We start from the raw sequence: 144,179 nt of genomic DNA, 5'->3' as shown, positions 1-144,179 counted from the left end.
AATCGAAAATATCTACTGTATAAATAATATTACATGACCTTGTCCATCTTCTGTTCCAATATTGAAAGAATGTAGACAATGACATGGAAACGATTTTTGATTTTCTGCGATTCAAATGATAATAGTTTTGAAAGATATTAATATCAACAATTAAGAAGACAGGAATTATCAACATTTGAGGCCGGGGTCTCCCCAACTCCCTTTCCTGTTTTTGGTTTAAATCGATCGATTGTTTGGTTTTTTTTCGGGGGGGGGGGGGGGGGTTGAAAGTAATATACACCATCCATAAACAGGGAATAATTCGCCCTGTTTAATTTTCAATCATTTCACCCTCGTTGTCAGCGGGCAAATTTATGTTGATTTTCAATATCTAATATTAAGTAACTTAGGTAACAGCTGTGACTTGGCGAAGTCACGACCGAGTGAAACTGTTTGCAAGTGTAGAAGGACGGAAATATAACCCTGTATACAGTATCTTGATTAAAATAAAGATATAGAAGCAGTTATCTAAGAACACCCTTCCTATTTAAAGAAAGGTTTATAAATAAAAGGTTTTTACAAGTTTAATGGAAAAGGCATCTAAAAATTCCCCTATCCCCTTCCGGATAAGACATTTTGCATCTTTGCGATTTTAACAAGTGCATGCGAGTTTTACTTTCTTCCTTTTTAAAGAAAGTTTTATAAATAAAAGGTTTTTACAGGTTTAATGGAAAATACAAAATGTCTTATCCGGAAGGGGATAGGGGATTTTTTTAGATGCCTTATCTAAAAAAAAAATCCCCTATCCCCTTCAGGATAAGACATTTTGCATCTTTGCGGTTTGAATAAGTGCATGTGAGTTTTACTTTTTTCCCTATCTGCTTTGGGTTATTGTGACGGGGGTGTATACAATTGTTTATATAATAAGTATGACAAATGCAAGCTAGTTAAATTTGTAAATAATGCACACTGTTGTAAAACTGCTAAAACAACGCTTTTGTATTGCAAGTCGACAACTTCGAAATAAAGAAAAATCCCTTGATATACGTACATCTTAAATGCGATGAAACAAATTCAAGTAATTAACGATCAATTCAATTAAATGAGTACAAATAAACAATGCATATGAGTATGCACGGAGATCATTGATAGTACATGTGCCCCATACTTTTTTTTAAAAGAATTACCATCGATGTTAAATATGAACTCAATTGATCACTTCATCCTAGAATTAATAAGATTAATGAATTTTATTTCCAAAAATTCAAGTGTGCATGTGAAATTTTATAATAATCGATAACCTTGACAAACGCTTGTCAACAGATCTAAAATTGATGCACACTCTGCACGCTTCTTAAACATATTTTTAAGTAATATTTTAACAAACAAAAATTGATTGTATCTAAATGCGAGTTCATAAACATTCCAAAATACATGTAGCTTTCATACGGTTTTGTAAAGATACTAGGAGCAAAAAAAAAAAATTAAAATGATAATGCATACGTGTTGTAAAGTTTTCAGTAATACATGTATAGGTAAAGAACAAACAACCACACACAAGGACAAATTACAAATGTAAACGTTTTGAGTTGCTCCTATTCATAATTTTGAAATCAGTTTCGTTTCACAGGTTCAAATTTGATTAGAAACATTAAATTCTAGTTCAAGCTTACTGAGAATTGATAAAAAAAAATCAATAATCTATTCGTACGTATATACATCTTGGGGAATAAATGTTTAATTTAGAAATAAAGCATTTTTTTAATAATTGTGTTTATATCATTTATTGGGGTATTCCCATTCTTCACACTTTAGGTAAATTTCATTACGAGTAGTAATGTATATTACATACGTTTAATAAGGTGAGCCCATTATTTATCAAATTGATTTAATCTTAATTTATTTAGAAATAGAGACAGTTATCGAACAATAGGTATTTTATAAAGTTATACGTACATGTACAAATAACACATAAAACAAACCAAAAAATAAAATTATCTGTATATTTTGCCTTAGAAACAAAACACTCGCCATTTTTGTGCACAGACTAAGGACTTACGCCTACCCATTAGCAGGCGTAGATTTAAACCCAAATTTAGTCCCGACTAAGTTCACGCCTTTTTGTGAAACGCAACTTAGTCTGGTTTTGAGGTTTAGTCCCTGATTTAGTCCAGACTAAGCTTACGCCTGGACGTAGGCCTTTTTGAGAAACGGGCCCCATATTTCCTATGGTAAAATGATCAAGCGAGACTGCTGGGATGAATTTAATGGATGTCATTGATAGGCAAGATTTATCATTAAAATATCTTCATGCAATAGGAATTACTTAGAGGTAATTATAAGATGCATCAACTGACCAATCATAGGCATCAATGTAACAAAGAGAATAAAATTGGAATCCGAAATTTAAAAAATGATAAGTGAAAAGTGGGTTACAGTGACCGATGTAAAACAAATAATAATTTAGATAAGGCAATGCCATAGATAGGGCAACTGTTTCAAAAACATAAACTTCGTCCAGCATCAAAACTTATTGCTCAAATTCAGCATCCAAGCCTGCTGAGTGCATCAGTATCACATTAAGATGAATCTATCCATGTTTGGTAATGATAAAATCAAAAAAATAACTTAGATTTAGTCATTAAAGAGCATCCTCTCTAAAAACATAAACCTGGCTGCTCTAAAAACCTTAACCTCATTGATTATCTGAAATTTATGGCCAAGATTCAGCATCCAAGTCTGTAAGTCCATAGGTATGCCCATATGCATCATATATAAAAGTTTGCTAAAGATACGCAAGTAATAAGTTATATAGATAAAGGAACTACTTTTACAAAAACTTTAACCAGGTCCAAATGACAATGCTCACATTGGGTGTATAGCATAAACTCCCCTGACTTGGTCTTGGCGAGCTTATAAAATTAAATCTATTACTTTACTTACCAATAATGGACATTTTTTAACCAGATCACAATAGATTTTATATTACCGGTAGTACTTCACAGAAATGTACCATACATGTCCGCTACTTGTGATGTAAAAATAACAGGGTATAAGATATTAATACTAATTAAAAACATATACCACGCAGTTATTTATATTTACATCTACTAAGTATTTTTATGGAAATCAATTGCATATCACAGGTATACAGAAACTGAAATCTACATGATTCCGTGATAACCAGTCTATCTACCGGTATATTCAGTTAAAACGTCCTTCAGCATCATAAAAAAATTTATGGACTGCATGAAATAATCATGATGATGTCAGACTAAAATTCCCATAGAAGACTATTTGGCCACTTCTTTTTTATCTAATGCACTGCTGTATATCAACAATAGTTAATTAATTTGACTTACTTCTTACAATCAATCAAATAATTTGCTAAAAAATATATAAATATGAACAATGTACTGATTTTTTTTTAATGATTCGTGCAGATGGTAGCAATTATTGCAGAAAAATTTACCTATAACCTGTTATACGGTTTACATACTTTAATTGCAATATCGCTACCTTCATATCCTGCATAAATCACCAAAGAAAACATTTTTTTTGTTTACCGGTAAATAAAACTCACCCAATATTTCTATAGTGTTTGATATATATACAGTACAACATGGTTACAGTGGGCACACTTTCAACGAATTCACACTTGCAGAAAAGAAATTTCAATTTCTTATTATATAAACTTAATATAAACTTATCAGATACATGTTCAATGATTTATATTTATAACAAATACTAAAATACTAACTGATTGTCCCTGGTACTTTAATTGAAATGTATTTTATAGTATTTTCAAGATACTAATGATCAACTGTAAATTGTGGAGACAATACAAAGTATCCAGATAAAGTGTTCATGTTTTGTTTTTTTAACATAAAAATTAAAGATACCACACATTTACTCAATAAAATATATCTTTTATTTGCCAAAATAATCAATTTTCCAATACATGTTTATTAACATTACTGCGAATATATTTCCAGCGCTTTCTTAAGGCTCGGCACATAGTCAATAGTTTAGAGTCTGGCACAATCATTGTTTTAGCAAATACACTTTGAGCTTTAAATATTCTCCCAGATTCTATTATATAACCTCTTTGCATTAAGCTCTGAGCAAAGAAAAGCTTTGCTTTGCATGCCATTATGGGATCCCCTTCTTCATTGGCTATCTTCAGCTGCTTCATTGCTATCTTCCCTGCGTGTTCCGCAAAACTTGAAAAATGGTCGCCAAGGGAAGAATATGCTCCACCTAATGTTGAAAACCAAGCAAATGCTTCTTCCAACAGCATCTTCTTGACCATTTGTCCCCCTATCCGATATGTCCATGCATAATCCACTTTTTGTTTAGGATAAATTGGAATAATTTCTATCACATAATCAATTGGAATTTTTCTTCCATCTTTTCTATTTGCTGCAGTTACTTGTTGTTCTTCTACACTATTTCCAAAATTCACCCCAACGTATTGAAAAGTATAGTTTTTCTTCACATAATTGAATAGTCTTTTCCGGAAAATTGGAAAGAGTTTGAAATCACACATGAGACACGAGGCTAAGTGTGCATCCAATTCCAATCTGCATGAGAAGTATTTGTAATCTGGTTCTTTTGTTTCAGGCGAAGATTCTGTCCATTTCTCGACATATGTCTCATTGCTTAAAGTGTGTAATAAATTTTCCACGGTTGAAATATGAGCATCTTTGACCATCGTTTGACTTTCTTCATCAATCTTTTTACAATCATCTGACTTTGTAACTTTTGTAAGTGGGTGATACAAAATGTCCGGTATATCAGCACCCATACTTACATAAATCATTAAATGTTTAACCTTGTAATGCATTTCGAATACCTGAAAACCTGTAAGGGCTATTGACAAGCAGGTTTACAGCTTAGTTCAGCAACATGAATACAAACCGAATTTTCTCGAATTATCCCCATGACAATTTCATCGGGTTTGGTCTTCAGATAATTGTTCGTAGATTTCCGGAAGTCATCGAAATCGGCTTCGTTGTAAACATGGACGAATGCAGATGATGCGGATAAATTATTGGAAATATTTCTCCCAAATTGTGTAGTATTTTCAATTTTTCCTACTGAATAAGGTGTGTATTTAAATTTAAACATTAAATGAGAAAGTAGTTGAATTATCTACGAAAATGAATCGATTATTTATTGAACAATTAACGATTTAATTCTGTTTGCATATCATTCCTGCAACGTCAAACAAATTTACCTTTTTCATAGTTTTGTGTAATAAAATGAAAATAAATTATAAGGATTTTTTGTTGCAGTTTAAAAAAAACATGTTTGTATGATTGAAACAATCTATTTTTACTTCAAACAATGTCTGATAGGAAAATGTGTATGTTTTAATTCATTCTATTCTTGTGTGCTGTTTTGTTTAACATTTAAATAAAAACAAAGAAAATACTTTGATGACAAGAATATCGTATTTTTATAGTGATATGTGTAGAATTTTTTATGCGTTCTATAATGTTTAATAAAACCCAGAGGGCATTTGCTAATAAGATGCCCTGACAGGCTGTTGTACACAATTAAGCAACATGTTGGGACGAATTGCCCAAATATGATAGTCAGTACAGTACATAATAGCCCAAATAGGATAAAGATATAAATCTAAAGTGCAAAAAAAAAAATTTTGATTGTGAATTTGTGATTGAAATGGAAACCTCGCCTTTTACTTCAAATGATATATATTAGGCGTAGGTTATACAGTCAAACTTCGTTATCTCGAACTAGATGGGACTTTTTAAAAAATTCGAGATACCTGAGTATTCGAGATATCGAGGGTAAAATACTTAAAAAATAAGTGGCTTCGCTGGGACTTAAAAATCACTTTGACATATCCATTGTATTCGAGATATCGAAGTTCAACTGTATATATATACAATATCACACTGTTTTGCTCTTAACCCTGGTATCAGCTGATTGTTTAGGTTTTGCCCAGGCTTGAAGATACAAAACTGATTACAGGTACACTGGGGATTTTGCATCAGTCTTATAATTTTTCAAAACACCATGTCAATGCAATTTCAACAGTATCCAAGTTATCAATTTGTTCAGTTTTCTTTCAATTCCTGTTCTATTTATAAGACTTGATGATCAATGCTTATTATATTGTAAATTATAGTATTTATGTTATACATATTAATCATATTAATGTACATGTATTATTTATTTACTGTTCTCATTCTCTTTTTTTTCAGAGAAACTCCAAAAACTTTAAGTCTGTCAAAAATGACGTAAGTATCTTTCACATTCATTGTTTTAAATTCTCTCCAACCATACAACAGTGGTATATGAGATACAATGATAGCAATTCATCATAATGTTTTTTGAAGGATATGAAACAAAAAAAAATCACTAGCAATATAAATTTGTGTTAACACAGTACAAAACACAAAGACACACACACACACACACACACACACACACCAAAACCCCCTCCCCAATCCCTCACAACAGTAGGGTCTAGATATATAGAATACCTATTAACAGTTGAACTTTGATATCTCAAACAACGATATCTCAAATAAAATGGATATGTTGAGTGATTTATAAGTCCCAAACACTTACTTTTTAATTATCTAACCCTTGATATCTCCAATACTTGGATATCTCTAAGTTTTTAAACAGTCCCATCTAGTTTGAGATAATGAAGTTTGGCTGTATCTTTTGAATGAAAAAAGAATGAAATTTAACAGACACATGTTTTTATTTGACCATTTCATCAATTTGAAAGCCTTGAGCTTAGAAATCATTTTAAAATTTGGTCAATATATCAGTTATTAATATGAACAAAATTTATCTACAAGAATAGTTGATACATGTATAACTATTCAAACAAAAAGAATGTAGCAATTTTAAATTTATCCATGTGGATGTATTAGGACCCAGGGCTATTCAGGGCCCAGTTACGATAAATGGGTGGAGAGGACGGAAACCTCCACCCTCCACAAGATGAAGGAGACCTTCTGGACCACAAAGCAGGCAGTCATGCAGAAGCTGGGCAAGAAGGAAGATGAGCATGTGGTGGCATCAGACTCGGAGCTGGATTCCAAGTTAGAGGTCAGTAACCATGCAGCCACAGACAAATCCAGTCAGATTTCACTTGAGTTGATGTCATTTGTTTATGCTTAGAAGTGAAACTGTAAGATAGACTGTCAGTGTGTTTATATGGCTTGTAAGGCCTTGCAATGCATTACTTGGTTTTCTTTTTTAAATGTTGTAGGTATTCAGAGCAATCCAGAAATCCTCCATGGGTTTATTAAGGGTTCTTGAAAAATATCAGGACAGGCTCTGTGGTATGTTATCAGATATTCAAATACTTGTACCAGATATCAGATAATCTTATTTCCCAGTAGTCTCACAAGGTATTATACTCTAAGATTAAATTGTGTTGCAGTCATTTCATTTGATGAGAACAATAACGGCCAATATTTTATCAGTAGGTGGTCAATAAGAGTGAGATGAGTTCTTGAAATGAATAGATAGTGTTTTACTTATGATATCATGATGTTTGTTTTCAGTTTTGTCTCAAGACGAGAATGCTACAGGGAGATTCCTGAAATCTCAAAGTAACCTAGACAAGACACGAGCAGGGAAGATGATGGCTGCCGTGGGAAAATCTCAAAGCTTTTCGGCTCAACAAAGGTACCATTTCACAGATTATTACAACTGGAGTTGAAGGGCATTAATATTGTGATGAACTCAAACATTAGAACCCCTTATGGTTCTTGGCATAAAGAATGTTTATACTTTATAGTTTTAAAACTGAGTGTTATAATCCAGAAAAAATTACATTTTTTTTTCCATAAAAGTTATGCGTATACATGTATCTGATATTGCATAAACATGGACTTAACATTATTTTGAAAATATGGTATGCTTAACTACATGATAAAATTGGAGGACATACAGAATCTACCAAACAATTCATATGAAATTGTTTGCACAAATAATAAATCCATTGTTCAACAAGGCACTCTTTGAAAGAAGAAAATTTTGATAAAATAAAAACAATAAAAGAATGTAAACTTTACCTGCGGAAGTTAAAATTTCAGCAAGACACATGTACCTGTGTTCCAAAAGATGACTAGGTTACTGAACTAAATGTATATATATATATATATTTTTTCATTTATTTATCACTTCAAGGAATATCAATGAAGATAACCAGAATGGATTATATAAACTGAGTGCTTCTTAATATGCATGATCATAACTTCCTTATGAGATATCATTTTGAAATAAGATCAGGGTTCAATGATAATTAAGGAACTGATTTTAGATTAAGTGGATTTCTATAGCATTAATGTTTTTGAAAACCCACCTGTTTGAGGTTAGGAGAAAAATATTTACAATGCATGTTTCTTTATAATTTGCAAGTGTCATAGCAGGCTCTCACCCATTTATCAACTTATTTTTAATATGTTCTTTTGAAACTGTCATCGCAGGCTGTCACTAAGAGTGCCTCTAGTGCGCTTGTACCAAGAAGTGGAGACGTTCCGATACCGTGCCATATCTGATACGCTGATGACTATAAATAGAATGGAGGCGGCGCGCACCGAGTACAGAGGGGCTCTGTTATGGATGAAAAATGTCTCAGAGGAACTCGATCCCGATACATATAAACAACTAGAAAAATTTAGAAAAGTAGGTTTAGGGTTCATAATTATGTAATCTTTTTGAGCATATACCTTGAACTTTGATTATATTTCCCATTAAAGAAATAAAAGGTAAAAAGAGGAAATAATTACATACTCTGCTAGACAAAAGCCTTTAGAACTTATATGACTATGAATACATGGGTGAAAATACTTTTAACATGTAACATGTGTCTGTAAATGAACAGAGTCGTTAGAATTTGTATTTTTGATGAATTAAGTGGTATTTTTTTAAAAACTTTTCTTTAAAATGATGCTCTTTGTAACAAATGATGATGCATATGAACTTATGACATTACATCCTACATTATAAAATGATATCACAGAGAAGAAAGGCATGTTGTAATCAGTTATAGAACCATCAGTGAGAAATACATCATTTTATTAATAAATGCTTTGCTTTACCAAGTCATGTAAGACCTTCTTTTATAATTGTATCTGCTTTTTATGATATGCGGTACACTTGATCTGAACGCATTCTCCATCTTTCTTTAGGTCCAGGCCCAAGTGAGGAAGACGAAGGCGAAGTTTGACAAGCTGAAGTTGGATGTCATGCAGAAGGTTGACCTCCTAGCTGCCTCCCGATGTAACATGTTCTCTCACGTTCTAGCTAATTATCAATCCACCCTCCTCCACTTCTGGGAGAAAACCTCTCGCACCATGACAGCAGTGGCAGAAAGCTTTAAAGGATACCAATATTACGAGTTCAACATTATCAAAGTAAGCTTTAAGGAGTTCATCAATCAAAGTTTAACACTGAAATATACCTGAACTTATTTCCTATTATTAAGTCACCTTGTTTTGGAGAAACAAAGGTTTTATAGAGTCACTGTCAATGAATCTACGAATCAGGAGCAATTTAGTGTAATTGTTGGAATATCCTCTTGATTATTCTTAGCTATAGTCAATATTTAAAGAGAATTGACCAGTCAATATTTTTCAGATGAGCTAATACTTCAGTTACTGACTATTGAGTTAAATAATGAATATACCAACCATATGATTTGTTAGAATATCTTGAATTTGTTTTTCACAGGAACTTGCAGAGCCTAGCAAAAAGCTGTCCGAGGAAACCTCTAAATCAGAACCAGCAGAAAAAGACATCGATGACGATGATTTTGATCCAAGCAAGTAAGTGGCTCGCAGGGTTAAGTTGCATGTCTGTAATTCTTTGTGTATTGTCTATGGTAATACATTTATCAAGTATGGTTAATAAATAGAGATCATGGTAGGTTTTTTTCCCAGCAAGTTGAATTTTTTGTTTTTCTTATCCTCTTTCGGGTTTTTAATAAGAATAATTTATAAATACATGTAGTATTACTCAAACTTTATTTGTTTTAATCTCAAATTGATAGATATTTTATTTGATTTCATTGCATGAGTAGATTTCATACTTATGCATCCTAGATATATAATTTTGATTTTTGAGCTGTGTAGATATTTTGTAGTTATATGTTGTTTTGTGTCTGTGTTTTGATTAAGCTGTGACGGGTGTAAGGGTAAAGGGCCTAGAGATCCCTCGGGTCAGAGAGAAGTCCCAGAGGATGATAGGTAATTGTATTCACTTGGAGTGTGTTCATTACAAGCTTTCCATGCATCATCAGAACCCCCGGGTTTTCTATCCTGTGAAAGTAGAGTACCTGGTAATGAATAGAAAAATCTGTGGGTTTTGACAATGCTTTCCATGTTGCTTTTAAACCTAATTGACAGAAATTTACACATACATGTACAGATAAAGTGCTTGTAGTGAATTCAAGTTGCATTTGACAAAATTTAAACCATATACATGTACTCAAATTCTAGTTGTAATGAACAAGTTTAGCAGATCGAAATCTTTTTTAAGGAAGTACCAATTAGTTAGATATAGGGCTATCTTAGAAAAATGAAAAGGATGTTATACTTCTTTAAGTGAGGGTATATGTCCAAAATGTGGTCATTTTGAGCAAGAGGAGGAAGAGTCGCACCTAAAAAGTCACATTGAGAAGAGTAATGTCCTTTTACAAAGCCAGGCTGCTGAACCTAGTGAAGAGAATAGGTATCACCTGGGCCAAGTGTGTTCTTAATTTAGTAACCTGATAACCAAGAGTCACTGTGGTAGATTGTCAAATTAACAGTGTAATCAGTGGCTGTTCTGGCACCTCTTTTCACACTTTAAAGAGAGATCTTACTAATGAATAATCATGCACCTTTTAAAAATTCCTTTTCATAACATGGGAGATTAATCTTCATGGTCAACACTTCTGCGAATGTAGTGTTTTGTCAGTTGCACATTTCTTCTCTCCCAGCACTTCTAACAGAATTTCGTGTTTAAAACAGATATAAATCAAAAGGACTTAATTGTGTTGTGTGTCTCTTATAAGTCTGATGTTTCTTTCCTTCTTGTTGACTTTACCATAGTTAATATGTTTTATTTTGTAGTGTTGTGTTTTTTCGCAGTTACAAAAACTATTCCTACCAATATTTTACTTTGTTTGATAGAAGTCAAAATACATGTATTTTATTTCTTGCAAAAATTCTTCATAAAATGTACCAAAACTGCAATCTATTTTTAAATTCATGATAAAATGGATTTAAAATCAATTCAGAAAACATTTCAAAATATTTGGGTATAAATGCTTCTTCTTGGAGGTACCTGTTTTCAAACAGAGTTGATTTCTTATTTTAGATTGATAGCATTTGATGAAGATGAAGGAGAAACAGAAAATGCTGATATCAAGAATGACAGTTTGTCAAACTTGTATGATATAACCTCAGAAAGTAAGTTATGAAATTGAAAGGAGGGGCATGAAATAAATTTTAATTTGAAATTACATTTGTAAATACATAAGAGGAACAATTAAACCCATAGAAATAGAAATAAATTCTTTCATTTTTTTAATGAAATGTAGATGAAAATAATTCAAATAACCTTGAAGACAATGCTAAGGATCCTGCGCCATTTCTTGATATGGGAGAGGACTCTAAAGAATTAACAGAGGAGGATTATGATTTCTCTGGAGCCTTCAAAATGAGTGAACCACTGCCTGGAGCCAAGTCAGAGAAAGGTAGGAGTATTACGAATGAAAACAAGGATGCGAGGTTATTTTATATAATTCATGGTTCATTTTTCAAATCCATCCAGTGCACTGATCTACTGTAAACGTATTATATTTGGCATGTACGATATTTTGCAGAAATTAGTTTCTGAACAAGTTGGCGTAGATTTGAATTAGCACATTCTTGAATGTGACTATTCTTATACATACATGTATGGCATTTAGCGATGTACTTGATTTAGCGGAAGCCACTTTCCGCCAAAAGCGCTAAATAGAATACACAGCCAAATGTAGTACGTTTACAGTATTTGATGCAGGTATTCATATACTATACCAGTACATCTATGTCATAGGTATATTCATCTGGTTTTGGGGTGTGAAATATGATTTGCCATAATTCATTTCATATACATGTATGTGATATAAATCTTGTAAGAATTTGGAGATTTTAATCTGATTGTAAGAAAGTTAACATATACGGTTCATTTTGTGTCTTTCTGTTAATCTACCCCCCAAAAAAAACCCCACTCTTCCAACAGGCAAATGTTTACTACAGTGTGGTATTGAAAGGAACACGACAATTTTTAAGATATAAGATGATAAATACAGCTGTGTAACATTTCTGGTCATTTATTGCATGGGCGGAAAAGTGTACAAAAAGTGTCAAGCATTAATTAATAACAACAGTGCATTGAATTGGAATTTCATGTAACAGTTAAAAAAATTGATAAAAAATTTTCACATTGTTACTTTTTAGTAGATCAAATAAAGTGACTTTTAAATAAAAACAAAAGATTTCAAAATTCATGTGAGATAAATCCATCCACTTGTTTTTATGTTCCAGTAGTATCAAGTGCTTTATACATTTACTTTTGTTCTCTAAATCCAGGAAGCTTTTGTGAAATAAAGTTTAGTTAAACAGTTCATACTAAATGCGCTTACATATTTTTGGGGAAAACAGTCCAAAAGTTCACTATAAATACTTGTAAAGTCTAACTTTTCCTAATGCCTCTGACACCAGGAAAAATCCCTTCTTGGATATATTAACAGCCATGGGGTGCCATATACTGTTACTCTTGGTCAGTAAAAATTTGTTGAGTTTTCCATCGGGATTCAGAAGATGAATGCGATGATTTTGATTGTCTGCAACAAAGATATATCCATAGTCGTCCACACAAATCCCAAATGGCTGCAAAATCTGCTGCTCTTTGACGCCATAGGTTCCATACTCGGCAATCAATCGGCCTTCCATGTTGAAAACTTTAATATTTGGAGCGGCAGTGTCGGTAACTAAGATGTTGTCTTCATGAGTGGTGGTGATGTAGTAAGGGTCTACCAGAATTCGGTTTCCTTTCTTGTCCAGGCCATCTATTGTTTTGATCAAGTTCCCATTTTTGGGATCATGAACTGTGATCCTCTGTTGTCGACAGTCAACTACCAGAATTTCCCCTTTACTGTTAGTTGTAATCCCTCGAGGATGTTTAAAGAATCCCGATATAGTGAGAAGGTGGTTTCCATCTTGGGTGAAGACTTTGACGTTTTCTTTCTCATAGTCTGTCAAGGCAATTGTATCGTTTTCAAGAACTGTGACATCAAATGGAATTCCTATTTTGTTGTCATTTTGTCCTGTGAACTCTTTCAGTAGTTTCCCTACCGAGTCGAAGACCTTGATCTTTTTGTTGTCTCGATCCACGATGACAACGTTGTCTTTCTTTGTGATGGCCATCCCAGTTGGCCAGATATCCCGGCTCTCATCAGTTCCTTCAGAATCAAAGGAAAGTAGAAACTCTGGTGTGCTCTTGACATTGGGTAAAACTGAGGTTATTCTTAACTCACTCCCAGCTAACTGATTTGACTCACTTTTGCCAACAGGAATCATGTCATTGGAGAGCTTGCCTAGCAAGGTCTGAACATTCTGCTCCGTATTGGCACCTGGAATGAACCCAATCCTGAGTTTAGAAGTGAGACCATCCAGTTGCATTTTGATGAGTTGAGTGAGTCTGGATGTGATTTCTCGGTGCATCACAAGAACTTCCTCCGGCTTTCCGTGAGCCATTAGCTGGTTCAGAAAATGAGCATTGTTATGAAGAGAGGTAGAGGCAATCTGTAGATTCTTCAGCTTGTCTTTGGCTTGATTCATCTCCGCTTCACACGACTCTTTGATCTCCTGCTGGAGCTTGTCCTTGCACTCGTCAATCATTCGGTGGAGGCTCTCTGCCTGTGTCTGGGTATCCGCCAGTAACTGTTCCTTAGTCTGATCCAGATTCTCAGAGTACTTCTCTAGAAATTCACAGTAGTTCTGTATGGAAGGAAGACGAGTCTTGATGCTGGAAATCAGCCCTTTGATTTGTTTAGAATATTTTGGCAATGCATTTTCAAAGTCAACAATATTGTGACTAACATGTGCAGACGTTTGGCACTCCGGGCAAAGAAGCATTTCACAGTCAGTGCAGAAAGATGTTAGGTAACTATCTTCATGTTCCTCACACTTCAGTTTCTGGTTTTGTCTGATGTCATGATCATAGAGACCATTTTTAACCTGCTCGTATGGCACAACTTGGTGGGTCCTTGTAATCTTTGTCTTCTGATGAGCTTCTTGACAATTCCCGCACATGTCGTCATGACAGTTCAGACACAAGGACACAGCATCCACAGTTTTACCTGCATACTGGCAGTAGTCACAGTGTCTGCCAGAATCATGTTTGTACTTATAAAGTTTACACAAATCAAGTAGAAATGCATTGCTTTGAAAAGCACTCTCTCCTCCATCTGGGAGAAATATGGAAGACAGGCAGATCGGACAGGCAAACTGCTCCAGCACTTTTCCATTTGGAATGTTCTCTTTAGATTCCTGGTTTTCTGACTGAGAGCTTATTTGGTGTGGCAGTTTCTGAATGCACTCTGCACACAGACTATGAAGACATGGCAGCAGTCGAGGATTCTGGTAGTCATGGCAACAGCTGGAACACTTCAGGAAGTTTGATTCTACCAGCTCAGCAAGAGTTTCCTCTACATCCATTCTGAGCTGTAAACGGAAAAATTATGAGTCATTAAATTTGGTTCTCAATTTTTTTCTTCATTTTGCAAAATCAATTTTCCATGAATTATTCCTGGGTGAATTATTCTTGGAATTCAAATATCTGCGAAATGCTTTTATGTTTAAATTTAAAGATTGAGTGTGATATGCACAAGAGAAAATATTTGCAGCTTTGATATAGGCACAAACTTTAATATTAATTCATATCTTCTATACATATATATGAGATCATTTATCTAGTGATATACATGCAACAGGTATTCTAGGTAGCAACAAAATGGCCTCACTACCTGTTGAAATTTTCAATAAATGAACAGCTTTATCTTTTTTTTATCTGGTGTGAAAACAATATTCAGCTGTGACTTCAGCCCGAAATTAACTTCCATCAATAAACCCCAGAATTGTTATTGGCTCAGCTTGTACTTTATGACGTGAAATTAGCAACATAGATTTGAATACCAGTATTAGATTGATTATTTAATCAAAGAGGTTGTTAACAATGGCACTATTATTTTTTTTTCCCTGCACCAAGTCAATTCCCATTTCTAGAGAGTCCTAACAAGTGAAGCAATTAGAGAGTCCCTGTGTTTTATATGGGGTGTTTGCGTTAGGCTTGGGGTAAAATGCTGACGATGGACCCTCCACTTTGGAGGGTCCATAGTGGAGGGGGTGGAGCTTTGTGTGTCAATCTTAATTTAGAATCTGTTTGATCTGTCATTCCAATTTCATCATGCACCTAATAGCTAAAACATATGGGTTGTTTATTAGAAATTGAAAAAAAAGGAGAGGGAGGTCCTTACATTTAATGAATTTAGCAACTTCAAATGAACTTTATCAGGATACATAAATTACTCTATGTTTGTGTAACAATTATTCTGAGTCCAGTGAGACTGTGAACAGGAAGTTAACTCACCTCAACGTTGGGAGAGATTTATCTTTTTTCCCCGAGTAACAAATGTTAATATATTAATAGTAAAAAAAATGCTATGGATGTGGACAATTATTCACAGAAAATTTTAGAAAACCACCCAATGATCTTGTTCTCAAACAGTATGATTATCGGAAATATCCGAGTCCGAATTCCAAGTCACCAAGAGTGTCAGCTTCGTTGCAAAATATGTATTAACAATGCGGATTGTTGTCGGAGACAATGTCCGGTGTTTGAAATGTCTCGCCATGTCATAGTGCATTTAGACATTTCAGCACAATTATCTTCAGAACATAGGGACATTTAAAGGAAATGTACTATAAAATAAATTAATTATTTTTACAAGACTTACACTTTTGTAGAATAAAATTCATAAGCTGTTATAAATTTTAAAAATTTTGTCCATTTCAGCAATAATGCAACTGTAATATTTTTACTACCGGGTATATACATCTTGTGTAGAACTAATGAACAATAAACCCAGCACCAAAATGAAAGTGCCACCATTTGTCATCGTCAATTAGGGGAGAGAAGTTTTATGTGCTTGTGTTTAAAAGTCATATAAATAAAACAATGTGCCCCATTTTGTTGCTGATAACTTAATTGGAATGACAGATCAAACGGACTCTGAATTAAGACTGACATACCAAGCTCCACCCCCTCCACTATGGACCCTCCAAAGTGGAGGGTCCATCGTCAGCATTTTACCCCAAGCCGTTTGCGTTATCGGGCTAGAGCTTTATCGAGTTTTTCCAATATTTCTGCGGTGATTAAACATGATCTGTAAATGTTGGTCTGTTTGTTTTAGTGCTGTTTTAGGTTTAATTTTGATTTAGAACAATCTGTGCTAACAAATGTTTATGTATATATATTGGTAACCAAATTTCAAATGTATTCATGTATTGCAACGCAGATTGTAGGTTTGAGCAAATAGATGGAGGAATTTGAATTAATGTTTCTAGGTTTTGATTTCCCAACTCAAACAGACAAGAACTGTGAACCATGTAATGTCCAGATAAACATTATTTTAATTTATTTCTACGGCAATTCAACAAACATATTCTAATCTACAAAGTATGATGTTGAATTTAACCTATTTCCTTAGGAGAAAAAATGCTCCCAAGACATTTTTTCATAAAAAAAATTTTATGAACACAATTTACTGAATTACTATAAATAAAGGGAATTGATCCTATGTGAGTTAATCCTACCTGTAGGTGAGATGATCACATTAAAGGCTCTGTTTGTCAAGGTATGTTCCTATTGACCCAGGGTTCCCAGACGATGAGCTAATCTGTCCTCCCCCTCAAAGGAAGAAAAAAGTATCGCCCACATAGATGTTGTCCTATCACTGTGACAACTGGCTTCCACTGAAACAACTCTCGATCGCTCTAGGACGACGTCGTGATCAAGACCAGCGATCGCCGACAAACTAAATCCGTAAACTACCGTACTCCAGGCAGCTACCATTTAAATCTACCTAAAATTGAATTTACTCTTTTTTTTTCTTAATGTTCTTACTATAGCATTTAAATTACTCCTTCTGATTTCTGTATTCCTTGGAGTCAGAATGTTCAGACTGGTGGAACAAACCTGTCATCGATTTAAAAGGAGGGGGAAGGAATGGTTCTTATTCGGGCAATTGATTAGGTCATGATCAGCCCCGTTTGATGGCCCTAAATGACATTTGTGTTGGAGACAGAAAAGGCTTATTGATCCGTGTTCAGATATTGTTACGTTATCTGCCACGGTTGTCAAATGTATTTTTTATGAAACCCTTTATCTGTGGAAAGGTTGGAATGCTGTCATTTCTCTATAATATCGAATAAAGAAGGAGTCTTTTTATAACATTTTTGTTTGAAAATTTTATATTCACTGAATGCACGAATTGTTTCTATTGAACTTTTTTTAACGTTGCATTTGGAGACCATTCTTTTCAAAAATGGAAATGGGAAAAAGAAAATGAATGAGAAAAGAACATCTTTTGTCATACATACGTACTGCATTAAGAAATTTTCAGACAGCTTGAGATTTAAAAACCATGAAGTGCAAAGCACTCAGCATATCATGATTGTTTTTAAATAATCAGAAAGAATGAAAATTCTAAAGTACATTTTATATGTAGTATTTTCAGAATCCATGATTATGAATGTCTATAGTATCTTAATTAAAATTTAAGTATCAAAAATTTTCAAATATATTTAAATATAATTCAAATAACAACACACAGTTATGTCTTAAACTTTAGATTGTATACAAATTTGATTTGAGTATTAAAAATCAGTACAAGTATAGTACTTGTAATATTGAAGCCCTATTTTATATATTTGCATGTCAGTCAGCGATTAAAATTTGAACCTTGCACATTGATGTATAAAAACCCACTTAATAAGGATAAACTCAATCCCCTCTAAGGTTTGTTTTAGCATATTTTGTTTCCAATTCCATTCCTTGAATAATCTGTCCCTATGTAGGTATAAGCTATTGTTGTTTGGGATTTAAGTGTGCCCGAATGTTCTGTGTATTTAATCTTTTGAAAACATACCAATAATGCAGAGGACAAATATTCCATTGAAAGCATAGGAAAGCACACCATAGTCAACCAATTTCAATTAAAATGTCTATTGACAACTGTTAAAGAAATTTTATGTTTGAATACTCTGAAATACGGGAAGGCTTTAAAGTTAAACTTTTCCTACCTATTATAAACCAATGACGAGCACCAGCAGAGTTAGGCAGCCATGAACACTTTTCTTTGCAAGATGACACATAGGGATCTTTCATTCTTTTAATGCTTCTGTACGGTTTTTATATTGAAAAAAAAAATTAATCGCATTATGTTTTGAAATATTAAAGATTTTAGGAGTTATACTCTGTACATGCATTTTGATTTCTTACTTAAAGGAAGATGTGTTGGTGCATGCACAATTTCCTAAATAAATACATGTATTCTGATCATATTTGATAAGAAATTAAAACATATTAATGTCAATGATAAGAATTTATTGTGAAGGGGGTTTTTTTTGGAGGGGGGGTGGGGGGGGGGGGGGGGTGAAATACCAAAATCTTTGAATGTACATAGTATGGTTTACAGCCTGTAGTGTGTGAAGTGCCTTGATTGGCCTGGTTATAGGGCCCCACTTGTTGTTTTCTGTACACATGCTAACGCCTAGTCGCTGTTGACAGAGGAACTTGTGTTTTATCAGGGCCACTTGACTAGGCCAGATTTTCACCAGGTAATCCCTTTACAGATGATAAGTGAGTCCTGTCAAAGATTTCCAATCAATAACGCCTCACCAAATAACAGTTATATGCTGGTCGTAAATTTGGTATTAAAATCTGACAGACAGATATTTTGCTATCTTTTGAACTACCGGTACATGTACCGGTATTGACAAAATCATTATCTGCATAACCTGGAATCCTCTTGATTTGGAGTATTTACATATCCTGGCATTCCCGAACTTGAAATGGGGCAGGGAGGAAGGACCAAGGATGGAGGCAGTAATACATCTGATTATTAACTTAATTCAATGATTCAATTGTTGCTTTGCCCATTTCAGTATTAACAAGGCTAGTAGCATGAGAAACTTTTGGTAAAAAGGCACATTCTCCCATGATTGTTTCTCTTGCTTTTCCATCTCATATTCCCACTCCTGCTCCAATTCATGTTATATGGTACCAGGGTATATAAAGATTTTTTTGTAACTTGAAACATTTGACAATGCAAGGTAAATTTTCATTGAGCAGAGAGGTGAATGTGTTCATCTTTTATCTTGCAGTGATCTCTGACCTTTTGGCCGATGACCTCCCCCTGGGTCAGGATGACACGGACAAAGATGACCTGACAATTCTCAACGAGATCCTGAACGCTCCCTCCACAGGTGGAGATGACTTTTCTAAGGAGTGGCAGGCGGTGTTCGGAACTATGCCTCTGTCCGCCGGCACCACCTATACCCCTGGGGAGACGGACCAGGCGGAATTCATGCCCTCCAACCTGCTGGACCTGAACAAACAGATGTCAGTAATGAGTTTATCACAAAGTAGTACCGGTAAGTATGTTTATGATAATCCCTGTTTTATTGCAGATTAATATCAGTTTACATAAAAAAGAAGCACTATCAATATTTCAGTTATAGGTGTATTTTAGATTTTCATCAGTTTACATAAAGCAGGAGGTTTATTGATTTATGGTTAATGTGAGAAGAGATATTTCAATAACACTAATTACATGGCATTGCATGGTACATTACAGTGTTAATCAAAATGTTATCGGTATGATACTACAAGAAAATTAAAAAAGATGGAAGAGAAAAATTATTGTAAAATAAAATTCTATTCAGGTTTTAATGTGAAATTCATCTGTATATGTCTTCAGCAGGTGCCCCCTCGGCCGGAGCACAGGCATCAAGTAAATCCCCAGGCGTCAACAAATCGCAGCAACAGCTGCCTAAATCAAAATCCAACAAGCAGGTATAGGTATTATAGTCCTACAGTGTACCATCAGAGAGGATCCATGGTCAATTCTCATTGCCCATTTACTTTATAAAATGAATAACATAATTTACACCTTGATCTAAAGAAAGACAACTCTAAATACAGAATGTTATTTGTTTGGGTTTTTCTTCAGGGAAAGAAAGACATGTCTGCTTGGTTCAGCCTGTTTGCCGATCTAGACCCACTATCAAACCCTGATGCAGTTGGCAAGACATCGGACGACATGACAGACGCACAGTTTTGATAAAATTGTGATATGTCCTGTTCTCATGGATTCGGCTTCAGAACCTCTGGTCATTATATATGCATCCCATGACAGTGTTAATCATTCTATCATATACATGTACTAGTATGGACTGGATGTGCTCTCATTCGACAGACTTATTATTTTCACTAGTCTGCCAAGATTTTCACTCTAAGCACGGCATATTTGTTGATCTGAAATGTTCTATTGTATGACATGCTTCAAATTGTGGTTTACATTTTTCATTTGACGTGCATAATGCATAAGAGACTTCTCTCCTATATACCGTAACTGAATTTATGTAACTGGATTGTTAAATTCATTTCACATGAATTTTTACTATACTGGTAGTAAAAATTGGTGTTATCGGTAGTCCAAGGTAAAAGAATAATCTGCAAGAATTTTTTTTTTGTTTTATGTTCTATTGATTAAAGAGAAATCCATCATTATATGGGTATTAGTGTATTTATACACCCCCTTTTTTTCTTTATATAAAATTAAGATTGATATCTAGAAATCCAGTCCTTTTATGTATTTTTATTTTTACATTTTCCCCATAATTGATATTAGCTAGGCTGGCATTTATTGCTGAATCTCCCAATTTAAAATGGTGATATGAGATCTGATTTATTCTATATCATCTATTACTGACAGTTTATCTCTAATCTCTATCTGTATAGTTTCTGTGTCTTAATTGTGAAAAATTGCTTGTTGTTGTTACTTTATTAGATATTTTTTACATAAATATTTAATTGAAGAGTATATATGCATATTCCCAAGAAGGACCAGTTCATGAATGGATATGCAGTTGACATCATTATGAAACTGAATGTGAAATGATTATTATGCACATATCTACACAAAAAAAAGATCCATATGAAACAAAGAATTTTGGTGAAAAAAAATCTGTGCTGTAAAAAAATAGAAAATAGCAAGATACGGTAGTCAATATTCATTGATGTGTAGCAAAGAAAAATTATTTGTTGTTCAGTGAAACATGTAATTGCATTTCAAGAGTATAAGATGAAGTTTCATTTGAACTGTGTGTGGTGTTAGGATGTTTTAGAATACATCTGAATTATGTGTTTTGTTGTTTTCAAATTCTGTGTTTAGTAGTGCAATATAAAAATTATATTACACATCCTCTTTCATACATTGTGAATAGAAAGACTGTTCAATTTTATATTGGTCTTTGCTTTGAGCTCTTAATTTTCTTCCTAGTAATCTGGTTAGCATTGACTAGGCTTTTGATTTTTTATGATAATCAGAAAGTGTCTGCCTGTAAAAATTTTCTGAAAATATATCCTTCTCAAAAATTTCATTCTCATTTGCATTTTGGTCAATATCAACTTACCATAGCATTCCATTCCGAGATTTTTTTTTTATACACAATATGCTAAAGTTATGGGTATTACAATAGTATTCCAAGACTTTTATTTATACAATAATAATATATTATATTAAATTTACAGTTATATTATACTCTGTATTCCAACACTACTTTTGAAACTGTAGTGGATTCAGAACATCAATTCCTTAAAGATTGTTTATCAATCTTAATCAAAATCATGCATTCCATTGAAATAACTGAATTGTTAGTGAATTATATTTAACAGATCTCACATGCTTTTTTTTTTGTTCAAGCTTTATTTAAAGACATGATATTTATTTCTACTGAAATCCAATGTGTAGGTTGTGGGGCAATTTTCTTTTGTTTGTGATATTAATGTTATTTTTTCTTTATTTTTTGCTATTGTTATATATACTGATGTCCTACATATAAAATCCAAATAAATCTAGAAACTCATTTAGAGGTTTTCTGTTTTCATATCACACAGAGAATATCTAGCTTTTTTTTCCATGGTACAAAAGGGGAAAAGGAGGGGGGGGGGTCTAATCTAGGGGTGATATTTATCACTTCACAGCTAGGGCTTTATGGTCATGGCCATTTTTAGACTTTATTGATCTCCTTCAGATAAAGAGTTCTGTATCAAGATACAGGAAATTAATACCAAAATTAAAGAGCTAAATGCACCAATTTTTTTTTACGAAATAGTAGTTTATAGCTAAACAAATCATATAAAAAATTTTAAGGTAGATCTATGCCTAATTTGTTGACCACTTTAACAGTCTCCTTAAATGAAGAAAATTACTCAACCAAAAAACACATTTTTTTCAGCTGAGAATTTATTCAGAAACTTGTAGTATATTGAAATGAGGCCACAATCTGACATCCATTGTTGATGACAAAGTCGTCCAGTCTGAACTTCCCCCTCCACTCTGGGTTGACCAGGGAGGTATCTGGTTCGTCCGTCTGCTCCAGTAGATAGAACATGTATCTGTGAGGGTTAGTTGTCCCTGGCTCAGGCTTAGGTGGGGTTGGGGGAATGTATGCTAAGAAGACAATCAAAATAATATTTTCTTGAACTTTTACTTTCCACCATGAGAACTAGTACATGTATTTCAGAAAAAAAACAAAGCTAGCAAATAAAGTCTAATCTTGTTGCTAATGTCCAGACTAATAGATTTTATCACAGAGGTAACCAGCCTAATATTGTCAGAATAAAATCAGATATTTGATTTACTTTATTGCTACACAAAAATCGGAGTCTTGTATAACCATCAATATGTAATACAATATTTAATGCATTGGTACCTAGCATGCACATGTACATGGTATTATCAGTTTATAAAACAGTAATTTTATCATAAAATCTGAAATTTCAGTGACTATACAGCCTTACCTATCACTACATCACCACCTAAAGCATTTCCATCCATCAGATTGGAACCCTATCAATTAAATTAGAAAAGTTAATAAATTTTATATTATAAACATGACAATGTCAAATGTAAAATTAACTTTTCTTTAAATGCATTTAAAGGGACTTGGACACGATTTGAGATCAAAAATTTTATTTTTATTTTTTATGTATAAAATGGTTAACTGGTGCATTTTAAATGATTGACCAAAATATTAAATGTTGAAGTCAAGTTACAAGCGAGATACAGAGGTAAGAATTGATAGTTATGTAAACAAAGCTCGAGTCTTATAGTTGTTTACAAAAAATGTAATGTAGAATTTTACCATTTCTTAGACAAAATGACGTGTAAAAAACAATTTAAACTAATTCAATATCTTCATAAATACTATTATCAACAAAAGAAAGTTATATTTGATTGAAACTTACACCAATACAACACATATGTAAAAATGACAATATTCGAGCTTTGTTTACAAAACAAAGAATTATGAACTCCGTATCTTGCTTATTACTTGATATTTGAGTTTCAAATTTTGACATAGTATTATAAATTTCTATATTTATCAGTATAAACATTAAAAATTGAAAAACAAAATTTGGAAATTTTAAGTCAAATCGTGTCCAAGTCCCTTTAAACTATATACATGTATATCATTAAAACATTACCTTTTCAAATTGACTTATTTGCAAAATATGATTAATAAACTTTAATTTAGATGTAATTGAATATTTAGGGGGGATGGGGGGAGAGAATACCTTGATATTGGTTACCATCCAATGTAGCCAGTACTTCTGAGTGGGATTGTCCTTGAATGGAGCATCAGGGTCTGCCATAACCAAAGTGTATAGACTGTCCTAAAATTAATCAGGATATCTTGATTTATGATTCTTTTATTTTAGGAATCCGAGTGTCATCCCGCAAATGCAAATAATAGGAATATGATGATTTTCTATTATGCTCACTTCAATTCAACTCTAAAGATTAAAATATAGAAAATGTTATGAAAACTTAAAAATTCTTTCCAATTTAAAAATAATATGTACTGTAAAAATGAAACATTTATTTCAACAATGAATTTACGGTATTTTATTACTCTAAATAAATAATTCATATCTGGGAAATGTCAATTTTATCATAAAAATCAAACTCGCAAAAAGGGGGCGAAACTCTTATCAATATTAATCAATACTTTTTTCCTAGCGTTTTAGATAACATATTTTAAAACATATACTTACTGGCTGAACATTTTGAAAGTTGACCTGGGGAGCCTCCTTGGCCATCGATTTATTGATGGTGTCCCCACACTTACTGTACACCGCCCCTCCCCTGGGGCTGGCCAGCGTTAAGGTGGCACCTGGGGGACAGTTATCCTGTGGAAGCTGACAGGCTTTCAGTCCCTCCCAGAACATTAGGAATATGCAGACAATAAATACAGATGTTGACATGACGCTGAAAAAGTAACCATGGAACTCACATGATTGTGCACACGAGATCTACATGTCCATGTATTGAACTCGGAGACGATGGTATATACATGCATGCATGAATTAATCGATGTACACGTGGTGTGTCAATGAGTAGGCCTAGCGAACCATAGAAAACGTAAATATAACTTTTTTAAGAGAGAGAGAGAGAGAGAGAGAGAGAGATGTACGTTTTGTCTTGGTTTGTCAGCGAGGACTTCGTCTTGGTTGCCGGTTTCTTAGGATCTTTTTGTCCGGAGGACTTCTTGTTCCCCTGTTCGGGTCGAACGCTATGGTATTCAAATAAAATTTATAATTTTTTTTTTTTAAACATATATTAAATCTTAAAATAAAACACTTTTTACTGAATAAATTAGTAAATTAGCAAATATAAAATAGGCCTTCCTTGTCCATTTCCATTACAAGTCAGTTGAAAACGACTGCATGGTAAAGTTGGGGACATTTTATCTAACCGTCCTTTACTTGTTCAGTTCAAGAAGTCGCAAAGTTTTTGTTCCCACATTCGTTTACCCGGCAAAAAAAAAAAAACCCATAAAATGCCCCCCCCCCCCCTTTTTTTTATAATGGTCGGGTGTTATATACATATTTCTACTTAAAGTCATATTTGATTTCAATATATTCTTGAAGCATGGGTTGATAACGATTGCATGCATATAGACAAGGTCTATCATGTTGAAGAATCTGCACTGAATTTGTGTGTGTGTGTGTGTGTGGGGGGGGGGGGGGGGGGGGGGGCTAATTTATGCTATCGCGGACAACCACCCCCTCTCTCCGCACACACTGACCGTTCATGTGTTATATATATGGTTTACACAGTAAAAGACAATCCCAGAAGAATTCTTTTTCGTATGAAAGTGAAGTGTCTGTAATGTATATCTTCTGAAACATTTGATAAGATTGCAGTACTATGATACAATATGATTATATCAATGCAACATTCATAAATGATATAACTGAAACAGTACAATATCATTGTTAGAATGATCAATTAATGTCATTTATTATAATTGTTAGATACAATTCATTTGCATATTTTTTTCCTTAATATTCTAATAATTTCATATGTGTCTGCTCTGGGCTCTAAATTAGAAATAAATGTTTTGTTCTGTTCGGTAACCAACAGCCTGCATTGGTCATCAAAAACTTAAATCGAGAATGTTCATACCTCTTTCTTCCCTCTACTGCCATTTACCACGGTAGGTTTGTAAAAAGTGTCATATCTGTATATGAAAATATACACCTTGAATTTTGCCCAGGGCAATGAATTTTTACGTCCAATTAGAAATTAACATACCGTCTGGTGCATATAAATAGCAGTGCATCATTACTCGAGCTGTCTTAATGTCAACATTTTCAAAATTGAAGCGTTTCGTGAATCAAATTAATAAAAAAATAAACAAAAATAAACAGTCCATTCGTCATATTAATTTCCAAAAGATGAATTTTTAAAATATCTTCTACCAAAACATTTTCTATCACATTGTTCGCTTTTAAATATATGAACCGACGCCGCTTACCTTTTACCGGAATTCATCAATCTGTCAATGTTCATTTTAAAATTAGCAACATATTTGAGTGTCCGGTTTAAATTTTGACGTGTATCACAAAATACTTTTATTTAGCAACCATGATAAAGACAATAATTCTAATTGGTGGGCCCATGAAAGGTATTGCTTTTTTGTAAATTGGAGATTTTGTAGTAAGGTATCCGCCTGCTCAGTATATTTAAAATATTTTCTTCAGATTATTTCGTCTTATTCGAACAAATTATGACATGTACCTACAGGATACAAATTCAGTTGCATCACCCCAATGCAAAGGCTTTGTGTTTGGCCTTTTTGGGAGATGAATTTTAACGTGGATATTTTACTGCTTTTATGGCTAACTAAATGCACGCCTTCGAGTTCGAACGGGTTTGGAGAATAATGAAGGAACAGATTCTAAGAGTTTCTGGAAAGGATTAAATTTTGGACCTGTCCCAACCCCACTCCTACGCCCCCCTCCCCTTTGAATTATGGCCGTCACAGTCCTCTCCCTAACCAAAAATTTGCCCATAAAGATCAAAATCACAGGGTTTTTTTCTGCTGTTAGTTAAATCTAGCTGTCAGTTCTAGGGATTTGTCATAACTTTTAATAAGTTTTACGGTGCAACCGTTGGGACGAGCGCACCATGTTATCAAACAATGAATTATGATAAATCAATAAAATTAACAACATAAATGAATTTGATTGCAAAATAAAATTAAACATACCTATTTTTTCAGTAAATTTACATCATTCATTGTTTATAAGATTTGTGATTTATTTATTTATAAGTAGAACAATAGTTCAATCTCAGATACAATGTTGTTGAATAATAAAGATTTTAATATTTTAATGTTCATTGCATTCTATCTCCTCTTTTAAAGTGAATGTAACGTACGTCAGTTTATCCCCCTTTTTTGCAGTAGACATTTTTTTATTAAACTTACATACAAAAATTGACTTGTCATAGAGCCCCCACCCCCCCTCCCCCCAAGTTAAAAAATTTCATGATTTTGAATTATCCTTTTTTTTCTCTTTGCTTGTAAAGATATTTTGGATGAGGCTGCCATCCACCCACCCACCCCCTTTAAAAAACGATGCTACGTGAACGTTCCTGGAAATTAACGTTACCTAATTATAGTGAATAAAATAAATGTTAGCATTCATCCAAATGAGTACAAGTTACAACTGTTTCCTATATCTGAAGAACGTCATGTCCTCATTCTTTAGCTTTGCAAGATTTTGAGAGGATTTTGGTAATTTCAGCAGATTTACAATAACTTCAGTTAGAGTAATTTCCCCTTATTGTGACGTCAAAGTTCACGTTGGTTAAGTGTCCTTTAAAACTCCCCAGAAAAATAAAAGTACGCGAAGTATACTGTTTTGTTTACTTTAAAATTACACATCTTATATGCTTCTCAAAAGTTTTACTTTGATTCTCGCGAGAACGTGAGGTTGGAAATCATTGGTGCTATGAATTGTGGGTCAAAATTTATTGACACCGAAAAGATCTATCGGATCAATGTGTAAACCTTTGTGACATTGGTACAAAATATTTCCTACTTCATCACAATCAGGGGATGTGCCACTTTGTAATGCTCTTGGCCTCTTGTATAGAAATTGAAATATGTTACCATAATATGATGTTTTATCTTAGGAAATTACAATAACTTATGCCAATGAGGTTTTTGTATTTTTAAAAATGAAAAACATATCTTTTTTAGGTACCCGTTTTAGACCTTTGTCACTTGAACTCCCAAAACCTTTGTTTCCTGTCGCTGGGTATCCAATTATCTACCATCACATCGAAGCATGTAGTAAGGTAAGAACCAAAAAAATTTGTAACAACCGAAACTCACTTAATTACAGTGATTTGTTTTGTCCCATAGAAACCAATACAAACCAAAAAAAAAGTCATATTATTTCTTTAATAAGAAAATATACAGCACAATAGTTTTAAAAACAGAGCATGCTTTGTTCACTCCCTATGCTCTCTCGCCCCTGATTCGTCGAGCCAGTTGGATGTCCTTTGGCATGATCGTGACTCGTTTGGCATGAATGGCGCACAAATTTGTGTCCTCAAACAGACCGACCAGGTAAGCTTCACTGGCCTCTTGTAAGGCCCCAATGGCTGCACTCTGGAATCTCAGGTCGGTCTTGAAATCCTGGGCAATCTCACGGACCAGGCGCTGGAAGGGAAGTTTCCTGATGAGAAGTTCTGTGCTCTTCTGGTATCTCCTGATTTCACGGAGGGCAACAGTTCCGGGCCTGTATCTGTGAGGCTTCTTCACACCCCCTATTTTGAAGAAAACAAAACAATTGAATTAAGTACACATTTGATAAACGGATATTTCCATAGATATTCACACATCTTTTTGAATTGTCTGTCAAAGGCTTTTTTGCTTCTCTTCCAAAAGCATTTTAAATCAAGTGGGAAATATGTTTTGGACAGATTATCAAGTTTATTTGCTGTGAAGTCATTTAAATTTATAGAGATTTAAGTAAAAAAAAAAAAAAAAGAAAAAGAATTCACCTGTCACCCATTAACAAAACAAACTTATAATTTGTTTACATCAGGGATGAACGTTTTATGTCTCATGTTTACATTATATAATTTTAAAAAGTAAATCCCTACAAAACTATAAAAAAAATTCTTAACACATAAATGAACAACATTAGAAATGGTAAACAAACCTGTGGAGGGGGCACTTTTTCTTGCTGCTTTGGTGGCAAGCTGTTTTCTAGGGGCTTTGCCTCCTGTGGATTTTCTGGCTGTCTGTTTTGTTCTGGCCATGTCTGCTTGTGAACTGTTCCAATTCCAATTTCTTTGTGATCTAAATCTAGAAAGGTACAGGTCTTTATACAATAAGTGTGACAGTGGATTAATTCAATTACTCTCCTGGGTAGATTGGTTAATTGTCACTCAGGTGTCAATCAGGTATACTGGTACCTGCCAGGCATGTGAGATGTACTTACCTGTTGTGACAATTTACCTCACTGACAATGCTCTAACTTTTCTTTGATCTTTTTTCTTATATCCACTGGTAAAACCAGATTTTTCTGGTTCAATCTGGAGTTTTGGAGACTGGACTTTAAAAATAGAAATGATGTTATACTTATTTTCTAAAAATAGAAACTTATGTAATTTTGATAGTTTTTTTTTTTCGATTTATCTCCCTTTACTATTGTTATACATTTTCAAATAATTTATTTAGTTGGAAAATAAAAAGGAACAAACTAGACGTTTATTTCTGGTGAAATAAAAAAACAAAATTCCCATGTACATGTAGTTTCATTAAGACTCTCCCTTACCAGCCCCCCCCCCCCCCTCCAAAAAAAATATATGACTTGGGAAGATGTTGAGGACTATGACCAAGTGCTAGTTTTAAATATAAAATTATAAATACATGTTTCTTATATATATTTATTTAAATTTTTTTTATTTCTAAATATCAGTACATAATTGAATATAACTTTGAGACCTAGCTGACCCCCCCCCCCCCCCCCTTTAATGATATCAATACAGTGAATACACATACTCCTAACTTGATCATGATAGATATTATATGTACACATATAAAGTTTACAAATTTTGTCCAAAATACTGGTACATGCATGTGCTGTCCATATCTTGTAGGTGCCACATATGAAGGAGGTGATCTTGATAGGATTTTATCAGCCTAACGATGCACTGAACAAGTTCATCAGCAATGTTCAGCAGGAATTTAAAATCCAAGTCAGGTAGAAATAAATTCTTATGAGTTCTTGTAGAGAATACATTTGAAGTACCAGTAACAAAGAACTAAAGGGATGTTTTGCTAAATTAGATACCAAAAAAATATGTACACATGTACATAATAATAGATTAAGTTCAAAGCATTCATATGACATGATCTGAAAAAAATTAAACAAGGAGACACATACATGGTTAATGCATTACAATACGTAGATCTATGCATTACACAAGTAAACTGATGTCATTCATACATTGACAAATACAGTCTATAATAACTGATGACAATACATGGATATTTGACGTACGGTAACTCGAAATTCATAACTTCGTGATGCTCCTGATTGGCATATTTAAGTGTGTGTTTATTAAAAATACACAAAATCAAACTAACAAATGACACCTTCAGCTAGCTTTATTGGAAAAATACCTTGATTTTGAAAATGTTCAGTCTGAAAACCCTCAATACAATAATGAAAAATGGGTTTTGAGCTTTCAGAAAAGTAATGTTGATTTATTATTTTTAACAAAGTGTATTGGTATGTGCCATTTTTATCCTGGAAGATGAATCAAAATCAACTTTGTTATGTACCTTAATATTGTATAAATGGGGAAAATGTATGTACAGGTAAATTAAGTGTTTGATTTATCTTTAAAATCTACCGGTACTGTTAATACTTGTAATAGTTTCATGTACCTCTTGAATCATGCATTGTAGATTGAAGGTTATTCTGTTTTACATGTTTCATAATTACCATGTAATGAGTATTATCAACAAGTATAACAAGGCACATTAATACTTAAAAATACTTTTTGTAATTTTATTTTTATAGGGTGCAATGAGATAATTTTTCATCTTTATTATTGTTTTAGATACCTTCAGGAGTACACAGCCCTCGGTACGGCAGGCGGGCTGTATCATTTCAGGGACCAGATACTGGCCGGGAAACCTGACAGCTTCTTTGTGATGAATTCAGATGTGTGTGGGGATTTCCCACTCAAGGAGATGCTGTCCTTCACAGTGCAGAAAGGGGGTGGATCCCACTGCACAGTGCTAGGGACAGAGGTATGAGTCAGAGATAAGAATGCCATAGAAGAGGGCCAGCCAGGGGTTGGTTGAGATGGAGTTTGGGGGATGGAAAATGGGACTCTCTCTCTCTCTCTCTCTCTCTCTCTCTCTCTCTCTCTCTCTCTCTCTCTCTCTCTCTCTCTCTCTCTCTCTCTGAATTTTTAAATGGTTTTCACACACTTCTTTGCAGGCAACAAGGCAACAGTCACTTAATTATGGTTGCATAGTGGAGAACAAGAATACTCATGAGGTATATTTGATTTATATATTAAAAGCTTTTTGTACATGGGAAAATTTTATATTTAGAAAACTTATAGACTGTAAAGCAAAATAGTGCAACTCAATTATATAATGCATGAAAAAAGCATGTCCTTTATTAAAGCAATTGCTGCATTCATTTTAGGTCTTACATTATGTGGAGAAACCAGAGACCTACATTAGTACGACCATAAACTGCGGGGTCTACCTTTTCTCACCCGACATCTTTTGTACCCTGGAAAAAATCTTTAAAAAGAACCAGGAGGATAATTATAAGTAAGAGAAATAATTTGTTAATTAATAATTATGCTGTATTTCAAGTAGTAAAGGGTAATAAGCAGTGTAGCGCACTATAATCAGTATCTTTTCTAGCTGAATTTATACTCTGTACTTAATTTTGTAATGCATTGTAGGTACTGCTCAATATAATTTTTGGAATGTATGGTGTTGTCTTCTTATGATCAGAATTCTTTTGAAATGGAGGAAAACAAAACATTAATGTACTTATATCTGTACTGGTGTGCAACCAGTCATCGCCAAGTACCATTTCTTGCCAGTGATTATTAATTACGTCATTTTTCATATATGATTTTAAGTGTTGATAAAATGACTATATAGGGAGAAATACGGTAGTACGCGGCAAGAGATGGTCGCACGCCAGTAGTTGTTTTTGGACAAAGTTGAACCTAGATTTTATTGATTCAGTCTTCATCAGCTTTGCCTGTGTTTAGTAAATTCTTTCTTGATCACATTACATGCTTTTGGATGTACATGTATTATTCTTTCATGATTAAAGCTTTCTTAATTGCATAAAACAGGATACATTTTTTCAGTTACCAGGCAGGAAATGGGTGGTGTTCTGGGTAAATTTGCATGATTTTGTTGGCTTAAATCGGTAAATCTGTTGCCGACACTGAAGAAGAATGACAATGTGCAGTGGCATAGGGGCTATCTGTATACAGACAATACCAAGATTTGGTTTTGTGAGATGAACCTCATTGTCCTGTTTTCAAAGAATGCTTTGTTTTGTGACCAAGTTCAAAACTATCTTTTTACTCAATCAGTTCATGTCAGTGAGTGTACATGTTTTAATGCCATGTTGATTTTGTATTTTGCTCTTTAATTCTGATTTTGAGGTTGCATGAAAGAGAGTAAGTATGGCGAATTCTGTATTTTCTATATTTGGTGTTGTGTCAAAATAAATGTTGAGGGACCTCCCTGTTCTTAATTATCCTGTCAGTATAAGGAATTGAGAAGTTACTTGCACCCTGAAAAGCATGGTGATTAAATATCTTGTTTTCTAACAACCATTTCACGTGTATACTGCTTGTGTATAAAAAAATTAGGACCAATGAAGATTAAATGCAAACATCAACTCAATTAAAGAAAAAATGTCCATGTCAAAATATTGAGAATATCAACTTAATGATGTATTGATGGAATGGCTTGTTGCATCAATTGTTTCAGAATCAAATTAAGGAGTAGTGCTCTTTAAAATTGTGTTTCTTGGAAATATTGGAGAATATTTTTGGTTTTAATTTGACACTGGTATACCTTGTTCTTTCTTTTGTAATATGTTATAGGTGATTGTAGATTTCAGAAGCATGAAGATTGGGCTATGGAATTACAGACCTAACTGCATGTCAAAATGTTCTAACCATCGGGAGATCCTATTCTCCTCTTTGTTGTTTTGTTATTACATGTACAATGTCATTTGCAGACAATGTTTTATTTCTGTTGGGTAGTTCAAAAGATAATATTGTACAGTATTATTGAAGTACATGTAGCTTGGTACATGTTTCAGTATTGATAGAAGATATTCTTAATCAAATAGCCTATTGTTTTTGGATACCGGTAGTTGCAGGTCTAGTAATTGTTTCAGTGATAAATTAAATACTACTTGTTCTTTGGTTTTGAGACATTATAGTGTGAATATTCATTTGATTACAATATTTGAATGAATCCCCCGACAAAAAGTTTTGATTTAATTTTCTTACTTGTGTTGAAAATCTTTCATACATGTTTAGTAGTTGTTGTTATAGAGTATGTGAATTAATTAAGTGTCAACTGAAACTTAAGTTTAAGGGAAATATAAAAGAAATAAACGATTAATTTTACTTATTCCTGTGTCAGCCAGAACATGTCATCCAACCTAATCTGTTTGATATATGCGACCATTTTTTTAAACTTGATTTTAGCTGTGATCCAAACATGCAGATGAAGGAGACAATTCGCCTTGAGCAAGACATCTTTGTTCCCATGGCTGGTTCAGGGAAACTCTATGTGTACCACACAGACCGATTCTGGAGCCAGATTAAAACCTCTGGGTAGGTTTCATCTGCTAAATGGGGTGGAAGGGTGTGTGGTGAGGGTAGTAGAGGGTTATTTTAAAGATTTATAATACAGCATTTAGATGTATGATGAAATTGTCAAATCTGAAGTCAATTTATGCAAATATACTTGTACCACATATATTTTCATTACCAAATTTGCTGTTAGTTTGAGAATCTTTACGTCATTTTGAGAGAGATGATTCAGTTTAAGCTGTACGTATCAAGAACAGTTATATGTTGTCACTTCAGGGCTGCCATATATGCCAACAGACATTACTTGGCTCTTTACCAGAACTGGCACAAGGAGAGACTGGCTAAGAACGGAGAGCTCAAACCTCAGATCATAGGGGATGTCTACATCCACCCGACCGCAGACGTCCACCCCACAGCTGTGGTATGTATATAACCTGTGTATGCGAGTGTGTGCATGCATGCAGATGTGTGTGAAATAGCGAATATACAGTTTAGGAACTACCTGTTTTATTGTCAAAATTTCAAAAACATGATTTTAGGCCCTCACATACAAAAAATATCCAATGAAGTTTGAAGATGCTTATAGGAACTTACATGTAAAAGACAATTAAGCTCCAGATTCCTTACGTGAATCTTTAATATGTATCCTCATTACACATGTCAATCCTAAGCTTATTGTTGTTAGATTTTTTTTACTTCTCTACCTGTTTTTAGATATGTTTTTTTTTTTGCAGTGTATTTCAATATACTTTAAAGTCTAACACTTCTGTGTTTTAGCTTGGTCCTAATGTCAGTGTTGGCAAGCACGCTGTGATCGGGGAAGGTGCCCGGGTCAGGGAATCCATTGTCCTAGAGGGCGCTGTCCTTCAGGTAAGAATTATACAAAATTGTTAAAACTGTAGGAAATATTAATTTAAAAAAAAAAATCTGTATTGAAAATCCTCATTTTATGATGTTGCATATAATCCTTATATGTATGTTTGCAAAACTATATTTGAAAATCTGGTACATAAAGTTAATAGTTACTTTAAACTGACTTTATTTACATGCTGTGAGAGCCTTGTCGCAAATATTTTTTTGCTGCTAACCAATGTCTCTTATCGTGTTATTTATACCTAAATGGGCTTGGTCATCAAAATCAGTCACTGCAAAACAGATTATCGCTGAAAACTAGCAAAATAAAGTCTTAATGAATAGAAGCTGATTTACAGTACAGCTTACTTTTAAGTTTTATAAAACTGATTGGTTATTTCACATTGTGGTTATCTCCACTCTGGTATTTTAAAATGGAACAGACTTGACCAATTTGTGTTATTTTGATTATTGTAGGACCACTGCTGTGTGTTGTACAGCGTGATAGGTTGGAATGTCACCATTGGAATGTGGACTCGAGTTGAGGGTACACCAAATGACCCCAACCCAAACAAACCTTTTGCAAAGGTTGATGTCAAGGACACGTTTAGTCCCGACGGAAAACTCAATCCATCCATCACTGTCATTGGTGAGTTCCATTGTGTCAATGGAAATTGTTTATTGATTTAGTGATATAACTTTGTTTTGCATAATTATGTATTTCTTAAGACTTCGTTCAAGCACCTGTTGTCTTACTTTTCATAGGGAGCAATGTTCAGGTGCCCTCTGAGGTGATACTACTGAATGCCATGGTGTTACCAGACAAGTCTTTAGCTGGAAGCTGCAAGAACCAGATCATCCTATAGAAGTACCCATGACAATCTCCCAGCATGCACTGCCAAGGTCCCTCCCAGCATGCAACACCAATCTCATGATTTCATTTTGAATAATTTCATTTTCAATGAATTGTGTTTCTGATATATTTTGAGCCTTAATATTTCATAGGTTTTTATTATTATTAATTGTTATATATTTGGGGAAAAATTGTTTATTTATATTACACAATCCAAGATAACATATGTACTTTATACTTCTAGTATGCTTTATGACATGCTTATACATATACATTATTTAACATTGAGAATGTTGAAAAGGTTACCCCATATTCGTCATGTGTATATATATACACCACTGTTGGAAACATTCCCATTTATATCATGTACACCTGAAGCATAATTCCTTGATCTAATAAAAAAAAAGACAAAACAAATATTTTTGTTTTTGTTGGGAGGTTTACATGGAAAGACAAATATTTCGGTGTAGAATTGGGGAAAATCTTACATTTTTTGACAGATGGCCCTTGTGAGCTTTAATTCTTAGTAACTTCATTAAGGTATTCGATGTATAACGACCACATTTTGTACCTTATAAATGAATGGTCCGATATTCTTAATCATGATATCATTTTGAAGGTGTTATCAAATAAAAATACTCCACCAAAGGAATTTTCAAAATTTTGATAATGGTCCAACTAATTACACTTTGAATTTTGCATTGACGTCTATGGGCAACGTATGTTTTATAAAGATATTGTAAAAATTAACTTGAAATTCGTTAAACTCTCTTGGTTAATAGATGCATAAAGTTTCTTTTTATCGAATTATGAAATAAAATGAATCATTTACCGCAGATATTTTGACGAAATTAAAATTTTCTTTTTTTCATCAAGGGGAGATAACTCTTTAAAAAAAAATTAAAGTGCGAAATGACCAGCTCCTTATATGATGTCTGTCATGTGAATTTGGTTCATTTCAATTTCATAATTATCTAGCAATACATATTTAACTAGTTTAAAATTATTCAAAATTGTTCAATAGCCCTTCATTATACATTGAATACCTTAAATTCAAGATGGTCTGCTTTGAAAACAAGATGTATTTATATACAAACACAAATGCCAGAAGTAATTTTATTGCACACTGTCAATCTGAAATTCACATGTATCTAGGGCAAATTCAGAATCTGGTACAGTTATGCAGACGTTGAAAGCATGCCAAACTTTTAGAGTTAACCGACTTCCGCTTTAATACCGGTAGTTAGAACCAAAGTTTTGGCAGATGGACAGAAAGAGACAAAACGAACACATACTGCACCCCCCCCCCAATACACACACCTCGGATCTTCATCTTTCAAAATAATATTATGTTTGTAGATCGATGGGATAAATTAGTTAAATGCTGCAATGTTTTGGCTAGGATTCTGTCGTTTTTGTTTCGCTTTGGGAAATGCGTGTACATTCAACAACCATTTAAAATTTTAAAAATGTATAGGACGCGTTTTGAGGGAAAAAAATCGATTTTTTATAGACAGTCATACGGAAGTCGATTAGAATCAAGGGAAAAAAAAACCTCCTAAAATTTGATAATGTGATATAGGTAATTTATTTTGTGTAAATGCCATGGTATTGAATATTGGTTGTCTTTTTATGCGGTGTATTCAGAATAAGCATGCAAAATATAAGAACAGAAAGACCGAGTCAGTGGGATATTTCAATCATTTGTCTTCAAAGTATATAGATTGTATTAATTTTGCATCATAAAATGTTAGCATAATGTGTACTCGTGTCTGCCACTCTCGCTTCTATTTGAATTGAAATTGGCAAGCTATATAGATAATAATTATTAATTATTGAAAGATGTATTGGAAGATCTGAGGCGGACTAGAATCAATATATTATTTTCGACTTTACGTAAAAGGCCACCAAATCCCAATATACCGGTACATACTATTATTTAATGTACTTTGTGGAAGTAGAACTTCCTACATTGTACTCAGTGTGATGATCATTTGATTTATTATTCATTGATGTTCAAGGGCTTTCTAAAAATAAAAAAAAATATTCTACTGTCACGTAATATTACAAATGTTTAAGGAAACCGACTTATACTTAAAAAAGAAGAGTATTCTACTGTCACGTAATATTACATGTACGAATGCTTAAAAAATCGACTTATTTTTGAAGAAAAATTTTTACTGTCACGTAATATTACGAATGTGTAAAAAAAATCGACTTATATTTTTTTCTGTGCATGTATTTCATTGCCATTTATAACTACATGTATCTAAATTTTCGTGCAGAAAAAAAGTCTATACGAAATGTAAACGAAACAACAAACAAACAGGCTATCACCCTCGCTATAAAAACTAACAAACCCAAAGCCATATACATATGTACATTGTAAATGTAAATTGGACCCAGAAGTAAGTAGATATCTACATGGTGCACCAACCAACGATAACATAAAAGGCATGCATGTAAAATGTATAGTGTTACTGTGTAATCTAATATTGATTGTCTCGTGCCGAGACTTCTGGGACAACAGTGCTACAGACAATTAATTGTACAACACAACATGTTTAAGAGACTCTGTGGGCTTGTTTTAAATACAAAGAGCCTAGTTCAAACCAAGGCGTACGATATCAGTGGATTTCCCCACCGTGCTTATGCTAGAAATTGTGATGTAGGTATAATTTGTTAATACATTGTATATGTTCGAAATAGTTCTTCGGAGAAAAAGGTTTTTTTTTTCAATACTGTAATGGACAGAAAATATGATCAAATAATCTTAATGTTTGAGCACATTTTTATTAAAAAAAACCCAAAGTTAAGAACAAAAAAATCCAACAAAAAAAAAACCCCAAAAAACAAACAAACGAAACAAAAAAAACCAAAACAAACTTTTATCAAATATGAGTACATCATGAGGAATGAAGGAGAGTGTATTTACTGAAATTTCATTACATCCTGGGGCTGGGGCACCAAAAGTCACAAAGAAAAAGTAATATAAAACGCACGAACAGTCGTTGAAGAAAGTTAGGTCGTGGCATCGCAAACTATAATTTATAGCAACTTATCTGTCATCCTAAAGGGTGGGTGAAACATTCGTTGCCATTTTGTACATTTGATTTAGCTTGTTAACAAAGAACTGTTAAAACTATGTAAAACTGTTAAAACTAACAATAAGATGCTTTCTTTGGTGATTCATGCGGGATATGAAGGTGGGGGCAATGCAGAAAAAATACACAACCCTCGTTAACGGGTTATGTAATTTCTTTTTCAGCCTTCATAATCCGCATGAATCATCAAAGAAAGCATTTCATTTTCTTATATTTGCATCTTTCTTTTAACAAATTAATGAATTGATCATAAAGAGTATTAGTAAAATTGGAATTTGAGTCTGATATCATGATGATTATCTAGTACAGTCCCTGATATTTTTAAAGTCGATGAAGGTCGACCAATTGTTCAGTTTCTACATAGCTATGAATTACCATCACTTTCCGTAAGAAATATAGAATGATTATATTATTAGAATCATACTTAGAAGATCAAACTAACTCAGCTAAATTTGTATTTAGGACTATGTTCAAGATCGTAGTTGAAAGCCTAGTCTCTAGGTCGTAGATATCTAGGTCTGTTGAACAGAGCGCTAGTTTAGCCAGTAGATCTCTGATTTGAAATATTTGTAATATTCAACTACAGACTTATCACATCGGCATAGTTTGTTAATTTCGAGCGGAAATATGCATGTTAAAATTCATAATAAATTTTAGAAATGAACAGAATGTTACTATACAAGATAAATTTCATGTTTGTTACAAAAATATTGACTACGAATATCTACGTTGCCGTACGCAGCAGCTTGAACGCATGTTCAGTTTTAACCCTCTCGACCGGTGACGTCATTGAATTAACCAATAATCGAGAATCGATCTAGATACTAGTATCCTTCCATGCTTCCGCTAGATCGAATCCTCTCATTGAAATGACGCATATATATGCAATAACTCAGTACTCTCCTTCATTACCATCCTATTTTTCATTATTCATTCACTATTTTTAAACAATTACTGGCTCTTTTTTGTGGCTTTTAACATTTTGAGAATAGCGAAGATATAAAAAATTAAGTGCTTTAAAAAATATTTTGCTTGAAATTTACATTTGAATTCAGCGTTCGTTAAAATTGCATATTGTATGGCTTAATGCAATTATTACAGATGCAACATTTCTATAAAGTTTAGAAATTTTAATACCGTTGTGTTCAAAAGCAGATTCATCATGGCTGCCATTGTAGATTAAACAGGCACGTGGCATCGTTTTTTAAAGTTTTTTGGACACTCATCCAAAAAATCTTGACAAGCAAATAAATAAATGAATAAATAAATAAATAAAACTTTCCGAAATCATGACAAGCAAAAGGCAAAACTATTTTTTTAAAATTCCGAAAATCGCAAAAATCCTGATCCGTAAAGGTGGGGTGCGCCAAACATAGGTATTTTCATTTCAATTCTTTATTTAGTCCCAAATACTATTGGGTAGGATGGGGAACTGCCTGATAGTTCAAATCTTCATATGTCAAATTTATGAAAAATGTGGACTGCGAAAAACAGGGGGGGGGGGGGGGGAGAACGGACCCCCCCCCCCCCCCCCCCAATCCCGATGCTACGTGTCTGTTAAAATATTATTTCAATTCCTTGCAATTAGCGTTTCTTTTTCATCGCAATGGAGGCTTCGTCCTCTTTTTCTTTTATCAACAAAGATTAAACTATTTGTTCCTAAGAATTAACAAAAATAAGCCATTTTCTTTGAAATGATTATCAAAGGCCATCTCGTACGCATAAATAAGAGATCATTTACAACTGCATGCCTTTCTATCAAGCGGAGTAGTTTCTTTTGATTCTTTATGCACGATTTTCAAAGTTAGCGAGAAGGAAGAATATGATATCGATATTTAAATGGAAGGAAATAAGGAGCTTGAACGAGCGAAAGAAATTTTATGCACTTATGTAGTCTTTTATATTATAAAAATTTACGACAAGATGCATGTGATATTTTACACAAGGATCGTTATCTGTCGCTTATAAATAGATTCAATCTTTAAAATGAAGCTCATCATAGACGGAAGCTGTTTGCCAAATAATCAATGGCTTAGGCAGTCATTAGTAAAATATTAATCACATAAACAAACGCCTACATTCGTAATTTGGTGTTGCCCGATGTCTGTTTTAACAGGTGTTTTTAAGTTGTTATTTCTCACATTTTTATCCCTTTCACAACATCGATCTGCGCATTTATTTTTCTCGTGTTTTTTGCAGTTAACATGCAAGGTTAATGCACGGTACTACGTGCATTATTATAAACAGTGAATTTCCAAAGTCTGAAAAAAGGGGAGGAGATAAAAGCGTGCAGTGCTAGGATAAACACATAAAAACATTATTACGTATTAGCAAACAAAGACTTTACCATTATAAAGCTGATGTATCTGTAGTGGTTTTGGCTAAAATGGCGGGAAAATGAAACTGGATAGCTTAGTGTCAGAACAATTAACTGTCTAAAAATGTATTGGACGTGGATTCGATTCATGGCCTAGCCACAATCAATTAATTCCCTGAAATTACATACAGCCATACAACAAGTTATCGAGCATTCGAATCCATTCACTATCCTCTGAAAATTAGCATCACTTCAAATATTACATTGCACGTACGTATACGTCATGATGAAAAAAAAAACCCATGTTGCTTTTCTCCGTAATTATCAGTAATTATCAGTAACTATAGTCAATTTGTGAATAAGTATATATACATGTACTAGTATTATTTTCTCTGTGACATTAAAGCATGCTAACATTTGACGTCTGTATTTTTACATGTCCTTGCATTCTTAATGCTGTAACCAGTGATCCGAAAGAGGGTAACTGCGAGGAAATGCATCTGTCAGGAGACAGTTTTCATCTAGTAAGTTCACCATATGTTCTTGTCACAGCACTATATGAGGCTTTCGAAAAATGAATAATTGATTAAGATCATCTTAGATCTAAGTCCCAGAGAGTGCTTGACAAATCGAGTTTAAAAAAAAAAAATCTTCGTCATCACTTCAAGCATGCGCACTTGATGCTTCGGATTTCCAATCTAGATTAATGACAATCTGAGATTCTAAGTGACGCTATCAGTGACCTCACACTGACAATTACTCGCAGAAGCTTTACTTAGTAGTTTTATAGATTGACCATTGATTTGCTCGGAATTAATGACATCTAAACAGATGTTATTTATTTACAGTTACAAATATAGAATAGATATACTCATATAGGAATGACAGAAATAGAATTATTTATGGCGATAGTTTAAAATATGTAAACTATATGTTTACAGTTTACTATCAGACACATATAATGGCGTTTTAAAATGGCATATGTCTATCTGACTGCACCTTGAAAAAGAATCGGATTCTTGAGAGGACTCTAAACACTTATTGCGACTAAAAGAAAACAGACATATAGCACAGTGATTGTGTATGTGTGGGGTGGGAGTGGGGGTGTCCCTCTTTTTTTAATTAAGCAACATACCTTTTATTATCATGCATCATATACCGAAAGCATATGAGTTTGCTATGAAAGAAAGTTCTATAGCAACATTGATATCAGTACACCCCGTTCACCTCTACGGAAATTTTGCTGAGACGAAATGATCAAACAAATGAAGAAAACAGTACTGGTCCACGAAAAGTGTATTTTGGGGAGGAACTGAAAAATATGTCACTCTTCAAGCCCAAGGAAAAAAAAATACAAGGAACAATTACTAGCATTCATTTTCATAAAAACAATAGCATAAATCTCAATCAAAAATTTTAATTATAATTTAAATCATAACAGTATTTCCTGTCCTTTGTAATGATAATTTTGCACAAACGGTAACCGTTGTTGTCTTTGAAACTCTTGACATTTGCATCTTCTTTTCTAGAGCCAATGAGCTTTCACCAAACTTTGCACAAAGTATCCTTAGGTTATATATAGTCTTGCAAATCTATTTTCAAATTAAGGAGATACACGTATATACATGTAGGTCCTATTCAAAGTGGAGATAATTAGTAAATGATGTTAAGTTATTAACATTGTATTTTCCAGAATCAAATAGTCAGTTTACATATGATTCGTCCTTATATATCATCGGTTAAATTTTGTTTACAGTGAACGGGTTTATACAAATCAATTGTTTGACATATTGACATGTACTGTAGTAGAGTTTTAAACAAGTGAAAAGCTGTGAATGTGACAGAAAACCGGGTTTTCTTTTATGTGAACTGTATCTATAACCATTTGTCATCCAATATGTTATGCAATATTCTGAGAGAAAATGACTTAATTCAAAAGCTTTTATTTTAATTTTTAAAAATAAATTATTAAGAATGAAAATCCAGGTAGTATGCACATCTCTGATATATATGCAAAATTGATCAGCAAAACATCAACTTCCTATCTTGAAAACTGTAGGAGGAGTTATCCGTACAATAGGGGTATACCCTTTTGACAGCCGCCCGCCATTTTCAACATTTCAATAACCGGATTTTTCCTTTGGAAAATCCGGTTAAAAACGACATAAAACAGATGATCTATGGCGGTGACATTTTAGATCTATAGCTATTTGACCGTCTCATGCCAAATACAATTTTGATGAATCTTAACTATAGGTTATGGAAATAAACCAATCATTATTTAACATAATACAAGTGAGTTTTACTATGCCAAGATGATTATTGTGAGAAGTTTATTGGTGAATTTTGTGGTTTTTAAGCTATTTAAGTCCCAATGCGTAGAAATGCATGTGTTCATTAGAGAAGCAGCCGATACTACGAACCTCTAAATGAAACCTTCAAATTGGCCGAGTTCCTATGAAGTGGTAGCTAGACCCACGGCCGCCGACATTTGAAGACCTTTCTCTTCACTTATGACGTCAATCATTAGACAATTTGCAATGCAACTCTCCGTATTTAAGCAGTATAATATCATAGGTCAGGATCATTCCTTATTATTCACTTTGATATGTTACCGCAAAGGAAAAACAATCCTTAGTTTCCTTCATGATTAAACATGAATCATTTTAATATAATTCAAGCTAACGAAGCTAGTCTTAACAATAGATCCCATCAATGTTTTTTTTGTAATCTCATCTGCGTGGAACGTCATAACTCCGGCCTCCCTAGATGGTTTAATTTGTATTCTATTCATGGTTTTTTTCTTCTTCCACCACTGCAAACATGATGTCAAAGATGCAAATATTCGAAGCATAGTTCAGTCATTTAGTCAGAATAGGGACAAAATTGCAAATGACGCATTTCGGACCGAACCAACGAATTTGAACGTGATCGGTTTTCCTTGAATGATCTCTGAAGTATTGGTTCAATAAGTGAATTTAGAGTTTTAAAACAAACATCACGTGTTGAGGTATTTTCCAAATAATTCGTCACCTGGCAGATAATCCGACTCTGGTTGACAAATTGTTGGAACTAGTTCAAAAAAATACTTGTCGAATTTGTCATTAGACTTCCATCGAGAACCATATGACTTCTTGACCTTTGAACTCATGAGGTCAAGGTTATCAGTTATCGTCACCCTACAATCTTCTTTTTCAGTACTCGCACCATAAACATCCGGGGTCTCGGTGTCAGCGTCAGAAACATCCTCGTTAGCAACGCTTGAATATGAAAGTTTTGAAAAAGATTTCGTTTCCTTTGAACCATGTGTCACACGCGATTTCCAATCTAACGCATTGAACGTGTTCATATTGGGCGGAGAAATTCTTGGACGCTTCAATGGCAGGTTTGCTCTGACGTAATCTATGTGATGTTTCTTTTTGTGATGCAATCGTTTGTGAAAGTTGTAAAAAGAAAACAACAGAATAACAAGCATCACAACAACCACGAATATTGGCGCCATTATTCCGAGCACGATGGTCATGTTCTCTTCTCTTTTTGTCATTCCGTCCTGAGAATCTGTTAACACCATTTGTGTTGTCATATTCATTGTTGCAGAACTTGTCTCAAAAAACACGTTATGACGTCAACGTTTCAAATCATGTTCTCTAAAAAGAAACAAAAAAACGTGAGCTGCCAAGCTTTGGATTGGCCATTTCATGATTGAAAAACATAATATACAGATATCGCTTGGGAAATGAACGATACATGCATGTACATAGACAATACGTTTAATTCGATCATGAAATACCCGACATACTCCGAATTGTACGTTAATCAATCAGTTACTGGTAACTTGAGTAGTTTCGCCTTAGTCTGTTAGTATGCGGTATCAAATGTGACATATAATAATTAAGAGCACTGCGACTAGATTTATTGCTATCTTACCTTGCAGACGATTGCATTCATTAATCTAATGCCATACTCCTCGGCGCAGAAAAAGAAACAATAACATCTAATAAAAGCACACCCTGTGTTATATCCAGTGGGATTCCCGCGCTTCTGCTAACTATAGTCTGCTTTGTCTGTGAACACGAGACGTTGCTGTGGGGGGTTAGAACTTTTAATAACGCTACGTACCGTACTGTGACGGCGAGGGGCATCTTCTGTATAATAAAACTGATATGTTAATAACAACTGCCCACCGTTCCACCTTGTTCAGGTATAGCCTCTTTGAAACATCAAACATTAATTTCCATCAGCGAGAGCAATAGATACAAAAATCAATTCCATATAGTTATCGATTGCAGAGACTGGCGTACTTCGGATTGGCGCGATGCATGCACGTGCTGCCTCCGCTGATGTTGTTGATAGAACAATCTATTGCTTATGCTTCTTTCATTAAGATCCAACTGAATTTGCCCACATTCCATTGTAATATGACCTAGCAGGTTCGTTCCATCTTAGAAAAATTCCAAGAGATCCTAAATCTTGCCAACAACAACAAGGACAAGGAAAGGTCTTAACTGCGACAGAAAAGTTAACGTAGTTACATGTATGTACTAAGGTGATGATGCAAGAAACCCGAAATGGATACATTTCTCGTAGAATCAAGTCTAAAATAATAAAACTATGGGGCTACCATTAAAATAATTGTTTGCTCGCGCCCTCTTCAAACTATAAATGTTTTATAGATCTCCAGTTTCGGCACTGAATAGGAACATTATAATTTTTCTTTCAAAGCTGCGTGAGAGTTTTAACTTTAAACCATCTATTATCATTGTTGCAAGCAACCTTCAATATGCACAATCCTCTTCAATTTTGCAAGAGAGAGAGAGAGAGAGAGAGAGAGAGAGAGAGAGAGAGAGAGAGAGAGAGAGAGAGAGAGAGAGAGAGAGCTCTCTATATATGTGGGCTCCGGACCGTGGCTTGAGACGAATGTCATATTATTTAATATCGACAGTCTAAATAAACCAAACCTTTTTTTATATAACGCTAGAATTCATTTTTATTAGGCCTATAAGAACCTACGAAGGGATAAAGACAGAGAGCAAACAAATAATTTTTAAAATGTTGTTTGAGGATGGTAGCTTTATTTGAGAAATAAGTAAAGACATAAAATAACGGGGGGACACATTTTAAAAATTGTTGTAAATTATATTATAAGTAATTCGATCATATATATCAAAATAACATGTTTATTATACATTTAAGCAATCTACTATGAATGAATGATATTTGGGTGTCAAAACATATAAGCATGCAGTATCCCAAGGCAAATGAAATAAACATTGAAAATTATGAAAATCTAAAAAAAAAAGGGGGGGGGTGGAAGTATTGCATCGGGATCGGTATTCCAGAGTTGTACTTCCGATTTTGGCTCGAGCCACATTTCGCCAGATTTTTGCAATAAATCACAAAAAAGAAACACAAAATTCATAAAATACCATGCCACCAAAGAAAAATGAACCTGGCAAAAAGACTATTGAAAAGAAGAAGGAAAAAGTTATCGAGGTAAATCTACTTATTTTGAGTCAAACTTATCAATAGGAGTTTCAATTACATGTCATTGATCTATGGAGACACGAAGATTGTTGACATTACTCCTATAGATTAACACCACATCGAGTTTGATATGGATATCATTTATATTTGATGAAATAATAACATGAGCATTAAAGTGGGATTCATACCAGACGTTTAATTACTTATTTCAATTAATACAATGATTTATTACCCTGTAAGGACAAGACCTTTGGTTTGAAGAACAAGAAGGGGGCGAAACAACAGAGGTTCATCCAAAATGTTACACAGCAAGTCAAGTTTGGAAACCAGAAAGCCAGTAAACTGGTAAGCATTTTAGTGGTTTATAATACTTATATTCACAATAGTCTGAAGTTTCACACAATGTTACTTTTAATTATGTGCAAGAACATTGCCATCCTGGGTATTTTTCTCAACAAACCAGTCTTTTAATGTCTCTCAATGTTTATGATAGAATCTAGTTTTGTTTTGTTAGGAAAATTGGTCATTAAAATTTAGTTTATCAATGGTCAGAATGGTACAACTTTGAGTTGTCATGTCATGAGTGAAAGTTGGTTTATAGTACTATGCAATTTGATACCATATTCGTAAACTCTACCGATTTACGCGGAAGTCTACCGCTTTTTAGCTTTGTTTCCTGCCTACCGGTTTTATTAAAAAAATCTACAGATTTTCTTCAAAATATGTTGCTTGTTTTGATAGCTAGCTATTTTGGAATCCATTGTGGCCAGAAAATCTCGCGTGTTTGAAAGTAGTGCATGACATTAAATCGGAGGCACACACAAGCACTTATTTAAAGTCAGGTGAATGACAAATTTTTAAGCATGTGTTATACATTGAACGATGAAAGAAGCCACTTTCCATGATTACATTAGTTACAAGACATGTCAATATTATCATCGCAAAGGAAAAAGAAGCTCTGCAATTCCACACTTGGCTTTAGCGATTACTGAATATATCTTTCAACTTGGCCATAACAGTAAACTTGACTTGCAGTTAATTGCAATGCTGCATGATTTGTGATAAACTTGTGAACATCATTTTGATATTGAAAAAGAATATATGATTTCCTACTAGTACTAGTTCTTAATTCTCTTTTATGCTAAGTTATGGTAACTTAACCTTTTTTTTTTTTTAACAAAGGCTATTGTTAAAGTCTCTGCACTCAAATATTTAAAACATGTATCTGTAATCAGTATGATGGTAAATGCATATAAACATTATTATTGCATTGTTAATATTACAAAATATGAATTTCAAAAGTCTTATATTTTAGTTTATATCTTTAACTGCTTATTAAAAACCCTTACTTACATAATAAAATCTATGCTCTGAAATATAGGTAAAAAGGTCGGTGCACAATACTATCGCTTTTCAGTTCAAAATCTACCTATTTTTCATCACAGGAGGTTAACACTTATGTTGATACTTTTATCATTATTGTTGTTGTTAATGTTAGAAAGAAAAGAAAATTTGGATAATAATAAAACCATTTGTGTATACAGGCACAGGCGGAGGCTGACAAGAATAAGAAGAAACTTGATAAGAAAAAAGAAGCTGATGAGCTGAGCACTTTGTTTAAGCCCGTACAAACAGTTTCCAAAGGTAGAATTAACAAAAACATACCGTAAAATACTGCATTGATATGCATTTTGTATAATTACATTTCTCTTAATTCATATGCACTGTTCTTGGGACTTGTATACTGTAAATTCCTTATATTACGCGAGTACTTAATTCCGCGATCCCGCTGGTTTCTACCAAATCGCGAGAATATAAAATCGCGAACATTGAACTTTTCTCCTTATTTCTTATAGTTTTCAACTCTCAGAAAATAATGGCGAGATTTTAAAATCCGCGAAGGATGCTTCTCGCGATTTTACGCGGATATTAATTCCTCGCGTTTAATTAGGAATTTACAGTATGCTATAGAGTTTCAACATTCTAAAATTTTGGTTTTTATGTTGATCTATACTTGATGTCCAGTTTGTTTTCCTTATTGAAAGGTAGCTTTTATTTCATATATTGTATTGTAAACCAAGTATGTGAACTATTAAGGTGGTTTGGGACACTTCCATGTTGTGACATATTGTGTTTATTAAAATGAACAATAAAACCAAATGTAATTATATAAGTAGTTTCTTTCCCAATTTTGTCACGGTTTACTATGAATTTGTAAGTCTTGAGTTTGAATCCTGCTGGGGGTTTTACAATTGTTACCTCTCAAAATATTTTTAAAAGCTATTTTTTGGTTAAATATCGTAAAATTTGAAAATAATAAAAATGTACTTTAATCCACATTAATATTGACAGATGTCCCATACCACGTTAAACTAAATGTTTATTGAACCTTTGTATGATAATTTATAATAATTTAAACTTATTGTACACAAAGTAATGGACTATTAAACTTTTGTATGATGATGTTAATTTTTAAAATTTTCCATCAGGTGTTGATCCCAAGTCTGTGTTGTGTGCATTCTTCAAACAAGGACAATGTTCAAAAGGAGCAAAGTGTAAATTTTCTCATGACTTGAATATTGAGAGGAAAGGAGAGAAGATCAACATTTATTCTGATTCCAGAGATGAAAAAGATGGTATGTTCACAAGACAGACATAATATATAGCAGATAGAGTGTAGATATGTTTTATTATATTCACAACATATCAGTTACAGTATATATTGGTATTATCAGACAGTCTATGTTTCAGTGTGTTTGAAAATGATAAATTAACAGAATTGTCTTAGTAAGATTTTTTTATGCAAAAAAAATATATCTGGCGATGTTTTACCCATAGACACAATGGAGAACTGGGATGAAGAACAGCTGAGAGATGTGGTCAACAAGAAACATGCTGAACAGGAAAAATCTCTGCCCAAAACTGCAATTGTAAGTGGAGATCAACATTGTGTATAGGGTGTGCTGTATGCATTATTTTACTATAAACTATGATACAGAAAATTCTTTCTTATCTGTCTTTATTTATATATTGTGTAAAATTATATTGATATAATAAACAATGTTCCATTTTCTGTATTACAAAATCTCTCTCTCTCTCTCTCTCTCTCTCTCTCTCTCTCTCTCTCTGCATAACAATATGAATTACCATATGTTTTAAGATAAAAATAAATGTTTGTTTGTTTTTTTTAATCAGATATGTAAGTTTTTCCTGGAAGCTGTGGAGTCCAGTAAATACGGCTGGTTTTGGGAGTGTCCAAATGGAGGAAAGAAGTGTCACTACCGCCATGCTCTACCCCCAGGTACTGCTCCATCCCAAGGTTCTCTGTGTGAAAAAAACTGCTTATAATGGCAATCTGTGTCCATTGGAGCGGTGTTAATGATAGAGATCTGTGTTAAATGGAGCATCAATTAAAACCGCCTGCAACACCCCCCCCCCCCCCCCCCCTGCATTGTTTGATTTAGATATTTTATAATTCTTCCTCTTTTACAGGCTTTGTTTTGAAAAAAGACCAGAAGAAGGAAGATAAGGCATCCGCAATCACGATAGAGGAACTTATAGAGAAAGAAGTAATGATCCTCTTTGATGGTTTTATTTTAAAGTATTTTTCTCAAACATTTTGTGATATTTTTATTTTTTAATGCAAAGTTGAAAAACAAGTACTTTAAGTTGAATATATAAAAAGACGGATGATATTGTAATTGTTTTACTTCTTGAATTTCATTATTTGTGTATGTATTTTACTATTTTGATTTATCTTAATCTCAGAGAGCAGCTCTTGGTGGTGGAACAACAAAAGTCACATTAGAATCTTTTTTGAAATGGAAGGAGAGAAAGGTGAGCTGTTCCATATTATTGCTGTACAAAATGCTGCGAGGAAGTCCTGGATACTTCAATTTTTAGTTCCTTATAACTGAAACCTTTTTTCATACAAAGAAAAACATTTTCCTAATGACTGAGTTTTCTGCATCCCCAATTCCATAATATAAGAATTTTTTTTTTTTTTTTTTAGTCAATTTACAAGTTGTATTTTGCTTGATACATGTGTATGGTCACTATGAATTAAAGTACATTGTACTTGATATGTTTGAGTATTAAAGACGTGCATGCCCTGGATTTTGTTGTTGTTTCTTTATGTGCAAATTTGTTTTGAACAGAGGAAAGAAAAGATCGAGCAAGCTAAAGCTGCCCAGGAAAAGAAGAAGGCAGATTACAAAGCCGGCCGGGCTTTTGGAGTAAGTATTGATATGCTTCAAGTTATTTATTCAGTGAACATTTCAAAATATTTTTATAACAAAATTCTTATAAGAAAACTCTGTTGGCATTGATTTTAGTTTGTAAGGATAATAATGAAAGATTTCCTCCAGTTTTAAACACTGATCTTAAATTTGCTATATTCAATGTTTCATACAAGGAAAAAAGTACTAATCATACTAATGCTATATGAAGGTGATATCGGACAGTATTATTCTTTTATTACAAGTTTTCTATCCCATTGCACAACCAAATGAATACATTGGATAATGAATTGAATAATGAATTTCAGATCAGTGGAAGAGAGATGTTTGAGTTTAACCCTGACCTGGTGGGCGAGGATGATGATGAGGCCACAGAAGGGGTCATAGAACGGGAGCGTGATTCTGACGATGAGGTAAAACACAGGGAAAGGGGGAGGGCTGAATGGTTACAAAAATCACATTTTCAAATGTGTGTAATTGTACCTACTTCTGGATGCTTGTATAATTGTTTTTTTGTTTTAAATGAAATAAATACTTGGTTGCTTTGGTGTTTAATTAAAAAAAAAGTCAGTTATGGAATTTCGTATGGTGCTGTATGGAGTTAATGAATTATAATTTTCAGAAGTTAGATGTTTTAGGTCACTGTCTTGTGAAAAAATTTAAATGCTCTATATTATTTCTTTATTTCAAGGATGAGAGTGGCCGAAAGGTGGTTGATATTAACCTGGACTATATTATGTCAACGGCCCGGGAGTCTGATGGATCGGGGACGGTGGCAACAGAACGACAATTTGAGGTCAACTCCAGGGGCGGAGGTGAGCCTTCATCTGCAGGCTCAAATGAAACAGGTGAGGTCAAGACCTTTATTGAGATAATGCATCAAAACTCTAATCTGTAACGGAAAGGAGTTGTCAATCAAAAATCATGCAATACACAAAATGCTGTAGCAGTATGTAGATGGGGTTTATCGGTCAGTAAGACTCTAACTTTGGTGACAAAAGCTACATTGTTTATTGAATTGATTTTCCAGTCTATTGAATTGATTTTCCAGTCTACAAGCTTTGGTTCATGGCTTGCAAGTGAATGTATTTAAATGCATACAAAACAGGTTTTATTTGAAAACGGAAAGAAAGATTACCTAATTCTGGTACATGCATTGTCAAGAGCATTACTTTATGGGTTCAAACAGGCATATTAAATGGATTATTTCATTGTTTGCTTTTATGAACAGATGAAGCTAAGAAACTGGACGAAGCAGCTGCATTACCTCCGAAAGAACCATCCACAACGGAAACGGATGCCGCAATAGCGGCTGCAATGGCCGCCACTGTTAATGGTGCAGAGATCGAGATCGACGAGGATTTATTCGGTGGTGATGACATTGATGATGTAGAGGACGAGTTGGAAACTCTAGATTTAGTGGACGATTAGAGTATATGTACCCCTCCCAAGATTAAACCTCAAAAAAACTTTCCAAAACGGCCAAGATTAGGAAAAATTGTTGTGATTGTGATGAAAAAAAAAAAAATAATTAATGGAATATTGCAGAGATCTGGCTTTGGTATTTTGACTGAGATAATGTTTTTGGTCATGTTACTCTAGGAAATTCTATTTTGATTATAAAAGAAGCAAATTGCATTTATTTATCAAATTTATGTTGGAAAGTGTCTCGTCATATGTTAAGAAGCACTGACAAACAATATGAATGACTGTATATGTACCAGTTTCTTGTGTTTTGATAAAAGTAAATGTTTAAATAAATAACTAGGATATTTCATTTAATGTGAATTGCCTTCTTGTACAAAGATATTTTTCGGGGAATTTGTACAGATATTTATTGAAAAAGAGACAAATATGAGATGTATTTCTTAGTTTATGACTAAAAAATCATATTTTGAAAGAACTACTCAAAAGTACCTCATTTGATAATTTTTGGTCAAATTTTATCGTTAAACATTTGATTTTAAAGAGGTGATTGATTTAACTGCTGTAAAATAATTGATAAAGCATACTTTCGTTTGGTGTTTTGTAATGAAAATAACAAGACTGAGATATATGTCTGTTTAAAATATGATGTATTTTGTATTATCATGTGAAAAAAGTTACGAATGAAGTATCACAACTTAAATCTGTGGTAAAACATTGGTTTAAGTATTAAAAGTATTGGACTGTTCACAGTGATGACTGATGTAAACATTTGAAAATAAAGAAGTTAGAACGTGGTGTTGAATGACTGTGTTGTGAAGTTAGGGTACTATTGTTACTTGGGATTTTAGGTAAAAACTCTGTACTATATAAAAGTCTACTTTATGACATACAAGGGTTGATTAAGCGTGTGAAAAATTAATGTGAAAGATCAAACATTTAGTTACTTCCAATGGAAGTACAGATAGACACAAAACTAGTTGCAGGTCTGTATCTTCGGACATGGGGAAATGGATATAGGTCGTCTTTTTTTTTTCAGACCGAGAGCTACAGACAGATATGACAAATATTGAAATATTGGAAGACTACTGCACACCAGGCTTGGGGCGAATTACATTGTAAAGTAATGCATTACATTACCATTACTTCATGAATTTGGGCATTAAATTACCATTACCATTACTTGATTTTCTTGAAGTAATGCATTACATTACCATTACATGAGTAAAGTAATGCATTACCATTACTTTTTTTTTTAAAGTAAAGCTAATAAAGAGTTTTTGCAAATGTTATAAATATACAACATTCTCTAAAATATCTACAGTTTCATGCTCAGTATCAGGTTCAAATTCAATGAATAAACAAGAGTCATATTTTATTTGCTCAATATATAATCATATTGTGGCAATATGAACAACATATTACATAAGTAAAATGGTATTTATAGACATTTGGCATGATACAATGTCAGATATGAAATAGAGACACAGGATAACATGCGTAACAAAAAACAATTTATGAAATAATGTTGCGGTTTTTTAATGTTAAATATAGATATATCCCCAGATTACACAAATCTTTATAATTTTGGACACTTAATTTTATTAATTTATAAACAGATGATTTTTCCCAGTTATATTTCTTAATATATTTTAATCGTATTTCTTTTTACGGAGTACACTTAAAGACAAAAGATTGCTGTTGCACTTTATGATCGAAGTTTCAAAGGGTTCATCTTTTAAATGCATCCACCTTCCGGGCTATACTGAATAAATGTTTTGCAGGAGCATTCAACGCTTGGACTGGAAAATACTGTTTGACGATCTTTATCTTAGGATATATTACGTGCAATAATAAATTAAATACATAAATTTTGTATTTTCTATCAGTCCAAACTAATGTACAGTGTAATTAATATACAAGAGAGAGAGAGAGAGAGAGAGAGAGAGAGAGAGACAAAGACAGAGACAGAGAGAGAAAATAAGAAAGATTATTTTCAAATAGGTTATAATATTGGAAGTGATATTGATTTTCATCATGGATGGACAGTGCATTCATTTTGCTTTTAAAGGTGCATGTCTGTCTCCTATTCTATTGTGACATAGCGAAGGGAAGGGGATTGGGGTGTTTAGCACTTCTTATAACAATAGATTGTTTTGATACTTAGATTATCCCGGGGGCATAGTGTGTTGTTGAAACATTTCTTATTGAAGTGCAAACTAATTGGAGTAAATTGTTTAAATGATTAAAAACTCTTGATAACAACACTCTTAAAAATGTTATGAAATTGTGCTGTTATCTTTAGTAATATAAACAATTCAAAAATGAATTTTAAAAAACCTTTTTTATAACAAAACATGTACAATTAAAACATTTTTTTTCTCAATTAGAATTATTTCTTTCTTCTTTAGAAATAAATTTAATCAAATTCAATTTCAACTATTCAATTATTCATTACATTTTTTAAAGTGAACATGCATAAACATGCATAAACATGCATAAACATGCAAAGTAATGCAAAGTAATGCCATGTAACACTAGATTTTGGAAAGTAATGCATTACATTAGCATTACTTGTAATGCTAATTTTGAGGCATTATACATTACTAGCATTACTTTGAAAACATGTAATGCATTGCAATGCATTACCATTACATTTAGCATTACCCCAAGCCTGCTGCACACTTTATAAAATATTATTTTGGTGTTCCAAAAGTTGATTAATTAATGATAGGTAGGTCTGCTATGGGCATTCTCATTTAATCTTGAGGAAATCTCTTTGCCAATCTAGTTTTTCAGAGTAAAAAATGTAACATATTCCATAGTTATATTCTTATAAGGCTCAAGTAGGAGTATTTTACAATATTTTTTAGGGTTCTCCTGTAATGGATTTGATATTTTTCGCATAGTTTGACAAAAGTCAGACATGATTAACTTTTGAACATTTATTTCCCGATGTAGTCTGGGAGACATTTACAAACAAAGTCCACGCAGTGGTAGTGCATATTGTTGTCATGGCAACGGCCTATTGCAGCGCAGTCAATTATATCCTGGCATGCTACAAAATAAGAAGAAAAAGAAAGGAAAAAATTTCGTCAAGATATAAGATATAAGTCTATGGTGACTGAAATAAAATTTCTTCATGTTTGTTTTGCAAACAATCACTTATTGTTTTATTGTTGATCAATGATTACATTATGTAGCCTGAGCAAAGAAAAAGACAAGCCAATTAATAAAAACGAGCTTGTTAACAGTTATCAACTATGTTAATATTTCTTCAGTCTGTATAACCCGCGATCAATAGATTCACATATGTAAAAAAAAAAAAAAATAAGTACATATTGTATAAAGAGCATTCGTTGATCACGGATTTCGGTTGTAAATTGTATAGCTTTCACTTAGTTTAAACATGTTTATTAAACAAACGTAAATTATAATTTCTACTCAAAATTTACATTTGTCAAAAATCATCATAAACTTTATTTCACACTTGTGTTTATTAGACTAAATATCCGATAACGTGATTTACATAATTTCGATTTCTGAATTCGATGCCTCAAATATCTGCAATAATTGTTTACAAACCGTAAACTTAACTTTACATTTCTGGTTTATTTTAGTTAACAACTGTAATCCGTAGTTTACAAATCGTAAAACTACGAATAATTTTTTTGCAATCGCGATTGTTTGCTGTTATGGAACAGATTAACGCCTTAACTATGGCTACTGATAGTTTATGTTTACTATAGATTAGAGTTAACTATAGTTATCATCTATAATCCTTAATTGTTTTACAGTCGATAATCCTAACTATTCATTTCAGTTACATCATGATTTACATGTGAATTAGAGTGCCATGAATAAATTTTTTTTGTGTATTCCTGACCTTTTTACATGAACTTTGCTTATCTACGTATTTAAAAAATACCACTTTGTTCTTGTTTTGGTTTTGGCTATCTTATGCTCAAATAAAAATCTAAATGATTATAATATAGTAAGTGTGTATGCACATGTTTTGTATATTGAACCTCAGGCACACGAATTATATGTTTTTATGAAATAAAATGAAATGGATCGGTGAAGTAGACGATCTTAAATATCAGTGCAACTAACTAATCAATTATTCATTCGTTCGTTCGTTCATTCATTCATTCAATTATTCATACATTCGTTTTTTCGTTCGTTCATTCATTCGTTCATTCGAGATCGTCCTTTCTTTCATTCGTTCTTTCATTCATTCGTTCGTTCGTTCCTTCACTTACATTGGACGGCGTCACAGGTACATCGGCCATTATGACAGGACAGGTGAGTTGAGTTATTTGGACACAGAGTTAACTTACAGGTCTCCACGTGACTACATCTCTCAGCAATGGCCAGTGCTATAACATATCAACCATACTTATCTATACATTATAGCTCGATCTATAGTAATTATCTATCCATTGTTTTTCTTTTTAAGTTAGAACGCTAAACACAGAAGCAAAATTCAATAATCAAACGGAAAAAACATGACTTAACTTGGCTATGTTGAAAATGTCGTTCGCCCCTGTTTATGTATTTGTAAAGAACACTGGTAAAAATACGTTCAACTGATTGCATTCTTTTACACTGTGCATACACATTATAGTACATGTATGTTCTCTAAATGTTTTCTTTATTTGCAGGAGAAAAGTCAATTTTTAATTAACCTAACCTCATTTTCTCTAAAAGAAAAAAAAAAGATTTTTCTCCCCCAAAAATTAAAAAAAAAAGATTTTGATAAACATTTCACTTACCCAAAACCCCAATAACCGCGAAAAATATCAGAAATCCTTTCATGATGTTTCTGGAAATAAACTTGTAAAATGGAGATAAATGGAGGGTAGTTTATAGAAAGGTGAAACACACGATAAGACACACGACAATCGTGCTTCGCTGATAATATGACCTATTTGTTGTTCAATTATTACCAAATTCGTGATATTAAGTTCATTATCCAAACCTAAGCACTTAGTTTGCCCAAGTGATAGTAATTATTCGAAAGGAAATTTCAACTAATTAAAAATTGACACACATACAATTCTATAAATCGAATAGCTATATTTTACAAAAATCGTGAATTTTTTCATCCATTATAACAATACATGTATTTAAAGTGATTATCCTAATGAGAGTTATTTCCCTTATCAAGGGGTTTGTGTACCTTAATTGTTTGTACTGTGTTTAAGCGATTAACAAAACTTTTTCATTATTTTTAGAATTAAGGTGGCACACTACAGCAACACTGTGAAAAAGGTTCTCAAATCACCAAAAAAGTACTTAATTGTGATAGATAAAATAATGCATAAGAAGTAAGAAATCAAAAAGGCGAAAAAATAAATGAAAATTTGTATAAATAATCATGATTCAACTATGTAATTAATAAATATGAACAAAAGCCCCAGGCGGATTCGAACTCCTGTGTGCGTATTCAGTATAATTCATATGACTTGGGTATGTATATGTATGATATACATGCACATGTATAGTGTCACTTTCCAAACATGTACCAACGGACTTCTCGAGCTCGTACTCCAGATTTTATAATATAGATTAGGATATCTATTTTTTTTTTTAAATTGAGGACGTAATTCTATACACGAATTTCTTGGTTGTTGGTTTATGAAATCTATCCACATGTAAAGGTTGTGGTTTACATACGGATTCGTAATGACTCGTACCTTTTATATTCCAACCTGGGAAAACGTTCATCGACAACGGAGTACCGAAGTATTGATTACTTATCAACATAAATTCATGTTTCTTACTAGACCTATAAAAAGGCAAACATTTTGAAAAAAGTATCAAATTACTTTAATTAATATTATGTGTCTGCATCAACTTAAGGATGCTCAGCGGTCAACAGATCAATCATCTGATATACTTTAACTTTTAGGATATGATGTGTTTATCTATAAACTATCATTAACCAAAGAAGAAATTTAAAATTGTGTTTCTTCCTATATTTTTATATAGAGCTCTTTTTTAAAAGGAGATCAATACAGTCTAAAAATGGCCACGACCATCCAGCCTTCTTAAAGTGCAATGAAATTAGAGCTCTGAATTCAGTATGTACATTGTAAAGAGCTGCGTGTCATCTGAGAGTGCACAGCTTCTCGCATTTAGAAAATATTCTATAGCAAATCAAATTCATTTTTGAAAACGATCGCTAACTCTGCGGCCTATAAGAAGTAACAGAAGTCATTCACTTATTTTTCATTATTATAACATTTAAAAAAAAAAACAAAAACAAAAACACCCATGCTTCTAATATATCTACAAATTATTTCTAAAAAACTTGCTCCTGATTAGCAATAAAATTCAGGACACCCTCCACACCCAAAGACTTTTTTGCCCCCCCCCCCCCATTTCACACATATTTTTTATGCGTTTGCAATTGGATGCGCACAATATCATCAAATTTATCGACAATGTACTGGAATTTAAATGACTGTTTTTTAAACACTGGCATAAGAAACAGAACTTAACGATGCTTGCTATGATATTTTGTGCCTTACATTACTTATGCGAGATGAAATTCAAATTTCATGCATATGGTCACCAATTACCTCCGCATTTTAACCCTCTTATTATGGAAGTTTACATGTTTATGCAAGTTCATTCTTTAAATTTCACAGTTATGGAACACTGCCTATTCATTCTCCGAGATTAACTCTACGAGGTATTTATAAAAACTAATGAACTTTAACAAAGTAGCTGGCTATTTTTCCGTCACGTATCAAAAATAAACCCGAAATCCTACACAAGGTTTATCTGAAGGAGAACAAATTGTGTTTTGCAATGGAGGTTCCGATTTGTACATTCTGGACTTTGTAGTTAAGTTTCATTTTGCCCAAAATATTACTTGCGGATGAATAATGTATTTCATTTAACACTTAAAAGACACACAAGGCGGCGTTTGTAATTAAAAAAAATTACTGAGCCGCGACCCTCATAAGGACCGGTTCATTCCTCAAACAATAGGAACTGAAGTCCTGAAATACAAGAAGAAATGGAACTTTAAGGCTGAAGAGAGGTTTTTTTCTGACATGGAGAATGTGACAAACACAACGCAAAATGTTTATGACAGACACGCAGATGCACAGGGCGCCATGGAGTTTACGGTGTCTGTGGTGATGGTGTACGGGGGCGCTGTTTTTGGAGTCCTGATTCTGGGATTTTTTCGCGGACTCTCTAATAATCACGATGAGGAAGACAAACAAGTGAACTATTTCCTACGCGACATCGAAAAAACGAGAAGAAAGTTTACAAAAGAGCGAGACCTCAGTGCTGTGTATAAGACGCTAGAGAGCATGGACGTAGAATGGAAATCCCTAAACAACAGAGACACCGGAAGTGCGCTAGGAAGAGGCTTAGCAAATATGATGGCACTTCCGGTTATGCTATCGCGGGAAAGCGAGGCTAACACGGTCCGGAAGACAAGAAGGCCCCCTCTGAAACGTCTGAAAAGCCTACCACGTGTTTTCGCGCGTTTGAAATCGACTCGAGCGCAATCGGAGCCATATTTAGATAGACGACTACGATTCAATTCTCAATTAGAGGAAAGAGTTTTAATGGATAACGACGAAAAAATAGAAGATATCAGGGATAGCATCGAGATTTCAACTGAAATAAGAATAGACATGAATACAATGGGCGACTGTACGGAAGAGTCGGATAGCGGAAGTTTTCAAAGTACGTTTAGTTATTTGGTGTAAAATTGATCCAAATTTGGATATCTTAATGAATTTATTTTTTTGATTTAAAAATATTTTTTAAATGGCACAAACTAAATGTTTTAATTAAAGCTATCACAAATGAACAAAATATAAATCGTACACATTCGTACAATGTTTATACAATATAACATAAGATTTTATTCGAAAGCCATTTTATTACTTTGGTTGAAAATATAAAATTGTATGTAACCATGTGTTACGATTTTATACATTGTATAAATATATAAACAACGAATATTAATACTAGTACCACTGTAGCATTGAATTAAAAAATAAAACAACATTGACTTTGTATTGAGTGTCTCTTCTCAAGATGTCTCCCAATGAGTCCTTACAGGAAATCAAACGCTTTCATATGCTTTGAGAAATTCCTCATATGACAAAGGTCCCGTATGGTTTTTGCTCCATTTAATTAGTATTTCAGAGATCTTGGGCGCCTGTAAGTGAAGCTCGCTGTCCCCCTGCAGACCGTCTAAGAGCTCTTTCCGGTCCACTTTCCCGCTTCCGTCTGTATCCAGCTTTTGAAACAGAGTGCGCATGGCGGAACTTGTGGATTTGACGTTCCAAATTTTCAAAAACTCTTCGTAATCAATCTGTAAGGGAACGATTTGATTTATAAATAACTATAGCAGAAAGGAACAGCTGTAATGTGAAATAGCAATTTGCTTAATATACTACAGTAGCCAAATAAAATGTGTTTTTAAAAATAAATTTCATGTTTATCTGCACAGTAGGGGAAGTCGACCTTTTTGTCGTCGTCTGTCACGAGATAGATGAGCAGGTCCGAGATGTTCTCGGCAGACGCGTCAAGCTCAGCCTCGTTACTGGCCGCGTCCAAAATCTCGTCACGTGTCAGAAAACCACTTCCGTCTTTATCTAGCTTATTGAAGGCTCGCCTCAAAACGATTTGTCTGCAAGGAAAAAATGTTCTTAGGCTGTGTAGTGTTCTCTTTGAAATAAAAAAAAAACCCAAAACCATTCAGGTTATGCATAGATAATTAAAATTTATTGGTTATACATGTATATTGCACACATAAAGTACTTCCTGGCGTTTTCATCTACGTAGAAAATGCGACAGTTATTTTCTTTGAAATTTATTGTAAATGTGGTATATTCTTTACAAATAGATGTATGCTATTTGCGATGAATCACAAAAAAACGGCACAATGTTGCCGACGTTGCACACGGATCTGCTCATGTGATGAATGAAATAGCTTTAGTATTCCTTGATTACTAAACAACGGAAAATGCCAAAATCTGTACATTGATGCACAATAAGTGCCCCGCTCACAAAGAAAGTGATGAGCAACAGATACAGAGTGTCGATTCGTCGTAGAAACTATAGTCTGCAGCTAGATACTGCCTAGCAATATCTTTTGCTTTCATGGAAATGTAAATCATTTAAAAAATATTTTAATATGTACACTGAAATTTAAAAAAAAAGTACTATACCCACTTGAAGTCTATTTTTGGAACTTTAGCCATAGATTTCACATATTCATCTTTTGATATTTTCTCATTCTTGTCTACATCTAACGATTGGAAAATTCTCTGAAATATAATTAAAAAGAACAAATATTGAAAATCCGCATTTAAAAGGTTGAAAAACTTACACGGAATGTACAAATTCCTGGAAAATTTTCGAGGGAGTGGTAATAAACCAAATTCTTCTCACCTTTGCCTCTTCCAGCGTGCCTTTAAAGCCGGACTTCTGCAACACATTATAGACCTCGAAGAAGTCCAGAGATCCACTCTTATCTTTGTCTACTTCCTCGAAGTCCTCTCCAACTCTTGACAGGTGTTTCTGCGCCCACTTCGAAAAATCCGCCATGCTGCTGCAGAAGGCTTTTGCGACGTAATAAAAATACCAAGCAAACATACGTAAATTTATGAAGAAAAAAACTTTCACCGAGTGTCTACTTAAAAATCACAGCTGCTGCGCCTGCGTTATTTTCTGATGCGAAGAAACGTCTCTCTATTCACTTGTGTAATTAAGCAAGGGTAAGGTTTGTTTTGGAGCAGGTCGTCTGCAAGGAGGATAATGAGTTTTCTGCAGAATCAGCCATATAACTGTTTACATGTTCCGCTGAATTACACCGCTTTATATCATAATCGCTGATATATTGTATGTTAATAACGACTGCTGACCAAAACTACCAGGTGTTTTAAAGCTTTGGACCTGGTAATATGAATATCAAAAGAATTTACCACGAAACATTTGACCAACAAAAAAAAAAATAATAAAAGTTTGAACACTAATCAGTATTTTAACATCGTAGAAAAATGTAAAGACAAGTAATACAGGGGTGTACAATTGTGTAAATAATTAACAAGAAATTCAGAACGAAAATTACACACATCATGAAAGCCTAATTACGAAGTGTAGTTGAACTTTGAATAAGGGTAATTTGTCATCCCACAAAAAGAGTCCTTAGAAATGAATCCAGTTGGAAGAATGGATTAAAGCAAAACGTTTGGCTGATGCCCGAAATCGACTTCAAAATTAGAACTTTTCTGCTTTTCTTGAAAGAAGAGCCTATATAAGTATGAAACACGTATGTGACATAATGTATCCTTCACTAATCTTTAAAAAAGTAAAGTCACTGTGGTTAGTTGTGTGCTAGTATTATAGTTTACTATGTGGTAATGAAAAATATTTACATTTTCAACTGTGTTTGTCAATGAAAACATTACGAATCAATTTTGAACCCTTAAACCCAATAACTTCATAAAACATGAGTGACACAAAATGGGCGTGACTTATAGCACAACCGAAAAACAATGTTGGCTGCGCCGCGTAGTAATACACAGCATGTGGTACGTAAAAATAGTAGTTTTAAAATTATGTTGTTTTAAAGTGTATACACATCGGAAATAATGTAAATATGAGTAATAAGGAATCATTCTTTGAATATTATGAGGTGATAATTTTGGTCGGAGCGTGGTCAAATCTATCATAAAGCCCTTCGTTTTCTTAACTGGCTTTAGTGCACTAAATAATTTTCAGAATACATGAATGTCTTTCAAATACATACTTTTGTTCCGTTTATTTTCTGTAAAATATTTTTATCTTGTGCAAAGACGTGTTGGTAGATAGGTTCGCATCATTTTTATTGTCGATACTGGGAATAAGTATTCTTTGACAGCAATTGGTAAAATGTGATACATGCCATTATTTTAGAATATACAGTGGCGTCGTAAGCAAATTGAAATGGGGGGGCTAATCATCAGAAATCTTGACAAGCAGCAAAAAGGCTAATTCCCAAAATCATGAAATTCTTAATCCGTAGTATAATAGTACACCTACACCGTATACACCGTAGTATACCTATAACTCCAAAAGATAAAAATCTGTCCTAGGAAACAAATTCCGAAAAGCATAAAGCAGTATACCTGTAACTGCGATTTTCAATATCACTCTTAATATTTCCTTATTTTCATTTCAATTCCTTACATTCTACCAAAAATGTGGGGGCGGCAGCTTCCTGATACTTCAATTTTTTATTTGTAAATCTAAGAAAATTATATTTGCTGCGAGAAAAAGTTGGGGGTTGGTCCTCCCTGATGCTATATGCCTGATGGTTAGGTCTAACTTTGCCAAAAAAAATTGTGTATGTACATATTGTACAAGTGATAAATAAATCAAGAATTTGTCTGATGTTCATTACTATTTTGAAGATAACCAAATTCTTAATAACCAAAGAGGAGATCACAGAAACATCGAGAGGACAGTATTGTTTCATCGTATGCGCGGATCTAAAAGGGTGAGGAGGGGGGAGGGGTCTAACTCAAGTAATTTCATGTAAATTCAAGTCCCGTGGACCTCCCTCCGCGCATGCATCATTCACTATGTACTTTTACTGGTCTACGGCATCCTTCTTTATCGTTATATACACTTGACCCCCAGGTTGAGCATCATTTCGATCATGTATGCAGATCAAACATCGTCCATGAAGATCAAGGATCGACTTTTTTATGTTCACAACTTTCATCTTCTTGCTAATAAATTGTTGTTGAAACTCCATCTCCGGACATGAATAATATGAATTGAGTGTGACGTCATGGATAACTACTTCCGGTGACTGTTATGATGGTGTGTCGCTGGATGACTCTGTTTGTTTTTTTTTATAACCTGAACAGCCCACATATCTTACTAAACTGTCATCACGAAAAGGAAGTTTATCTTTTTTAAAGCAAGTTTTCCTTCATATACAAATTCAAAAGGAAAAGAAAACCAGTTGAAAAAATGTTTCCGGTTTCCTGTTTGCCATGTAAAGAAACACTGCAAATAATGTGGTTTTTCTGTTTGCTGGCGTGTATGTCTTTCTATTGAGATGGATTTTATGTGATTGTGAACATATCGTTTAACTGCAACTACAAAGCAAATCAAATCACCTAATAAACTGAAACAACAACAACAACAAAAATATGACAAATGAATAAAAAAAATAGCAATAACAAAGCAAAAAAAAACCCCAAAACAAGAACTTTTATAAAATACAGTAAGATTATTTTTTTTTCTATTGATTGCAAGGGAGAGGAGCTGAGTTATATATAGTTTTGAATTAATGACTTTTTTCACTCGACCTTTTACGCATGTGCATAGATAGTGCGTTCCTAACAATGATTTTCAACAGCCCATATTACTAGTTGTTTCATAATCGTACAAACAATTACAGGTATACCTTGAAGATAACCAAAAAAAAGGGCTCATTCTGACGCATCAAAATGGGATGGGCTAGGTGAAAGTGATTTGTCTCGTAGGAATTTATTTATCAAACTCACACCCAGATAACAGAAGATTTTTAACAGAAAAAATCAAGACAGAAAATTGCTCATCGCAGTTTAAACTTAAATCAAATGCTACATGGCATGATAAGTTTGTTAATTCTTTTTAAAGTTTATGAATGATACTGATTTGTTTGAGAGTATAGTATTACCTACGCGTAATACTTAATATCAACGAATAGCCTGTCAGCCGCGCACCCCGGAAACGTGATGCATTACCAAGATCCTGTTTACACATTAACTTACTATTCTAGCTGCTGAACAAGAGGTATGTCTATTTTCTTTACACATTTAGGTATTTATTTCTCTTTCCCCTGAAATTCAATTGACTATTATAAGGGGTTTTAAGGGGGGATGGGAATAATATATATTCTAGAGGAGATTTTATCAAACTCATTTTCTTAATTAACTTTTAGAAAAAAAAAATAACGAAATATTTTATGGAAGAAAAAAGTTTCAAAATCTTCACTATATTTGAAGTTGTGGTTGTTGTTGTTAACAAAATCAGAAAAACGTCGATGCTGCGGATAAAAAATTATACATAGTTGGCATTGCATGTACTTTAAAACAAGCACTGGCGTCGGAAGCAAATTGAAAGTGGGGGGGGGGGCCCAGTTCCGACGCCTATGACAAGTTACGGATCTATTTAATCTAATGAATATCTGTTTATTCTGGATCAGATGACTGTATCTTTTAAAAAAAATATAGAAGAGTAGATAGGCGTTATTATCATTTGGTATCCCATAGTTTATGTACATGTACTAATACAATGACCAATGACTAATGCGTTGAAAAGTTTCCGATTATCCTTAAATGAATTGCTTTATCCTCCGGGATGAGGAGGTGGAAATAATTCATTACATTGAAGGAAATAAACTAGTTTAATCTACCCAATAGAAAATTACTTTACATATGTACACTGTTCATGTATTATTACCTTTTCGCTTAACTGTTCATGAATTATGAAAATGTATTTATGCAGACTGTTGTTTGATATGACTGCTTTTTGCTTCTGACATGGAACAGAGATGTTTATTATACTTTCATGTTAAATACTGAAATCTGATTGGTTTAGACGCAGTTAATAATTTGTTCTATTACCTTCAACGTTAGCAACACACTTGGCAACGGTTAACACTATATAAATAATGCCTGTTTGGGAGGGTAACAGATGAAATTGACACCCCCTCACAAACAGGCACTATTTGAATGATGATGCATGCTTATAAAGGTTCAATAATCTTGCTGTAATACGGTATTAACCGGTGTTCAATTTTGATAGAGAAATCATTTAATCTCGGTCGCTGGGTACGTAATTGTGCAACAACGATGGGAGGAGGATTTAGTTGGAATTGTGTCATTTGAGATCCTGGTTCCAAGCTCCGTTTAAAATGGCGGATCTGGAATTCGAACATTACTTCATCAGGATGCCAATTCCCTCTGGTCCGGTTGTTCGATTAGAAAACTTCAGGATCATCCTTCTCTAGAATACGTGTATGTCAATGACATAGGCAATTTATAACCCGGACGAAATAGAATCCAATTCATTCAGTAGTTTGATTTGACTATAGTATATACCTGCAGTATTCTCAGAAGGTATACCTATAGTTTAAAAACATTTATTAACAAGGAATTCCGATAGGTCAATATTGATATTCTTCTGTTAGAAAAAGAGAATATTAAACATTCAGGCTCATCTAAGTAAATGGAACGTTTTATATGGTTTTGAGATATTTTTTTTTCTCCCTTGCAGAACTCAAAATGGGGTTGGACTGTGGAGGAAAGATGGGACAGTTTATCCTTGTGATAATCAACACAGTGTTTTTGGTAACTTTTAAAACTAATTATTTGTTTATTAACACATTTATTTTCAATGATCAGCTCAATGATCTATATTTGAAAATATTTTACATGATTGTCATATCATTTCTTAGTAATGTTCATGCGTTATTGTGGAATCATTAATTTTCGCTGTGGTCAATTTTCGTGAATTGTCACGGCTTTTTTTTTCTCCAAAGATTAGGATACTTTCTTTTATGATATATAAATAAATAAATGTACATTTCTTTCATAATTCGTTGAGTATGAAAATTTCTAGGTGAGAGGACCAATGAAATCCACGAAATTTGAGCTACCACGAATTTGAACAATTCCACAGTTCGTTTTTTTTTGGCCAAGGACTGTATATCATCAATAACGACTTTAAAATAAATTCTTATTGCTTTCAGTTGATGGGTCTGGGGCTGTTCATCCCAGGAATCGTCCTACAAACCAACATTGACTTTGTGAGCGACGAAATTAAGCCGGTTCTGGACCAGGTTAGCGTGACGGGAATAGCCCTTGGTGACGTAGTTAAGAACCTCGGCATCGGCTTCATCATCGTTGGGGTGTTTGTATTCTTGGTTGCAGTGCTGGGGTTAATGGGAGCCTGCTGCAAAAGCAAATGTTTACTGACAATCGTAAGTTCTGTCTACTGTGTTCAGGGGAAAATGTTAAACCGCTTTCGTTTTAATTTTGCCCCGCAAGCTGTCATCGACAGGTAAAATAATAATAAAAAGATATATCTGTTTAAACATTGCTGTTATGGGAAATTTTATATAAATAGGACAAAACATTAGAAAGATTAATCGAAAATAGATATATGTGTATTAAAAAGAAGTTTCAAAAACAGATTGTTGTGATGATATCCTTACCAAAGTACATACTGCAAAATGCAGTTGAAAATTGCATATCCTCTAGTCTCACTAAGGCCTTGTTGCATGGTTTACAATAATAATTTTAAAATTGTTCTTCGCGATCTTTTTTACGGCTTTTAGAATTACAGATTAATGGAGGGATTTATTTATAATATCATAATGCATAAGTAAATGTTGCAATTTATTTTCCAGTACGCTATTATCGTGTTGCTCATTCTGTTGTCCCAAATTGTCGTCGTCATCCTGTGGTTCACAATGCAAAACCAGGTATGAACACAAATAAGCATCATCCACCAAATGTCAATTTTTGGGTCACGAAATCAAAACTGTTAACTGGTAGACTGGTAATTACACACACTTATATCTTTCAGCTAGACTCTGTCGTAAGGGACGAGTTGTCGACGTCGTTAAAAAATAACTTCCGCGAGGATAGCTTGAACGGAACAAACCAACTCAGTAACGGATGGAACTACATCTTTCTCACAGTACGTCTCGGCTTCCGTGTCTCTTTAACTTGTATTCACCAAATACAGAAGGAAAACAACATCTTCATATCGTCTATAAATCATTAGTTCATACACATTTTTAAACCCTTCAGTTTGTATAACTTTTATGATTATATATACATGTATTTTTAAAAAATTGTGTTTTTTTCCCCACAAAAATAATATGTGTGTGTTGGTAAAGACTAGAGTACTTTTTACAGCTGAAATGTTGCGGAGTGAACGCTGTGACGGCCGGAAATGCCGGTGACTTTGCCAATACGCCCAACTGGACAAAAGGTTCGAAGAAGATCCCAACCTCCTGTTGCGTTGGAGTGACCGCTTCGAACTACACTGCACCACCAACATGTACAGACAACGTTGCTGCGGGAACTTACTACACTTCGGTTTGTCTAAATTTTATCCTTAATGTTAGACTAAACTTCTAACATATATGATTAGATGCAAAACAAAAACAGACTTGATGTGATAATTTTTCACTGTTCCACGGTTTCTTAATGAAAACATTTTAAATACAGAACAACATTGTAGCTTCGTCAATAATACATAAATGTAGTTCATCTAATCACTTAGAAAGACGTCACTATTCGAGTCATTGAAATACAGTTAATTGCAATGTCGTAGCACACGTATGGAAGGTCGTTACAAATAGAGGGGGGAAAAGACAGCTCTTATACAGACAGACATAACATTTTTAAAATAAAATCCAGAATTAATATATATCTACAAATTTCATCCATTAAGGATTTATTCTATCATTTTATAAGATTAAAAAAATCACAGATCTAAGTAGTTTCATTAATGTCAATTCTATCACGTGCAATTTCCAGTTTATCCGTCTTAATTGACAGATGACTGTTTGTTGGCAGTTCTGTTCGTAAGCTTGCAAAAACTGTCAACCATCGGAGTGGGTTGTTCCGGTCTTGTCAACAAAATTTTGATTGATTTTTTCATAGATTATTTAAACCCTAAAGAAGTAAAAATCAAATAATCTCAATCTGATTCAAGTCAAACATTCCACTAGCTTCTTTATTTTGATGGTGGCGATCATCAAAATGAAGGAGCAAGGGGGAGGTTTGATTTTATTCTTGGATGCAAGTACATGTATACAATTCTTATGCAACATGAAATCATAGGAAAGCGCGGACGGTGCATGCAGAATGAAGATGGACGTCTTTAGCACCTCCGTTTGTACAACTTCCTGATCGTCAAAACAGTATCTTTTGTTTTCACTCACTAAATGATTTTATTTCATTTGAACGTACTTTAATGTTTGCTAGTGTAAACAAAAGGAAAAAAAAACTAAGAAACTGAAAACCCTCTTTCCTACATAATATAAGTGCTAACACTAAGTAATGTTCAATACAAATCACAAAAGTGTCAATGGTCAACAGACACATGAATTATACACATTATAATGGTTGAAATTATAACAGTAGATATTCAGGCAAATAAATTAGAAGAAAAAGTGTATGCAGCTTTATAAAGACAATTGATATACTGATCCGTCAAAATCGACCGGATCTCTTTAAAAATAACTGTACATTGGAAAAATATTTTCATTTTTTGTAAAAGCCATGAAGTTAATTCACTTAAAGGTATACATGTATGTGGCGTATTTGGAGTAAAATTTTTGACATGAGTTTGAGTAAAAATATACATCGCGCTTCTTATGATTACAGGCACGTAGCATCGTTTTTGAAAGTGGGGGGGGGGGGGGGGGGGGGCAGACCCATCCAAATAATCTTGACAAGCTAAAAAAAAAAGGGAAATTCCCCTCCAAATCATGACTTTCCTAATCCGTGGGGGGGGGGGGGGGGGGGGTATTCAATTTGACTACTCATTTCCTTATTTTCATATCAATTTTTTACTAACTTCCAAAAAAGTGGGGGGGGGGGGGCCAACTTCATTATAATTCATTTTTTTATATGTAAATTTCAAAAACTTTGTTGCTGGGAGAAAAAGTGGGGGGGGGGGGGGAGGGCAGCCCCCCCCCCCCCCCCCCCCCCCCCCCCCGCCCCCCCCCCCCCCCTGATGCTACGTGCCTGGATTAGACGTTTCACAAACTCTAGGCCCGTAAAACATGTTCTTTCTTTAGTTATTTGTCTCTAAACTTTGCTACACGTCTGATGAATATTAAATAAATGTGATCCGCCTTTTGTAACGCCACTGTGCATGAGTGCGGGAAAACCTAGTATTGAAAACAGTTTGTTTACAAATTAGAATCACGTTTGCATGTCATATTATATAATTCTTATATCAGATGCATTATCATTCCTTTATTCATTAATGTAGAACGATATAAATTGCTTATTATGTGTATAATAAAGATGAAACACGATTTTAGCATCAATGACACGGTAAAATGAGTGAATATCCCCTCTCCCTGAGGGATGCATGTACTGAAAGAGTTTACTTATTCTTTATTAAAAATATTCCTCTACTTGTGGTTTATGACTTATAAAGTAAAGACATGGAACACATGAAGTACGTATAAACCTGAATAGCAAAACCCCTACAACTTCATGATAAAAACTTAAGTTTAATTCGGCTTTAATTCCTATTCAATCATTCTACATGGTCTCCAATGACAATCTTCCCTTTGTTCTTATCCTTGTCAGTCTTTTTTTTTCGTTCTTTTCCAAATCTGTCAAACCTTACGGTATATCTATCTTTCTCATCGTCGCCATTGTTGTTGTGATAGACTGAGCGTGGTACATATGTATCACGTGAACGATTTAAGGCGGGGTTTATTAAAATGCTGGATTTATTATCGATTCCATAAAAATTATATTTTTTTAAAATTTATTTCTATATCTTTTTAAACCGAATGATATAAAATGCGTAATTTATTTTGAAGATATATCTTTATATATAACTTATTTAAATAAATAAATCAATCAAATATTTCTAAGCATGAAAAATACGCCACATATACCTTTAAATAAACAATTGAAGAGAATTTCGCCGAGTAAAATACTTTGTTTTAGTATGGTTTATACTGGCTTTGAAAAAGAATTGCTAGTTTTTATTGCTATATCATAAAGTTCATTTTACAAAGATCAATATAAGAATAAAACTTATAAAATGATAAAAATGTAAAGCAAACATCAAACATGTAATAGTAAGACTATACCTATGGTGACAGTAAATACTATAGTTCAAAATTTACAACATGACAATACCGGTATAAAAATTTTACAGTATGTTAGTGCAATGTGGTAATGATTTTGTTTATGATGCATTTTTACTTATAAAGTTCGTTACTGACTGTCTAGGGAAATATGTCAGGTTGTCAGAGTTTATAGACGGCGAGGTAAAGCCAACAATTCGGACATTTCCGACGTAACAATGTTCTGTGCTATCAAGGACGTTACCTTTATCTAGTATAATTAAAATAATTTCATAACGAAAAAGATGTTACGGTTGACATATTGCCGTCTATAATTTGCTACTAGCCGATTATGGAAAAAATATAGACGACCATCATGTGACACGTTTTTACCCAATGACGTTGCGTAATTTTAAACTGAGACTATTATTAATCACTTATTTTTTTTATTATAGGGCTGCTATGACGCCCTGATCAACAAATTCGACACTTCAAAGTACAGCAGCGTGTTCCTAGGTGTAGGGGTTACTATCATCATCATCGAGGTATGGTATTCTTTTATTCACTGCACGACATAAAGACACGATCCAATGAGGGATATTCAATGGCATTTATAAAAGTCATACATGTATACATGTATCTTTATATATTATATATTACATATAACAGTCAATCAACTGATTACATTCAATACCAATATTGTCTGTAGAGGACTATATATATAATATTATAATATTGCATTCTTTCAGGGAAATTTGCATCTAAACAATAAATGTAATGATAAATCCCACCATTCTCCTATGGGATATTGAGATTAAAGAGACAGTTATAAGAAAACTAGAGCAATGTACACATTCAGGTTGACATGATAGGATCAGAGGTATAAGTCCCACCAAAATATACCAGTATAAACAAAAGGAAGTTCTGTCTAACCGAAAGAGTAGCTGAAAATCGTGTCCGGACTTAAATGTCACGGTTTTATTTGTCTTTCTTCTATAGCAAATATTTTCTGTGTCGCTTAAAAATTACCATATTGTAATAAATCTTGAAAAAAGTAGATTTTCTTAAATTCAAGAAAATATGTGTTAAACAAACATTGATGGTCATTTTATTTATAAATAAAAACATTTCCTAGAGTTTTTTAAATTTCTATTTAAACACGAATAATAAGTTCTAGTTTGCCTGGGTTTATTTCAAAACGATACGATACTGGGTAAATGCAGCATGACCAAGAACACTTTCATGAGACCAATAAATAAACGTTGGAGAAAAGCATATCTACTAAGAATGATGTTTTCACTGTAGAAAATAATATTTATCAATAGGACAAACAAGACCTCAACAACTGGAATTTTGCATGTTTTCAATATAACTATTTTTATATCTAGTATTTCAATATAGCAAATTATATTCTTATCAATAAACATAAAGCAAACTGATCAGATTTATTTTTAATTAACCCAGTAAAATCAATATTTGGTTATATAGCTACCTAACTACAGTGTATACTCCTCTCTGATATCTCACGCTCCTATTTCATGTGTATCATTTCTGTTGCAGATTCTAGCATTCGTCAGTTCAATTTTGATGTGTAGAGGAAATTATGGCGAAGGAAACTTGGCTTAAGATCTTCATGTAAATCAATTCTTTTATTTAAATATAAAGTGATTCATATGCTTACTGTGTCTGTGCATGACACTTTTAGAAGCAAATTTTCAGAAAGTTTACTCTTTTGCTTTTTAAGAATCGAAATCGTTCAGAAATACTATAATAGATATAAATAAGAAAGCCTTTTTATAACAGCTCCAATATGTTCCGCATAATCATATCAACTACATATTATGCATATACCAAGTACTTATGAATATGACTACGTTTCATTCCTTTTTCTTTTACAGATTCTCGCTATGCTCGCCTCAATCTGCATTTGTCGGGGACAAGAAGATTGAGAAACATCCATTGAATGAATAAAAAACCACGGATACTTTTAACATCATAAATTAACCAAACTAACTGTCATATTCGCATAAATTTCCGTGCGTGAAAAAGTACATTGCTCTTAAACAAAGATGAAATCTCCTGTGGAAACATGTTCCCTCCAAAACGAAACATTGTATTTCTCTCATATATAGTTTTTGTACCGCAGCGATAAAATTTTCCTGTTTTCATTTTTTGTATAAAATATCTCAATGTTCTTTTGATTTTGATTATTTAATAAATACCTTCGAAAACAGGTTTTTTTTAATTCATAAATGTTGAACTTTTAAAACACTCGTCCTACAGTGTGCATATGCCTTTTTTCTTAATAAAATATTGAACTTAAAAACATTGTTCTAAACAAGATACAGATGAAAATTAATGTCAAACAAACGTAACCATGTTTACACATTCAGTTGGAAAGAAAGAAAGACATCCGGTATTTCCGTTATTTGAAACGTCACTCGCGAGAATTTGAACTTGTCTTGCAGCGCTTGTAAACTGTTTGTTTGTGCAAATCTTTAAAATGGCAAGATTAGTTGCTATATATGTATTATCTTAAAGTTATCAACAATACATTTTATCATATGTATACACATAATATTACACAGACAAAGCAAACTGCTCGCTGGACTTAAATTCAGTTTGCAGAAAATGATATAGATTTCCCATAAACACGACATTAAAGGGTCACGATTTTGGTCAAAAATTATTTTTTCAATTTTACTGTTTACAATGCTTCAGTAAACATTTTTAATAGGCAACCAAAATTTGAGTGTCATTTGATGAGTCATAAGCAAGTTACAGAGCTTACAATTCTTCGCTATGTAAACAAAGCGTTTGTTTACATTTTGAATGTTGAAATGAAAATTCCAGTTCTAGACCTAAAATGAATGTGTTTATCGTTATGAACTGTTTATTTATGCTTAAAATGAATAATAAGATAGACAAACCAGCTTAAAAAGTTTTTTTACTGGTATATTGAACCAATGTAAACAAAAACAGGGCACGGGCCTTGTTTACATGATGAAGAATTGTAAGCCCTGTATCTTGCTCAAAACTCAACGACTGGCACCCAAATTTCATTTGATCATTAAAAATGCATTCCTAAAGCATTGCAAATAATTAAAACAGAAAAATAAAACTTGACCAAAATCGTGACCATGCCCCTTTAAACTCTATTTTACCTAGGGTTTTTTTCCACATATTTACTAGTATTTTATGATTATAAACCAAACTTTTATTTTTCTATTTGAATTTTACAGTGTTAACAACTGAAAGTTGAATGTCAGTTGACAAGTTTTACATTACTTACAGAACTGACAGTCTTTATAATGTAAACATGGATTGTGCCATGTTTTTGTTTACATATCAACTGCTGAATAGAACACATATCATATCTTAAACAAAAGGGGAAAACCCCGTATTATGTTTGGTTTATATTGTCTATTTTTTGCACGCAAAATTTTTGACATTAATGTCATCCGGGTACTTTCATGTTGTTAGCATTGCAAAATCACCCGTAGACATTTTTTTTCAATTAGCGGCTTTATTTAACCAGACAAGCTTAAAGGGGCGTTCTAAAGGAACATTCTTGGGATTATATCATGAAATATTCATCGGTTGGATAAAACATTTATTTTATATATATCAAATAATTGAAGAAAAATCGATGCGAGGACATCTTGGACAGAGAATAGTTATACATAAAAAATATGTTTCTAAATGGTTTCGGTTTAAATGAATCAGTTTAATAATGCTGTCACAGATGTATTTAGAAAACATTTGGATATTGTTTTTTAAAAACGCCATTTTTAACACAAACGTTCACTCTTACTGTTTAAAATCGTATTGAAATGAGGAAGAATTGAATTTCAGTAAGATAACACCGCATTGTTCAATTGCCTGTCGCTCTACGCACCTTAAGATTACATTTACGACCAATTTATAGCTTATGTATGTTTGAGCTAGTCTACTTGATTCAAGTTTTTTTTTTTGAAGATTTTTTTTATTTGACTATGATAAGCAGACAAAATATAAATTACGTCATTCTTTTGAAGGCAAGTATTAAATGATTATCTCAAATTGTATAATGATATTTTAAAATTCGTCATAATCATAGAGTAAAATTTACAATGTACTAAATTACATTCTGTTACAAAGAAGTCACGTAATGAAAGGTCAATGCTGTTATCTGGTTTTTAGTCTAAAAAAAGAAATCACGATGGATCAATAGATTTAGCAAACACAGATCAATAAAAGTCGAACTACAAACACAATTTTTAAAAGACCGTGAGCTGAATAAAATATGTTGGTGGAATATCCCATATAAATCATTGAAATCAGTTTTATGGCCATAGTCATTGGTAAAGATTTTTCCTGATCCGTATTTTGTGGATGGTCTTACGTTTACTTCTAATCCGAACCAGCTTGACGGCAGATAATAATTGCAAACAATACAGCAAAGACCTACAAAAAACACAAAATTATTAAAAAATTATCATAGAATTGGAGTACAGTGTATTAAATCAAGATATAGTATACTGATTTAAAATTTTTTAACCACAACGGTAAAAATCTTCCCCGCTGCGTTTAATTACAATTTATTTTCTATTTTTTAAGAGAGTGTCTAAATAAGGCACGTGATTTTATCCGACAGTGTATTTTTTGTATCATTTGTAAAAAATTGATATTTCAAGATCCGTAGAAAATAGATGGAATCACCATTTTACCTCAACAACCATCACCACTATTGAAATGGCAATGAACACATTCCCGTACGTGGAAATTAAATCCTTCACAGCATCGTAACATCCCTGTAAGTTAAAAAATATTAGGTTATGAAAAAAAACCCAATAATAATGCAAGATATTTAGTTTGCTGTTTAAAATACTTCGATCTGGATATTCATTTGTTTTATCCTATCTTTGTTTCCATTTCTCAATTATTTTGTATATATATTCTATAGAGTTGACAAGATTAAAAGATGATTTTTGGATTACACTGTTAAGAAAATGAATTCCCTACAACAGAAAAATCGACTAATCCAGCGTTTTTACCATCTCGTTATATTTTCCTTTAACATCTCGATAACACTCTGGATTTGCATTCGCAATGTAATTTGATTGGTCCACCCCGGTACAACACGACCTAGGAATCATTGTACCGCCCATCTGATGACATGTGCCTGGGTCTTTGGTGCACCAGGGAGTCGCTGTAAAGTCGTTGTCCGTCTTGTTCATAACAGGATTAACTCCACAGCAATCAAACTGGTATATAAGCATATTGGTATATTATTGAATAAAACTCTTGCCTCAAAGAAACGGAAAACTCAACTCATCATGTGGTCTGTTAATATATGCATTACTTATTCTTTATTTTTCAAACAAATTTCAAAGTAAAGACATACCGTTAAAAAGGCGTAATTCCAAGCATTTGAGATAGGATTGGTGCTGTTAAGAAAGTCGTTTTCATATTCATCATTTAGAGATTTAAACAATTCCTCTTTAACAGTCTCCTCAAACTGAAATAAAAAAACCATGGAATCTTATAAAGACAATTAAAATTAGTTAAACATTCAGCATAAGAAGCATGATAATTAAACTAAAACACGGCCGAATTTCATCTGTATAGGATCATTCTTACATAAGATTTGTATCAAAATCATCTTTTTATATAAAGCAAACCAAATTCTCAATTGGGATATTAACATCTCACTAAAACATTAAAACTACAAAAAAAATCAATCAATCCATTAATGATACAGGTACACAAATGAAAAAAAAAATGAATCAATTCATTACGCAGTGTTAGTTATAGACTTATAAGTCAAGCATGTTGAGAGCAACCCGGCAGATTAAAAATATTTGTTATCCTACTTACATCGGTCCTCATTTTGAACCACAACGCCACTGCTGCTATTTTCATGATGAGCAGAATCAGCACCAATATGGCATACTAAAAATAAAGTCACGTGATGATTAAATTTTATTCTGTTCGACATTGATATACAAAGACTGTCATTATATTCAAGTATCAAAATATGACATTCCTTGCGAAATAGAAAATGAGGTTAAAATTCTAAAACAAGGTTCCAAAATATCATTGTTTAAATTTATCATTTTCTAAGTAAACTTTGCACATCGTTTCATGAAATCAAAATGCAATTGTTTTTATATCAGTACCACAATAAGCATCCATCTGACTTCACAGCAACCTCCAATCACCCCTAGACCTGACACCAACACAATGAACGCCCCAATCACGATGAAAACAATGGACAGATTGTTGGCAAGGTCCCCTAGCTTGTATCCAGCTACTTCCACGCTGTTCAGGGCGGGTGTCACATCAGAGGAAAGAGCGTTTATTTTCACCAATATTCCAGCAATCAAGAGTCCCAAGCCAAGAGCCTGTAATTTTTCACACAAAACGAAAAAATTGGTTCATTTTATTTTCAGCATGACCAAAAAGGTTATAATTTTTGTATATAAACGGGTGTTCAAATATGAAAGAAATATAGAATAGTTTATTCTATCTCATATTTGCAATTTAGAATAAATATTGTATATAACTGATTTGATGATGTGAAACAATTAGGCAAGATGATTTGTGATGAGAGTTTCTCGCATTATCACCGGTGTGAGATCGGTTTGTCCGGTGTGAGACAGCAGTGTGAGATTTTTCTGTCTTACACTGTGTATTACTACGCCGATTTAAAACGTAAACAAACGTTGTCTGCTGTAGGGAAATGCAAAATGGTGCATTGGGATTATCCATTAAGTAATTGTGTTGCTTTATAAATTACAATTTATCTATTTTTAATTTAAAAAACTGTCGTATGCTCTCATTTTGACTTGCACTATTTGAAGCACGTGGAGGGATAAACTGAAAGTAATCTTTTGAACGTCATAACAGAAAGTTGTCAAACATCATTTTTTAAGGTAATATAATGCGAGAAAAATAATCATTCATTATTACGAGTGAGGGATAGTGAAATTCCACCGAGGGGACAAGATTCACAGTCTAGGACGAGGCTTTGCCGAGTCCTAGACCGTGAATCTTGGCCCCGAGGTGAAATTTCACTATCCCACACGAGTATATAATGAATGATTATTTTTCTTTTTTTAAGGTAATATAATGCGAGAAAAATAATCATTCATTATATACTCGTGTGGGATAGTGAAATTTCACCTCGGGGCCAAGATTCACGGTCTAGGACTCGGCAAAGCCTCGTCCTAGACTGTGAATCTTGTCCCCTCGGTGGAATTTCACTATCCCACACTCGTAATAATGAATGATTCTATTATTCTCTCAGAAGTTGGAGACATTCAACATTGTTAAAATTCAAACTCTGAATTTGATACAGTGCGTAATCATAAAGTAAGGATTAACGACTTGGAACGAGTTGTCGGTAGACGTAATTCTACGCTGACATAGAAGATCAGTGAACTGAAAAAAAACTCGTTTTCAAAGCAATCCTTAAATTTCATTTCTTTCAAAAATAGAAAAATGGGTGTTGGATTTGCCATTTTTTAAAAACCTGTTTTAAATTACAAACTCCATCGACATTTACAATGCAATGGGAAGCGTTTCTTGAAACTGATTTCAAACTGATAATTATTTTTAAATAAAAAGTTGTTTTTTTTTTAATAAAAAAGCTAACAAAGAAGACTGCAATTTTTTCCCGCAAAACAATATATGACTTTGAGATGCAGCCTTACACAAGGTCATACTAATTCATACATATTTATGCCAATAGATCAATATTTAAATTCTTTGTTGGATAAAACAAACTTCAAGGAAACCTTTAACAGAAGAGAGACCTTATGGTGGCCAAGATCGTTCTAATACCCTACAACTTCCGCATTCTCACCCAGCTTGAAAACTAGTATTTAACTATTATATATCTTAATAAAACTGTATCAATAGCTACACATAAAGAATATTTGTCTTCTCTGATGAAATGCTAAAGATAAAGAAACCAATGATAGGCATCATTCTTGACCCACTCAGCTTTTAATGCCGTTGAATTCAAAACAAGAAGTAATTATACCCTTTTTTTCTATTTTCGTTATAAAGGGATTGTATTTCGTGTTTTAAAGCTAAGGGATCTGAATTAGAAACCAAGAAGGACACATTTCATCATTAAACAACGAAAAAAAACCCAAACAAAACAAACAACTTAAATGTTAATTCATAAAATACGATACAATTTTTACATGCAAAAAGATAGTTAAAAATACTGTATTTTAAGACTGAAGACCAGGAATTTATGGCACAATAAAATTGCTAGTCCTTACTTTTCTTTCGGCTTTATCTACTTTTACACCTCATTAACTTGAATTTTATTTTTTTTTTGAGAAGCGATACTTTCGTACTAAGTAAAAACAAATGATGAATTTAAAGATTACTTACCAGGAAAACTAGGTTAATTATGACAAGAAAGACTTTGCCAAGTTTACTACATCCACCTTGAGCCATTGTGAAATGGTTTCAAATAGACTTATCTCTCGAAAGAAATATGGAAGAAAACACCTGACATAAACAACAACTTCTTCCTGAATTGAAAAAGGCTGTTTAAACGAACAATTGATATAAAGCGATATGGTCCAGTGTATAAGGTTTTATCTAACCTAGCATACCAGAGATAATAGCTGTAAAAGATTTAATGCCATACATAATTCAATGCATAAAATTATTTTCAATTTTACATCAGCGAATCTTATTCTTTAGAAAGTGTTGTCCTTTCGATCCCTTTTTATATTGATAAAATGTATCATGACATTTCAGAAATCCAGTAGGTTTATAATCTATAATTCTGTAAGGTTTGTATTTTACTTAGAATAAAATTCATATATTTTACCTTTAAAAGTTTTTTTACACACAGAAACACACAGAAAAATCCGTTCTCTCAGTTGTTTAGTTTTGAACTTATTTTATTAATTGCTCAAAGGGATCAGAAACAAGTCCTTACAACTTACTAGTTCTTCTCGTTAAGGTATATCACTCCTCAATGCAATGTTATTGTATCAAGAAATTTTGAGAAGTATATCATAGAAATCTGAAGACAAAACAAACTTTAAAAATACCAAGATAAAGGGGGGGGGGGAAGGGGGTGTCAGTATTCATCTCTCTGAGATATGGCTATTGCATTTGACCTTTATGCACCTAAATTTGCTGTCAGCATTTTTTATTAAGCAAACTTATTTCTTCAAATATTGTGTTTAATTATGCACAATGGTCACACTGACTATAGGAATAACGAAAAATTATGTACGAGGCTAACATTTTTGTGACCTTTTTGCACTTCAAATAGACAGTATCTATAATAGTTACAATTTGATTTGGAATAAAAACCTTTTGAATATCAAGAATTTTAAAAGATTTATCCAGTTTGCCTAGATTTGTATGCAGTATCATTTTGACATAATAAAACATGTGGGTCTGTGATGTCATTTTATAGCTATAGGGCTTCAAAAGTAAAATTCTTAAAAATTTAACTTTAAAAAATTCAGACATTTTATGCTAAACGCCTATCACTCTCTCAAGATTTAGTTTTATACATGTCACACAGAACCTATAGAATATGTTACAAACTAACCAAACGTTTCCACTTTTGAATAATGAATAAAGTATAATGAAAAGGAGAGTATACTGAAAATTTTTATAATTGCTTGTTTCTGTCATTTTCGTCTAAAAAACCTTCCGCCACTATAACAACACAAACATTATAGACATCACAAACATGTATAACATACATTTACTTATAGGTCAATTATATCGCTTTACATTTAATCGCAATACACGATAAATCTGAATTTTATGTTAAATAATATTTCCAACTCTTAGAAACATCACTCTAATATATAGATTATATGAAAACTATTTACAAAAATGAATTTCAACAGATAGTTACCAATTTATGGAACTAGGTGCACGACACTGCATATACGTAGTATCAATCAGCGGATCAGGCTCATTATATATGACTTGACCTATTTATAATTTATACAATATATATATAAGATCTTGTCTACTATACAATTAAATATATAAGACATATACTGCTCACCGATATTTACATTGTACTGTATTCAAAACATTCACTCCGAGTACACACTCATACTTATATATTAACTTTATTTATTTATTTTAATCTAGTTTAGAATTGTATTTATTTAAAGAATTATGTTTTAAAAGAATAATTACAGGTTTGAGTCTGTATGCTTTGTCTCAGTCTGAAACACACCTGTCTGGCTAGAAGTCGTGGTTGTAAACCAGCTTGCAAAATCAAGATTGGGATAGTATAATTTGGGATGATATAAATCAAGTCTGTAATGAAATTACAAATAAAATACTAGATTCTGCGTCAGAAAATATACCAAATAAGGTAATCACTTATCGCCCTAGCGACCCCCCGTGGCTGCACAATGCAGTCCGCAAAGCAATAAGGCAACGCAAACGATTGCACAAAAAAGCAAAAAAAACGAAATCTCCAGCAGACTGGGTTAAGTACAGAAAAGCTAGAAATGAATGTGTAAACAAAGTAAGGAATGCAAGACAAACATACTACTTAAAACTAGCAAACCAAATCAAATTAAAAAACCTGTCTCAAAAAGAATGGTGGTCATTATTGAAAAGAGTTAGTAATATTAAAAAACTTAACAAATCTTCTTATCCTCCTATCAAATTAAATGAAAATAGTACACCGACAAGCGACGATTTTGAAAAATCAACTATATTCAATACATATTTTTGTCTACAGTCACAAGTCAATGACGAAAATACTGATCTACCAGATAACCCAAATATTACTTCGCAGAGCACTATCGATAGAATCGTTATTTCTTCTCAAGATGTTAAGGACACTTTACAAATGTTAAATACTAGCAAAGCTACCGGCCCTGATAACCTAAATCCAATGCTTCTCAAACAAGCTTCATCAGAACTTAAGGACACTTTACAAATGTTAAATACTAGCAAAGCTACCGGCCCTGATAACCTAAATCCAATGCTTCTCAAACAAGCTTCATCAGAACTTACATATCCTCTTACTAAACTCTTCAACCTTTCCCTTCAAAACTCATCCTTCCCGAGTCTATGGAAAACTTCAAATGTTGTCCCAGTATTTAAAAAAGGATCAGCTAATATTGCGAGTAATTACAGACCCATCTCATTGTTAAGTGTACTTGGAAAGTGTATGGAAAGATGCATCTTTAAGCACATATATAATTATCTTCATTCTAATAACATATTAATTCCACAACAATCTGGATTCCGTCCAAATGATTCCACAATAAATCAATTACTATGTATAACAAACGACTTTTATCGGGCTATTGATCAAGGCAAAGAGATCAGAGTGGTATTTTTTGATATCAGTAAAGCTTTTGATAAGGTTTGGCATAAAGGTCTATTGTATAAACTTGAAAAAATAGGTATACGAGGAAACTTATTACTTTGGTTCCGCAGTTATCTCCATGATAGAAAACAATGTGTTGTTATTAACGGATCTCGATCAGAATTTATGAATGTCAAAGCAGGAGTTCCACAAGGCAGCATTCTAGGTCCACTCCTCTTCCTTATTTTCATAAACGACCTAGTGGTTGATATCGAATGCAACATCAAACTTTTTGCCGACGACACTTCAGTTTACATAATTGTTGAAAATCCATTTACGTCCGGAACTTTACTAAACTCTGACCTTGAAAAAATAAACGAGTGGTCGAAAAAATGGCTGGTATCCTTCAATCCTAACAAAACGGAATGTATGACTATTTCCCTTAAACTAAAGAAACCTTTTCATCCCTCATTAATATTCGACGATGTCCATCTCAAAGATGTAGAATCGCATAAACACCTCGGAGTAACTATAAGTAGCAATCTATCGTGGAACTTGCATATCAATGAAATTCTATCTAAAGCATACGCGAAATTGGGCCTAATGCGCAAGGTAAAATATATACTAGATAGAAATAGTCTTCAAAAATTGTACTTCTCCTTTATTAGACCAGTCCTGGAATATGCCGATATTATTTGGGATAATATACCAGAATATCTTAGTTTAAAAATCGAGAACATTCAGCTTGAAGCGGCGCGAATTGTGACAGGGGGTAATAGACTTGCCTCCAAAACTCTCCTATACAAAGAAGCAGGCTGGGTTCCTTTATCTAAGCGTCGGGAAGACCATCGGCTTATTCTTTTGTTTAAAATGTTTCACGGCAAAGTTCCCAATTATCTATTAAACCTTTTGCATACTCAGCTACTCTCCAATGAATCACATAATACACGAAGCACTAACTCAATACGAGAAATCTACGCAAGAACTAAGCTATATTACGACTCTTTTCTTCCCAACACCATACGAATTTGGAACACAATACCAAGCAATGTACAGAACAATCCTTCCATACTAAGCTTCAAAAAATATCTAAACAAAAACAAGATAACTGTTCCCGAATACTATCATATAGGGTCTCGCATAGGTCAAATACTCCACTCTCAACTACGTTTAGAATGTAGTACTTTAAATCTTTATATGTTCAATAGAAACCTTTGTCCATCCCCTTTTTGTTCGTGTGGGTCAGTAGAAAACACTGATCATTACCTTTTGCATTGTCCAAAATATGCTACAATACGAAATATAACAATAAACACACTTGCAAATTCTACAGACCCTAACTTACTACTCTACGGATCTAATTATCTAAGTATTGTAGAAAATGAACAAATTTTTCACACCGTACAAAGATTTATACTTGAGAGTAAAAGATTCAGCAATCATAATATCACGTAGAATGTTGTACAATAATACCTTTTTTCCGGGTTGCCTGTTTATCTTATTCCCACCACTTATATTTATATTTATGACAATAATTAATGGAAATCGGAAAAATCCTACGGTATCTCTATGATGTGTTAGCATGTATTGAGTTAAAATTTTACTGAAAACGTACACATAACTGGTGTAAGAAATAAAGCCACTTTTTCTTTTTTGTATGGCTGTGTTTGAACATTAACACGCGACTATGTATACTATATTTCTGTTCTGGTGTTTAACCAACGAATATATTGTAATATTCTTTTCATGATATTTTATTTTGTTGACTTTTTTTCATTACCTTATAAAACGTGTTTCCAACTTTGACTTTTGACACATTTTCCTATTTTGTTCCTTGTACTTACATTTCATTTCACGCCTCTCATTTCTGCAGTGTATGCAAGAGAGGGATTAATATAAGCCCTATGGCTTGTTCCCCGATCTTACAATTGTAATTTATCATCATGTAAATGTACTTGAATCTATAATGAATAAATATTGTTTAAACTAAGTCGTGGTTGCAATTAAAGAATTACAGAACCAGAATACAAAAGAATATCTCCCGCCAAACTCTATCAGCAGTGACCAATACTGACCAATCACAAACCGTAAATATAAAAATACCTATCTTCAAATGGAATAATCCAAACCACTGAAATAAATAATCTAAACGGACTATACCATTATATATAATAGGGGTGTTTAAGTTCACACACACTTGTTAGTATTAGTGCAGCGCAAAGAGTGAAAGATGGAAAAAAATGAATGAATACCGGTAACTAAAACTAAAAATAAAACTAAGTCAAACTATCACATTTACATGTACATATTACCTTCTTCATCTGCAAGCATGGAGATGTGTCTGCATCTATAAGTTATGAATTTTTGAGCAACAAAGACGATAAATATAGTGTAATTGGTAAAATTATTAACAAATTGTGTTTATGTCAAATCTCTCTCTCTCTCTCTCTCTCTCTCTCTCTCTCTCATGAAACTCAGATAGTGATTCATACATGTGATGATTAAGTATAATTACATTGTAAGGAACGATATGAATATAAAAGAAAGAAGTAAGAATTTACACGGATATGAAGAGAGTATTTCAACATAGAATTTAGTTCGATATATCTTTAGTTTTCCTGGCTTTTTAACGATTTTGATATTTTAAATGTCAGGAAAGGGTTAGAAACGACGCCAATACAAAACTGGAAAGTCACTGCCCTCAAGTGGATATCTTTTAAGATATTTAGTGAACAGTTCCTGTATTAGGAAAAACAGGAAGAGTTTAATTCAAAAATAGAAACATATACTTGGGAAAATCACAAAAATACTAAGAAGATCCGTTTATTTTCACACTCAGAAAGTATACACTAAAGAAATTATAGGGGTATTCCAATTTAATTGCAACATACTATACTTGCCTTAATTCTTGTGAGAAAAAAACATCTAATATCTTGAAGGGGTGGGGTGGGGGTTGGGGTTGGAATTGCATCAATGAACATATGCCAAAAGCCAAGGACACACGTAAAGTTTCTCATTTCAATATTTTTGGGAATGTGCACGAGAGTTTAAGAAAATTCACTAATTGAAATATTTTTGAAATTTCCACTATGAGGACCACGTTAAACCGAAACAACGTGTTCAAGGAAACTGTGTACTAAAGTTGCTGTAACCCTTTTTGTGGGGTTTTATTGATGGTTCAAGTTTTTCTCACTTAGTCAAGGCTTGAAAATGTGTGTTTAGAATTTACATATACACGTACTGTGTCATTTTTGGGAGTTGATTTTAATCAACTCTCCTATGCAGTTACTCAGACAAACCGAAAGTGAAACAGTGTTTGGACCTCAGCACAAATCATTGCTGCTGACAAGAATTAGTTCTTGAAAATAATTGATAAATTCGTTGTAATGTATGCTAAAGCATTGTTTTTCAAGGAAACTTATTTATAAATACCTCGAAAATAGTCAGATTTTAAATAGTACGAACAATTTAAATATTTTTTGTAGTCGTATGTATTCCTACGCCAGAGTTCAATATAGTCTCGTTCAACTCGACGCTCGGCTGTCTCCGTAAATCCTTGTGGGAGATTTACGGTGTCAGCCGAGCGTTTGGTTAAACGAGACTAGAGTTCAATATTGCTTGGATCCATACAATTTTCGAGAAATATTTCTATTACTGATACATAGTTTGATTGAATTAATTTTATCTTTAAATATTATTCAACATGATTTATATGGAGGTTTCTCGACATTCTTGTCGAAAAGTTAAAAAAATTCATATTATAAAAATGTGCGTAATTCAAATTAGAAACTACACGTACTTGTCATGCAAAATAACATATCATTGATTTTAAAATAGATAAACATCGACAAAATCAACTCCCGTCAGTTCTTCAGTACTTTGATTAATCTTAAGTAACGTCATTTGATATTTTTGAGCAAGCCTTTTCCTATTCATCTTTAAAATTTGAAATACATGTGTTAATTTTAATGCATTTGACATAAATATTTGGTTACTCTAGATAAAAAAGAAATAACTATATGAATTACCTAGATAGTTACTTGCTAATGAAATAAAATAATTTAAGAGATGAATATTCCCACAGCTAAGCTATATAGAGAAAAATCTCTCACATGAAAATGCGAAGAAGCTATTTTATCACAAGTAGTACATGTATTTTCAATCGATTACATACATTTTTTTCTGGGAGGGTTTAGTTACACCATTGAACACGCGCGTTTTCTTCCTATTGCACCATTGAAATCAGTCTAATGTAGAGAAATCCCCCAAATTAAAAAAAAAGAAGATAATTAAGACTTGCAAGTTGTACATTTTATTTGCCAGAAGGAGTATGATTTAACTTTATTTGGACAATTTTTTTTGGGCTGTGGGGGGGGGGGGGGGGGGGGCTGGGTGCGACCTCTTTACTCCAGTCCGCCACTGATTTACCGCTTATTCTATAAAATGTTTCCCTTTCCAAGTTTTGTGGCATGCAACATAAATGATAATTGATTAATAAGTAAGTAATAGAAAGTTTTAGACTTTTATGCATCCCCCATCCTTTGTTAATGTTTAGAACTAACCTACATTTTCACTGTAATCAAAAAAGGGACCCAGCAAGTACATCTGATTGAAATTGATTAATAACGATACATGTACATTGATTTCTTTGTTTTAAATGATGGTGTGTATGGGTAGTATTTGACTAAAAACAGAATTCTTAAAAAGTCGAGCTATTCAACGGTAGTATTTTGTACGTAGATTTACATGTATATGTACATTAATTAATGAAGCAAACTATCTAAAAGTTATTTTGATAATCTTGGTTGCAGTTCGCCCTTACTCTTAAATTCACCTCCATTATATCTATTCTAGATATGTCATTAATGGTAAAAACTTTCCATTTTAATTCATATACATGTAAATATGATTAAATTATAGCGTATATTACAGCAACGTTACAATAAGAACAATATTATATGTTTGCACTGCATTTTATTTAGATTAAATGTCTTGATTACGACTTTGAGAAAGCTTCATAGCTTACTCAGAAAATCGCCGTTTTGTACTCAGCCGGAGTACGAGTATGAGTATGAAAAAGTTTATAACCTCGATACCTTGAGTACGAGTACGGTTTGGAGCACGGAGTACGATTTGGAGTACGAGATCGTACTCAAGAAAGTTTTATAACCTCGGGGCCTGAAATTATCTGTTTGAAATATTTTCTTAAGAACACAAAATAATGACTTGATATAACGTAAAAATTAATTTCAATCCATTATCTTAAGAAATAATTATAAATCATTCCTATCAATTACTCAACGCCGAAAAAATTTGAGGTGCCACGTAATTTGATAATTTTGAAACATACATTTGGACGGCGTTCATATGATTTTTGTGCAATTTAACCTTATAATATTTAAAAACGCGTAACTTGTGTTCCTTTCAATATAAAGACCTGAAATTTGGACACAACCACCCAGTGTTTAGGCTTTATGTCCAACAAAAAGATCATATGAACAGGTCAAAGTAATAGTAGTTTATGAAACAGTGCAGTTTTAAACTATTCTTAAGGAGATGATATTAGATTCTTTCAAAAAAAAAAATTGAAGGAAACGGGAAAAATATTTCAATGTTACATAATTGAAACTATTTTTAGTAACGGTAAGTTGGGTGAGGTGTTGAGGTAAGAGTTAATGATTACAGAAAATTGTTCAGCGGCAGCGGTAAAGGTTGTGGAAAATTATTGTATCTCCGTTTATGTGATCCAGTTTGTTTGTTTAAACAATTCTTTACTTTTACCCGTGCTTGCACAGATTGAGTAAAATGGGCATGATTTGAGAAAATGAGTAAACAATGCGATATTGAAACAGAAGTACATTTTTGATATGCATAGTTAATTAATAGTAAATTTATATAAATGAAAATTGTTTTACATGATTGTAAATATTTATTATTGTACATGTAATACAAATTAATTTCTACCATATCCCCTCGATCCGTGATTTTTGTCTAGAATTGATGATGGCCTGATGGTTTAGTACTTTCTTTTTAGCTTTTGAAAGAAAACACTTGCCCGTTCGGCCATGCAGCTTTTTAAAAGTTTACTTCTTATCTACTGGTGTTGTGATAAAACTATATTCGGTGGTTTTTGTTAAAGTCACAAAATAACCAATTCACACCATGGGGTGTCATCCTTTTGATTATAACCAAAACTAACTCCCCAAACTGGAGAGTTACAAGAGCATAAAAGAAAGAGTTATGAGAGTTATCTAACTTTGCATATAGATTAACATTAATTATACTTTTCATCTTTTGGAAAAGGTTTTATTTGAAAGAATTAATATAGTCTATAAGTAGGTTGAAAATAAATTAGGTCAATATATAGGACTAGAGTTATAAGTCTTGAATAAATTTTCCAATATGCTCCCAGCTTTGTCATGCAGTTGGCTAACTGGTTCTTCCTGGCACACCATTTCACATTGGTATTTTTCTCGTTGTGTACAGTTTCACTTATTGCTGTAATGTCTTTTCGGGGTCTTCTGTCATCAACAAGTTTGGTAGAGTTAAGGGATTCGATAACATTTTTATTGTCAGTGTAAGCCTCCACTGCTAAGTGGTGACCAAGGATTCTTATTGGAGCTTTTTGTTGAATGCTGCAGATTCCAATCCCTCTTGTAGACTTAAGGCATTGGCTGCAACAGTTGATCTTACAACCCGATTTATTTTGTTGGTTAACCAAGCTACAGGACAACAATTCCCTTTTCTGTCTTTGATCCATAAAACGTGTGCTTCAGCCTCACCCTCGTTGAGATTACCAAAAAAATACACCATTTTCCAATCTGTGTGGGGATTCCCTAACTTTGGAAAACACACAATAGATTTCATATCTTTTAACTTGTTTACAAACTTGATTGCCTGAAGGAGATCACTGACATTGCATTCTTTTAACTTGGTACTGAGATCTACCATTTCAAAGGAATGATCTGGTCTTCAAGTTTGTTCGACCCAATTCAATTGTCCAACGAGTTTTCTAAATAAGGTTTGCTCTTCTATGGATAGTATATATCCTGTTTTTGTTTGGCTCTTTCTGGATCCATAGTTAAGTTTCTCAGAAAGTGGAAATAGTCTGTATGATCCAATATAATTTTATCATTTTCTTGATTAATTTGAAATCCCAAATATTTGATGCTTTCCGCCTCTACTCTTCCTGCCAAAAATCTTTGTCTCGTAAATGTTTCATGATTTTGTCGAGCGCTTTATTACCAGCATGCAAGAAATAATCAACATGACAACAAATAATGCCATTAAGGCCATGAGTCTGTAGAACAAAGACTGTAGGATCTAATTAGGATTGCTTACATCCAAGTTTCACAAGTTTCTCTTGCACACCCAAGTTGAACTGTCTAGCTCCATCCTTCAATCCATATAAACAGTGTCGAAGTTTCCATAAAATACGTTCAGAGACTCCAATTTCATTAGGTGGCCTGAGACAGACATCACAGCTCAGTTCTTTGCCTTATAAGAAGGCAGACTTAATATCTGTAGTCTTGATGGTCCATTGTTTATGTGCTGCGATGGTGAGCAAGATGCCTATTGCTTGTTTACTTGCAGTAAGGCTATCCTGTTGTATCATGTGTTCTTCTTTGAAACCTCTTGCAACAAGCCTGGCTTTCACTTTGCCCTCTTTTTCAGTAATAACCCGTCTTGTTGACACAGTTTATTGGCCTGTGTCAGGAACTTCTTCATACGGATGAAAATCTAACAGTTCCTGTAACTCCTCTTCTTTGGCTGCTTTTATGTTCTTTTGTTTCATTTCTCCCTCACTGTTATCACTAAGATATACCTCTTGTTCATGGACAGGTGTCTGGTTGTCAGGTACATCACTGTCAGTATTTTTCCAAGGGAGCCTACTTAAGTCAACACTTTTCCTTTCCTCACTTTCGTCATATTGAATGATGTACCAGTTCCTATTATTGCATGTTGCTTTTCCTGTTCTGCTAAGAACATTTGCCTTTCTCCATTGTTCGTCTGAATCTAATTTGTAAATTATTTTATCGTTTGCTTTAAGACGAACATTTCCTGAAGCATTGTCTACCTGATATTTTGACAGTATTGTCAGTGAAAAATCAGATAATTTTTTTTTTTATCAAAATGAAAATATTTCTGAGGTTTAAAAAATTCCAGACAAAATTACCGTAACTGGACCGCTTAAATCTTTCTGGTGTTATGTTGTGAGACGATATATCAATTCTACGGGATTTTTTAATGTAATTTCGGCCATTGCAGTCAAGCGTACATGTACCAGGGAGTGACATTTAATTAAATTTTATACCTTTTGAATAATATTTATCACTTTAATAAAGTTAATTGTGGTATCATTGTGGTTATAAGACGTGCCGGTATTTTTCCAGTTTTTCTTAATTTTCTTTAGTAAAAGATCTCCCCCCCCCAAAAAAAAGGTGTGATTTTGATCAAAGTAAGAATTTGCAGTTTTGTTTAAATCGTATTGCATTAAAAAAGAATGTAGAGGTTTTTAATTTCGCCTAAAACCAATATTCTCTTTCTTTTTCTTAGAGAAAAAAATGATAAAAAAAAACTTACGGGAGATTCTAAATCAAACTTTTAATGACGGTTTATTAATTTACCGCTATATAGAAAAATAACATTCATTTCAAATTACAGATACATTTTAATACTATGTTTTTAACATCTTATAGTTCTAATCTGAGACCAAATAAATAGAACTTGAAAATTAAATAAATAATACACAATTATCAAATATAACAAATAAAAAATTGATTCTGATAAAAAAAAATAACCGATCAGCTTCATGTTTTTTTCAAAATGCACGCAATTTAATCTTATTAAATCAAATAATAAGGCAAGCACAAGACAAATCTATTGGATTGACAGCTGCACAAGACTTTATATATTTTTTTTTTCTAAAGTGCAAAACTACCGTTTGATTTTGCTATAAAAATTTCCTTTTTTAAATTCATTAACTGTCAAGAAAAGTAATGACTACAAATTAAAAAAAAAGAATGCGCTGATAATTCATATACAAAGCACCTTTTTAAAAAACTAATCTATGTTCTTTAAATATACGAAAGCAAGATAATCAAGAAGATTTAACGACTATGTAATGAAATAATTTTCCCCCGAAAAAAATATAGCCAGTTATGTTTGAATATAGCTTTCACATGTAACAAAAACGCCTAAATGTGAAAAAAGACGATACAACGTGATTTGAAGGGTTTTAATGCATTTTTACTGTTGCGAAAAGACAAGCATGTTACTAATCATATCATATTATCTTATTCTGGAGATGAATCTGCCGGAACAGGATGATGGCAAACACAATTGCTACAATCTAGATCAAATAAAAAAACAAAAAAGCATTAATATCACATTATATACCATTTTGCACTTACTAAATAACAAACACCAAAACCTTTAAGAACCAAACATCGTTGTCTGCAATAACTATAACACTAAAACATTATATACATATATACATAGAATAAAAAAATTAATAAAATTCCATAATGTTATACCTAGTGATCTACACTTTCTTTTCTCAATATGATACGATACCTTAATTCTCATAGCTAAATGAATCAGCTTACCTCAATGATCATGATCGCTAGTGATATTCCTATCACAACAACAGAGTATGCTTGGATTAACTCTTTAATCCGATCGAAACAACCCTGTAAATAGACAAACGAAGTTCCAATCAAAGGTTAAGTCACAACCTAACCAGAACAAAATAAGGTACCGGATTAGGTACGTCTAACGATTTTTTCCAATCATTTCATTAATTTAGTTGTATGCATGTTGGGTCTCTTTTTTTGGTCGATGCCAAGGGAATTTTCGTAACGTCCTCTTAACTGAAAGGTTCAAAACTTGGAAAACGTCTTCCTAGAGTAGGATTGCAATGCTCTGTACATGTATACAGTATTATTGCAGTTGACGAGCTTTTATTTGTGGGACCCGAATTCGAAACCAGACAGCTTCCGGTCATACAATTTGCTTTGACCTGATCGACACAACTGTTAGTTTTTCCGTTCAACAGGTTTCTCCAGTACATGTATATCACCTGTTGTGCATTCGTTTACATACTGATAGATATGATTTTTTTTAACCTAATCGGTAGTTGGCCGTTTCATCGGTAAATGAACTGTTCTTACTGTAAACGTGGTTATTTCTGCAGTTGGTTAATGACGCATTTTCTATTGTCAAACATAAGCGTTGGTATTAAATACGCGAATGCGTGAATGAACATACCTCTGTTTTGATTTTTTACCATACGCGGTTTTAAGCCCTCCGCGTAACTAGTGAAAGTTTTCCCACGCGTAAATAACCACAATTACGGTATTCTTTTTAATTGCTTCAGTTCCTTGACCGCTAAAACCTTTAACAGCATGGAATTGACTTTCTTTTTGAAACAACCGACAGATTGAAAATAGTTGCTTTTTTATAAGTTGGACTTTCGCAAGCGTTGTCTGATGATATGTGACTAAAGATACCTATAGTGTTTTCTTAAGTTATTCAAAAGAAATGATTTCTTTTGTAAAGAAAAAAAATATAACTAGCCTTTTTAGACATTTGCCAAGTTAAAAATTTAAATGATCTTTAAATAATTTAAAATGAAATACACTTTTTTGAAAGCAATGAACAACAAAAAGATAAAAATCAAAGTACTGAAAGTACTGTTAGACGGTGGCGCCGTTTGAAAGTGGCATATTACATGCATGGAAATTATTGTTGTCGAAAATCCACAGCCAGCAACTCATACATGTACTAGCACAACTGGTCGTGAGTTACTCACATGGATAATTATGTGGAAATCGTAGTTGTGTTCACAATCCACACTTTACAAATGTTCAGTCTCTTTATAATCGTCATCTTTTGGGGAAAACCCATAGATTTATCACAGTAGCCTTTGTAGTATAGAAGTTTGTATCTTTATGTTTGTATCTATATTTGTGTATCTATATCAGTTGACATTAAAACTCCGTTTGAAAGACTCATTAAATATGTGGGTTGCCACCACATATTGAATGAATAAATCAAATCCAAAGTGATTTCATCACAGTACGCCAAAATATTTGATTGTATAAAGAAGGGGAATTTTGGCTTTTTCCCTTTTGACCTTTGGGTTGACCCAGCAAAGGGGAACAATTTTTGAAAAGTGTGGAGTGGACTATTGTGCTTTAAAGATATTGTAGATTTCTCAAAGTAACAAGAACAAATAAAGTTTTGGTATGATAAAATACTTATGAAGATTTTTACTGAGTATTTGGGCATACATGTAGTATGTTTATTGTCCCTCTCGACAGCATTTTTTCTCAATTTCTTCACGGGGAAAAAGTTGCATCATCACACTAGCTTGTGGACCATCACACTTGCTTTTGTCCTCATAGTCAGTTATACATTTAGGTGTACAGAGAACGGAATGGATTGCAAGAACCTGTTTGATAAAACTGATATTGCTTTTGGAATGCACGTCATCATGAAACAGAAGAGTCAGTCAATATTTTATCTTCGACTGTAGTGGATTATTTCCATTTGCTCACAACGAAAGTGAATAAAAATTTGAGAAAAAAATATCATACAATATTCAGTCGCGGCAGTTTCATTACTCAACGTCTTAAAGTTTATTTGTCTTATTGTATTTAGCTATAGATTTATTCAAATCATTTGAATGAATTTGGGAAAGTCACATGTATATTTTATCGCTTCTCAGTACACTTTAACACGCATAATTAACTTGCTACATTAAACCTTTCTAGTAAACTTACAAGAAATATAGATTAATTATTTAAAATAAGTTTTAAAAAACACCATACAAACAAAATCCAAGTTAAACGCATGTTTTTCCCACCGTACAGTTGTGTATATTAATTTCATTTTATTCTTTGCATGTACTATAGTCTATACAATAGATCTAGGGTCCGCAAATCCCGGCAATTTTTCCGGAAAGCTATAGTTCTGTAGCTCAGCAGAATACTACAGTCATCTATGAAGCACCTTTAGTTACCTTTTACCGTCATGTTTCATTATTTATCGCAAATATAGCATGGATGTATACGCTACAGCCGGTGTAGCATTTCGTTGAGTGATGACACTTTCTAACCTGCTCGCCTATTTGTAAATGGAAACAAATATCGAAGAAAGCTCATTAAAGAGTTGTACTCACGAGTTAAAAATTATTTGAGAACAAAAGAGGCGATATTTACGTACATGTGTAAATAATGTTATCTGTTTGCGAAAAAATCCCCCAAAACCAAAGGAAAGGTTCTCTAGTAGCAGAGACGGGCGCATATGGATTAAAGTCACAGATTGTACTTCGCTCATCAAATTGTATTATTTCAGTTTAGTGTGAAAAATTCGTCAGAAACTGTTAAGTGAACAAAATTATTATATCTTACATTACCGTTCACAATGTACCATAAATGTATATGGAATATTGCATGAGTTGAACCGATTGTTTTTTCTCACAAAAAAAGTTAGCGTTTGCTGCAAGTAAATTAAACAATTATATCGAAATATATTTAGATTTTCCAGTGTCTTTGCCTGTGATAACACTATATATCGATTTTGTACTATATAACCCATAATACAAATGACGCCAAATTGAGGCGCCATCGGGGTTTGCTTATTTATTTAGAGATACTGTGGGTTCATCAATATTCGTTGAATACCAATTTTCGTGGATTTCGTTGTTAAGTTGATCCACGAAATTAAATGTTCATTGAAGTTCAATTTTAACTAACAATTTGTATTGATAGGATCATTGGCCACGAATTTATGTATTCTTGAAACTAAGGTTTTCAGAAAATCCACGAAAACTGATACCCACGAAAATGAATGAAACCACAGTACACGAGCTGACACGCCATGAAATCCATAAGACGTTTTACAGCATGTCTTTAGTTTAAAGTTTTTTGTATGTTAAAAAAACACATGCACACTTGTAGAAGAAAGTGTGGCATTGATCGGTTAAAGTTCAATAAAATGTAATTTATCTAATATTCATCGTCAGTATCTCTTGTGAATTCTTTAGAATAAGCTACAACAAAATAAATAATTATTCTGCCTCAACTAAAATTAATGCGTTGAACAGCTGTTGAAAATTAATGAATTTATCGATGAAGCATACTTGCTGAAATATGAAATGGCAAACCTGTTTAAATAGTGTGTTTCTGACAATTGTTTACATCATAAAACACAAGAAGCGATTATTATGAGATCTCTTAGCTAATTATCGCAGTGATATAGTTTATGCAGTCTTGATACAGAGTTTAACGTCACAACTGGCAGTTGGTGCATAAATTATCGATACCGCGTAAGCAGACAGGGTAACGGCTCATTTAAAATAAAACACAATTTCATAAATTATTTAAAGCTGCTTGGTCCGATTTTTTTGTAATTACAGTATCAAAATTTTTTCCATACAAATCATTTATCTTAAAAAGTTATGGACTTTCTCCTATTTACACCAGCAGAATCAGTCTCCTTTCAAAGTTAGAAATATTCAAAGTAAATAAAAATAATTTCTCTTTGGGCAAACGAAAAAACAAACCAAATGCATCACGGGAATGTTTAGAAAAGAAAACCGCTTGGTTTCGTCCCCTGAATGATTGGGGTTATTCAACCCGCATGCTATGCATCGATTGTAAAGAAAGCAGACTTTGGAAATATTAGCGAACAAAACGTACACATGTTTCTTTGTAATTTGTCTGTTCATTTCGACCTTTATTTAAAGCGATGTCAAAGTCGTAATACAACCATACCCGTCTCGTCGTCAGGGGTGAAATTTAACATGAGGCGAAATAACGCGATACCTTTTAATGTCGTTTGTTTTGTTAGCAAATTTTGTACGTATTTTTCTTCATTGAAATTTGACATAATTGACGGGTAAAACTACTGCAATGCCTATTATTATACATATACTAAACATAGCCATCGTTTACAAGCGTGCATAAAATTTGATATAAAATCGGACCAAGCAGCTTTAAATATATGTACAAAATGATTAGCAGCTATAGTGCTTAAAATATCTGATAAGATTAAAATTAGTTATCAAACTGTAAAACGACACATAGATAAAACATTGCGTGTAACACTGCATACCTAACAGAGTTATCGTTCCTTATCCGCTAGGGTCCCCGTGAGAAATACTCTTCCGGTCAGGACCGTAGCAATAGACCGTGGCTATTTATAGCCACCGTCTAATGATAAAAAATAGCTTTAAATTGAAATATATCAGGGAACATGCATAAATTGATAAATGAAATCGGGATTTTATTCAAATATGTTACAGAAACTCGATTTTAAGTCATGTTATTAGCTTAGCATAAAAATATGTAAATTTGGAAAATAACATGCAAGACACATATTGACAAATTGTAATCGCACGTAAGTAAAATTCTACCGTCGTTTTGAAGCCGCTGGTAAGATAGATAAAACAGGACGATTGTGCTTTCTCTTCGAAGTTACTCGCATTGACGCCCACACAACATGTCTTTGGGATCTGCGCATTGACGTCATGGCATTCACCTTCAGTTGTACACCACGGCGTTTCATCAAAGTCATTGTTTACTCCCGTCACAGGGTTTACTGCACAGCAATTAAACTGCAAGCAAAAGACAATAAAAAACAAGTACAAAAACAAATTAACATCAAATTCAATATACAAACCAAGTATCATCTGCGTGCGATAAATTTCATTAAAAAACTTCTATGACGTCACCCATTGTATTTAGTCAACGTTATTTTCACTATTCAATCATCAGTTGTTGGATATATAAATATCCAACTGATAGGAGTTGGATATTTTTAATATCCAACCGTCAATCAGTTGGATATTCAAATATCCAACAGGGCATTAAACAAAGAAAACTGAAAAAATGTTGAAACGTGTATTTCCAACATAAATCCAAATTTATAAAACAGAATTTTGTCATCCATAAATGTATATCCGATAAGCCACGAATAAATTTTTTGCAGAAATATCTCCTTTTCTTAATTTTGATAGATTCGGTATCACATATAAATCACTTTCATAAACTTTTAGACTTCCTCTTTTAACCTTGAACCATATCACTCCTTCTAATTGGTTTCACAATATGGGAAATATTGTCGCACTATGACTTCATAAGACTTCTATCAATTTTTTTAGATAAATCATCGTCTGTTAATTGACGTCAAAATTCTGATTTTTCCTTTCTCCTTGCAAGTTTAAAATATCATTCAAACGGTATCCATGTCTTTCCAGGAACTGTGGATCTCTATATACATTGTACAAGTGTGTACTTTGCGTTAAAAAATTCATCTTCTAAATCTATGTCTGCTCAGTACAGCGGTATGGTTTTCTATAACATGCGCACCTGTTCACTTGTCCATGATTAAAATGGTGTGTTTGGTAAGGCTATTGTGTATGGTATTGCTAGAATTATACTTTTGTATGACATTACAGTTGGATATATGAATGGGTCAATGCTTCTTAGAGGCTCAAATGGGGGAATTTTTTTAAGTAAGATAAATAACTCGATAATGTTGAACAGTTTAGAGAAAACATCCCCTCCTCGGGCCTTCGGCCCTCGGAGGGAATGTTTTCTCTAAACTATTCAACACCATCTCGTTATTTATCCATTACATAAACATTTGCAAGGAAACCCTGCTTGTCGATACTAGTGTGTCTTTAAGTATATACGTATGAAAGAAATCAAATAACTTTTTGCATGCGGAAATAAATTATCATGGTTAAAACGGCCATTCTCGAATAAAATGATGCATATGGGTATATCCCTCCAACTATTTTTAGAATCAGTAGGACAACAAAGTAGTGCCTTTAAGCAAAATAGTTCCTGCACTTGCAGAGTGTATATACATTTATTGGGACATTTTAAATCAGAATGCTTGACACGTGTCAGAAAAGAGGATTTGCAATTTTAAAAACAAGTGTCAAAATTGAATTATCATTTGAAGAAAAGAAATGAAATTGTTTGATGTACACCCTTTCCAAAACTGAGAAATTCCCTACTTTTACTTTCATTTTCAGAGTTTTTCAATACAGACGCATTTTGCCGGAAAACGAATCTGACTTCAAACCACGAAATTTTACCAGGAAAGAGACAATTTGATGAGCTTTCATTCAAGAGGTCCCTCGTTGCTGAACGAAAATTAGGGCCGGAGCTATGAACCATAACGTTAACATTACCACCTATGGAAAATGCATTAGTGGACTATACCCATATAATACTTGAGTTAAAATTACATATGTATTTCATTAACATTTTCAGTGATAAGGAAGCATTTCTGTGACAACAAATAAATGTTAACCATAATGTTTATTGTAGACAGGGGTTGAGTTGGTTTTTTTAAAAATATAAGTTACTAAATGTACAGACCAGCATTTCGTAGATTGGTGTTAATTAAGCTTGAAATATAACAAAGCGCATAAAAGAGGGTTAATATTTGGACTTTTCACTGGGAATGTAAATTTACTTACATTTAAAAACAAAAGATTCCATTTATTGGAGATTGGATTACTGCTGTTTAGAGAGTCGTCGACATAGTTTTCTTCTAAAAGCGTTAGCATCTCTTCTTTTACTGTTTCATTTATCTTATAAAATAAATAGAAAAAATTCAAAATACTAAATCATAGGAAGGCAAGTTGAAACTTACCTACACTAATTAATCTGAATATTATGAACAAAAAATTAAATGTCTTATTTTGATCATTCACAAGGATGGAAATTTCGAAAATAAAAAAAAATATCCATGATTTTACATAAATTTACAGAAAATTCAAAATACATAACAATGCCAAAGATCAACATCATAAGTGATATCTAATATTTCCTTCTCTTTTTTTAAAATAATTAATATAGGCATATTTGTTTGTTATAATACCTTGTTTCTCATCATGAATCCCAACGCAACTGCTGCAATTTCCATGGCTAACAGAATTATAACGAACACAGCATACTAATTAACAAAAGAACAAAACATGATTATAATTGAAATGCACATCTAGATCGTCATTTACTTTTTGAATGTTTTTGAACAAAAAGAAACCTTAAGTCGCATGAATGCAAGCGCATATATCTAACGTTAAGCATGAAAAACATGTACTTACTGTAATAAGGATGCATCTGACTTCACACAATGCTCCAAATAACCCAAAACCTGACACACAGGCAACCAGAACTCCAATGGCGATCGCCAACAGAGAGATGTTGCTCATAATCTGCTCTAAAGTTGTTGCGTTCTCTTGAAGTATGCTCAAAGCAGGCAGAACATCGTTACTTTGGTTCAATTTCAAAACAATACCAGCTACCATCAGTGTTATTCCGAGTAACTGTAAAGCCCAATCAATCAATCAATCAATCAATCAATCAATCAGAGATACGAGAATTATTCAAGGAAAAGCTATTTGACATCATATTCCATATAAATAAACACTGGAAAGATATCGGTTAGTGTTTAGAGGATGAACAATATTTACCCTTGTAAAGTAGAACCAAGCCTGGCTTTGACTTTAGGGATTTAACTTGTCTATTAACGACGTTTTAGCAATAAAAATGTCTAACAGAACAATACGAAAGATGCAAAAAGGGTTCTGTTATAAAGATATCAAAGAACCTTAAACCAAATCTGACAATGTTTTGAAATGACAGTCATAATTCAGCCAATGGAATGTTAAGGAAAACTTGTGGCATGTCATATTCAGGGATAAGCTGAAAATTGTTAAGGAAAGGACAGAAAAATGTTCGTTGAAATAAAAAAAAAATTGAAAATGATTTTTAAAAGGCTGTCTTGGAATGGACGGTAGTCATTTGCCCTGCTTATCGGCTATTTTCTTGGGATGTTTATCCCTTAATGATTTTAGGGTTTTGCTAGAAGTCGAAGGAAATATATGTATAACCTTAAAGAAACATTTTCAGTCATAAAAATAATTTGTTGCCTCTCGTTGCATTAAAAAAAATTTCCTGCAAATGCATGAAGACGGATAAATAAGAATATCCTCACGCGTATACGAGGGGTGTTCGATTAGTAATGTGAATTGTAGCAGACATGATAACGCTTTGTACGATTTGGCAATTGATGAACCTGTTGAATAGCTTTATTCAAAGACTTTTTCAAACGGTATAAACAAGGCCTTGCAGCTTCACATAGTTTTAAACTTAAAGTCTTTTCAATAGAGCCTGTGTTGTAAGGTATTTTATAAGACAGTTCGTTGGTGGAGAAAGAAATTTGGCGTAGAGTCTGTCAAAGATGCAGCTAACTCTGGCCGACCTGGGGCTGTAACAGGTAAGATAAATGTCTCAAAAAAGGGAGATCATTAAAAGTGATGGCAGATTCAAACAACTCATAATATTATCATAAACTACGCTTTGTCAGGATCTAAGTATGTTTGTCTATTTCGGGATAATGCTCTATCACATATATATAATTATATAAATAAGCTTGTAAAACAATTTTTGAAATTAGGGAAGGTTACCGTCTTAACACACCCACCATACTCTCTAAATCTAGTTCCATGCGACCTTCTCCTTTTTATAAAACGTATACACTTCTGATCTGGTCATTGTTACAAGTCCCGGCGACCCATTGGCTAAGCCACCAGTCAGTGCCTAAGAACTCTACATAAATAAGCTTACAGCAACGTGATTCAGAAAAAAAAAAGATTCAGAGATTGAAATTATGTATTTTGAACCGGGAAGACTTTGAAGGAATGTGATGTTCATTTTACTACTTGAGTGGAATGCTTTTGAGATACTATATCCTATAATATAATTTGTTTATCGAACAACCCTCTTATGTACCAGACAGAGTAAGTCACCAGTCATTAACATAATTAAATATATATGGAGGACAATAAAGTGAAGACTGAAACAATATATGGAGGACAATCAAGTGAAGACTGAAACACAAGTTCGACTTTAAAATTTATAGAAAACAAAAACCTACTTCATATATTGAAGGAAATGTGAATCTATAAAATTTAGAGACAATAACAAAAATACACACACCTATATTAACATGATTACAAGCTGTAATAAAGACAAAACTTTTTTACATAATCAATTATTTAGCAATCGAATATATGATATCATTTTCCTATCGAATTTCCTTTTCTAAAATTTTAACAAAAAACTATGTGTTTCATGTATACTTTATAGGAAATTATAGTCATAAAGCTGGAAACCTTAAGAGGATGCAAATTACAACTCCTGATGAATTACTATGTACCGTGTATAAACTATGTGCGAGGACACATTTCCACTACATATACAATCCATACCACTAGAACTACACCCAATGACCCATGGGTTCTTTATAATGGTATCATTGCATCACAAAAATAATACTCTGGCCCTCATAAGAACTGTTTCAAACATATTTGAATTTCTCAACCCATACCACTGTTACTTTTATAGATTGTCCAGCGATAATGATGTGTGTAAATAATTCAAATATGTAACAAAAAGATTTCAACTTACTCCAGAAGTATTTTATCAAATCAACACATTTGTTAAAAATTATTACTTACAAAGAATAAAATGTTGATAAGAATCAAGAATACTTTCCCACAACGTCCACAGCCTTCAACCGACATCTTTGTTTGAAACAACTGCACCTTTTTGAGACAGGATTGTGAGTTACAGTTTTGTTCATATACACGCCGTCTTTTTGCTGTATTGATAAACCAGGGACACTTATATACAATGTTATTTTCTCGCGAGCTATTACATGTATTTCCTTTTACTCTTCACATACTCATGTAGATGTACTTAAGTAAACTGTTGTCATTAGACCTTTTATAAAACATATATTTGAAACTACAATCGATTTCAAACAGGTGGTAAAATTTCTCTTCTGGATGGAAAGTTTTACGCCTGTCATTGAACAATAGCATTGCAAAAGGTAACGCCCACCGATCCCGAAAAAAGCAAAAACGATTGACTGTGTTCACCCACCGGAACGTGTTCTATACACAAACTCATTATTTTTTCCCTCGTTTCACTCCTCCGAAAATAAATCTTTTCTTGTCCAATTTAAAAAACGACAACAAAATGAAATAGGTTAGGTGCGTTCGTTACAAGATCGCATTTAATAACAATTAGACACAAATAATATAAAATAATTGCATACCATATAAACAAACATGTAAATTGTGCAATACAGTGTACAGGGCGGGCAGGGAGGGATACTATCAACTCCTTACAATCTTGTAACGAACGTCGCAATGACCAAAATCACGCATGAAAAACTATTTATACTACGCGCCAAGTCACTCGTGCGTGACGAAACTACTAATAATAGAATAAAGATTTTCGTAGTGTCGTAAAATCAAAAACGTTAAGGTGGATCTCTACACCAAATAAGTGTAGGAGATTTTTGTTGCATGCATTTGTTACTAATACTCGCCACAATATTCAACAATAATAGACCTCAAAATACAATACTCTATTTTCTAGAGAAATTTTAAAATATCAGTCTGGTTCCATATAACCCCTTACAATCGATTTCAAACAGGTGGTAAAATTTCTATTCTGGATGAAAAGTTTTACGCCTGACATTGAACAATAGCATTGCAAAAGGTAACGCGCACCGATCCCGAAGAAAGCAAAAACGATTGACTGTGTTCACCCACTAGAACGTATAAGAAACTGAAGACGTTTTCTAGTCCACATTGAGAGGAAGCCAGAGTGCCCGGAGAAAACCCACGTGTCCGAGCGGGCGACCACCATACCCTCTCACGTACAACCACTACTGATCACGGGGATCGTATTCGGATCGCAGCGGTGAGATGTGAATGCGCTTACAACAGCACTACCCGGACATTATATCTTTTCCCATAAGTCATTTTTAAATTAATATGTAATTGCGCTTCCTTAATTTGTTGCTGATAAATTATTCAATTTGATAAAATTAAGAAAAAAACGGAATCCCCTTAAAATAAGGAAAAATCTTGGCAAAAGTAAAATTCAAAGTCGTACATTTTATTTATAGACATTGCATTTTGAACAAAGCAAATATTTTACATTTAAGTAAAATAGGTGATTAACGTAAAACTTGCAATTTTAAAAGCAATCTTTTGTAGCCATTACGAGAGAGAGAGAGAGAGAGAGAGAGAGAGAGAGAGAGAGAGAGAGAGAGAGAGAGAGAGAGAGAGAGAGAGAGAGAGAGAGAGAGAATTTTGAAATGAAATATAACTCGAATCAACGGATTCTTCTTTTAATCCAATTCATTTTACATATATATATTGTATTAGTTAACATTTTAAAGGAAAACTGAATAAAACAAAATTCGTATAATAAATAAGTAACTACCTGTTAGTTTATTGAAATTAAATATCTACACTAAGTGTCTTACATATGATTCACACACGTCTTTTTTTATTTTTAATCAACCATAAAGTAATAACGGAAAATATCGAAGTCTTAAATTAAGTTTTCTTTTCTTCAGGGGGAGATCATCTCGATCGGTCACGTGGCTGACGGGATTTTGGGTGCAATTATGACATTGAGACGTAAATCGAATTTTGTATATGAATTTCTTAAGGTGGAAGGCTACATCGTCACAACATGTCTGACATCCGTTCGAAACGCCATTTTGTTCCGGATTATTAATATTGTGTCGTGGTACAAAATAGCTATACACCGTTAAATTGAACTCTTCTAACGAGGGAGATGATATAGAAATAAAGTCACCAAAACGCTTATATGTATGTCAATTTTCTTCCTGTTTAAAGCTTTCAACTAACATTGATTATCAGCTGTTTTGTACGGAAAACGTGGAATTTAAATAATTTACTGTTTCACCGCTATTGGCAATACATTTTAGTCATGTCATCTGCAACAGACGATCATACATTTGTGACGGATTATCGGTATAGGTAAGCAGATATCATATTTTCACTTAAACTATATACATGTAGGTATGATGAATATAAAACGAAAGTACCGTAAGTACGATCTCTTGAATTGATCCCAGTTTCCCAAATGTAAAACATTTGCAGTAAACGACTTGCTTTGAAACTTAGACATTAAACTTATGTATTTTTATTTAAATAGAAAAAGCTAGGTACATGTAGCAATAGCAGTGGAAGCCCGTATTTGCAAGCCAATTGAGATAGGGACAGAATTCTTAACAGGAGCATGTTTTTCATTTCCACACATACATGTTTATCATTATGGACATCTAATGTATGTATTAATATGCGTATGGTTGTTGTTTATAATTGCTATTGTATATAAAAAAGTAAAAAGCAATTTCACTACTAATATTTTGTTTTGAATAGTTAAATATATATAAGGTGTTCATCAAAAATATAACTTTTCATCTTCAAATATTATCATAAGCACTACAAATCTTATATATACAAATTCAGCATAGACTTGCCCCCCCCCCTTTTTTTTCTTCGTTAATTTTATTAATTAAAAAATGGTCCCAAGATATTTGAGACCATGTAAAATAAAGAAAGACAACTCTTAAACAGGATCTTTCATAATAATTCAGTATTTTCTTTAATTTTTCAATTTCATTCAATTTCATTCAATTTCATTCAATTTCTTTTTTTCATCCTATTAACCAACGAATAATGTTTATATTTTCAGATTTTTGAGGGATTTTGTCCAGCAGTTTGCCTTAAAAGAATTTTTTTATATTTAAGTTTCATATTTATGTGGATTTCAATAAAAATCATACAAACTTCATTCACGATGATTTTGTCTTTTATTTCTAACTTTAATGACATTTCACTTTCATAAGAATTTTAAAACAGAAATGTTTAAAAAATTGATAAATAAGGGGTTATATGGAACCAGACTGATATTTTAAAATTTCTCTAGAAAATAGAGTATTGTATTTTGAGGTCTATTATTGTTGAATATTGTGGCGAGTATTAGTAACAAATGCATGCAACAAAAATCTCCTACACTTATTTGGTGTAGAGATCCACCTTAACGTTTTTGATTTTACGACAATACGGAAATCTTTATTCTATTATTAGTAGTTTCGTCACGCACGAGTGACTTGGCGCGTAGTATAAATAGTTTTTCATGCGTGATTTTGGTCATTGCGACGTTCGTTACAAGATTGTAAGGAGTTGATAGTATCCCTCCCTGCCCGCCCTGTACACTGTATTGCACAATTTACATGTTTGTTTATATGGTATGCAATTATTTTATATTATTTGTGTCTAATTGTTATTAAATGCGATCTTGTAACGAACGCACCTAACCTATTTCATTTTGTTGTTGTTTTTTAAATTGGACAAGAAAAGATTTATTTTCGGAGGAGTGAAACGAGGGAAAAATTATGAGTTTGTGTATTGAACACGTTCCGGTGGGTGAACACAGTCAATCGTTTTTGCTTTTTTCGGGATCGGTGGGCGTTACCTTTTGCAATGCTATTGTTCAATGACAGGCATAAAACTTTCCATCCAGAAGAGAAATTTTACCACCTGTTTGAAATCGATTGTATTTATCAATTTTTTAAACATTTCTGTTTTAAAATTCTTATGAAAGTGAAATGTCATTAAAGTTAGAAATAAAAGACAAAATCATCGTGAATGAAGTTTGTATGATTTTTATTGGAATCCACATAAATATGAAACTTAAATATAAAAAAATTCTTTTAAGGCAAACTGCTGGACAAAATCCCTCAAAAATCTGAAAATATAAACATTATTCGTTGGTTAATAGGATGAAAAAAAGAAATTGAATGAAATTGAATGAAATTGAATGAAATTGAAAAATTAAAGAAAATACTGAATTATTATGAAAGATCCTGTTTAAGAGTTGTCTTTCTTTATTTTACATGGTCTCAAATATCTTGGGACCATTTTTTAATTAATAAAATTAACGAAGAAAAAAAAGGGGGGGGGGGGGCAAGTCTATGCTGAATTTGTATATATAAGATTTGTAGTGCTTATGATAATATTTGAAGATGAAAAGTTATATTTTTGATGAACACCTTATATATATTTAACTATTCAAAACAAAATATTAGTAGTGAAATTGCTTTTTACTTTTTTATATACAATAGCAATTATAAACAACAACCATACGCATATTAATACATACATTAGATGTCCATAATGATAAACATGTATGTGTGGAAATGAAAAACATGCTCCTGTTAAGAATTCTGTCCCTATCTCAATTGGCTTGCAAATACGGGCTTCCACTGCTATTGCTACATGTACCTAGCTTTTTCTATTTAAATAAAAATACATAAGTTTAATGTCTAAGTTTCAAAGCAAGTCGTTTACTGCAAATGTTTTACATTTGGGAAACTGGGATCAATTCAAGAGATCGTACTTACGGTACTTTCGTTTTATATTCATCATACCTACATGTATATAGTTTAAGTGAAAATATGATATCTGCTTACCTATACCGATAATCCGTCACAAATGTATGATCGTCTGTTGCAGATGACATGACTAAAATGTATTGCCAATAGCGGTGAAACAGTAAATTATTTAAATTCCACGTTTTCCGTACAAAACAGCTGATAATCAATGTTAGTTGAAAGCTTTAAACAGGAAGAAAATTGACATACATATAAGCGTTTTGGTGACTTTATTTCTATATCATCTCCCTCGTTAGAAGAGTTCAATTTAACGGTGTATAGCTATTTTGTACCACGACACAATATTAATAATCCGGAACAAAATGGCGTTTCGAACGGATGTCAGACATGTTGTGACGATGTAGCCTTCCACCTTAAGAAATTCATATACAAAATTCGATTTACGTCTCAATGTCATAATTGCACCCAAAATCCCGTCAGCCACGTGACCGATCGAGATGATCTCCCCCTGAAGAAAAGAAAACTTAATTTAAGACTTCGATATTTTCCGTTATTACTTTATGGTTGATTAAAAATAAAAAAAGACGTGTGTGAATCATATGTAAGACACTTAGTGTAGATATTTAATTTCAATAAACTAACAGGTAGTTACTTATTTATTATACGAATTTTGTTTTATTCAGTTTTCCTTTAAAATGTTAACTAATACAATATATATATGTAAAATGAATTGGATTAAAAGAAGAATCCGTTGATTCGAGTTATATTTCATTTCAAAATTCTCTCTCTCTCTCTCTCTCTCTCTCTCTCTCTCTCTCTCTCTCTCTCTCTCTCTCGTAATGGCTACAAAAGATTGCTTTTAAAATTGCAAGTTTTACGTTAATCACCTATTTTACTTAAATGTAAAATATTTGCTTTGTTCAAAATGCAATGTCTATAAATAAAATGTACGACTTTGAATTTTACTTTTGCCAAGATTTTTCCTTATTTTAAGGGGATTCCGTTTTTTTCTTAATTTTATCAAATTGAATAATTTATCAGCAACAAATTAAGGAAGCGCAATTACATATTAATTTAAAAATGACTTATGGGAAAAGATATAATGTCCGGGTAGTGCTGTTGTAAGCGCATTCACATCTCACCGCTGCGATCCGAATACGATCCCCGTGATCAGTAGTGGTTGTACGTGAGAGGGTATGGTGGTCGCCCGCTCGGACACGTGGGTTTTCTCCGGGCACTCTGGCTTCCTCTCAATGTGGACTAGAAAACGTCTTCAGTTTCTTATACGTTCTAGTGGGTGAACACAGTCAATCGTTTTTGCTTTCTTCGGGATCGGTGCGCGTTACCTTTTGCAATGCTATTGTTCAATGTCAGGCGTAAAACTTTTCATCCAGAATAGAAATTTTACCACCTGTTTGAAATCGATTGTATATTAGCATCATGAATATGTGTACACTTTTGATTCACAAGTGATAGTATGCGCGTGCTTTACAAATGGTTAGTATTCACCGATAAAAGTTGAGTGTTTTTAAATCATACATGTATCCATTACGATTATAATACATGGGTCGCATATTAATAAATGTAAATGTAAAGGTAGGGGGCTTATAGTCTTGCTCGCAAATTGAATTGCCTCGTACGACTCCTACATATTACCCATCTGGCGAGACCTGTACAATCCATATCATCATCGAGTCCCTCCCTGTGGAACAAACAACAGAGCTGCCAAATTACGGCGCTAGTATTTTTAAATGACATATAGTCACATGTTACAAGGTTAGCTTTTTAAAAAGAATAGAAAGTCAGCAGGCGGAGTATTCTTTCTAGGTCAAAAAATGAATACACAATTTATTAAAATACAAGAAATACAGTTTCTAGAACTAGAACAATTAGATGCATTAATATTTAAAATGTAGAAATAGTACGAAAATTCGGGGAAACTGGAGTCGAAACATGGGTCAAAACGTAGACCGTCTTAGGTTCTGACATTTACACGTTTTCCAGAATCAAAATATGAGGGCTTGCGAAGAGAAGTGGATGTAGGCTATGCACCCCTGCGAATGTGTTCGGAATGTTTTCTTTATCGTTGCTAAGTTTGTAATAAATCCAGAGGTGCTCGAATGAAAGTTCACGAGACTTCACCGAGATTTGTTCAGTTCCTGTGAAATTTCGAGCGGAAGTTTAAGTGTTCGGATAATACTCTCAAAATACGTAAGTCCTGGTTGTTTTTCATATCATATCCTACTTGATATTATGTTACAACATGGAAATCTTTTAAGATGTATGTCTTGTTTCACCATTTAGCGGTTATTTATATTAAACGATAATATTCAGAACAGAGTTATCGTTCGTGTTCAACCACGTGTAGAGTGGTTGAAATTTAAACATTGGGTTGCTTAATAAAATCATAGCCATAATTGATGCTTGTGGTGTGTAATACCATGTTTTTAGAAAAATAATGGGTTTCTGATTTGCATAAAAACTTCGTATATCGAGCCATTTTCAAGGTACATTCTGCATAAAATAGTATAGTCGGTTTCACTCTTGATGCTTTTACTAGGTCAGGCGCGGATCGAAAATTAATCTTTAGGGGGATCTCTACAAACATGTTAATTGTTGCAACAGCAGACAAAATTTTCTTTTTGTAATGTCGCATTTATTTCTAGAACACATTTTATCCACCAATTAATGAATACAAAGTTTAAAATCAACAAAACCTTTAGATTTTATATTTGACTACAAGTATCTACATGTAGATTCTTTGAAATAGACTTTAAACATGAGGCATGATTTTTACTGCGAAACTGAAAGGGTCAAATAAAATCACGTGGTCTAAAATTTAAATGACAATAACATTCGCAGGGGTGTATGCCTGTCCACTTCTCAAAAGATGATACTAGTCTATCTCTGTAGCGCAATAGATGTAACTTCATTCTGCTGACCCGCAGGTCCCGAGTTCGAATACTTCTTATTATGAATCCGGTAAAATTTTGATAGTTTATTTTCGAAAAATTGAATTTTATTGTTATTTTCAAGTCGAACACATGCTAGAAATCCATTTCCTCTAAGTAATTTAAAAGCGTGGGCTTACAAGCATAAAGTTTTCCAAATGTGTTGAGGACTTTGAATTTAATTTTTTTTTAAATTTATGTTCTATGAAGTAAAGCGTGAAAAACCTTCAGATATGAAAGAAAGTCCGACCTCATATTTTTGCGAGCGTCACGTCAAACCTTTCATTTCAATATAATTATTACAGTCTCGCACCATCCAACAATTATATAACAACTCACTTCCATCATTTACATTTACTTAATTTCGTTACAACGACTTTTCGCGAAATTAAACAAATACAAAACTGTATATTAATTTTACATTAAAAAACATTTCTTGGCAAATAACCAAAAATTAAAACTCTATAACAGTCCAATGTTATATTTTCCTTTTTGTACATGAATACAATGAAAATACATTTAAATATAAAAAAGATACAGACTGTAAAGTTAAACAAGAGTTAAGCGAGATGTTTGTGAAACACTTATGCCCCCTTCCCTTGGAAATATCCACGAAGACAATTAACAGAAACTGTAAATAATCGGAATTTTTTTAAGTCCAAGGAGTATAACTCTGTCGAAAATACCTCGATCATTATAAATTATTCAAAATCAAACTTGACCAACACATTATTATGATAAATCAGTATACTAAATCTTATTTCAATATGTGCAACCTCTGCGAAGAAAATAAACTACAAATAGGAGGAATTTTTATTAAGTCCGAGGGGCATAACTCTAGATCTGTTAAAAATTGCACGATTGTACCTAAAATCGAACTTGACCTAGATATTATCATGATAAATCTGTATATTAAATTTAAACTCAATACATGCATAAACGGAAACCATTGGTGAACCGACTGACCGACAGACTGACAGACGGACAGCAGCAAAGCAATATGCCCACCCTTCTTCGAAGGGGAGGGGGGCATAAAAAATATAAATAAATTTGGAATCCCAATTTATCACACTTATATATGAGGTCTAACGTCAACACATTGGTTTTCGGATGTGATGAACAATATTTTAAGTGAATGCACTTCAGGTTTTTTTTCACACTGGAAAAGACTCCGTCCTAGTTCTAGATTTGTAAAGGGCAATGATGAATACAACAGCAAACATCTGGAAAAAGTTAAAAAAATAGTTTATATACACAAAGGTGAATCATTTAATCATAGGTGATTATTTCATTTTATAATAACTATCGACATTTAATAAATTCAAATAATCTATAGTTTATATTTCATAGTAATTGTAGAAATGTTACATGTATCAGTTAAAAAAAATCTTTCAATAATATAGAAGATTGTCTATTACGTTGAGTTTTACTGAATTTAATTAAGATTTTACAAATTTAAAATGAATTATTTTTTATGCCCACAATACAAATTTATAAACAACCTGAGTGGCAATTACGGCAAACAAGTTTCCGGAAATTGAATTGGAATAAGTCAGGATTATATGTTCCATTCGATCAAAGCAGCCCTATGAAATATAGGATGTACATTTCTTAAATACATATAAAATTCAGTCACAGTCAACAATATTAGTAGTAAATAATACAAATCCTTCCACAATATAAAAAAAATCCCCATGAATAAAGAGCATTGTTTCACAACTTTTGTAAAAATTCCATAATATTTAAAAAAGCTCATAAAAAAGATAAAAAGCATGTCACAACCGCAGCCTTAAACTACTACTGTAACTGTTACTCTGATTGCCATGTTAACTTTCAAAACTTTTTCCATAATTGACAAAACCTAACAGACATTTCTGCTTTACTACAATATATATATATATATATATATATATATATATATATATATATATATATATATATATATATATATATATATATATATATATATATATATATATCTCAATGCAACCCTGTAAAATCCGATGATTTTCTTAGACTTATCAACATATCTTGTTTGAGAAATATACCATAATATTTCAAAAGAAATTAAAAGACCCTCGGTGAAATGAATCAAACTTAACCTCAGAATCACCTTTTCATTATATATGAGAGAATTTGCCGTGGCTGGACATTGAATTGCGATGTTAAGAATGCCAGATCTTTGGCAGCAGGTTTTCGGCAAAGTGACTTTTTGACAGTTTCTTGTAATTATACACCAAGGACTCCTCACAAAAGCATTTGTGTTATCAGCAAATGAATTTTCGTCACAGCAGCCAATCTAGGGGATTGAGAATTAAACAGTTAAAAAAAAAAATACATGTTTTTCATTTCATTTCAGAGTAAATATCAATCTTCTTTTTAAAAAAAAAATAAATATTATTTGATCCAGTGACATTTTTAAGCGAACACAGAATCTTTGGAAACCGAATTTTGCATCAAAATAGATCGACTCTAGTTTGTCTTTTTGTGCGTTTTTGGTACACTAAACAGTAAATGTAAAATGCATTGCAAACAGATATTGTTTTAACATAATATTTGCAATGTAATACTAAGAGTAAGAATACTGTATAGATTGTAATACAGTCAATTCAATATCCTAGATTGAATAATAATTTTGCATACCTTGAACTGTTTATTAAGAAATGGTTCTTGTTTTTTTCTTAATTACATGTAGTTCTACTCTTTGTTTTGTTATTTAATAATTCTTAAAATATCATATTTTGATGTTTAAACTAATAAAACCCCCCGTTTGCGGGGGGGGGGGGTATATAGGAATCACTTTGTCCGTCCGTCCGTCTGTTTGTGCAAAATTTGTGTCCGGTCCAAATCTTTCTTATGGAGAAGCATTGAATATTCTTACTTCACACAAAGATTGCTTATAACGTAAGGGTGTGTCATGACCTTAACCCAAGGTCAATTGAAGAAGTTCAAGGTCATTATTTAAAAAAAATGCTCAATTCCTGTCTGTGTCATGTCTTGTATTAATGGAAATAATAAGAAGCTAAAATTTGTCACAAAGCTTGCTTGTCTCAGGCCACATAAGATTATTTTTTAGATTCTCATCCATTCTCATCCATGTCTCTGAAAATGGCCTGCCCCGATGTATTTTTTTTTGTTGGAAAAAAACATGTGAGGAAAAAAGATTTCGGACAAAAATCACACAAATGTCCTCATACATTAACAGTTAACTTGAAATAAAATGGATTTTAAAGAATGGAAATTGGTTTGTGTATTCATATTAGCATTAATAGTTTTAAAAAATAGAGCAGTTGTTATTTATAGAAAATGGACTGTGAAATAGATTCATCCAATATTTTCTATAATAGAAAAAACACGAGTTGTGATTTTTTCTTTGCGGGGGTATCAATTGTGAGCTTGCTCACAGTACCTCTATTTTTTTTTTGATTTTCTATTTAAAGTTAAAAAATATTGTTGATGTTTGCGCTATCGTCTACTTTACAGTTTACGTTGACTTACCGTTAATGATGCAGAGTGTACTACATTGAAAACTATACTATCAATGCTCAACAAGGAGTCGTCATTTAAATTTTTTGGTAAAGTTTTGAGCAACAGGATTTTGTTTTCAGGAGTAAACTGAAAAAAATAAAGAAATAAACAATTCAAGTCAGTCCCAACTTAAGTCAATATACACCCGATATTTGTAAGCACTGAAAATAACTAACGACACGAACAATAATGTAAAATATTGTCAAATTTTCGGGACAACCCGTCCCTTCTTCAGGACAACAAAATAAAAACTACATATGAAAGAAGAAAAACATCTACAAAATCAGATCTAAAATAAAAACTTAAAAATATATAAAAACTAAATAATATATAAACACCTGATCGAAACGTGGCAACTACATCTTTGTATTATCTTTGTTCGTGTCGTTGGTTATTTTTAGTGCTTTTTTATACCTCATCTTATAACCGTGTATCTTTTGATCCGACACTATAGATAACGAGTGTTGTTGGTTTGTTAGTGCTTCTTTTATATATATATATATATATATATATATATATATATATATATATATATATATATATATATATATATATATATATATATATATATATATATATATTTTATATATTGGATATGCATGATTTCATATCCTTCATTCTAATATTGTCTTAATTTTAAAAGTTACAAATGTATGACGTAAAGACGGAATTCATATTACTTATTTTCTGAGAGGAGAGCTATTCACCTCTTTGCGCTATAAATATTTCATATATCAAATTTTGATCTTACATTGTACTTCTTGACAAAAATGAAACAAATTCAATTTATGTCGTTAAAAATATAGGTACAGATAATTCGAAACTAAATGAATTTTCACTTTCCAAGATGAAAAACCTGGATGCATGATAACGTTTATACAGCATATTTTAAAGAAAAGTTTCGATAACATCAAAGGTGTCAAGTTTAAACTAATATACATTTGTACACCATGGAATCGCCGTTTGCTAGCGACTATAGATGTTGAATCTGAGTGCCCTGCCTTTTCACTCAAAATCAAATTTAAATGACCTGATTAGTTTCGGAATTTAATACAAATAATTTACTTACTACTTTTCTACTTGGATAGTTTAATCTTAATTACATCCCAACAAATCATTGATATTTAATTAAAAACCAACAAATTAAATCGATCCGAAAAAAAGACTTCATGGTATATTTATTTTTATTCTTAACAATTTATTTTCTACGGGAAGAAAGAGAGAAAACGTTGGTTAACAAAACAGTGTGATTGCAACTTCCTGATATCGATTTAAAGTGGGATTTTTCAGTGGTATAGGTATTTTAAAAGTTATGAAAGATGTAGAAATAATAGTGGACAACGTATGCATGTAGTTTCATTATTTTTTTTACTGAAAGAAATTTTTTTATTTAGATATTAATTAAATTTTATTTATGATATGTTGATTGCAGAGTTATAGACATGTTTATTATAGTTCTTTATTTTAACAAAATCACAAACCTGTATATACAAGGTGACACCCCCCCCCCCCCAAAAAAAGAAGTAAACATAGGGGAAGAAAAGAACTCATGGTATTAGATGATTCAACTCACCACGTCTTTAATCTTAAACATGAAGAATACAATTCCTATTTCCATGACAAACACCACTACCATCAATAAGGTATACTGTCCAACGAAAAATGACAATAAAGTAATGTGTTAATTGAACTTCTCTTGCACATGTTACTCAAATTTAATGTAATTTTGTTTTAACTTATTTTTTTTTAAAGAAAAAGATTTGAAATATATATTATTGTGAATTTGAAATAATAAAACTTACTAAAATCATCAAACATTTGTTTTCAAACCAGGTTCCTAGACACCCCAAGACGCCTGATATTACCAAAAGGGCACCAATGGCAACCATTGAAGAAGACAGTGTGTTTAAAATGTCACCCAGATTGATCTCAACCACTTGCAATGTGTTAAGGAGCTGGAACGCATCAAATGGAAGGATATTTATTTTGATAGCTGTCCCTGCCATCACCTGGCCAATACCAAAAACCTGGGGTAAAGAAATTCGGTGATAAGCTAAAGTGCGACAGAATTTACAATAAAAAAAAAGATTTGTATCAGGTTATGTGACTAGGTCAAAAAATGCATGCTAAACTACGTACATTATAAGTATGTTGTACTTCATACATTGTTTGTACGTCTGATGTAAATGCGGAAATTGAAGAAATTCAAAACTGAGTTTGACACCTTTAAAAGTTTTAGCAATAGAAACTTTTTTTTATCGATTTTTATGCTCGACAGAACTTTAATGCAAAAACTTAATTTGAAAATATTCTGTTGAATTATACAAATCTTGAAACGATAATAAAAGGGAAAATCATTATTCTTTTACAAGTGAGAAAGAGTTAAATGAAGACAATGTTACGTATGGTTTAAACATACTGAAATTGTTAAAATTGAACATGAATCATCAAGTCGTCAAGTTTTATGTTGACGCAATTTCCTGCATTTCCTAATTCCCTCCACGTCAATCTTTTATTTTGATTTATAGCAGGCTTTATCTCAATATATGCAAATAACAACAAGAGATAAAAGAAATACTTACTATTAGTACACCATTGATCAGGATGAATATTACTTTTACAGCTTTACAACAGTAATCAATCGCCATCTTGGTTCAGTATCTCAAATTATAGTACGTATTTCTTCCCGGACATAATAAAAAAACCGGTCAACTGAAAAACACAATCCTTTACTGAAGCCTCATCGTAGATGCAACGCATTTTCTAAGTTCAAATGTTCGTACATAATTTTTGTACGCTTTACGCTTGTGATTCATCAGAATAGAATTTTATAATAAAAAAATGTACACTTGTCTAATGATGCTGTGTTTTTCGTTTATGCTACATGACCAATAAATTGCAATTGTGATATTTTGCATGCTTATGTGGTTTGTCCACTCTAGAAAAACGAATATTACGAACAAAACACTAAAATTGGTAATTAGTAGTTAATGATGACTTCAGATAAAATAATCGGAAACTCTTAAACTATTTTAACACCACATTTTTAATTTTCTAACCACAGTTGAATTAAAAAAAATTATTAATTAATTATCCAATTCATGGTTATTACTTTCTGACATGTACAATTCGAAAAAAAGACCTCAGCCGTGGTGGCATAGCTATGCCACAATGGAAGCAAATTCTGGTGAGCATAATTTATATTTGGTATTATTTCTCGGAAAATATAATAGTTTATTATGGACAACGGGACAAACCTCTCAAAAAGTTAGGCAATGTTTATTGTTATACTTTCATGTTAAATACTGAAATCTGATTGGTTAGGACGCAGTTAATAATATTTACTATTACCCTCAGCGTTAGCAACGCACTTGGCAACGGGTAACATTAAAAAATGTTACATGCGCGAAAATTATGCGCGTACGGTTCGCTGTAGAATTCACGTTATTCCTATATAAAAGCAGTAACATTTTCTTAAAAATTTACAAAAAGACATTCAGTATAACAAAATAAATAGTGCCTGTTTGGGAGGATAACAGTTGAAATTGACACCCCTCGAAAACCATTGTCAACCTCCGCTTCGCGTCGGTTGACAATGGTTTTCTCGGGGTGTCAATTTCAACTGTTACCCTCCCAAACAGGCACTATTTATATAATGTTAGTTGATTTCCCGGATTTTAACTATAGACAGTCAATAATTAAAATAATTGTATTCGTCATTTTTGACGATTTTAACTATAGTCCGTCAATTATTAATGTTTTCGTTATCATGTTGACAGTTTTATTTAGGATCTCTCATGATTTGCGTTGGTATATGTTTTTTATCCAACGAGTTGTGTGATTTCTACATGGTATCCTTGGCGAGGCGATAGAAAACACACAACGAGATATGTAATATTAAAGGGGCATGGTCACAATTTTTGTCAAAAATTATTTTTCGATTTTAATGTATACAATGCTTCAATGAGGCATATTTTTTTTTAAATGCAACCAAAATTTGAGTGACATTCGTTGAGTTATAAGGGAGTTACAGAGCTTACAATTGTTCACTATATAAACAAAGCTTAAGTTTTTATTTACATTTTGAATGTTGAAGTGAAAATTCCAGTTTTAGACCTAAAATGAATGTGTTAATCATTAGGAATTGTTTATTTATGCTTAAAATGAGTAAGAAGATAGAAAAATCACTTTGAAAAAGATTTTTTACTGGTATATTGAACCTATGTAAACAAAAACAGAGCACGAGCCTTGTTTACAAGATAAAGAATTGTGAGCTCAGTGTCTTGCTTATAACTCTACGCTTGACTCTCAAATTTCATTTGATCATTTAAAATGCATTTCTATAGCATTATGAATAATAGAAACAGAAAAATAGAATTTGACCAAAATCGTGACCATGCCCCTTTAAAAACTTATGAATGTTTGTGAAATTTGTTGACTGAAAATATTATCCCGGAAACATTTATGAAAATGCGTATATGATTTTTTTAAAATATAATGAAAACGTCTAAATTAACAAAGAGAAAACGATATGATCATTTCATGTGACACTATGTACTTTGAATGTTCGTTTGAAAATTGTATAATTACCGAGATTGTTCACGTGACGTGGCTTTTTTGTAAAGATACTGCGCAAAATAACATGACTTTTTGTATTGAAATCACTGCACATCTTTAAACTGTGACTGGGTCTTACCGAGGTAACGAACAATAGGAAACTAGATATGACGATCAAAGTTTCTTTTTCTGGTCGAATATATTTGATACATTGTGTATATTGCTTGTCATTATCTTGTCTAAAATGTTAAAACCCCTTGTAAATTCATAACGGTATATAAATTAATTTGTTGAGAATATAATTTAATCTGACCTTTGTAACATAAAATTTACCAAAACATTTTTAAATAAAATTACTTATAAACTTAATTAGTTTAACGGCATAAAATACAGGAATAGAAAATTTTCTTTGATGATACATATACATATTTATTAGTGTTATATCTTTTAGCTTCAATTATCAGAACAGTAGAGTATAAATGTATGTTTCTGCCCCCTGTATACAATTTATTGTTCTATAATTTATGTCAACATGCAAGCTAAAAGAAGTCGACATGCAGGATAACTCTTTTGACAAATAACATGATTTTGCTGATCTGCAAAATTATATGCAATTAAATATCTATCAGAAAAGATTTTGTAAAAAGTCAAAAGATATCAAGTATTGTCAATGAATGACTTCAAGCCTGCAAGATGCTACTTTTTTATGTCGATGTGAGACCTATTTTTATGTCGACATGCAAATTATATATGTATGTTGATATGCACCTTATAAATAAGGTGCATATCAACATACATATGACACACAACTTATTTAATGTTGACCCGCAATATATATATGGTGACATGCAATTTATCAAATAATGTTATCATTGTCAACATACAGCATACATGTATTTATGTTGACTTGCGAAATGAATATGTTGACATGCGACTTTTTATGTTAATATGCAATTTATTAAGGTTGATAAACATGCATCAGAAGTTTCACGTTAAAAACATCTCCCATTTCAACATAATCATGTTGTATATTCAATTGACGTAACATCAACTACCCATTATTTCTGGTATGACATCAAAATTTGTATGACGTAATTATAGATCCCTGGTAACCGCCTTATGTGCTAATCAGCACAAAGATGACTAAGTAGGTAAGTAAGTAAGTAAGTATGTAATAATTGACTTCAGTTTAAAAAAAAAAATATTTTTTTTTTGGGGGGGGGGGGTGTTGTTGTTTCCATAAAAAGTAAGAGGAGGCAAGCATTTAATCAATTTCTACAAAATCAAAGTTTGCAATTGTTTTAAATAGAATAGAAATGCAAGCCGCAAACCAAACCTTATTTCGCTGCACGTCGACATAAATAAGTTGAATCTGATCTCTCTCTCTCTCTCTCTCTCTCTCTCTCTCTCTCTCTCTCTCTCTCTCGTTTTACATTCAAATCTCAATATATGCAAATGAAAAATGGGACCAAATTGCAATTAAAGACTGAAGCTTGTCTACATAATACTTTTGAAGTTAAATCTGACGTGTGACGTACATTCTTTCGAAAAATATACGATAAAATAGTCCACCAATCTCCCTTATAAATTAGAAATGACCATTTCTGATAGGACTAGAAATAAAAACAATAGTGTGCAAAATGATATCTTCCCAATCGGTTAAATCTATTGAAGTCGCTAAACACCAAAGTTTAAATATATGTTAAGTTTAAAAAACACCAGCATTGTGATACAAACTGGTCTCAAGAACTATTTTATGTTTGTTTGCCAAAGTCTCTTCCGAATAATTCATAAATCTGATCAAAAATTTCCAAAATAACACGCATTCTGAACAGTTATCTTCAAGCATTGTTCAAAAGGTACAAAACATTCACAAATCTTGAAATATTAAACAAACACATAAAACTGTAGAATATTGTAAAGCTTTCCGTAAAACCCCGCTAGGTTGTACACCAAGACTATTCTATAAACAGAAATTAATAACCCTTTCAATGCATCACGAAAATAAAAAGAACATATAGGAATAAGATGGCACAACAGCCAATTGGCTTAACCGTAGAATACATGTACAATTTCAAATTAAGTTTTTTTTTAAATTAAAAGGTATTTCTATAATATAATACAATTTTGCAAAAACACAATTTCTAACAATATAATTAAGTTTTAATATTTTAGAAACAACAGAACATGGAAAAAAATAACGGCCACTCGTTTAAGTGGAACGAACCCTCGAATAAAAAATCTTAGTAATACATGTTTCATAAGGTTTATTGCTATACCCACTGAGACATTTCACAACAAAGTGTGTTAATCCTATGCTTTTGTGACTTTTCGTAAATTAAAACCTTAATAATCAGGATTTAAAAATTATATTTATGATGTATAATGTATCGGTAAACACTTTAGGCTTTTGATTATCATTGATTGAAATCAATTTGTTTTTTCCTTAGATCCTGATTACAATCTGACAAAAAAAATATACACTTTTGACTAATGATACAAATGTAGCAGAAAAAATCCTTTACCTCTTTTGTAATGATTTTTAGTATTTGCATCAAACAAGCACTGAGTGAAATTATATATTTTGCTATAATTAAATATAATTTGTAATACCTCTAGCAAAAGTACAAATAAACAAGAGGCCCATGGGCCACATCGCTCACCTGAACAGCAGTTCCTTGTAACATTACATTTCGTAGCATATGCTTTTTCTATTTTAAACATTGAACCCCTTTCTGGGGACCCAGTTATGGTCCGAGGTTTATGGTTGGCTTGAACAACATAAATAGTAACATAGGAATGAAAATGTGAAGCACTGCGGTGGGACCGCACGTACACAACCTGAAAAACTCAACATAGCAGAGTTCCACTTCAAGAGGAATAACTCTCAGACTGTACAGAACACAAGAAAGATAACTCTTGGTTCCACTACATTAGAGTTTACACAATTTGAGGATCCTTGCATAGTAATCTCACAAACTGTAGCATTATAGTTCTCGAGAAAAACTTTTTAAAAACATTTTCAATATATCTTTCTATGTTAAACTTTGAACCCCTCTTGGGGCCACAGTATTAGTCCAGTGCTAAAGTTTTAATTATTTGGAATCTACATTATTTAAGGATGCTTGCCTAGTTATCTCACAAGCTGAAGCATTATAGTTCCCTAGAAAAAGATTTTTCAACATTTTCCCTCTAAATTTCTATGCTAAACTTTGAACACCTCTTGGGGCCCCAGTATTAGATTGATATCACGGCTTTTATAATTTCGAATCTACACTATTTGAGGGTGCTGACGTAGTTATCTGACAAATTGATGCATTGTAGTTCTCGAAAAGAAGATTTTTAAACATTTTCCATATATACCGGTACTTCTACATTTAACTTTAAACCCATCTTGGGTCTCTAGTATTAGTCCAGGGGTCACTATTTTAAAACTGTCGAACCTTCATTATCCAAGGTTGTATGCATGATAGTAATCTCACAAATTGAAGCATTGTAGTTCTCGAGAAGAAGATTTTTTAACATGTTACCTTTATATTTCTTTAATAAATTTTGACCCCATCTTGGGGCCCCAGTATTGGTCCGGGGGTCACGATTTTACCAATTAGGAATCTACATAAGCGAAGGATGCATGCATAGAAATTCCACAAACTAAAACATTGTAGTTCTTGAGAAGAAAAGTTTTAAACTTTTCCTTTATGTTTTTTAAAATGTTTAAAGTTTGAACCCCTCTTGGTGCCCATCAATTGTCCGGGAGTTACAATTTTTTGAATCTACATTATTTAAGGATGTACATGTATGCATAGTAATATCCCAAACAGTTGCACTATAGTTCTTGAGAAGAAGATTTTAAAACATTTTCCTACATATGTTAAAATCTAAACCCCTACTGGGGCCCCACTTTTTGTTCGGGGGTCACGATTTTTGCAATCTTCACTATGTATACAACCTTTTGTGTATGTATTGGCATTTTTGGTGAAGTGGTTCTTGAGAAGAAAATTTTTAAACATTTTTCATATGTAGTTCTATGTTAAACTTTGAACCCCGCCTGGGGCCCCAGTCTTGGTCCGAGGGTCACGATTTCTACAATTTAGAATCTTCATTATACATACAAGCTTTTGTGTAAATATTGGCATTTCTGGTGCAGTGGTTCTTGAGAAGAAGATTTTTTAAACATTTTCCTAAGGTATTTCTATGTTAAACTTTGAACCCCGCCTGGGGCCCCAGTCTTGATCCGAGGGGCACGATTTTTACAATTTAAAATCTTCACTATATATACAAGCTTTTGTATAAATATTGGCATTTCTGGTGCAGTGGTTCTTGAGAAGAAGATTTTTAAACATTTTCCTATGTATTTCTATGTTAAACTCTGAACCCCGCCTGGGGCCCCAGTTTTGGTCCGAGGGTCACGATTTTTACAATTTAGAATCTTCATTATGTATACAAGCTTTTGTGTAAATATTGGCATTTCTGGTGCAGTGGTTCTTGAGAAGAAGATTTTAAAAAAATTTTCCTATGTATTTCTATGTTAAACTTTGAACCCCGCCTGGGGCCCCAGTTTTGGTCCGAGGGTCACCATTTTTACAATTTAGAATCTTCACTATATATAAAAGCTTTTGTGTAAATATTGGCATTTCTGGTGCAGTGGTTCTTGAGAAGAAGATTTTTAAACATTTTCCTATGTATTTCTATGTTAAACTTTGAACCCCGCCTGGGGCCCCAGTTTTGGTCCGAGGGTCACGATTTTTACAATTTAGAATCTTCACTATATATCAAAGCTTTTGTGTAAATATTGGCATTTCTGGTGCCGTGGTTCTTGAGAAGAAGATTTTTAAAGACATGCACCCTAAACTTACTGTTTCGCAATTATCTCCCTTTTGAAAAGGGCTGTGCCCTTTATTTTAACAATTTATAACCCCCTTTCCATAAGGATGCTTTGTACCAAATTTGGTTAAATTTGGCCCAGTGGTTTTTGAGAAGAAGTTGAAAATGTGAAAAGTTTACAGACGGACGGACAGACAGACGGACGGACGGACGGACGGACGGACGACGGACAACGGGTGATCAGAAAAGCTCACTTGAACCTTCGGTTCAGGTGAGCTAAAAACAAGATATCTGTGAGTCAACGCTCAGTAGTAATACCCCGGCTCTAATGTGAATATACAAAACTAGCTATAGTCGACTAATTGTTCTCGAACAATCAGAGGTCTTTCCACCTTAATATTTTTAATGAAATGACAGATTGCTCAATAAGATATAAAAAAAAATACATACCTTAGATAAATAATGTACTATAAGATAGAAAAACCACAAAGCCATAAATGATTTTTATAGAGCTATTTTTTAATTTCAAGCCATTTCTTTAAGAATTATATTTTGTATATCGTAAACATATAAACATCGTAAACATCTGTTGAAATACTTTTCTGATTTTTTTTCACTTACTCTGAACAAAACTGGGCCAAGTGGATATTATTTACACAAGCATTTAAACAGAAAACCTATCAATAGAAGAGTGTTCTAGAGGCTAGCTGTGCACAAAATGAGTGTTCCACTTGAGTAAGCACAGGACTTCTTGCGATACCTGGCTGACCCAAATGACATTGATCTTTGACCTTTATGTCATTTTGTTTGGCCAAGGTAGACGCTTCTATTCCAAGTGATCCGAAGTCTCTATGATAGATGGTAAAGAAGTTGGAAAAGATTTCATCGAAGTTTCACACAGGGTCAATTGGTACCATAACTTTTAATGAGCAATTACATAAAGTTTAAATTGTTTGGATAACCCTAATAACAAAAAGGTGACCCCGAGGGAAGAAGAAGAAGAAGAAGAAGAAGAAAAAGAAGAAGAAGAAGAAGAAGAAGAAGAAAACATAAAGAAAACAAGAGGTCTTTCACCTGAAAGGTGGAAAGACCTAAAAAGCAACGTCGACATGCATTTAACAAGAAGTTAACGTCTGATTGGTACAGGAATAAATCCCAACGTATGGCATACCTTAACAAATAGAGTGTTGAAATTTCAAGCATCTGCAATGAATAGTTTTAGAGAATTCTTTGTTGAATATTTGTTTTGAAATTTGGGCTTAAAATAAACAAAGTCGTCATTTAACAGAAAGTTGACGTCTGATTGGTACAAAAATAGGCATGGCATGTCTAATCAAAGAAAAAAACATTCAAGTATCTGCAATGAATAGCTGCTATGAAAAATGCGACAGAAAATTTTGTTACAGACATACAGATAGACATAAGGACACACAAGGTTAAAACAATATAACCCTTTATCCTTCGGAGCGATATTAATACAATATATTTAATATCATCCTACTTTTTTGCCCTCTCCTCCCTCCACCAATTGTTTTATCGGGCATTAAAAAAAAGAACTTTCATTCTAAAGGAAGAATGTATATTTGGTACAAAGGTATGTATGATTATCAAAAATTATGCAAAAAGTGGTAGTAGCAAAAACTTGGGACATTATAAAAAAAAGAATGTAAACTAATTTTAGATAGAATTTTTTTTTTGAATAAAAAAAAGTTGTTTTGATTAATACTTTGTTATGTAGATGTGGCATTAAATAAGAATAACATCTACAATTATTTCGTGACCATTGGACTAATAGCATTTTTTAGTTTATCAATTAATAAATAATTAAGACAAACGTAAACACGACGTCTCTATTTCTCGTGGATATCGATTATTAAACCAAGGAAAAATTATTCTCTTGTTAGTTATGTAGAAAAGCCAATAACATTGTTTGAGATTTCTTTTGAATTTTATTTATATTCTTTTCAATTTTACCTAAACAAATTTATTAACAATAGTAGTTTCCCTGACTGAAATTGTACATACATATGATTACCGGATTTTATAGTCCCAAATGTACAACAATTTAATCGGCACATTCTTTAGTATGAAGACGATGCAGTTTTAGGCATGCTAAAACTCTTCAAAAATAAAATTAATAAACCTGAACCTAAGAGTCTATGTAATGGATAGGTAAATCAAATCAAATTCATGTATCGCTGATGTCATTTAAATACTTTATGGCTAATTTGTGGCCATCTTGAAATATTTGATTAGCACTCGAACAGTGTAAAGTTAAAATAGACGTTCACGCACAACAAAAAGACGAGTTTTTAAAAAATCCCCTAAAAATTATTAGTGCTAATTATTGAATAAAATTTAATTTATTTAGTGAATTAATTTCATATGATATGCATAAATTTCCGGCTACTGTCTATCATAGTCATAAATATTAGCCAGTAGATTTTAACTTATGGCGAATCATCTTAACTTATTTGATTTGTACATAAAATGTCTTCACTAATAAATTAATGTATAATACAAACACAACAATGATAAGACATTTTTGATAAACTTCAAGAAAGAGTTGCAAAATTTCCACTACCATCTAACTTGAAGATATATATATATATATATATATATATATATATATATATATATATATATATATATATATATATATATATATATATATATATATTGTGTGTGTGGACAATATAGTTGCTAAACTGACATTGTATAAGCCAAGGATTTTTCTGATGAAAAAACCAAATTAAAACTATTACAACATTACACATTATCTCACTGACTAATGACAGCAAATTTTTATGACAGCAGATTTGTATGAAAGCAGAAATCTGAATGTGAGAGGAATTTTCACCAAACATATTGACGATTAGTTATGTTTAGTTACAGTAACAAGAATAACATGTTTAAAATGTTTCATTTTTGATCTGAAATATTACTTACTTAACAAGTTAGCAAATTAACATGCACCGTGTAAAGACAATCATGATTAACTTCTTTTAAATTGATTTTGAAATACACGTCTTCTTTAACTCAGCAGCTTTTGAAATTGATGTTGTTTGTTATAAAGTGGATCTTTATATAACTTCTATTTATTTGACAAAGTAATGCTGAAGATATTCGGTTTTTTTTTTGTAAAAATAAAAAATAAATGTCACTTAGTAAGACATCGTTATTCAGATGATCAATTAAACAAATTCTTAACATAGGTTTTCAAAATATTTGTGGATAACAAAGAAAATATAGATTGGTGACTTTCTGAATAAATTTTTTAGATCCAATTTGTAACATGCTTAATATATCCTTGTAGAAACAGTGGCCAGTGTTAAGCTATGATAATCATTGGTGTTCATTAATGTCACGCAACTTTTACTGTTTATAACATGCACTTTAAAATGGCTCTGACATTTAAAATGAAGATAAGGCATACTAATTGTATAGGATTGTAAAGAGAGAATGTCCTCTGCTTTAAATGAAATGAATTGTGATACAAAACAGACAAAATCCTCGACAAAATAATCATTTTAATTACAAATTCGACATTGTTTTTCGTTGCTTGGTGTGATGAATATTAAAATTATGTGACTAGAATAGATTCCGTTTAAATATATATATTCAAACTAATTACTATCACGAAGAATGTTTCCGCATCAAATTAATTATATTAAATTTGTTTTGTCCTATAAAACGTCAACAGCAGTTAATAATTCAACACATGAGACCTCTCTACATACAAAAGGCGTCAAGCAACTGCATACATATTAGTTTTAACTTTTTCCCTACCCTAAACACGATCATGTTACCCAAAATTTCAATCAATAGAATATTGAAAGGTGTTAGAAATCCTTTTTTTAAAATTAATTACTTGTATTTGTTTGATACAAAGCAAATGAAATTATTGCTAGTTGTGCTCAAACCAAACACATCGTGATGAGCGACTGACAAGACATTGCACTAATTTGACCATTGTTGGCTGTGTTAACATGCGTGGTTGTGTTTTCATTTTAAAAGATTACAAGGTAATAAAACAAATGTCACGAAGAAAACAATTCAAGCGTAGAACCATGGACTAATTACTCGACAGCAGGACATTTCCTCGTCATTTTTTTCCAATTTCAAGTTTGACAACACACGCTTAATGTGCTGTGAATAATGACTTAAAATCAACCTTTCAACGTAAAGATGACTATCATGGATATTTAGAATTCGCATTTATTGGTGAAAAGGAGTTTATTGTTATTTCTCTGTTGGAAGTATGCAAAATTTCGGCGCTGTTCTTTACTTTTCTTGCATAATTTGTCTGATTAACTTGGCACTTTCAACAACCAACGATACTTTTCAAGAATATCGAGAAAACAAAGTTTTGCCTCAAGATGACAAAGGACTTGGTTTGGTTTCCTCCCGGCGCCTAAATGAAACCGTAATTTTTACCTCGAATGCTAGGGATACAGGTAACTCGTATCTTCCGCCATCTTGGGATGACTTTTGTACTCTGAATGAAACCAATCAAAACAATGTTACAACATATGCTTATTTCTGTGTCATAAATTCTACTAGCTCCGGAAGATGGAACTTCACGGAGCTAAGAAGTTATGTGTCAACAAGAGATATAAAATACAGTTTTGATGTACTATGTGAAAATGGTGCAAACATATCTCTGCCTTTAAATGCGAAAGCAACAAACATTCGCAAATTACGTGTGAGGGATTGTATTGCCACTGACTACTACGCTGATTACCTTAACTATGCCCTGGATGATTTTCCTGATGAACTTGAAGAGTACGTATTAATAAACATAAAGTATTTGTTATCAGTTCAGTCAATGGTAAAAAGTTATAGAAAACAGTCCGACAGTCTTCCTAAGAACGTTGAATGTGGAGATGACGAAACATTGAAGATCAAAATTGAGCGGAATTTAACATATATCTTCAGTAATGACCTTGATGACATGGAGAAAGAACAGCTTGGAACGATTTTCGCTAGGTTTATAATTGGAAGAAGGATATCATCCCGAAAATGTCACTTTGCAAATCTTCATCTACTCGATACCTCTGTCTCTCGGTCGAAATCGAGATTTTATGCGGAATCACTGACGGAGCAAAATCGATTTCCAGCTTTGAGAGTCCTTAATATTTCTCATTCTGTCATTCATTATATACCAGAACAGTTCAAAACCTGGTGGCTGTACTTTCCAAAGTTGGAGTACTTGGACATGTCCTACAACCGCATTCAAGAGATCGTTTTTCATACAAACACTAAAGAAATGACTAACCACCACGTTCCTACTGTTACATTCGACTTCACTTTTAATAATATCAGCAGACTTTCTGTCCGGAATTTTGAAAGAATCATTAAGAAAAGGGGAATATTCGTAAAGATGAAGAATAATCCCTTTAATTGCAGTTGCACGGATGAAATGAAAGATGTTTTGAAATATATAAAAGAAACAGATTGGAATTCAAAAAAATACAGACGTTATCAGTATCTTAGGGAGTTGCAGTGTCATCACCCTGAAAATATAAAAGGACGATTTCTGAAGAGTCTGAGTATTTATGACCTCAATTGTGATTTTGAACTGATGCCAGTTACAGTTGCTCTGTGTGTGTTTTCCTTTATCATATTCGTTTTAATTGTAATCATGTTGAAATACAGGCGGGAAATTCAAATTTTATTTTTTACTCGTTTCCATTGCATCCTTCCTTGTCAGCCGAGCCAGACGTACGAGGACAAAATGTTTGATGCATTTGTGTCTTACAGCAATGATGATAAAGACTGGGTTCACAGTACGTTTGATTATAACAAACACAAACGACTCGCACATTTAAAATTTTGCATGCACCACAAAGACTTTGTTGCAGGAAAAACAATTCTGGAAAACATTGTCAAATCCGTGGAAGATAGCAGACACACAATGATAGTTCTATCAAAGAACTTTATAGAAAGTCATTTTTGTATGTGGGAATTTCAAGAGGCCTTTCAGCAAAGTATTGTTGAGAGAAAGCGTCATCTTATCATAATTTTACTGGAGGATATTCCGGAAAATGATCTCCCACATGATGTAAAAAGGTGTATGAAGACTTTTACTTACATTCGAAAAGATGATGCAATTTTTACAGACAGGCTGCTTTACTCCTTGTCCTACAGTCGAAGACCTTTGCCGGCAAAGCTTGCCCAGGACAACGAAGCTTTTGATGCTGTTGATCAGCTTGCTGACAAAAAAACTTGCAATTTTAAACAATCTGTATATGAAAGCTCTGTAAATAAACTATGATATTGTGTGCAGAATTGTTTATTCGCTAGTAATTTCTTATACATTAACACGTCTTGTTTAAACATTTTACGGAATTGTTTATTCGCGAGTATTTTCTTATTTATTACATGGAACATGGTTTCATTTCTATTCAATTAAATGTAACCATTTTGTAAAATCGCTTAAAGCAATATGAGCTGCAATTTTTTTTGTTGATTTTTTTTTTTTTTACAAAAATGATATTTCCTACTAAACTGACAAAAATATCATGGTTTTAGATATTTCTTTTAGCCACATTTTTGTGGGAAAAGTAGTTAAGAAGCTTAAATTTAGAAAAAAGAATTATTGTCGTCCTGTACAAAAAATTGATCTGCTATATATTTTTTAGAAAAAAATCTTTCTGACAAAATTAACTTCTGACTAAGTTAAAGTTATATGCAGATTTACCATACTTACACATGTAGCAGGTTTTTGCAGCAAAAGAAAATTCTAAAAATTACAGCTCATATTGCTTTAAATTGTTTATGAATATACTACTTGTTTGTTTTTTTAATTTTTTTTTTTAAAAAAGAATGTCCGATAGAAAAAATAATTTTGGAAATACTATAAAATAATCATAAGAAAACTAAATGCGAGCGTCGCAATTTTCATACCGGTATATCATAAAACGTGGAGACACACACACACACACACACACACACACACACACACACATATATATATATATACACATAATTGGTGAACGCCCAAAATGCTTCATATGCATGCATTTTAATATAATATATTTTTAACTGATAAAAACTACAGTATATATATTTAAGGGGCATAGTCACGAGTTTGGTCAAATTTATTTTTCTGTTTATATCATTTACAATGCTTTAGGAATGCATTTCTAATGATAAAATGAAATTTGAGAGTCACTCGTAGAGTAATAAGCAAGATACAGGGCTCACAATTCTGTGTCATGTAAACATGGCTCGTATCCTGTTTTTGTTTACATAGGTTCAATATAACAGTAAAACTCTTTTTTAAGCTGATTTGTATATCTTCTTATTTATTATAACAGTTCCTAACTTTTAAAACATTCATTTTAGGTCTAAACTTGAATTTTTACTTCAGCATTCAAAATTTAAACAAAACATTTGTTTACATTTCAAAGAATTGTAAGCTCTGCAACTCACTTATAACTCAACGAATGACACTTAAATTTTGGTTCCTTATCAAAAATGCCTTTCTGAAGTATTGCAAACATTAAAATTGGACAAATAATTTTTTTACCAAAATCGTGACCGTGCCCCCTTAAAAAGGTATGAAATTGTTAAATCAAGATTTGTTCTTGCTAGCTGCTTTCAGGATTATTTTTAGTATATACTCATTGTTAGCAGACGATTGTTTGCTTGTTTCTTCTTCCAAAAACGTGGTTGTTTGTTATCTGAATTGAATCTTTCCCTTAATCTTTTTAAAATTGGCAATTGCTCTTTGACTACACCGGCTAATCTACCCGCTGAACTGATGCATCAATACAATTAGTCACTTTTCATAGTTTTTTCTAAAATAAAAAAAAACAATTAACAATTTATCAAATTTTGCTTTAGAAAGATACAAAATGCATGCGTCCACTGACAGCAATACATATAAAAGGTTTAATTAATATTTTTATGAAAACTTTTCACCTTTTGAAGTATTCTCTTTGTATTTTATTAGCTGTGATAATTTTCTAATGTTTTATTTTTTTGTTTTTTTCCCTTCAAACTCCACTGATACTATTGTTCAATGTAGTTCAATGTTCAATGCTCTTATACATCGACGATTACTTTTTTTTATGTATATATTTATTTCATAACATACAAAAGAGATTTTGAGGCAAAACCTCCACAGAGGCCCTCTAACTATTCCTCACCTGGGGTGCCAGGGGCCCCCTGGATCGGAAGTTTGTTATATACAAAACATTTTTTAAATGTAATCATAAATTGATAAAGTTTACATTCTTATATAAATATATTGGTATCTGAGATTCTGTTTTGATCTATTAAAATGTTTTAAAATATATGTGTAAGACCTGTGATGGAATCTTCTTTAAAAAATTATATTTAAAGCTATAATTGTACAAAACTCACTACATGGTAGATCAGCCACCATGTAGGTAATTCAGTCCGGGGGTAGCTTTATATAGACTCTGGAGATGTGTTGGGATGCTATCTCCGGTTGAATGAGAGTGGCTCATGTATTAATACATTATATTTTGCTACTTTGCACTTGCTTTGTTATACCTTACAATACTGCATATTTATATTTCGAACTATATAACATAATTATATATCAGAATATTTATATAACTACGCATACGAATGCTTAAAAAGGCATTATATGCATAGATTTATACACACGTATATTCTTATTTCTCAGTTTTATCAACTTATGTCATTTTACATCGACGATTACATTATATATTACCCATTATTTTACGTCATCATGTAGGTGAGAGAGGTTTTTGAGCTCCGACCTCCGCTAAAAATATTCTGTTTTGAGTGATTTCTACGAAGAATATGTGACCAATCGTTGTTGTAAGTTTCATATACAGTATATTAGCATTCTATACAGCGTTATTTTGAAAATCTTTTTTACTTTCTGTAAATCTTGTGTAACTGCCCACTTGGCACGACCTAGGGTGTCGGCCATTGTGAACTCCATCTCACCATCTTTGTTGTGTTCTCTTTGACAATACTGACACAAACTATGTCAAATAATAATCTAATGTCTGAACAACCACTGTCATCTGCAGTATCTGTAGAAGAAGAAATCAACCCATACAAAAGATTGAGAGAGGACAGTAGTCTTGTTCTCCCCAGTGATCTAAGTAAGTTAAGCGATATCCCCGACTCGCTGTCCTCTGATGAGAATTCAATAAAGCAAGCAGTAGCCTTGATACTTCAGAAAGATAACTTTAAAACAGCTCTCGCTGGTATATTAGTCCCAGAGATTGCTGGTCTACGTTCGGAGATTCAGGAACTCTCAACTAGATAAGATGAAATTGAGCAATACTCCAGAAGAAATTGTTTAAAAATTTCCGGAATTCCCGAAGAAAAAAAATGAAAACACCGATACGCTTGTGTTGAATGTATTTAACAACATTATGTTCAAACAAAAGCAAGACAAAATAGCACTGGAAAGCATCTCCCGATCTCATCGAGTAGGAAGACCAACCTCAGGTCGCGGTACACGTGATATCATTGTCAAAATTGCCAGTCATTGCGACCGGGCCAAAGTCTATGGAAGCAAAAGGAATCTGAAAGGTTATAACAATAACCCGTCCAAACAAACTGGCAGAATCTTCATTAACGAAGCCCTGACCCGCAAAAAAGCACACCTTTATAGTGAGGCCCGCGCAATCGTGAAACAAAAGAAAATTAACAGTTGTTGGACATTTGATGGCCGAATTTACGTAAAACTGTTGGGGTAAACGGCAAGAAAATGGTCATCAACTCGCCGGATGATCTCGAATCTTTCTCTGCGGGTGATAACATACCCTATTCATCAACACCTAAGGCGCAAACCCGAGATCGTAAACATCGAGATCTTGACCGTATCGTAAAAAAAAAAACAACAAAAAAAACACTATACAAACATTTATACATGTGCTATTTAATGTATTCATAACACCACGTAATGTATATATTTTCAATATTAAAAGGAGCTTAACACTATTTTCTATGTCGTTTCGTGTGCAAATTCGGCTTCTTTTGCCGATCATTCTGGGAATCTCACCCCCAATCTTATTTGTAGGATCTTGTCTAGCCTACAATACATGTATGACTAAGTATGCCCACACATGTAAATATTTGTTTGATTTATTGGGCTACTCCATTACCTTAATTGGTGCTCCCTTTGTTTTATGCAAATCGGAAGTAAGATGCACCAATAGTCATTGTATAGTTTTTTGATGTGTTTATACGCAATATATCTTGCAACACACTTTGCTTTTGTTTTATTATTTTGCTAGAGGCGGATCCAAACTTTTTCTCTGTGTTATGTATATAAAGACAAATCATATCATTGGTCGCCTCCCAATCTTAAGGTTTTTTTTCTTTTTTTCTACACTTTTTGTTCCTATTTCTATTTCTTGAACCCCTTTTTTTTTTCCTATTATTTATTTGATGAACATATGACAACTTATGACTGTTATTTATTCATCAAAATACCATGTTATATAAATAAGTATCCTATATGCAGCACTTTTATGATGGATTTTGTTACCTACCTAGATTTTGAACTTTTAGATAATGGGTGATACTCTTACTCAATATCGTGCTGCAATAGGGAAGTTCTACTACGGTGGAAGATATTTAAGGAAATCTTCTATATTTATTCTTCAATATGATGTCATATTGAAAAACCTGTTGAGATATTTAAGCAACTGTGCTTTAAAATTTGTTCGCTTATTAGCTTTTTTCTAATTGGATCTTAATTTTTTTCATCCAATTTTACTGTTTCATTTTACTATTGTCAGGAGATGTTGAATTGAACCCAGGTCCTGTATATGAACATGTACTTGACATTATTCACCTGAATATAAAAAGCATAAGACACAAACTTGATTTTTTAAACACCTTTTTGCACAATTTTGACATTGCATGCTTCACTGAAACTTATCTAGATGACAGCATTTTAGACGAAGAATTGGAACTTGGTGGTTTTAATTCCATTTACCGTAAAGATAGAAATTCTTTTGGCGGGGATGTAATGATTTACTTATCGAATGCCGTTTGTGCTCGTAGACGCGTAGATCTTGAACCAAACAATGTCGAATGTATTTGGCTAGAAATTGAAGAACCTACCTGTAGATACTTTTTATGTTGTCTTTATCGTCCACCTCAAACAAATTCTACATTTTGGAATAATCTTTCATGGTCCTTAGATAAAGTTAATGAAATATCCGATAAAACATCATTGTAGGCGATGTCAACGTTGATTTTTTAAATATCCCAAACACACACGAAATGCGCGACATTTTGTCCATTAACAATCTCACCAATAGAATTTCTTAACCAACGAGAATCACGAATACTACGCGAACACTGATTGAACCCATTTCTTACAACAAACAGCATCGAAGTTATTGAAGCGAGCACTACTTGCGTCAGTGACCACAGGGAAACTTTTATTTCTATTTCTCTGAAATATAATTTAAATCGCTCGTATACCCGAAAAATATGGCAATATAAACATGCAGATACCGAAAAATTAAACTTGCTCATTATGAATACTGATTGGAGTAGTGTAATATGCGACGCTGAAGACATTGATTCTGCAACTTTAAATTTTTCATCAAAATTATTGACACTTACACGCAAATGCATTCCAGAGAAGACGGTTACAATTAGGCCGAAAGATAAGCCATGGTTCGATTCTCTGTTAAGGAGAACAATTAGAAAGCGTGATCGTTTACGTAATTTGGCTCTAAAATATAATCGCGAAACAGACTGGATCAAATTCAGAAATACTAGAAACCAGGTTAACAATATGATAAAACATGAAATTTCCAACTATTATGACAACAATGAATTCCATTTAGATGAGGCATTCAAAGACAATAATAAGCTCTATTGGAAACTCATGAAAGACACATTTAAAACAAAATCATGTACAGATATTCCACCTATACAACATGTCTCCGACAAAGGAGAACACTTTGTAGCTTTTTCAGATTTAGATAAAGATAAAGCTCCCATAGCAAGCTAAACATAATATACCAAGCTAAGACACAATTGCATACTCAATTATGATTTACACAAAATAAATATTATAGAAAGCGGTAATTGTCGTTGTGGATCACCCGAAGATGCTTACCATTTTTTCTTCAAATGCAAACACTATACAATCGCTACAACTAGATCATTTTCATATAATTAATACTCATCTTTTATTATGGGGCAATGAGTCATTATCCATTGATTTTAACAAGCGGTTATTCTCATTAGTTCAATTGTACATCAACGAAACTGGTAGATTTGTTTAATATAGTATATGTGCATGTTTCTTATTCTCGTATATATCACTTATTTTCATTTATCGTAATAACAAATCTATATCATGCAATAACAGTTGTAAGTTTTGTATAATTTTTCTATTTAAAGGAACTTGGACACGATTTGAGATCAAAAAATTTATTTTTATTTTTTATGTATAAAATGTTTTATTGGTGCATTTTAAATGATTGACCAAAATATTAAATGTTAAGTTACATGCGAGATACAGAGGTAAGAATTGATAGTTATGTAAACAAAGCTCGAGTCTTATAGTTGTTTACAAAAAATGTAATGTAGAGAATTACCATTTCTTAGCCAAATGACATGTAAAAAACAATTTAAACTAATTCAATATCTTCTTAAATACTATTATCATCAAAAGAAAGTGACATTTGATTGATATTTACAACAATACAATGAATATGTAAAAATGACAATATTCGAGCTTTGTTTACAAAACAAAGAATTATTAACTCTGTATCTTGCTTATTACTTGATATTTGAGTTTCAAATTTTGACATAGCATTTTAAACTTCTATATTTATCAGTATAAACATTGAAAATGGAAAAAAAAATTGAAAATTTTAAGTCAAATCGTGTCCAAGTCCCTTTAATGGTAAAAACCTAGTAAATTGTCAGAACTTGTGTCCAAACCATTTAATTTTGTATATGTATCTTATATATATGTATACAATAAAATATGTTCAAATCACCCATGTATATTATTTTGTCATATGCAGGTTGATTTAAAAAATGAAGACAATTTCTTAAATGACTATATATGCCCATTTCGTATTCGTTTGAATAACATAAATTGTCAGTATAGATGTTCAATTTCCGATAATCATGTAAATTTTTTTTTAACTTTCCGGTTAGCAAGGAAAAGCAAAATATTACAACATGTCAACTAGTTAAAGGACTAAACGTTATATTGAAATATTACACCATAAAAATATCTTGTACGTTCTATTTAAAAAAATGGTTATCTCGCTTTCATTACCCAGTTTTCCGGATACATTCAACACAGTTTAGCATATTTTGATTGTCTCCCTGAAGAACACATTAAATACTATTATTCCTAAATGACAAAAACCAACAACAAAATCATTTCATTTATTGTTATCTTGATTAATAATATTAGATATGTAATAGTAAGAAGGGCACCGACTTTGCACCATAAGAAAGGCAAAATAGAAAAGTGGATGCCTGATGCGGATGATGACAGCATTTATGAGGTTCAAGTGATAAGCTTTACAGAAATCAAAGTACTGACGGGAGTTGATTTTATCGATTATATTAATAATTTATCTTAAAATCAACGATATGTTATTTTGCTTGGCAAGTAGTTTATACTCTCTATTTGAATTACACACATTTTTATAATATGAAATCCTCGGACTTTTCCGACAAGAATTTCGAGAAAACCTCTCATGAATCATGTTGTGTAATATTTGATCAAACTATGTATCAGTATTCGAAATATTTCAAGAAGTGTATGGATCCAACCAATAATGAACTCTAGTCTCGTTCAACCAGATGCTCGGCTGTCTCCGTTAATCTCCGACAAGTAAGAGATACCAGGTCAAGTGATAGCTTGATGATGCGACCTCTAAATATAAACTGATACTCTGCCTGTCGGAGATGTACGGAGACAGCCGATGGTTGAACGAGACTATATTGAACTCTGGCGTAGGAATACATACGACTGCAAAAAACTTCCAAATTGTTCGTACTATTCAAAAAACTGAATATTTCATAGGTATTTATAAATAAGTTTCCTTTAAAAAAAAATACTTCAGCGTACATTACATCGAATTTATCGATTATTTTCAAGAACTAACTCTTGTCAGCGGTAATGATTTGTGCTTTGGTCCAAACACTGTTTCAGTTTCGGTTTGCCAGAGTAACTGCATAGGAGAGTTGATTAAAATCAACTCCTAAAAACCCAAAATAATTTATAGCTTCCTATAATTCAAATATTGGTTGTTGTAGTAAGATATATTGCTTGCTTCTGGTATCATTTCATGATTATGGATATAGAATCCAAAAATCTTTCCTCATAAATATCTCGAGATAGTTTCTTTTCACCACGTACTGTGGTTTCATCAATTTTCGTTGAATACCAATTTTCGTGGATTTCGTTGTAAAGTTTATCCATGAAATTAAGTGTTCATTGAAGTGCAATTTCTAAAAATAATTTGTATTGAAAGGGTCATTGGCCACGAAATTACGTATCCTTGAAACTGTGATTTTTACTTTATCTACGAAAATTGATACCCTTGAATATTAATGAAACCACAGTAATCGATTTAAAATAAACTACGGTTTTAAAGATTTTTGTCCACTAGTCAATAAACTTAAAATTGAAACGGTAAGGAGCATTGCCTTAATTTAAATATATTGCAATTGAATAAAATCAATAAAGATTAGAAATCAGACACAGGCCAGTTCATATATACTCTCCTTATTGTCAATTGCCTTCGGATCATGTTTATAAAAAAGTGTAAAGAGATACATATAAAAGTTCACGTTTTGACAGGAGTCTACATCATATACACTGACTATGTATGTCTTTAGACCATTATTAGATATTGAAATTTATGACCGATAGACGCAGGATTTAAAGTTGATACCTTCTATAACAAGAATTCAATTTTATAATTGCTACAAAAAATCAGTTTTGGATTTCCTTTTTTTCGGTAATTTGGCGAGAAATAAATATAAACGTTTATCAACCGATCATAAAAAATCTTACGATGGAGCGTGCTGAAAACGAAAAAGACACCTCGGGCGCATATAAATAATTCTTCTTACTTCTAGACGAACAAGCGATAAGACTCTTGTACAACTATCAACTCCGAACGGACGGCTTATTTACATGGAAAGTGGATCAATCATGTTTAAAGCAGACCCTTGCTTCAGACAACCGGAAGCAATGCTATGCTTTATCATCAACTAATTTGGTTAACCAAACCAAATAAGGATGTCTGTTTCGTCCGGCATTGATTTATATCTAAATATAGTGAATTACATTTAGAAAATTGTGAATATTAAGAGCGAGAATGCTACATTGGTTGATCTCGATCATATGCTTTATCCTCTGTTATTCTGACAGAAATGTTTACGTTATCATGATTTTGATAAACGATGTCAGTGGTAGTTTAAAACGAGAGTAGGTAATGCTACTTGTTAATATGACACCCGTTTTTTTTTATAACAAGGCAGTTGAATAAATGGTTGCAATTATTTATGGGAAATGCAGAAGTATTTGATATATTGCTTTTGTTAGATCTAAAACTATACACATAACTTCCTGTTATCCAAGGTCGGATCTTGATATTTTTTCCAGGTAGGTTCCGAGGAAAATTTAAGTTTCCAGGGGTTGGGTTGACTGACGAGGCATATTTTCGAAAATTTAACAATGTAAATTTAAGACATTTGGAATTTCAAGACACCCCACCCCTTTCTAGATTCGCGCATGTTATCAACATGTTGGTACCTAAAGAATAAACACGAATAATGCAATCAATTGTCACCCATGACATTGCTGGAGAATAATTCGGAAAATACTACATAAAATGTTGTTTTTTTTATCAGAATGTGTACATGCCTACGTAGTTATTGCTACATGATCATTGTTGAGAATCGGTATTGTGTGACAACACACGCAGAGATTACATATATGATATCTGTTGTGGCTCTCACAAGGATAATCTGTAATATTGTATATTAAAAAACCAAGAGGCCCACAGTGCCTGGCCGTCACCTGAGTACCATAGCCCTTAGATTGACCTGTCAGAAAGGTTCATGTTTGCATTATAAGCTGTTGAAGTTTAAACATTATTCCGTGGCTGTTACCATCACTTTTATTATGTGATGTTTTCAAACATCAGTTCATTATGGGGGAGGGAAACTCAGATTATCTTTTAAATAAGCTTACCTCAAGGGACCAAAATTTAAAACTTTTTGTAAAAAGAGAACTAAAGGCCTTTGATGGTCTATCCTTTGTAAAATTCAGTCTAACATACATAACATACACAACATGCATATAGTTTTTTGATACACGCTAACAATGCACAAGAAATTAAATACTTCAAGTCATAAATAGAGAATGAATTGTTAACGACCGATACACAACCAACGACAATGGGTTACTCAATAGGATACATGTTCACTAAACGGCCATATATAGTTGCCCCCTCCCCTCCTGGAACTAAAAAGCTTCAACCATGCCCCATTGACAGATATTTTCACAATTTAAAAAGAGGACATTATGGACATAATATTAATACATTTAGTTTATCTCCCATGACTGTTAAAGTACAGAAGAAAATAATCTACAATGTACACGTAATACATTTTCACTATATGGCCATATTGACCTTAGCTAAGGGTCTGATCCCATGAACCAGGAGGATCATGAATTTCATAATTTATGTTGAAGGACAGCATAATCATGCACTTAGTTTGTTTTTCTAAAATATATATGGAAGTAAAGAAAATTTTCTAATATTCAATACATTTTCATTATATAGCCTTATTAGTTCCGGCTGGGGTCATGGATTTCACAATTTAGGGACAAAGCTTCATTGACATTCATATAACCATGCATTCACTTTTTTCTCAAATATCTATGGGAGTAGAGAAAATGATTTATTACCTTTCTACTATAAGGTCATATTGTTCCCACCCTAGGGCCTGAACCACTAACCCAAGGGCCATGAATTTCACAATTTTGGTAAAGAGCTTCATGGACATCAAACCATGCATTTAGTTTAGAGAACGTCAATCGATTTGATTAATAAAAGTGATGAGAAACTTTCTTTTATCAAAATGTTATTTTCTTTCTTTAAAAAATGTAAAAAAAAAAAAAAAAAAAAAAAAAAAAAAAAAAAAAACCAACTCAATGATTATAAGAATTAAACTGTACAATTTTTAACTATGTATTGGTCTTTAATTTAATGTAAAAAAAAAAGAGTCGACATACTGTAAACTTTTTGCACGAAAGATATGACGGTCTGAAAATAAGCGGGATTCGGCAAGTCATGAACAAACATGCATGTTTAGATTAACAGTCACCTGAGTACCATAGCCCATACAAACTAGTTTAGGAATGCCATTTATAATATGCATTTAATTTAGTTTCATTCTGAAGTAGAAAAATTATAACATCGTAATAACGATATCTTCCCTGCTTAAAATCTTTCAAAAAGGACTATGAAACTTATAATTTTAGCTAAAAACTTCAAGAACATAAAGGAGTGCATGGGCTAAAATTGAAAAGGTGGAAGACTGATAGGAAATAATTTCCCCATATTTGTTGGCTTTCAAGATAGGTTTACGTGTATGTTTTCATAGATACACTAACACAGGTCAATGGCTACTACTGTGGAAACATTAAAATTCGTGGGGGCCAATTTTCGTGGATTGCTTTAATTTTACAGGTTCGTGGGGACGTAATTTCGTGTATTCTCGTATACATATACCTACAAAAGAAAATATGACTTTATTGCCTTATTTTATTAATTCATGGAGGATGTTAATTCGTGGATGAGAGGTACCCACGAATTCCACGAAAATTGAGCCACCACGAAATCTATCGATTCCACAGTATACATGTTTTATTTAAAACAATCTCCCATCCCCAAAGGCAAGACAGAAACTCTTTCCGTGTAAATGGGACAGTTTTAACGACAAAATAAATTAAACCCATAACAAATTCCATTATTTCAATATCCACCCAGTGTTATTGCATCACCATCTGGCATTTATACCAAAATCATTTTACATGTACTGCTTTGATTGTACATTTTATTCAATGATTAATTACTAAATATGAACAATCAAAGGAAGATTACTCCATTATGAATAAGCAAGGAAAAATTGTTGACTTTTGCAACCCTCCAGGAGTCCCCTCTGAACTCTTTTTCAAATTTCTTTCAAACTATCTTATGTTTGATAGGCAGCTTCATTCTTTCTCTTTCCTAAATATGTAAATTTACCAATTTCTTTCATTGAAGCTCCCGAGTCGAAAAAAAATAATACGGCAAATATAATAATATATCTCCTCACAGCCATAACCCTTGCCTTACATTAAGTGAAATGAAATATTATTAAAGATATCAGCTTAATGTTCTTTTCTAAATATGCAGTCAGTTTTCACTCGGTCTCAATAGACGTGTTTAAACATTTTACAGTAAATTAACAAGTACATTAACAATAAAATAAAAATGACCATTTTTGGACACACCCTGCATTAACAACACCTACCCCACATACTATATGAGTGTTTCTGTCCCGCCCTAGATTCAAATCTCTACATCGTGAGACACGAAATTTAAAAATTTTGATAAATGGCTTTACTTTCTTTTATATATATATAGTCAGTTTTTATTCAGTATTAGCAGATGTAAAGAAGAAATTTTTTAAAACATTAAATGCATTAACACTATATGACTACTATAGCCCCGCCCTAGTCAGAACCCCTACCTCGGGGGACATAAAATAAAATTCATAATTTTGGTAGAGGGCTTCCTAGTGTACATATTTAACAATTTAGTTTTCCCTTCAGGTGTGTTAGAGTAGATAAGATAATTATTAGACATTATATGCATGACAATACATCCATTTTGACCCCGCCATAGTCTTAACCCATACTCTAGGGGTGACATGATTTACCATTTCATAAAAGGACTTCCTGGTTAGCAAAATATGAAGTAATGTTTTCTTACAGATGCCTTTACACTACAGGCCATATTTCCCCTTCTTACCAACGGCCTGAACCCCTGACTCAGGAAACATGAATTTAAGTGAAGTTCATGGATATCAATAACATACATTTAGTTTCCCCCCACATGTGTGGTAGTAAAAAAGAAGATATTCCAAGATTTAATACATTTTCACTTTATGGCTATATTGGCCCCGCCCTTAGGCTTAAACCCCTTTCCCAGGGGTCATGATTTTCACAATTTTGATGTAAGACTTCCTGCACATGATAACCATGCGTATATTTGTTAACAAATATATATGGGAGTAGAGATGAAGATTTCTTAAGATTTAATACATTTTTACTATATGTCCATATTGGCCCCGCCCTAGAGCCTAAACCCCTGATTCAGGGGTAATGAATTTCACAACTTTGGTAAAGGGCTTCACGGACATCTTAACCATGCATTCAGTTTTTTTCTTCATGAGTGAGAGTAGAGAAGAATATTTCTGAAAATTTGACATTTATTGCATTTTTGGATACAGATATAATGCTCTTATAGAACTTAAGTGTTTCTTGTATGATACACATTTAATAATGATTCCTGATCTTACAATCCGAGGATTCTGGTGATTAAGTTGATTATGTCCATGTGGGTAGCCATATTTTAACCAGAGTGATGAGATGTCTGTGATATCCTATCAGCAGAGTCAAACTTTACGTGATGTTCAGTATATTGATGATATTGCTTAGCTATTGCAAATGTTTTAGAAGCAGTTGAATCATTATCAGAAGGTTATAGGACTGTATACATTCAAGTTGAGGTGTTGACAATGTGCTCTTCCATACATATGCCTTGAACCTTTACGGTAGCTTCTGTTTGAGTTGAGTGTGGTAAGATATCCAGTGCTGTGTTAGGTCCTCAGTGAGAAAAAAGGGGTATTAATGGTTCCAACAAAGAAAGAATGTGCTTTTGATAACAGGGGGTTCATGATGGCCAATGTTTGTTCAAAACCTTTTCAAAGAAATTCACATGCTTAATCTTTTCAGGCACAGGGTATATGTGTTGATGCTCAAATCTTGGACGATAGGCTAAAGGAGATAGAACTGAAGATTTGTGTTGAAGAACTCCGCTGCATTCTAAAAAAAGAAGACTAATTTGGAAGAGAGGGCTACTGAATTTATAGGAAAGATGTATGGTCAAGATATTAAAAAGTCTACAGTTCACTAGATGATATTGGGAGATTTTTTGGTGTGGAAAGATTAAAGGGGTAGAAGTCAGATTCATAAGATAAAATTTTGGTTTTTAGAGAGGTTTTAATGAGGTATCTGATTGTGGTTGTCCAGTGCATGTGGCTTTTGGCAGTGTATCGCAATACAATAAATAATGCAAAAAATAATCCAACTCCAACAAAAAACTCCATAACGGACAAATGGTCAAAAGGCAAAAGAAAGTTTGTAGTTTCTCAAATGCAAGAAATTTTTTTTAGACCTGATATAATTTCAGTTTAGACTTTTCTCCCTGCCTGCACTCTAAATATCCAGTAACTTCCCTTTTTAATTTCAGTTTTAAAAATGATTGAGTTAAAAAATAATAAAAATTTCAGGGACAGTATCTACAATTCTTTTTAAAATCTTGTTCACCGAATTATTAATGTGTAACGTGCTATTTTCCGCGCTTGCACAGGCTATCATTTACTATTTAATTAAGGAACTGAAATTGAAATGCGTTTCCACTTGTGTTAAGAAAAAAATATAAAAATAAAATATTACTAGTTCTAGACTCGTTCTGCCGTGCTTGTAGTTTGGGATGGAGGGGGAGGGGGGTTCTGATTTCAAAATGTGAATGAATTATAGACCAAGTTCCATTTGAACATTCATTGAAATTTGATCTAAGTTACCGTTTAAATAATTATTTTGGTTTTAATAATCATAATGTATTGTATTTTAAATATTTTTCTTAGTAAACACAAAATATATTCCACAGAAATTTAGAAATTTATTTTTTTAATCAAAAAGGCCAACTGTCAACTTAAAAAGCAAAATTATGATTTTTTAAATTTAAAATGTTACGTTGTATTAAAACAGAAATGTAAATATACATTGTATACAAATACGGATGAAAATTTTACAGAACAAACGGAAAATAAAACCATATTGTAACACTCGTAAAAAATGAAAAATACGAAGCAAATGGAAAATTATACAATATGGTAATTGGTGAGACTTTTCGATTTAAAGATAACAATTCTTAGCAAAAAGAATCTATACTTATAAATTAAGGCATTTTGCAAATAAACTACAAAACGCCTGCACCAGAGTAACTGTTTACACCTTCTGTATTTTAACAATTGTGAGATGATGTCCGTAAGGTATAATTGAATTTTAACTGATAGGCTATAATTGTGAAATTAATCAAAAACCTACTTTCATTTTCGATAAACAAGCCCGAAATAGCAAAAATGAGACTAAGGTGGTGGACACGCTTTGGTGGATCCAAGTCAGGCGTAGTTTCGATCAAAATATATGCTTGCAATGAAATAATATTGAATAAATACGTAAAGAATGAATATATTTACTGTGAGCCTATTTAGAAAATACATAGAAGTTAAGATTTGACAAATGTCGAATAAATAAAATGAGTATATTCGTTTCTTCAGTAGGTGATTTTAGTTTTGATACTCATTCGATTGCGACGCACGAAAGAATTTTCCAGGTAACCAAGAACGCGGATTAACTAATTAACGAAAAGTGTAGGTCGAGTTAATCATACATCGCGGGCAGATACCTTGGATCAGATTTCGATTAATACAAAATATTAATAAATTAAATGGAACAATTTATACTATTTTAGTATTGATGGAAAGAACTTTTCAGAACGGATGCCAAGAAACGGGTTGACTAATTGACATCATGGCGGAAAGTGTAGGGCGAGCTAACCATTGGGCAGATACACATTTAATGCAAGACGTAAACAACTTTACGCATTGAAAAAAGTTCCTTGAAAATTA

At 32.8% G+C, this 144,179-nt stretch overlaps 11 protein-coding genes and 3 long non-coding RNA genes across 27 annotated transcripts; 5 read left to right on the top strand and 9 right to left on the bottom strand.

Annotated features, from left to right (window-relative positions):
• The first annotated feature begins 4,940 nt into the window (after positions 1 to 4,940).
• LOC105338430 (islet cell autoantigen 1) lies at positions 4,941 to 22,220 on the top strand. 4 transcript variants are annotated; one of them, XM_020071488.3, is made up of 15 exons: positions 4,941 to 5,087; positions 6,213 to 6,248; positions 6,897 to 7,074; positions 7,238 to 7,310; positions 7,536 to 7,659; positions 8,463 to 8,661; positions 9,168 to 9,392; positions 9,709 to 9,803; positions 10,155 to 10,223; positions 10,582 to 10,707; positions 11,338 to 11,429; positions 11,561 to 11,716; positions 19,455 to 19,724; positions 20,054 to 20,145; positions 20,303 to 22,220. In XM_020071488.3, exons 2-15 carry the CDS (start codon positions 6,244 to 6,246, stop codon positions 20,411 to 20,413), a joined length of 1,815 nt encoding a protein of 604 aa, XP_019927047.3. In that variant the 5' UTR covers positions 4,941 to 5,087; positions 6,213 to 6,243; the 3' UTR covers positions 20,414 to 22,220. The 4 variants fall into 4 exon arrangements, with proteins under 4 accessions (XP_019927047.3, XP_011441858.3, XP_019927048.3 ...); XM_011443556.4 differs by having other exon boundaries at positions 4,943 to 5,087; positions 20,051 to 20,145; XM_020071489.3 differs by lacking the exon at positions 10,582 to 10,707 and having other exon boundaries at positions 4,945 to 5,087; positions 20,051 to 20,145.
• On the bottom strand, positions 12,610 to 17,377 carry LOC105338429 (tripartite motif-containing protein 2). Its single transcript, XM_011443552.4, has 2 exons — positions 16,884 to 17,377; positions 12,610 to 14,732 (listed from the first exon to the last, which is right to left on the bottom strand). Exon 2 carries the CDS (start codon positions 14,724 to 14,726, stop codon positions 12,681 to 12,683), a length of 2,046 nt encoding a protein of 681 aa, XP_011441854.3. The 5' UTR covers positions 14,727 to 14,732; positions 16,884 to 17,377; the 3' UTR covers positions 12,610 to 12,680.
• Positions 22,221 to 22,580: 360 nt separating the features above from the next.
• Positions 22,581 to 26,245, bottom strand: LOC105338427 (phosphatidylethanolamine-binding protein 1). Of its 2 annotated transcripts, none has more exons than XM_066076112.1 (6): positions 26,181 to 26,245; positions 24,834 to 24,932; positions 24,415 to 24,628; positions 23,935 to 24,033; positions 23,158 to 23,206; positions 22,581 to 22,807 (listed from the first exon to the last, which is right to left on the bottom strand). In XM_066076112.1, the coding sequence occupies exons 1-6, from the start codon at positions 26,213 to 26,215 to the stop codon at positions 22,605 to 22,607; spliced, it is 699 nt and encodes a 232-aa protein (XP_065932184.1). In that variant the 5' UTR covers positions 26,216 to 26,245; the 3' UTR covers positions 22,581 to 22,604. The 2 variants fall into 2 exon arrangements, with proteins under 2 accessions (XP_065932184.1, XP_011441848.3); XM_011443546.4 differs by lacking the exon at positions 26,181 to 26,245 and adding an exon at positions 25,829 to 25,966.
• LOC105338426 (mannose-1-phosphate guanyltransferase alpha-A) lies at positions 26,233 to 35,592 on the top strand. Of its 6 annotated transcripts, none has more exons than XM_066076110.1 (13): positions 26,233 to 26,330; positions 27,912 to 28,009; positions 29,825 to 29,928; positions 30,794 to 30,986; positions 31,180 to 31,239; positions 31,393 to 31,523; positions 32,081 to 32,110; positions 32,384 to 32,398; positions 33,446 to 33,574; positions 33,830 to 33,974; positions 34,331 to 34,423; positions 34,883 to 35,054; positions 35,171 to 35,592. In XM_066076110.1, exons 1-13 carry the CDS (start codon positions 26,291 to 26,293, stop codon positions 35,269 to 35,271), a joined length of 1,311 nt encoding a protein of 436 aa, XP_065932182.1. In that variant the 5' UTR covers positions 26,233 to 26,290; the 3' UTR covers positions 35,272 to 35,592. The 6 variants fall into 6 exon arrangements, with proteins under 6 accessions (XP_065932182.1, XP_065932180.1, XP_011441845.3 ...); XM_066076108.1 differs by having other exon boundaries at positions 32,066 to 32,110; XM_011443543.4 differs by lacking the exon at positions 32,384 to 32,398.
• On the bottom strand, positions 28,097 to 29,276 carry LOC105338425 (histone H3.3A). 2 transcript variants are annotated; one of them, XM_034446301.2, is made up of 3 exons: positions 29,164 to 29,276; positions 28,882 to 29,027; positions 28,097 to 28,483 (listed from the first exon to the last, which is right to left on the bottom strand). In XM_034446301.2, exons 2-3 carry the CDS (start codon positions 28,979 to 28,981, stop codon positions 28,173 to 28,175), a joined length of 411 nt encoding a protein of 136 aa, XP_034302192.1. In that variant the 5' UTR covers positions 28,982 to 29,027; positions 29,164 to 29,276; the 3' UTR covers positions 28,097 to 28,172. The 2 variants fall into 2 exon arrangements, with proteins under 2 accessions (XP_034302192.1, XP_034302193.1); XM_034446302.2 differs by having other exon boundaries at positions 28,882 to 29,021; positions 29,164 to 29,248.
• A 10,418-nt stretch (positions 35,593 to 46,010) lies between the features above and the next one.
• LOC105338424 (zinc finger CCCH domain-containing protein 15) lies at positions 46,011 to 52,623 on the top strand. The gene is made up of 12 exons (XM_034446295.2): positions 46,011 to 46,172; positions 46,404 to 46,508; positions 47,708 to 47,807; positions 48,653 to 48,799; positions 49,002 to 49,093; positions 49,359 to 49,464; positions 49,656 to 49,732; positions 49,932 to 50,000; positions 50,321 to 50,398; positions 50,710 to 50,814; positions 51,093 to 51,249; positions 51,633 to 52,623. Exons 1-12 carry the CDS (start codon positions 46,107 to 46,109, stop codon positions 51,830 to 51,832), a joined length of 1,302 nt encoding a protein of 433 aa, XP_034302186.2. The 5' UTR covers positions 46,011 to 46,106; the 3' UTR covers positions 51,833 to 52,623.
• Positions 52,624 to 54,756: 2,133 nt separating this feature from the next.
• On the bottom strand, positions 54,757 to 56,755 carry LOC136272927 (uncharacterized). Its single transcript, XR_010710997.1, has 3 exons — positions 56,602 to 56,755; positions 56,089 to 56,205; positions 54,757 to 54,884 (listed from the first exon to the last, which is right to left on the bottom strand). It is a non-coding gene; the product is annotated as an uncharacterized lncRNA (long non-coding RNA).
• A 2,935-nt stretch (positions 56,756 to 59,690) lies between these two features.
• LOC105338423 (calmodulin-4) lies at positions 59,691 to 61,576 on the bottom strand. The gene is made up of 4 exons (XM_011443534.4): positions 61,259 to 61,576; positions 61,040 to 61,134; positions 60,329 to 60,494; positions 59,691 to 60,176 (listed from the first exon to the last, which is right to left on the bottom strand). Exons 1-4 carry the CDS (start codon positions 61,460 to 61,462, stop codon positions 59,925 to 59,927), a joined length of 717 nt encoding a protein of 238 aa, XP_011441836.3. The 5' UTR covers positions 61,463 to 61,576; the 3' UTR covers positions 59,691 to 59,924.
• Positions 61,577 to 64,479: 2,903 nt separating this feature from the next.
• On the top strand, positions 64,480 to 72,916 carry LOC105338422 (CD63 antigen). Of its 3 annotated transcripts, none has more exons than XM_011443531.3 (9): positions 64,480 to 64,639; positions 66,125 to 66,198; positions 66,600 to 66,830; positions 67,260 to 67,334; positions 67,439 to 67,552; positions 67,774 to 67,956; positions 71,138 to 71,227; positions 72,243 to 72,317; positions 72,581 to 72,916. In XM_011443531.3, exons 2-8 carry the CDS (start codon positions 66,133 to 66,135, stop codon positions 72,306 to 72,308), a joined length of 825 nt encoding a protein of 274 aa, XP_011441833.3. In that variant the 5' UTR covers positions 64,480 to 64,639; positions 66,125 to 66,132; the 3' UTR covers positions 72,309 to 72,317; positions 72,581 to 72,916. The 3 variants fall into 3 exon arrangements, with proteins under 3 accessions (XP_011441833.3, XP_011441835.3, XP_011441834.3); XM_011443532.4 differs by lacking the exon at positions 64,480 to 64,639 and adding an exon at positions 65,932 to 65,967; XM_011443533.3 differs by lacking the exon at positions 72,243 to 72,317.
• Positions 72,917 to 74,844: 1,928 nt separating this feature from the next.
• Positions 74,845 to 79,233, bottom strand: LOC105338421 (tetraspanin-18B). Its single transcript, XM_011443529.4, has 7 exons — positions 79,074 to 79,233; positions 76,844 to 77,068; positions 76,542 to 76,616; positions 76,069 to 76,182; positions 75,719 to 75,928; positions 75,392 to 75,475; positions 74,845 to 75,128 (listed from the first exon to the last, which is right to left on the bottom strand). Exons 1-7 carry the CDS (start codon positions 79,137 to 79,139, stop codon positions 75,075 to 75,077), a joined length of 828 nt encoding a protein of 275 aa, XP_011441831.3. The 5' UTR covers positions 79,140 to 79,233; the 3' UTR covers positions 74,845 to 75,074.
• Positions 79,234 to 91,222: 11,989 nt separating this feature from the next.
• Positions 91,223 to 101,710, bottom strand: LOC105324357 (tetraspanin-9). The gene is made up of 7 exons (XM_034446289.2): positions 101,549 to 101,710; positions 99,131 to 99,352; positions 98,905 to 98,979; positions 98,501 to 98,614; positions 96,422 to 96,622; positions 91,608 to 91,691; positions 91,223 to 91,351 (listed from the first exon to the last, which is right to left on the bottom strand). Exons 1-7 carry the CDS (start codon positions 101,612 to 101,614, stop codon positions 91,286 to 91,288), a joined length of 828 nt encoding a protein of 275 aa, XP_034302180.1. The 5' UTR covers positions 101,615 to 101,710; the 3' UTR covers positions 91,223 to 91,285.
• Positions 101,711 to 102,521: 811 nt separating this feature from the next.
• Positions 102,522 to 104,690, top strand: LOC136272926 (uncharacterized). Its single transcript, XR_010710996.1, has 3 exons — positions 102,522 to 103,897; positions 104,076 to 104,207; positions 104,619 to 104,690. It is a non-coding gene; the product is annotated as an uncharacterized lncRNA (long non-coding RNA).
• An 885-nt stretch (positions 104,691 to 105,575) lies between these two features.
• Positions 105,576 to 107,744, bottom strand: LOC136272925 (uncharacterized). 2 transcript variants are annotated; one of them, XR_010710995.1, is made up of 3 exons: positions 106,399 to 107,744; positions 106,089 to 106,220; positions 105,576 to 105,674 (listed from the first exon to the last, which is right to left on the bottom strand). It is a non-coding gene; the product is annotated as an uncharacterized lncRNA (long non-coding RNA). The 2 variants fall into 2 exon arrangements; XR_010710994.1 differs by having other exon boundaries at positions 106,089 to 107,744.
• Positions 107,745 to 109,748: 2,004 nt separating this feature from the next.
• LOC117681492 (tetraspanin-18) lies at positions 109,749 to 115,644 on the bottom strand. The gene is made up of 7 exons (XM_034446293.2): positions 115,382 to 115,644; positions 114,602 to 114,826; positions 114,373 to 114,447; positions 112,770 to 112,886; positions 111,385 to 111,570; positions 110,774 to 110,857; positions 109,749 to 110,494 (listed from the first exon to the last, which is right to left on the bottom strand). The coding sequence occupies exons 1-7, from the start codon at positions 115,445 to 115,447 to the stop codon at positions 110,426 to 110,428; spliced, it is 822 nt and encodes a 273-aa protein (XP_034302184.2). The 5' UTR covers positions 115,448 to 115,644; the 3' UTR covers positions 109,749 to 110,425.
• Positions 115,645 to 144,179: the final 28,535 nt, after the last annotated feature.

This window comes from Magallana gigas, chromosome 2 (genome assembly GCF_963853765.1).
Source record: "Magallana gigas chromosome 2, xbMagGiga1.1, whole genome shotgun sequence".
In the NCBI taxonomy this organism is placed as follows: Eukaryota; Metazoa; Mollusca; class Bivalvia; order Ostreida; family Ostreidae; genus Magallana; species Magallana gigas.
Note: the sequence above shows the minus strand (reverse complement) of the source record. Positions and strands in the feature narration are given on the sequence as shown.

Excerpts from the sequence above, each read along its gene's own strand:
- LOC105338430 (XM_011443556.4), top strand. Across the intron at positions 7,660-8,462 it reads AGCTTTTCGGCTCAACAAAG|GCTGTCACTAAGAGTGCCTC; the intron begins GTACCATTTCAC and ends CTGTCATCGCAG. Across the intron at positions 9,393-9,708 it reads ACGAGTTCAACATTATCAAA|GAACTTGCAGAGCCTAGCAA; the intron begins GTAAGCTTTAAG and ends TGTTTTTCACAG.
- LOC105338425 (XM_034446301.2), bottom strand. The coding sequence starts at position 28,981 with ATGGCCAGAACAAAACAGACAGCCAGAAAATCCACAGGAGGCAAAGCC. Across the intron at positions 28,484-28,881 it reads AAAAAGTGCCCCCTCCACAG|GGGGTGTGAAGAAGCCTCAC; the intron begins GTTTGTTTACCA and ends TCTTCAAAATAG.
- LOC105338426 (XM_066076108.1), top strand. The coding sequence starts at position 26,291 with ATGATAAAGACAATAATTCTAATTGGTGGGCCCATGAAAG. Across the intron at positions 28,010-29,824 it reads ACATCGAAGCATGTAGTAAG|GTGCCACATATGAAGGAGGT; the intron begins GTAAGAACCAAA and ends CATATCTTGTAG. Across the intron at positions 31,240-31,392 it reads AGAACAAGAATACTCATGAG|GTCTTACATTATGTGGAGAA; the intron begins GTATATTTGATT and ends CATTCATTTTAG.
- LOC105338421 (XM_011443529.4), bottom strand. The coding sequence starts at position 79,139 with ATGGCTCAAGGTGGATGTAGTAAACTTGGCAAAGTCTTTCTTGTCATA. Across the intron at positions 76,617-76,843 it reads TCAGATGGATGCTTATTGTG|TATGCCATATTGGTGCTGAT; the intron begins GTACTGATATAA and ends CTTTATTTTTAG. Across the intron at positions 75,129-75,391 it reads TAGTGGTGATGGTTGTTGAG|GTCTTTGCTGTATTGTTTGC; the intron begins GTAAAATGGTGA and ends TGTTTTTTGTAG.
- LOC105338429 (XM_011443552.4), bottom strand. The coding sequence starts at position 14,726 with ATGGATGTAGAGGAAACTCTTGCTGAGCTGGTAGAATCAAACTTCCTG.
- LOC105324357 (XM_034446289.2), bottom strand. The coding sequence starts at position 101,614 with ATGTCGGTTGAAGGCTGTGGACGTTGTGGGAAAGTATTCTTGATTCTT. Across the intron at positions 99,353-101,548 it reads TTATCAACATTTTATTCTTT|TTACTCGGAATAACACTGAT; the intron begins GTAAGTAATAAT and ends TGGGCTTTACAG. Across the intron at positions 91,352-91,607 it reads TAGCGATCATGATCATTGAG|ATTGTAGCAATTGTGTTTGC; the intron begins GTAAGCTGATTC and ends TATTTGATCTAG.
- LOC105338423 (XM_011443534.4), bottom strand. The coding sequence starts at position 61,462 with ATGTTTGCTTGGTATTTTTATTACGTCGCAAAAGCCTTCTGCAGCAGC. Across the intron at positions 60,495-61,039 it reads GTTCCAAAAATAGACTTCAA|ACAAATCGTTTTGAGGCGAG; the intron begins GTGGGTATAGTA and ends TTTTCCTTGCAG. Across the intron at positions 60,177-60,328 it reads TGACAGACGACGACAAAAAG|ATTGATTACGAAGAGTTTTT; the intron begins GTCGACTTCCCC and ends GTTCCCTTACAG.
- LOC105338427 (XM_066076112.1), bottom strand. The coding sequence starts at position 26,215 with ATGAACATTGACAGATTGATGAATTCCGGTAAAAG. Across the intron at positions 24,034-24,414 it reads ACTTTCAAAATGTTCAGCCA|GACAGTCTATACACTTTGGT; the intron begins GTAAGTATATGT and ends GATTAATTTTAG. Across the intron at positions 22,808-23,157 it reads AGGTGGTGATGTAGTGATAG|CATACATTCCCCCAACCCCA; the intron begins GTAAGGCTGTAT and ends TTGTCTTCTTAG.
- LOC105338422 (XM_011443531.3), top strand. The coding sequence starts at position 66,133 with ATGGGGTTGGACTGTGGAGGAAAGATGGGACAGTTTATCCTTGTGATA. Across the intron at positions 66,831-67,259 it reads GCAAATGTTTACTGACAATC|TACGCTATTATCGTGTTGCT; the intron begins GTAAGTTCTGTC and ends TTTATTTTCCAG. Across the intron at positions 67,335-67,438 it reads GGTTCACAATGCAAAACCAG|CTAGACTCTGTCGTAAGGGA; the intron begins GTATGAACACAA and ends TATATCTTTCAG.
- LOC117681492 (XM_034446293.2), bottom strand. The coding sequence starts at position 115,447 with ATGGCGATTGATTACTGTTGTAAAGCTGTAAAAGTAATATTCATCCTG. Across the intron at positions 114,448-114,601 it reads ACAAATGTTTGATGATTTTA|TATACCTTATTGATGGTAGT; the intron begins GTAAGTTTTATT and ends TTCGTTGGACAG. Across the intron at positions 111,571-112,769 it reads TACACTCTGCATCATTAACG|ATTGGCTGCTGTGACGAAAA; the intron begins GTAAGTCAACGT and ends TCAATCCCCTAG.
- LOC105338424 (XM_034446295.2), top strand. The coding sequence starts at position 46,107 with ATGCCACCAAAGAAAAATGAACCTGGCAAAAAGACTATTGAAAAGAAG. Across the intron at positions 48,800-49,001 it reads TTCCAGAGATGAAAAAGATG|ACACAATGGAGAACTGGGAT; the intron begins GTATGTTCACAA and ends TTTTACCCATAG. Across the intron at positions 49,465-49,655 it reads CCGCCATGCTCTACCCCCAG|GCTTTGTTTTGAAAAAAGAC; the intron begins GTACTGCTCCAT and ends CCTCTTTTACAG.